Source organism: Suncus etruscus, chromosome 5, assembly GCF_024139225.1.
Source record: "Suncus etruscus isolate mSunEtr1 chromosome 5, mSunEtr1.pri.cur, whole genome shotgun sequence".
Taxonomy (NCBI): Eukaryota; Metazoa; Chordata; class Mammalia; order Eulipotyphla; family Soricidae; genus Suncus; species Suncus etruscus.
Genome location: NC_064852.1, coordinates 129,256,884 through 129,401,062, shown reverse-complemented (window position 1 = coordinate 129,401,062; position 144,179 = coordinate 129,256,884). Strand labels below are relative to the sequence as shown.

General features: G+C 39.6%; 2 protein-coding genes and 3 non-coding genes across 5 annotated transcripts; 3 read left to right on the top strand and 2 right to left on the bottom strand.

Annotated features, from left to right (window-relative positions):
* The first annotated feature begins 9,275 nt into the window (after positions 1-9,275).
* Positions 9,276-9,382, top strand: LOC126010614 (U6 spliceosomal RNA). The gene has a single exon (XR_007496634.1). It is a non-coding gene; the product is annotated as a U6 spliceosomal RNA (small nuclear RNA).
* Positions 9,383-62,715: 53,333 nt separating this feature from the next.
* Positions 62,716-63,593, top strand: C5H2orf88 (chromosome 5 C2orf88 homolog). Its single transcript, XM_049773315.1, has one exon. It carries the CDS (start codon positions 62,869-62,871, stop codon positions 63,151-63,153), a length of 285 nt encoding a protein of 94 aa, XP_049629272.1. The 5' UTR covers positions 62,716-62,868; the 3' UTR covers positions 63,154-63,593.
* Positions 63,594-68,874: 5,281 nt separating this feature from the next.
* HIBCH (3-hydroxyisobutyryl-CoA hydrolase) lies at positions 68,875-142,193 on the bottom strand. The gene is made up of 14 exons (XM_049773342.1): positions 142,134-142,193; positions 136,504-136,546; positions 121,641-121,781; positions 119,515-119,599; positions 113,601-113,681; positions 109,494-109,546; positions 102,783-102,861; positions 99,389-99,534; positions 94,152-94,238; positions 90,657-90,715; positions 89,674-89,755; positions 75,611-75,730; positions 71,971-72,004; positions 68,875-68,990 (listed from the first exon to the last, which is right to left on the bottom strand). Exons 1-14 carry the CDS (start codon positions 142,166-142,168, stop codon positions 68,875-68,877), a joined length of 1,161 nt encoding a protein of 386 aa, XP_049629299.1. The 5' UTR covers positions 142,169-142,193.
* LOC126010613 (U6 spliceosomal RNA) lies at positions 86,293-86,398 on the top strand. Its single transcript, XR_007496633.1, has one exon. It is a non-coding gene; the product is annotated as a U6 spliceosomal RNA (small nuclear RNA).
* LOC126010347 (U2 spliceosomal RNA) lies at positions 138,080-138,265 on the bottom strand. Its single transcript, XR_007496414.1, has one exon. It is a non-coding gene; the product is annotated as a U2 spliceosomal RNA (small nuclear RNA).
* Positions 142,194-144,179: the final 1,986 nt, after the last annotated feature.

The following is a 144,179-nucleotide window of genomic DNA, read 5'->3' as shown; positions in this document are numbered from 1 at the left end:
CAACTTTGCTTCTCATTTTAGCAACACTCATCACAGTTATAATTTCTTATTCAATGTTTGTCATTCCCATATGACTGTAGACTCCATGATGACAGGCACTATTTCTGCTTTGTTGTCCATCTTGTTCCTAGTGCCTAGCACAGTGCCTAGCACCTGGATTATTGACAAGACAACTACACATCTTAGGGTCAAACCAGTTTTCATCTGCTGCCCCAAGTCATTAATATTGTCTCCTGTTGCCCTTCATCCAGCTTACATAATAAGTTATATGAACAACCCAGCTACAGAAAGATTGGCTTCTTTAGGAGGAAGGGACCACACCTGGCAGTTGTCAGGGCTTACTCTGGCTCTGTGCTCAAGAATCACTCCTGATAGACTTGAGGGCTCAATATTGAGATACTGGGGATGGAACTCAGGCCAGCTGCATGCAAGGCAAGCACCATATTTGCTGTACCATAGCTCTTATTCTGAATGATTTATGAATGACTCATTTCCTCTTGCCCATAAAATGTTATTAGACTCCTGATTTCTTCTTTTCTTCTGATCTCCTGTAACTTTCTTTCTTGTTTAGACACTTTAGGCTGGATTTTCTGGAAAGGTACCCTAAATCTCTCAAACTTATTTTCCTGAAGCCGTGCGTATCTTTTGGTCTCTAGCATAACCAATTACTTTGCTGCTTTCTCTGGATTGATATACTCTAGAGTGGCTGTGATTTTTATCTAGCTGATGAGTGAGTTGATCCTTCTGCAAATTCATTTTTGTATGCAGTTTCCGCTGGACCTTCAGGGCTTCCTAGAAATGTTCCTGTGTGCCCCTGTCTCCACAATCCTGGCAGGGTTCAGATGTGTCTCTCTACCCTCTCCCTGTCATATGATACAGAGGTTTGTGTTTGTAAATCTCTTTATGTCATTGAACTGAGTTCTTTGATGACGGGGCCCTTTTCTTAGTCATCCCTCTTGCTGGTACAGGTTAAGTGCCAGTAACAAGTGCTTGACCTTAATGAAGACTATAATGAATGAAAAAGAACTAACTCAAGAAGTAAGGAAGGGTCATGGAACTTTATTATAATGTTCTTGTTACATGTAACAAGGTTAGCAATCCAAACTGTAAACTTTCTACATCAAATTTAGAAGCTTTTAAAAGACTGTGGCAGAAAAGGAGGCTTAGATTATGTTCCTTGTTAATGAGCTATATAATATGAGATGACACAAACTAGCTGATGTAGCACACTAGCACTTATTGGTATCTTTATGCTTCCAAAGCCTTATATGCCTCCATGCTATCTGTTCCAAAGAGTCAAAATGGCATCAGGACCCAAGGGTCAAAATTGCAGCTTATATATTCTAGTTTATACCATTTATATATTCTAAATATATTCTTACACTTGTAAAATACACTCTCTTTTACCTAGCTGCTATAATAGTGACCCTAGAAAATGCTTCTTACTACAATTCCAAGCACCTGGAAGGATGCATCACAATCCTAATTCTGATGGTCAGTGTGTCTATGTCCATTCACAGATTTCTCTGTTCTTAATTGTTGCCTGGATCTTAAATATTGGTCATTTTAAAACCTTCTAGTCTCTCTTCTTCACCTATTTTTTATGCTTCTAGGTCATTCTGACTTTGGCAGCCATAACATTTTATCTCTAGGACTAATCCTACTAATCATTCAATTAAGTGTCTTCTAATAGTCATCAACCTAAGTCACCAAGACATAGAACTGGCTCAATAATATGCTTTTAAGTGACTACATTCTCTGTCTATGTTCATAAAAAAAATCAATACATAGTTGAATAAAATACATTTGGGGGGATTTAAAGTAAATGATTGTCTAGCAACTTAAGAGGTATGTTTTTTGTTGTGGTAATGTTAAGTGGTGACCATCACCGAGGAACAGCTTAAATTCACCCAACTAAGGAGATTCTATTCCTAGGTCCTTCTATTCTGCCAGCACGAAATATAAGCTGGAGAAGGAAGAGTTGAAATTAGAGCCTGCTAAGTAATCTTTGGCAACTCCATAGGCCACATGTAGGTGTGCCAAACAGAAGGCCATATTTATATGGAATATGTTCTTTTTTCTGCAATGACTATGCTATTAGGCTTCTGTGTTTTAATATTCTGTGTTATGTACAGAATATGAAACATGAGCAAAGAGTGATAAAGCAAAAAGAGCATCAAAACTGACTAGGTTCTAATTGATTCTGTCATTTACTAGTTGTGTAACCTTGGACAAGTCACCAAATTTCCTTAAGACCATGTCTTCATCTGTAAAATGGGAAGAATGCTACTTCACTGAGCTGCTATGATCAAAACAGATACTAACAGTCGGGCCAAACTTCTGGCCTAGAATAGGCAACTCTTTACATCAAGTTTTCATTAAAGTGTCCTGTTATTTGTTGTTTTATTTTATTAACTTTATATTCAACCACATGTACTTGATCTAAAGACTTCAAGCTGGAGAAAGACGTTAATGGATTTTTATTTTAGTTTGCAAAGTATGGAATCAGGCTAGTTTGCCAATGGAGTAGGCTATTTAGATGAGTCGATTTGATTTCAGGATGATGTCCAGCCTCATCCTTCACCAGCCTGAGTACTGCTTGTTCCAGAAGTGTGTTGCTGAAAGAGTAGAGTCACACAAAGTCAAGTGTGGGAGTCTCAAGAAAGCAATGCCAGGACACAGTTTTGGAAACATGGTCTACTAGTCATCCAGTAACATTTATTAGGATTCTGTGCAAAGAAACTCAATCAGACAGTGTGAGGTGATTCAGTAGAGTTGATCAAATTGAATTGCACTGCATAAAATAATACTATGTCTGGACCCTAAAGACTATTCCATGTGATAAAAGATTGGAGTCTTCATGGACACAGGCCCTTGGAGAAATTAAGGATCTTGCCCACCTGGACAAAACCAGATCTTTCCTGATACACCAGTACATCTGCTATTAAGTTCTTCTGATGCTGATGTTGACATTTTGGGAGAAATTGTCTGATATGGCACCAGAACAAAATATATATGCATACATATTTTATATAGCCATGTATATGTATCTATATCTCTCTATATATGTAACTATATCTATATAGTTGTCACTTCTTTTTTGTTTGTTTTTGTTTTGAGCCAGACCTGGCGATGCTCACTGTTTACTCCTGGCTCTGCGCTCAGAAAACACTCCTGGCTTGGGGGACCATCTGGGACGCCGGGGATCGAATTAAAGTCCATCCCGGGTCAGCCATATGCAAGGCAAACGCCCTACCACTGCGCTTTCGCTCTGGCCCCATAGTTATCACTTCTATTTACAGAAAGAAGGGTAAAATCATTAATACATGCTATTACAAATAGATTTGAACATCTACAAATTAGTTTCATCATTTGGCTGGGAACCTTTCAGACACCTAAGTGGCAGCCCCTCCCTTTTTAATGTCTTTGGGCTATCTCCTGAAGGAATACTGAAACTCAGTGGTTAGACTCAGGAGGAATGAGTCAGGAAAAGTCCAAATGAGGCTTCCACTTTGGCATCCTAGATACAAAATCCATTAGAGACATCTAGAAAGAAAACTGGAGACTATGAGACTAGAGAGATCAGAAAATAAGTCAATAGGAATAGATAGCGAGGCTATCACTCCCAACCACAGGTTTTATTTTTTGCTTTGTTTTGGTTTTCACTGTTGAGTACATTAGGGTTCTTTACAAAATTTTATTAAGGTTTCATTCCAAGATAAAAGAAAAGAAAGTAGTTTTCTTTTAAAAAAAATAATGTACATAAAGTTTTGACTCTCAAAGAAAAGTCAAAGAGGTCTAGTAGTTTGACTGAAACTTGGAATCTGCCTCATTTTCTCAAATGAGAATTGGAAGAAATTCTTGGGGCCAAGAGAAGGTCTTGTAGTAGGTCCAGAGCAAACAGGAGAGGCAGCAAAAGACAGCAGGAGCCAGGGTCCCAGTAAACAGTTTCCCCAGCAGCATCTTAGCAGCAGACCATCCAACAGAAACAATCCGGCAGGGGTGGTGGCAGCAGAGTCTCCTCTAGCCCTCCCAGCACTTTAGCCAGGGTTTTCTTTAATGCCCGCCTCCACCTGCCATCCTTCAGCAGTTAAAAGAGGTAGATTTCTGGTAAATGACGTCTTCACCCTTAAAGGGATACTATCTACTTATGACTGAACAGGGCCCGTAAGAGTCTCTATTTCCTTATAGCCTTATTATCTCTAAAAATTCTCATGCCATTTCTACTTTCTTTAGCTTTTGATTATCTCACAGATGCTGGATTATAACATTGTAGGAATAGCAGAGGATAAATCTAGATAAATTCCATATGTTTTATTAAAAATTCTTTTTTGTTTGCTTGTTTGTTTAAGAGGCCATACCCAGCTGTGCTCTCAGCCCACGTCTGGCTTTTAGCTCAGGGATCATTTCTCTAATGTTCAGGGGGACCATTTATATAGAGTTCTACAGACTGAAATCAGATCAGCCACATGCAGAACGATACTGTATTGTCTGATGTATTATCTCTCAGGTCCCAAAATATCCTTGAGCTAACTGTTCAGCTGAATTTCATACCTCTTACATCTCATTGATTTCTAGGTATGATGATGCCAGAGCCCCGAAGATCAGTGTGTATTGTGAGAAGTAGGAAACCTGGATAGTCGGAATTTGAATCACAGAGCTGTAAGCTAGGAATGAAGGAATTTGTGTCTTTGTCTAGTCACTTTGTATAGTGAGGAGGCAGTGAGCATGTGTGTGTGTCTGTCTAGGTGGCCTCAGACCCTCAGTTTAGGACTGATTTGCAGAGCCAGCACTATAGTGTCTGTAGCACCCAATACACCTTTAGTCTCAGTGCTGCTTTCCCAATCCTATTTCTCTCTCACCTCTAAAGCATCCCATGAGCACTCATACTCTTTTCTCATGAGGGTTTCTACCCACTTTTGCTGACAATGACATGATACCCTGAGCTTAGATAAATGATAACTTTTTTAATTTAATCCACAGTAACTCCTCAATTGTCACTTTATTCACACATCACAGACTCTGGAGGAAGAAGCTGTCCTCTGTCTTATAGGAATAGATCTTCCACTTCATTCCTCAAGCTCTTAACAGCTACAAGACCAAGAACAAATAGAACAATTAACTTACTGTTCACCAGAAAATCGATGTGTTTTTCTCAATCCTTTCTAGAGTTCTCAAAATAACACTATGCATTTTTTCTTAAGAAGCTTATAATTTTAAGGTATGAAGTGTTTTATGATCACAGAAATATTTTGAGAAACTTTCATAGCTCAGCACCAGAAAATGTGGCTCACTTTAAACATCCCTGACTCTAACATGAGTTGTACATATGGAGGGTCTAAATGGCTGACCATATCAGATCTTTATTGACCTTTATCTTGATCACAGTACCAGGATTAACTGGAAATTTTCTTAGGATAGAGATTGCTACAACCTGACTCCAGTATCTGATTCTGATGTTAGTCTTGGGAATTTGCATTTGTAAGAAGTTCTCATGTGATTGGGTTACTGTTGAGTCAGAAACCACATTTTCAAAACCACTAGCAATGTAAATAATGCCAGAGAGAGAAAATTAGAATAACAGTCTAGTAGCAGAATGTCTAGGCCACTTGGACATGACTTACACATTTTCCCCTAAGTGTAACCTAACAAAAGTGTGTTTGGCCAACTAAAGTAAAAAGCTGTATATCACAAGGACCATTGTAGTGTTTTAAAATTCATAATAGCTATGATTTGGAAAACCCAAGTGCCCAATGACAGGTGAGTAGCTAAAGAGATTGTAGTCAATATGCACATTAGGATTCTACTGAATGTAAAATGATGAAATATTGCCCCCACATTTTTTGTGGGAAGGGTTATGATAACACATAGCAGTGCTCAGAGGCTGGATCCAGCTATCTCCTTGGAGTGAGTTAGCTAATACTTGGAGGACCACGTATTTCTAGAGATCAAACCCTCGTGTCCCAATGCAAAGTATGTGTGCAATGTCTTGAACCCTCTCTCTAATCCAAAATCTTGTCTTTTGCTACAACATGGATGGGAACTGGAGGGCAACAAGTTGATTGAAATAAGTCAGAAAGAAAAAGACAAATGCCAGATAATCTTGGTCATAGGTTGTGCAGAGGTAAAGCAAGAGAACAGAGAAAGCTAATCCTTGCATATTCTGCAGAACAGAGGTAGTAAAAGTTGTGGGGGGGTGGTAGGGTACAAGGTGCGAAGAGCTTCAGTAGTTAGTGCTGGAGGTAGGAGTAGGATGGAGTGTTACTTTGTAAGAATTTACTTTGGAAGAATATAAGCCAACAAAAATCACAAAAATCTGGAAAAATACCATCTTACAAGGTGAATAGAAGTTTTGCCATATCTAGGGAGAAAAGTGGATTCGATTGAGAGAAACTTGACACTGGGAGATTGAAATCCATGTCCTCAGGCTCAGCTACCTGGATTCCCACAACACAGAGCAGTAGCCTTTGTAAGGCTTAGGGAAAAACTGTGATCTTTACTATTTGTGGCCTGCAGTGCCATTAGCATTTCACTTTGGATGTTAGTGAAGGAAAAAGTGTTTATCTTTTGGGGGGTGCCATGGGGAGGGCATACCCAGCAGTGCTCTGGTGCTTCTTCTCCTGGCTCCATACTCAGAAAACCATATGATATTGGGGTCAAACCCAGGCCCCAACATGCAATGCTTGAGTTCAGTCCTTTGAGAATCTCCCTGCATATTTTCTCCCCTTCAGGTCACTTTACTTTCTTTAAACCCTGGATTTAGTCCAGCCTATTCATATGTAAATTGAAATCAAAGTTACAAAGAGAGAATATACTTTTCTTAATTAAAACAAAGGAACATGGGGGGAAAAAAACTAAAGGAACTGATAATACATGAAATAGACTGAACAAATAAATTAGTGGATTATGTATGCATAGAAGAAAAGTAGCATTTTATGTCCTCTTCTTGTATGAGATAACTACACCACTTAAATTATATCACTATGATTATTGATTCACCTGATTGCAATAGTGATCTAAAAGTTGTGATCAGTGATATTTAGAAAGATAAAGTTGAAGAATTGTAAATAATTCCTCACTCCTCATGCCCCAATTCTAAGGAGAAAGGAGAAGCAGGTCTGGAATGGACCACTGTAGAAAATAATCAGGCTGGAGAGAGATGAAACATAGATCTAGGGACCATTCCACCACGTGGAGAGAGGGTGGGGGTCATGGGGGAGGAGAAAGAGAGAGATACTCTTGAACCGTAGTTTTTATTGAGAAGAATAGGGCCACACTCATCATGAGTATAGAAAATATTGGGGTAGAGAGCCTATCCAAAGGTTCTTCCTGCCCAGGTGGGAATTAGATATGTAAAGAGGAAGCCACAGTGGTTAAGGGAAATGAAGTCTGATAAACCATACTCAAATAGGGAAAAACTGATTATACCAACAGGGAATAAAATTTTTCTAGTCCATGTCTTATAACTACAAGTTTACTGTGAGTACTTGCCACTAGTTTGTTTTTCCATCTCCCAGAATTATCCTTAGCTGAATGTTACATGTTACAAGTCACACATGTAATTGTACCTAAGGAAGAGATAAAAAACTGGGGCGGAGGCTGGAGAGATACCATGGAGGTAAGGTGTTTGTCTTTCATGCAGAAGGTCATTGGTTTGAATCCCGGCATTCCATATAGTTCCTCGAGCCTGCCAGGAGTGATTTCTGAGCATAGAGCCAGGGGTAACCCCTGAGCGCTGCCGGTGTGACCCCAAACCCCCAAAAAGTACACAGAAAAAAAGAAAAAGTCTGGGGCATGGACCAGAGACATGGTTTAAAAGCATGCTGGGTATACAAGAGCTCTAGGATCAATCCCCTGTAACTTGTTTTCCTGAGCACTTTGGGGAAAACCCAAACACCAAGAATTTGTCCTGACGGTCATAAGACCCAGAAACAACAAAAGAAAAAGATTGAAAACTGTGAGCACACCTTGAGGTGGAGGCTTGCCTCTGTCCTGTGTGGCCTCAGAACTCTAAGGGAACTTGGAGTAATTTCTTTCTGATTCCTAATCTATTGTAAACATTTTGGATCAAGAACCCAAGAGCAGAGATTCACACTGAGAGCTGAGGACTGGAAGGCTAGACATCTAGGAGAGGAGAAAACAAACCCAGGGAAACCCTGACATAGCAAGCAGATGAGTGACTATACCAGAGATCATAAACTAAACAACGAATGAGTTCTGTCTGGTAACCTAGTAATCTCCTCAGAATTCCTACTTTGTAAACACCACACAACACAACCTGATTTGGAGGGTGTGCATTGCTGCTTTCCATCCCAAAAAGGAAATCAAATTCCTTCTCATGGCTGAGTCCCATTTCTGGTAATCGAATTACTGAGGAGTGCATCCTCTCAAACTCAAGGCTGAGCCCAGTGTCCATTAGCCATTAAGTGATATTGCATTAATAAACCCAAGTAGGGGGATGATGTTACACTGGAAATATGTCTGGAGGATTTTTATTATCATTCTAACATATGAGGGTGCCAGATTCATTTCTTTCCACCCAAGGTAAACTAAGCTCGGTATTTAGAGAGATTAAGTCTTTCAAGACTAGCCTAGGTTAGCATTTAAGACACTTGTGGGCAGTAATAAGCCTCGATAGACTTCTGTGTTTGTCCTGAAAGTAGAATAATGTGGAGATATGTAAAGCAAATCACAATCAGGAAATTGAGTGTGTGGAAACACACACACACACACACACACGTTTTTACTTTATTGGTGACTTACTTCCTTTGGTGAAGGGTCATAGTCAGCAGTGTTCTGGGGCTCCTGATACAGTACTCAGTGAGCACCCTGTGCAGAGGATTGAACCTGTTCCTCCTGACTGCACAGCGTGCGCTCCACAGTTCATGAACTTTGTCCTTGGCCCCAAAGACACATTTAAATGTCTGATGTAGAATAGTCTCACTCATATGTGGGATTTAAGAAAAACAAAAGACAGCATAATAATAACACCCAGTGACAATAGGGATGAGGGATCAGCCCATGATAACAAGCTTATCACAAAGAGGGGAAGTGCAGATAGAGAAATTACTGCACTAACAGTTACCATGACAACAATAGAAAGAGAAATACAGTGCCTGTCTTGAAGACAGGTAGGGATTTGGGGGAAAATGGAGACAATGGTTATGGGAAAGTTGCACTGGTGAAGGGGATTGTGCAGTTTATGGCTGAAACCCAATTACAAACATGTTTGTTACCATGCGCTTAAATAAATAATTAAAAAAAATAAATGTCTCGTGCTCGCTTCAGCAGCACATATACTAAAATTGGAATGATACAGAGAAGGTTAGCATGGCTCCTGCACAAGGATGACACGCAAATTCGTGAAAGATTCCATATTTAAAAATAAATAAATAAATAAATAAATGTCTGATGTAGTTTATTTTTTGTTTATGAATTTTCATTCAAACGTATAAATTCACTTTTGTTAATTAACACTTTGCTTTAGAGTATATCCCCTGTACTTAGAATAGCATTTCCTTCTTCCATCAGATCCTCTGGCAGAACTTGGGGCACAACCCCCCCCCCACTTTTGCAGGCCTTATTTGGAGCCTTGAATAGACATTTCTGATCTTATTTTCACCTTGAGAGGATTTTTTTTAATTATTATTTTGGAGTCACACCTGGCTGTGCTCAGGGCTTAATTCCACCTGGCTCTGTACTCAAGGAATCACTCCTGCCAAGTCTCAAGGTACCTCATAGGATGCCAGGGGTCAGATCTGGGTTGGATACATGCAAGGCAAGCACCAAACCCACTATACTATTTTTCTGGCTCCCATAATCTTAAGAGAATTTTAAAAGTATATTTTCTTATGTATTTATTTATATAGGGTGACTTTTAATGGTTTTCATTGTTGTTGAAAGACCTTATAGTCTCTTGCTGGAAAAGCAACATTGTCAATTTTTATATGTCAGGTTCAGACTATTTTACTTATTTGGGGGTTTGTCTTCTATTGGGGTTAAAGGACCTACAGTAGTTAATGCCATTAACAAAGAAGATTTTATCTTGTTTCTAAGTGTTAAGTCTACAGTTATGCATTAATGATTCTTTTGTTCTCCCCCACTTTTTATGGCCTCCCTGTTAATGCTCCATTAGCCTAAGCAGGCTGCCTTTTTTCATTATGTTTTAAATCCCAGATCTTGCAATAGGTTTTAATAGAGATTTATGAGCATGAAGGAATTCCCTTCTGTCCCTTATTTTCTAACCCTAAAAGATTTTATTTATTTATTTATTTGTTTGTTTATTTATTTTTAGTGATTTTGGGGTCACACCCAGCAGTGCTCAGGGGTTACTCCTGGCTCCACGCTCAGAAATTGCTCCTGGCAGGCACGGGGGACCATATGGGACACCAGGATTCAAACCAATGACCTTCTGCATGAAAGGCAAACGCCTTACCTCCATGCTATCTCTCCGGCCCCTCTAAAAGATTTTAAAATCAGATTTAGTTGATGGATTTTATTAAATTCTTTTCTATACCTGCAACTTGATCATGTCCTCTTTCCTATAAACTTATGCTTCCTAGAATGAGCCCTATTTGATAACGATGTGTTGTTGCTCTGGTTTTTATTGTTATTTATAACATGTTACAATCATGTTACTTTCTGTTGAATATATTTACATCTGTTTTTAGACAGATGTATTTCTTTTTTTGGGGGGGGGTGTCACACCCTGCAGCGCTCAGGGGTTACTCCTGGCTTTTACGCTCAGAAATCGCTCCCGGCTGGCTTGGGGGACCATATGGGATGTTGGGATTTGAACCACTGTCCTTCTACATGCAAGGCAAATGCCTTCCCTCCTTGCTATCTCTCCGGCCCCAGTCAGATGTATTTCTTAATATTTAATATATTTAATAATATATTACATATAATTAAATAATATTATCATTTTCTCTTTTGTTCTTAGAGTTGGTATAATGGTAATACTAGCATAATAAAATTAATTGAATGACTTTTCCAAAATTGAAGATTATGACTTTAATGTGAACCTGCCCTGTAAAACAATTTAGACTTAACCAATTATAAGAGGTGTTTGGGGTATATTTTAATTGATTTTGTATTCTACAATTTTATTGAACTCATATATTAGTTGTAACAGTTTTTTATCATTTTAAAAGAAATGTTTATTATATGATCATGATTTACCAAGTTATATAACAAATATATTCAAAATATATATTCAAATATATTCAATATATATTGATGTTCCAACTTCAATACTAGTAGAAGGTGTTTGTTTTTAAATAATAGATTTAATCAAGTTTTTTTTAATCTAGGTAATCATGAAATATTTTCATTTTCCATTATTTGGTTTCTTTTCATCATGTTTTTCTTTTATCTCTCTCTTTTTTTTTTTATTTTGGTGCCACACCATCAATGCTCAAGTGTCATTCCTGACTCATACCCAGGTCAGCCAAGTGCAAGGCAAGTACCCTTATCTACTGTTTTATCTCTCTATCCCTTTCCCCCTTTCTCTTACTCACTCTTTACAGCCTATTCTAAGTATTTTGAAAGATTTTTCATAGGGTTTACTTTTTTCTTTGTAACAGCTACAGAGGAAGAGACAACCTAATAGAATGGGCAAGCCTCACAAACATCACTAAACATATACAAATACACAGGTGCATGTGCATATGGTTTACCTGTATGCCTATCTTCATACTAATATAGGTATGTGTACATATATGTATCTAGTCAAAAGGTATTTGGAGTTAGTTTGGAGGGTTCACAGCAGGTGGTGTTCAGATGCTAGATCCAGCTCTGTGCTTAGCTCAGTGGATCAGTACTGTGCAAGGTACTAAAACTAAACCTTCAGCCCGTTGAGCTCCCTCCTAGCCTTGTTAGCAGCATTCCAAATAGACCTTGAATACATTTTCTTTTGCTTGCAGCTCCTCATTCTTTAAAATATTACTTTACTAATTTGAAATTTTATTAGCCATTACCTCCTTGAATGCTGCTTCTGCCGTTTGTCTCTCTGCTTTCTCTATGGAATTCTAATTATGCTCTTGTCATACTGTCTTTTTCTCTTAACAACGTTTTTTATTTATCTTTTTTCTTTTCTTTTTTTTTGTCATTTACTTTGAATACATTCTTATTCATTTTCTTGACCCTTTTGTATAGTTAATTTCAATTACTGTGGTTTTCATTGCTGTTTCTATTCCAGTCTTGTATAGAAATCTTTAATTCCCTGCCCAAATTCAAATTACTGTTTATATTTTCTTGAAAGTATTAGATTATTTTAAGTCTCCATATCAGATAATATCTAGATTCTGGTGTAGCCTATTGTTTTTTTTTTCCTGTTTTAGCACTTTTCCTAGTGATACTACTTGCTTTTAAATCTAGGACATATAAATCATTGTAGAAATAGCTTGTGAGGTGGGATGATGCTGTTTATTCTATGGAAAGAATTTACTTTTGCATGCAAGTGTCAGGGATTCTGGTGATGCTCAACATATTGGGATTATCCTAAAATGGCAATCAGATTTCAGTTCACTTTTACTCCTAGAATGTAGCATTTGGTGGATGCTACTTGGAGATGTTCCCAGCTCCTCATACCAAATGCCACATTTTGTCCCGCTAACTTTTTGGAACATAATCATCTTAGTTCAGCTTTTAACCTGTCTTCTGATTCATCAGGGGTCAAGATTAGTCCCTCAAATCAAGCATCCTGTATTTCTTCTCCTGGAATAACCTTGTACTTTTTCACTGATTCTCTGCACTAGTCATTTTAGATAACCTCAGCAGGTTTGTTGACTAAAGCTTCCAGGTTCACCATAAAAGGAAATATAAAAATTTCTAACTGTGCAAGATAATTTTTTTCTTCAAGTTTCTAGGTCACATAGTGGAGTTGGGGATCAAACCAGGTCAGCTACCTGCAAGGAAAGCACTTTACTTTCTTTAATCTCTGGCCCCAAGCAAGACATTCTCATTTTTTTAAATTTGTTTGACTGTTTTTGTGGATTAGGGATCAAATCCAGGACTTTATACATGCAAGGAATGTGAACTACTTTTGAGTCACATACTAAGCTCCATTGATTTATATAGCCCATTACTTAGATGAATTTACCTTCCATTATCTTCATTCTTTTTCACCAGATACTTAAGAAATGTCTTGACAGTGAGTATATTGTTGGTTTTGTGTCTGTTACAAAATAGCTTCATTTTCCTGTTCTTGAAAATAATGATGTTAAACCTAGTTGGACATTTTTTAGCACAACAAAGAAACCATAATTCTACCAACTTTCAGCTTTTAGTGTTGTTGTTCACTAATCACTCGAAAGTTTGCCCTCTGACTATTTTTGACTTTTGAATTTGCAAAATGATTTCTTTTAGGTATTTTGTAAAATTCTCCACCATTACTTTTTAAAGTGCTTGTATCTCCTTTTCTTCTCATATTGCAACTAATCATTTTAGATAGTTTTATCCTTTGCTTTCAATATATTTTTCTCTTTTACATTTTTTGTATAGTTTCCTATTTATTTTTAATTTCCAAATGTTGCATTCTGGGCATATCTCCTCTGATTTTCCAGTGCATCTATCTCAGACATATGCTATCTATTATTTAACCTACTTCCTAATTACTTTCTTTGAGACATTGTATTTTCTTTTTGTTTTAGAGGTTTCATTTACTTCTTTTTAAATATGACTGATTGATTTTAAAAGTACAGGAGACCACCTGCAATAATAAAAAAGAGAAAGGTTTGGAGAAGCCACATCCCTGGCCTGACTATTCTTGACCAAATTCCTTTCAGTTAAAAAATAAAACAAATTCACTGTGCATGTCTCTAATGTTTCTATTATAAAGCATTAAAGTATGATAGACATGGAGCTAGAGTTATAGTACATTGGTAGGGCATCTACCTTGCACACTGCCGACCCAGGATGGACCCCATTTCTATTCCCGGCATCCCATATGGTCCTCTGAGTTTGTCAGGAGCAACTTCTGAACCTAGAGCCAGAAGTAACCCCTGAGCACTACCAGGTGTGGTCCAGAAACCAAACAAACAAAAAATATGATAGAAGTAATAATTCTTATATTTCCCTACATATTTAGAATTGATGGTTAGATAATTTCTCAAGTTTGATAAAACTATTTTTATTATTTAAGGGGGGTGTTTTGTTTTATTTTGTGGTGCCAGAGATCATACACCCAGGCCTCCCACAATCGAGACAAGTGTCTGTGGCTGAATATCATCTCCAATGTCAGCAAAATTGTAAAATTAAAGAAAATATCAAAATGTCCCATTGAGCATTAAAATATCTGCAGCTTCTCTTGCATAGTAATTTTATAATATTTCACTGTCATTCAAAGGGAGGATGAACTATATAAGAAAAAAATTGGTGGGCCAGAGAGATAGCACAGTGGTAGGGTGTTTGCCTTGCACATAGCCGATCCAGGACGGATGGTGGGTGGTTCAATTCCCGGCCTCCCATATGGTCCCCTGTGCCTGCCAGGAGTGACTTCTGAGTGCAGAGCCAAGAGTAACCCCTGAGCGCTTCCAGGTGTGACCCTCCCTCCAAAGAAAAGGAAAAAAAAGAAAAAACTAATCTTTTAGACTTCCTAGCCTGGGTTGCGGAGACAATGCATATCAAACACAAACAAGGATGTATTACAGATGTTCAAGAACTATACTTGTACCAAGGTAGACTAAAGCTGGTTTCTAATTCTCAGGGAACGTCATCATTTTCATGTGATTATTCTAGTTGATTTAAATTTTAGGAATTTTGAAGAATTGGTATGGTTATATATTTGATATTCATTTTACAACTATACTCACATAATTTATTGATTGTTGCAATGTATTTCAAATGTATAATCCAAACAAAATACCTAAATATTTGTTCCAGAAAAAATCTGATAACTATCCACCCCCTCATAAATATCTGCACATCTTAATGCCATTCCTGGAAGGAAAATGTTACATTTGCAGTTAACAACCATTTCCATTAGAAAATGTTCAGTGGAAAAAACAAGAAAAACATTGTTTTGTCCATTTCTATGCTTTTTCTTTAATATAAAGTGTTAAATTTCTTTTAAAATATGCCCTTGGTCATTAAAGAATGAATAATACTTGAAGCCAATTTGGGGAATTCCTAATGAAAATGTCTTCAGTGATTACAGTAAAGAACTTTGTGAAAAGAACTGGCATAGGGCAGCAATACTAGTTATTACTTTGGGGTCTTAGACCCCTGAAAGCAGTAGAAACAAGAAAAAGTTAATGGTGTAATTATTAATAGTTTACACTATTTTTGAAACTAGAGGTTTTAAATATACCAAGAATGGCTTTTCCATTTTTTGATCTTAAATCATCTGATTTCTAGTGGTGTATGTGTGTGTGTGTGTGTGTGTGTGTGTTGGGGAGAATTATAAGAACTTTGGCAGAAATGTGTGAGTTTTCAGGCTCTTTGATTAGGGAATCTGTAGTAGGGAATTCGTATTAGACTCCTACTGAATTGTAAATGAATATTGTTTGGCATTCTCTCTTGTCATAAGAAGAAAGTAATTTCTGTTGAACTACTAAAATGTAAGATGCTTATAAATAGACGTACCTAAGGAGGCTGTTGAGCTAAGACTGCAACCTAGTGGTGAGTTTCTTACTAAAAAAGTGACTTAATTAACAGAAGGTGCATTTGAATGGAAATGAGAAGTAACTCTCTGGAAGGCAGGTTTGTGTGCTTGTTAAGACTGATGTTTCCATTGAAGGTCAGCTAAAAAAAAAAGATGCTGAAACTGAATCCCTGATATTGTTCATCTTATGGGGTATAAAATGCTACCTTAACTAAAGCTGTGCTCACTTCTCTCAGTTCATTGGGATTTTTTTTTAGAGATGAAGACCTTGACTAGATTGCTTTTTCTTTCCAACACTAGTTGGACTTTGTTTTCCTACTAATTCTTCAGTCAGTTCTACTTTAGTGCCATCTTTAACTGCTTTTATTTTCACGATTGAAGGAATTCAAGTCATACTATTTTCTAAGTTTTTTTATATAAAATTTTTATTTAAGCATCATGATTACAAACATAATTGTAGTTGGGTTTTAGTCATAAACAGAATACTGCCCCCCTTCACTAGTGCAACATTCCCACCACCAATGCCCCCCTCCCTCCTTCGCAACCCCTGCTTGTATTTGAGACAGGTATTTTACTTGTCTCACTCATTAAGATAGACAGGATAGTTGTTAGTGTAGTTCCCCCCCACAACTGCACTTGCACTACTCTTTGTGGTGAGCTCCATATTATGAGCCGGTCCTTCCAGCCATCATCCCTATTGTCTCTCACCATTATTACAATAATGTCCTTAATTTTTCTTAAAACCCATAGATGAGTGAGACTAATCTGTATCTGTTTCTCTCCCTCTAACTTATTTCACTCAGCATAATAGATTCTATGTACATCACATATAGGAAAATTTCATGACTTTGTCTCTTCTGACAGCTGCATAATATTCCACTGTGTATATGTACCACAGTTTCTTTAGTCATTCATCTGGTGAAGGACATATTGATTGTTTCCAGAGTCTGGCTATTGTAAATAGTGCTGCAATGAATATAGGTGTGAGGAAAGGATTTTTAAATTGTATTTTTGTGTTCCTAAGGTATACCCCTAGGAGTAGTATAGCTGGATTATATAGAAGCTCAATGTCCAGTGTTTTGAGGAATCTCCATATTGTTTTTCATAAAGGCTGGACTAGACAGCATTCTCACCAGCAGTGAATAAGAGTTCCTTTCTCTCCACATCCCTGCCAACACTGCTTGTTCTCATTCTTTATGATGTGTGCCAGTCTCGGTGGTGTGAGATGGTACCTCATTGTTTTGATTTGCATCTCCCTGATGATTAGTGATGTGGAGCATTTTTTCATGTGTCTTTTGGCTACTTGTATTTCTTTTTTGAGGAAGTGTACGTTCATTTCTTCTCCCCATTTTTTTTGTTAAGTTAGATTTTTTGTCTTGTTAAGTTCTGTGATTATCTTGTATATTTTTGATGGGTATTGGGTGAATAGTTTCTCCCATTCTGTAGTGGCTTTTGTAGCCTAGTCACTATTTCCTTTGAGGTGCAGAAGCTTCTCAGCTTGATATATTCCCATCTGTTTATCTCTACTTTGACTTTTTTGGAGAGTGCTGTTTCCTCCTTGAAGATGCCTTTAGTCTCAATTTCATGAAGTGTTTCACATACGTGTTGATCTATATACTTTATGGTTTCAAGGCCTGATATCAAGGTCTGTAATCCATTTGGATTTGACTTTTTGTGCATGGTGTTAGATAGGGTTCTGAGTTCTCTATTTTGCAAATGGCTAACCAGTTGTGTTAACACCACTTGTTAAAGAGGCTTTCCTTGCTCCATTTTGCATTTCTTGTCATTTTTTACAGATTAGTTGACTGTATGTCTGGGGAACATTCTCAGAATATTCAAGTCTATTCCACTGATTTGAGATCTGTCTTTATTCCAATACCATGCTGTTTAATTAATTATTGCTTTGTAGTACACTTTAAAATTGGGGAAAGTGATGCCTCCCATATTCCTTTTCCCAAGAATTGCTTTAGCTATTCGTGTTTGTTGTTCCAAATGAGTTTCAGGAGTATTTGATTCATGTCTTTGAAGAATGTCATGGATATCTTTAGAGGGATTGCATTAAATCTGTACAATTGTTTAGTAGATTGTCATTTTAATAATATTAGTCCTGCCAATCAATGAGCAGGGTATGTGTCTCCATTTCCTTAAATCCTCTCTCTTATTTCTTGAAGTAGGCTTTTGTAATTTTTTTGTATAGGTCCTTCACCTCTTAAGTTAAGTTGACTCTAAGATTTTTGAGTTTGTGTGGCACTAATGTGAATGAAATAGTTTTTTAAATGTCCATTTCTTCTCTATCATTATTGTTGTATAAGAAGGCCATTGGCTTTTTGCGTGTTAATATTCTAGCCTGCCACTTTGCTATATGAATCTATTTCTAGAAGCTTTTTTGGCAGTATCATTAGGGGTTTTTTTTTTTTTTGTTTTGTTTTTGGGCCACACCCGGTGACGTTCAGGGGTTACTCCTGGCTATGCGCTCAGAAGTCACTCCTGGCTTGGGGGACCATATGGGACGCCGGGGGATCGAACCTCTGTCCGTCCTAGGCTAGCGCAGGCAAGGCAGGCACCTTACCTCTAGCGCCACCGCCCGGCCCCTAGGGTTTTTAAAATATAGTATTATGTCATCTGCAAACAGTGAGAGCTTGACTTCTTCCTTTCCTAACTGGATGCCCTTGATATCTTTTTATTGCCTAATTTCTAGGGCAAGTCCTTTCAGTACTATATTGAATAGGAGGTGAGAGAGGACAGCCTTGTCTTGTACCACATTTTAGATGAAAGGCTATTAACTTATCTCCATTGAGAATTATATTTGCCATTGACTTGTGGTAGATGACCTTAACTATATTGAGAAAAGTTCTTTTCATTCCCATTTTGATAAGGGTTTTTTTTTTTATCAAGAATGGGTGTTAGACCTTATCAAATGCTTTCCTGCATCTATTGATATATGTTTTTATTTTCCTTTTTGTTGACATGGTGTATTATGTTGATTGATTATGGATGTTAAACCATCCTTGCATTCTTGGGATGAAATATTCTTGTTCATTGTGAATGACCTTCTTAATGAGGCATTGGATCTTATTTGCCAAAATGTTGTTGAGTATCTTTGTATCTGTATTCATCAGGGATATTGGCCTGTAATTTTCTTTTTTGTCAGCATCTCTATCTGATTTTGGTATCAAGGTGATGCTAGCTTCATAAAAACTATTTGGAAGTTTTCCTATTTCTTCATTTTTATAAAAGGTCCTGAAAAAGATTGGTAGTAGTTCCTCTTGAAAGGTTCGAAAGAATTCGATAGTGAATCCATTTGAGCCTGGGCTTTTATTTTTGGGAAGACCTTTGATTACCATTTTAATTTCCTCAATAGTGAAGGGACTGTTTAGATATGCTTCCTCATTCTTATTCAACCATGGAAGGTTATAAGAGTCCAAGAACTTATTCATTTATTCCAGATTCTCATGTTTAGTGGCATAGTTTCTCAAAGTAGTATATGATTACCCATTGAATCATTGCAATATCTGTAGTAATCTCCCCTTTTCATTTCTAATTCAGTTATCAAGTTTCTCTCTATCTCTTTCTTTGTGAGTTTTGCTAGTGGTTTATCAATCTTGTTTATTTTGTTTTTCAAAGAACCAACTTTTCCTTCAGTTGATCTTTCAGCCTGTTTTTTGTGTTTTCACTTAATTGATTTCTGCTCTAAGCACTGTTATTTCCTTCTGCCTACTTATTTTTGGTTTGTTTTGCTGATCATTTTCTAATTTTATAAGATGTGTTATTAAACTATTCATGTAGACCCCTTCTTATTTCCTGATGTGTGCTTTCAAAGCTATAAATTTTCCTCTCAGTACTGACTGCTTTTGCTGTGTCCCATAAATTTAGATAATTTGTGTCTTCATTGTCATTTGTTTTCAGGAATATTTTTATTTCCTCTTTGATTTTATCTTGGACCTACTGGTTGTTCAGTAGTAAGCTTTTTAATTTCCAGGTGTTAAAGTTTTTCTTTTATGTCCCTTTGTAGTTCACATCTAATTTCAGTTCCTTGTGATCTGTGAAGGTAGTCTGCATGATTTCTATCCTCTTAATTTTATGGAGGTATGTTTTATGGGTCAGCATGTGGTCTATCCTGGAGAATGTACCATGTGCATTGAAATATAATGTGTATCAAAGTTTCTGGGTATGGAGTGCCATATATATATATATATATATATATATATATATATATATATATATATATATATATATATATATATACTGAATGGAGATATTGATAGCAACACAATAATTGTAGAAGACCTCAATACTGCCCTGTCACTTCTTGATAGGTCAATCAAACTGAAAAACAACAAAAATATCCTAGCTCTGAAACAAGAAATAAATAAAGTGGACTAGTATATATATTTATTTCTTGTTTCAGAGCTAGGATACTTTTGTTGTTTTTCAGTTTGATTAACCTATCAAGAAGTGACAGGGAAGTATTGAGGTCTTCTACAATTATTGTGTTGCTATCAATATCTCCTTTCAGATTTGTCAACAATTGTATGAAACATTTTGCTGGTCCCTCATTGGGTGCATATATGTTTAAAAGTGTGATTTCTTCCTGTTGTACATATTCTTTGATTAGTACAAAGTGTCCATATTTGTCCCTTAGTAACTTTTCTGAGTCTAAAGTTTGTGTCACCTGATATTAATATGGCAATTCCAGCTTTTTTAAGGGTGTTGTTTGCTTGGATGATTTTCCTCCAATCTTTGATTTTGAGTCTATGTTTGTTCTGACTATTCAGGTGTATTTCTTGTAGGAAGCAGAAAGTTATATTCAGTTTTTGATCCATTTAGCCACTCTGTGTCTCTTAACTGGTGCATTTAGTCCATTGAAGTTGAGAGAGATAATTGGCATGAGAGACATAATTTAGTGCCATCTTAGTGTAGAAGTTTTTGTGTCAGTTGATTGGTCTTGTCTTATAGTAGACATTTCAGGTTTTTTTTTTTTTGGGTCACACCCGGCAGTGCTCAGGGGTTACTCCTGGCTCTATGCTCAGAAATAGCTCCTAGCAGGCACGGGGGACCATATGGGACACCAGGATTCGAACCAACCACCTTTGGTACTGGATCTGCTGCTTGCAAGGCAAACGCCGCTGTGCTATCTCTCCGGGCCCCATTTCAGGTTTTTTTAAGGCTGGTTTTGAGTCTGCAAATTTTCTGAGTTGTTTATCCATGAAGCTATGTATATTTCCTTCAAACCTAAAAGTGAGTCTGACTGAGTGCAGTATTCTAGGCGAAGCATTCATTTCGTTGTGTTTTGTCACTATGTCCCATCACTGCCTTCTGGCCTTGAGGGTTTCTGGTGACTGGTCTGTTGTAAATCTTAAGGATGCTCCTTTGAATGTAATTTTCCTTTGTGATCTTGCTGCTTTCAGTATTCTTTCCCTACCTGTGGGATTTGTCATTGTGAGTAGAATGTGTCTTGGGGTGCTTTTCTTCAGGTCTCTTTTAGCTGGCACTCTTCTGGCATGCAGGATTTTGTTGCATGCAATCTTTCTCTCTCAGAGTTTCTTTGCAATGATATCCTGCTGATTGATTTTCTTCTTGAGTCTCTGGGATTCCAGTGATTCTTATGTTGTTTCTGTTGAGCTTATTAAAGACTTCTATTTTCATCTGTTGACATTCTTTGAGTAATTTTTTAACTGTCTGATTATTTGCTTTCAGGCTTTTTCCAATCTCTTCTGCTGTGTGGACTTATCTCATCTTCCAGCTCACTGATTCTATCCTCAGCTACTATTACCCTGTTGGAGAGGTTTTCAATTTATCTACTGAGTTTTTCAGACTTGTTATTTCTGTTTGGAGTTTTCTAATTTATATTTTTATACCCTCTTGATGCTTATTTGTGTTCTGTTCAACTCGATCTATGCTTTCTTTGAGTTCTATGAACATCCTCCATATTTGTTCTCAAAACTTCATATCTGAGAGACTAACTAGGTGATTGGCAGTTTCAGGTCATCAGTTGTATTCTTCCTTCTCTATGCCTGGTGTTGGCCTGTGTTGTTTTCCCCATTGTCACACTTGTATTGTGGATTTTTCTATGTGTTGTGGTGGTATTCATTGAAGATGTGCTTCTCTGGCTCCACCCTTTGTGGGCAGGACTGCTCACCTTTGATGAAGAAGAACTCTTGGGGAACAATGGCAGAGAGAATCAAAATCCCAGGCCAAAGGATAGCAGATAGAAGGCCCAGGACATCTGCTGTGTTTCAGGTCACACAGCAGAAACCCATCATACTATTTCTTAATCTAAATAAATTTTTCATGAACTATGATTATGAATCTGATTCTCATTTTTCTTTGACTCAACAATAATGGTCATTAAGCTTTATTAATAACTACCTATTACTAATTGTATTAATTACTATTTCTTTGTCCATTGTATCAATTCATTCACATGATAATGATCAGAGCATGGGAGATAGCCGATATTAGGGAAAGTCAAAGAATCAAGAGTGCCAAGTGTGTGGAAGAGAAAGGAGTTTATGCATGTAGATTAAGAGTTTATGGGGCCGGGCGGTGGCGCTAAAGGTAAGGTGCCTGCCTTGCCTGCGCTAGCCTCGGATGGACCGCGGTTCGATCCCCCGGCGTCCCATATGGTCCCCCAAGCCAGGAGCGACTTCTGAGCGCATAGCCAGGAGTAACCCCTGAGCGTCACCGGGTGTGGCCCAAAAACCAAAAAAAAAAAAAAAAAGAGTTTAGATAGCCCTGGAAACTTTTGATCTAACAAAAAAGGTCCACGTTGTTTCTATGTCTTCGAAAGCAGAAGCAAACAAAATAAGCAAGCAAGCAGGTTTACACAAGCAATATTGCGATTGAAGTTGATGTAGCTTTGAAGAACAAAGGGTTTTGCACTAAACTAACTGTTTCACTTCAGTTTCTATGATCTGGGTATCTCTACATCAGTAAATCTTCCCTCTTTTTGTGAACATCTTATCTTAACTACCTTGTTTTTCTCACTTTGATCCTCATAAATCTTTGTCAGATGTTTTTAGTCCCCAGTTTTCCTCTATTTTCCTCCATCTGAGGTGCATGCTTTGCACACTGGCACCCTGGGTTCAATAACCTGTACTGCTTGGTCATCCAACAGCACCAGTAGCAATAAGTACTAACCTTGAGGACTAACCAGTCTCCAAGCACATCGGGTCCCAAAACAAAAACATAGGCAGGCTCTGTCCTAATTAAGATGATTTCTTTCCGGAACTCTCATCCACTGCTGGTGAGAACGCCCCCTAGTCCAACCCCTATGGAAAACAGTCTGGAGAGTGCTCAAGGAACTCAGAATTGAGTTGCCATTTGATCCAGCAATTGCTCTCCTAAGTATCTATCCCCAAGTTGGATGAACATTCATCCCAAAGTATGTGTGTGCCCCACTATTTATCGCAGCACTCAGTATAATAGCCAAGTCTTGAAACCAACCTCGATGTCCAATAACTAATGAGTGGATCATTAAGATGTGGCATCTATACACAATGGAATGCTACATGGCATTTAGAAATAATATAATCATAGGCTTTATAGCAACATGGATGGACCTAGAAAATATTATGTTAAATGAAGTAAGCCAGAAGATGAAAGATAAACATAGAATGATAGCACTATTCTGAAGTGCCTAGAATATACATCATATATACAACCAACACTCCATGATCAAATAACAGCTTAACAGGGTAGAAACTCCATACACTGTAACAGTCAACATATACTGGGGAATAGTGCCCAAAACAAATGGAAGAGGGACAACACAAAGCCTCGACTACATATTATACCATAAAGAAACCAGCAACAGAAGAAACAGCACCTTAGAGAGAATAGGTATGTAATCAGTCTTTTACTATAAAGGCCCATAATAATCTCTTAGGGATCTTATACAGGATTACAGATAAAGACTACCATGGGAAATCACTAACTCCAACGAAAACATTTCAAAACAATATACTTTAATTCCTTAATATCACTATATTTAAAATAACATCTCAGCCCACAGAGGTTCTTGGATACAAAGGGTGGACAACCTAAGGTGGCACCTTGGTGCTCAGTCACACGAGATACCATATTCAGCCTGCATTATAAAAATGTCTTGATAAAACTCTTTAACATCCCTTTATCTCCAGGTTATGCCTTCTTTTAGGACCTAAAGCACCGAAGCAGCAACTGTGACCTACAGACATATACTACAGAGCCTACTCATTGAACACATTCAAGTATACTAACATTCCCTTGCTCTTATTTCCTCTCTTCTCACTACTTATTTTTACCTTCTTTTCTTCCTCTTCTTCTACCTTTCCTCCTCATTACCATCAATTCAATCTATGTCAAATAAAAACCACACTGTTACCTCCTCTTTAGGAAAGGAAAGTGGATATGTAAGGTGCTGCGGACAATGCTGCACAGGGTAAACACCTATATAGATAGACCTCACTAACATAATGTTTAGTACTCAAGATGCAAAACCTATATGTATCCAAAAGTTGATCTATTAGTTTCCTTACCTTACATGTACTATATTTACCTATCTTTCTGTACTAAGCTTATCTCTTGCTCTCCCCACCTCTTTTCATTAAGCTATATCTAAGCTAACCTCTATGTGTTTATATGTGGGCAGGAGAACACAGAAATAGGAATCCTCTTTGAGAGTCAAACCTAAATTATAAACAACCCATACCTATAGAGTATATAGCCCCACCCATATACTATGCCTTCTTCCCCCTTCAGAAATTCGACTATCCCTTCACCCCTCAATCCCATCCAGATTTCCCACCTTATTAAAACTCTTCACCCTCAGTTCTTAATCTATTAAGCATTAAGACTGACCTCCTACCCCAACAAACCAGTACCCAGCACCCAAGTGAAAGGACACCCACACAAACCCACACTTTGTCCTCGGCAAGAAAATACAACCAACATCCCTGCTGACTCATGCTGTGTGGTCCTCCTTACCACTTCTCCCTAATGTGGACTGTTGCCTGATACCGGATCTTACAGGATCCCTACTGTAAGAACTCTACCCAAGACCTTCCTGCCGCAAATCTTTTCTCAATCTCAAGAAAACCAGGGTGTGTGATGAAAAGGCACCCTGGAGCCCACATCCCCCCCAAAAATCTCAAAAGACAATGGGGAAGCCTATACTTCCATCATAAGTATAAGACCTATACAACACTACCTCTTAACCTGTTTTTCTACAAATGTAAGGTAGCCTCCTGCATCACTTTATTCCTTTAATAAAACTTTTTATTTCATTTTTAAAAAATCTTTTTTATATGTGAGAATATATATTTTAATTTTTTGTCTTGTTTCTGTTTTCTTCTCTTTCTACCTCCTGCAAAGGCATACTAAAGAAAAGGGGAAATATTACTTTTAAAAACAAGCTCTTATCTACTAAGGATAAGAACTCATACATTTTTACTATAAAGGGGCACCTCCCCCCTTGAACATATTTCATGTGGACCCAACTGAGACCTCAGGGGATTAGACACTGAACATCCAGCCTTGAACCCTGGATTCCAGACATAGAAATGACACAGTTCTCCACAACAGCTCCAGGAACCAAATTCCCTCTGGGACATTCTTAATACTGCTCTGACACCAACATGTGCCAGTTCTAATATAATATCCTGACAACAAGGAAATGGGAACAACTTGATCTAAGAGCAAGTTGTCCTACCTCACCAGCCAACGATAAGACAAAATCAGAAGACTTGTCATCCTTTGATCTGTGCAAAAGCTAAGATCACTATCTACAGATGACTGGCTGTTACAATCGTGACTGAACAGTACATATTCTGGGACCAATAAAAAAGCTCTAGCCTAGGTTTTGGTCTATGAACTGTACAACAAACAAGATTTCTAATTCCAGACTGAGACAATCGCAACTGAATGGGTTGTCTGGAAACATAATGAAAGACTCTATCCCCCCCCCAAAAAAGACTCTATCTCAGGCTCCATCCTATGATCAGCACAATGACCAAGACCACCAACTACAGAAGACAGATTAAAATGACACTGAAGGAATAGAACTTCTAGAACCACAAAGAAAGACTTCATCATAAGCTCCACTTCTTTACCTACAGGTCAAGATCTCTAGATCTAGGTCAAGACACCAAGATCTCTAGATACAGAGGTCTGATTTTATCACCCATGACGAAGCAGAAGCCTTCCATACTCCACAAAAGCACCAAGGGGAGAGTAAATGAACATACAAGGAGTCTATAGTTAGTCCCATGACAGTATACTTCAAGGGTGGAGAAACCCTGAATCTCTTAGGCCAATGGATATTTTATTTGATGTTTCTTTTGGTATTGTTGTGGTATTTTAATTCCTTTTTCCCTTTCCTCTCTCAAACTGAGGTTGAGAGCCTCTAGAAGGACTCCACCCATTTGATTTTTACCGCTTATTTGATTTTTACCCCATTTTATTGCTTTTCTTTTCTTCAAACAAAACCGCATAACTTGAACTATTCAGTACCACTTCTCAAATAGAGGGGAAAATAAGGGAGGGTATCAGGACCAAACAGATGTATGATCACTAAATAGTAAGCTAGACACCGTGGGGACCACTTATTCTAGCAGCCCAGGGGGGTGAGGATGGGGGATATGGGATGCAAGATGGGAATGGGGGTGGAGGGAGGACAAATTAGGTAATGAGAATTGCCCTGATTCAATGTCAATATGTAACTAAAATATAGAAAACCGATTCCTCTTCTTTTTGGCTAAGTTTCAGTGGTCTCCTTACATGATCTCTGTTATTTTAAAGGGCCCAACTCATCTCCTGATTTTCTACTTACTCTCCTGTCCCCAGCTGACATCTGTGGTCCTTTTGTGAAGTCAGCAGTAGATTCCCCTTTCTTCTGACTAGGTCCCATTAGCCTCCACATCTTACCTCTGTCGTGTTAGTGGCCCTTGTCCCACATCTTCTGGACCATGTGGCAGTACATACAACTGAACAGCAGTGTCACTGTCCAAATTTCAAACTGCTCACAGTAAGATATCCTGTCACTGGGTAAAGAAGGGCATGAAAGGAAAAGAGAAATTCCTAGCCTAACTCCTCAGAGTCTCCGAGTAGAGGTAAGTACAGATGCATTCTCATCACAACAGGAGGACTACAAACCTATTGGGGAAGATGCTTGGAAGCCTACAAAATTCAGTCAGTAAAAACAATAACATTGAAGCTGATCAATCAATACCAACTAACGCTGTAAATTCTCAGAGAATAAGGAGCTCAAAAAAAAGGTGTCTCTGGTAGTCAAGTCAGCAAAGCATAAGAAAGTATGAGTCAACATGAGAAGCTACAATCAGAACTGACAGAAATGAAGAATGTGATAGGTAATTAAAAATATATATATAAAAGGTCTGAGAAGCAGAGTAACAAGCAGCTGAGGACATGATTGAAGCTCTTTGGTGAGATGGAAGAAACCTCTAGAAAACAATAGATGATGAGGTAAAGTCTGAGAAATTGAACAGCACACTAGAGAATGATGGGGTGAGTTCAAGAGAAAAAATATAAAAATAACCAGAGTCCTTTGAGAAACAGGAATGTAAACTTGTTGAAGAATCTATAGAGGAATTGTAGATAAAATTTTTCTGGAATAGAAGAATATAGGCAACCAAGTATAAAAGGCTCCCAGTGAAAAAGACTCTATGAAAATTCTGAAATACTTGTGCTCAGAATGACTATTGAAAGCAGAAAGATCAAGAAAGTAACTACCATAAAAGGAAAACACATTCAATTTACAGCAAATCCATCAACTAAAACTCAACAAGCCAGAGAGAATAAAAGGTCATAGGACAAAAATTCAATGACATGAACACCTCACCAAGACTACTCTAATTAGAGAGGATAATCAATCATTGATTTGAAAGAACAATACAGAGCTTCATATATATATGGAATTCACAGCAGTAAAACTAGCTTTGCACAAGCATTTAAAGAGCCTCTCAAAAACAAAACAAAATTTTTAGTGTTTGGCATTAAATATGGCATTCATACCTGGTAACTAACCCTAATCATAACCTTTCTAGATTAAGAAGGATCGGTCTACTCCTAACATTCTAAGAGGTTTTGTACATTTTAAATAAAAAATTTTTAATAAATTAATGTTTCATTTATACTAGATGTTCTATGTCTGAGCAGGTGGATATTTTTTCTCTATTTTTGAAATGAATTAATGTTTTTTGAAAGATCTATATCCCCTCTTTTTCCTTTTTTTTTTTTTTGTTTGTTTGTTTTGGGCCACACCTGGCGGTGCTCAGGGGTTACTCCTGGCTGTCTGCTCAGAAATAGCTCCTGGCAGGCACGGGGGACCATATGGGACACCGGGATTCGAACCAACCACCTTTGGTCCTGGATTGGCTGCTTGCAAGGCAAATGCCACTGTGCTATCTCTCCGGGCTCTATATCCCCTCCTTTAATTCACTTGTATACCTTTATCAAAAGTCAGGAGCTGGCGAGGTGGCGCTAGAAGTAAGGTGTCTGCCTTGCAAGCGCTAGCCAAGGAAGGACCACAGTTCAATCCACTGGCATCCCACATGGTCCCCCTAAGCCAGGGGCAATTTCTGAGCGCTTAGCCAGGAGTAGCCCCTGAGCATCAAACGGGTTTGGCCTGAAAAACCAAAAAAAAAATAGTCATTTGATCATATTTTTATAACTCTGCCTTTGAATTCACTATCTGTTCTATTGATCTTTGTATGTTTTCCTCCACCAATACTCTACTACCAAGATTACTCAAGCTGAGCAGTAAGCTAACACGTTGATCAAAGTGATTCTTCCCACTTCATTCTCAAACAAATTGCTTCAGCATCAAATGATGTATTGCTATGTAATGTATAGGAACTTTATAACTGGAAGGAATCTATAACAAGGTTTAGTGGTTTAAACTTGTGTGTCCCAACTAGAAGACACGTGGTCCTGCTGGGACCCCAGGTTATTCCAAAGGGTCATATTGGAAATTATATAAGTAAAGGACTATGTCATGAGACTAGGTGATCACAGAGGAAAATGGGAAGTGAAGGAAACAGATGTGAACAAGAGATGAAAAACAGTCAGGAAAAGGTGGAGAGCAACTGGTTTATATCATGGTTCTGGGACCAAAGAGCCTAGCTATGATTCTCCATTCTGCTGCCACTTACTGGTGACTTTGGGTATATGACATAACTTCTCTTTTCATCGGAAAACCAGGGACTGTGGTATTCTACAACTATTAACATTGCTATAAAGAGTTAAATTCAACATACAAATTTAGATTTATGTTTGCTACAGAATGATGTAATAATCAGCTATTACAATGAGTTAAGATTCTTGGTTGACTAGCGCTATAGAACATACATTAGTGCCAGTCAACTATAGAAAGATACCAGTGATGGTGTTTTCTAAGTAAGTTTGAGGAACTTAGGAAAGCTCCTTGGATGAATTGGGGGATTTATAGAAGTTCTATGGGATACTAAATTTGGGTAGAAAACAAATAAGGTAATTTCATGTGAAATAGATAAGAGAAAAGATAAACATCTTTAACATAGAGAGATGAAATTAGAGCATCACACTTACTAGGAGCAAAGAAATGGTTTTTTGGTGCCAGGAATTTTGAGGACAGTGCGACAAGAGCAGAGGATGAATTAGACAGTTGAGGGACTAAGATTGGAGCCTCTTCACTCCACATTTAAATAGAAACGGAGACATGTCGCAGGGCTGGTGAGATAGCTTAGAGGACTGACTCAGGCTGGCCTGTGCAGGGCCCCGGGTCAATATCCCAGGTCCTGCTGGTGTCAGCATCATTCGGGTAGGCTCCCATATCACTGGTGGGTCCTCCAACAGACAAACATGTTAGCTTTAGCTGTGAGTAATAGTGAATATCAATAGGTTTGCTACTTTACTTTTTAATAGCAGTGCAGGCATATAGAAGTTATAGAAGAAGGGTCGGGAGAGGTACAGGGGCTTCTCCCAGGAATGCTCTACCCAAGACTATCAGTTTGGTGTTTGGGCACCAGAGTGCTGTACTTCTTGAAAAGGTGCTCCTTGGAGAACACTGAAGCTAGATTTCAGTGGTGATGAAGGGTGGAGATATGCAGCACCAGGAATGGATCTTTTAACCATGTACATCCTAGCAGATGCCCTACTACTGTGGCTCTTTACTTGTCCTGACATTTTAAATATTTACTTAATGTGAAGTTTATCATTTAATGTGATAAATTCAGAGAATATTTAACGAGATGGTTTAATTAAAAGGATGAGGAAAATGATTAAGAAGCAAAATTTGGAGAATATCTATGGGAGGAGATAATTCTAGTTGCAGAATTTTAAATCAGAAGGACTGAAAGTGTGGGGGTGCTTTTGACAAAAATGGAACTATTGGAGCATGAGCAGCTTTGAGGAAAAGATGCCTCTGTTTTTGGAAGCAATTAATACAGGCAATGGCAACATATTCAACAAATGACTGAGCAGGTGAGTAGTAAGTCTCACTGGGAATAGAGCCTTTCCCTTTTCTTTACCTTTACATTTTGCTCATATTATCGAGCCTGTTAGTGGGATGGACTTAGAGTGGGGTTTTTTTTGGCTATCCTTTTATGTTTTATTTAATTTTAATTAAAATAATTTTGGCTATCCTTTTATGTTTTCATTTTTTTTGTTTTTTTTTTTGGGCCACACCCGGCATTTCTCAGGGGTTACTCCTGGCTGTCTGCTCAGAAATAGCTCCTGGCATGCACGGGGGACCATATGGGACACCGAGATTCGAACCAACCACCTTTGGTCCTCGATCGGCTGCTTGCAAGGCAAACGCCACTGTGCTATCTCTTCGGGCCCTTATGTTTTAATTTTTAAATTAAAATAAATGCCCAGATGTGCTCAGGAATTCTGTCTTTGCTCAGGGATCACTCCTGACAGGGCTCAGAGGACCATATGGGATGCTAAGAATAGAACTTTGTTTAAGAATGAGGAAGATACGTGAAAGTAGCACTGTACTATTGCTCCAGCCTCTCCTTTTCTGCTTTAAATTCTCCAAATATCTGGTAATAGTTTTAAAGTGAAATCAAATGATATGAATGACAGTCATGGTGTGTGTACACACACGCGTGCATACGTGCGCATGTGCATGTTTGTGTGTCTGAGAGAGCACATGCCAACCAAAAACCTTGAAGGATAGCTGAGTAGAGTCTCCTTCCCATAGTTTCATTATTTTGGTCCTTGGACACTATTCAGACTCATTCTCCAAGAAATTAAGAATGAACAAAATATGTAGTATTCGGGTTATTTTCTAAATACCACATGATCAGGAAGGTAGAAATACCAATCCATGTGTATGACGAGGATCCCAGGAACTGGGAGGTATCACCAGTGATGTTTGTCACTCTTGCCTTTAACAAAACCGGAACAGAAGCATTGATTGGGAGGAAGCAGGTATGTTATCATAATACTGATCACTGGGTGAAAAGTGCATTTATGAGCAAATCTAGCACTGCTTAGCAACTGTTTCCAGGCAGAGGCAGCTGGCAGTAGCAGTTGTGCCTCTCAGAGCAGTCACCCATTTCTGCATGCTTATAGGATGTCTGTCTGAGCTTACTTGGATTCAATGTGAAGGTACTGTTTTTCTTAAATCAGTATAAAATGTTTGGCTTTTAAATGAGTGAGGCAATAACCTAATATAATATTGTCTAATCTCTGAATGATATAATTACACCAATTTTTAATGGTTATAATAGGTTGTGAATGGTATATGAAGCCAGGAACTTCGGTATTTTTTGTTTATTTGTTTGTTCTTTAGGGTTTTGGCCTACAGCCAGTGATACTCGGGTTACTCCTGGTTCTGCACTCAGAAATCACTCATGGTAGGCTCAGGGGATATATGGGATGCCAAGGATCAAACCCAGATTAGCAAGGCAAAGCAGTACTCACTGTGCTTTCACTCTGGCCCCCACTTTGCATTTTAAAAAATACCATATGTGTCCATTCCTGTTAATGTGAACTCTGCCATATTCTTAAAGATGGATACCTAGGGCCAGAGAGATAGCATGGAGGTAGGGCATTTGCCTTGCATACAGAAAAATGGTGGTTAGAATCCCGGCATCCCATATGGCCCCCTAAGCCTGCCAGGAGCGATTTCTGAGCATAGAGCCAGGAGTGACCCTGAGCGCTGCCGGGTCTGACCCAAACACCCAAAAATAAATAAATAAATAAATAAATAAATAAATAAATAAATAAATAAATAAATAAATAAATAAATAAATAAAAGATGGATACCTAGTTCTGAAAGTATAAGGTATGGTTCTAAACATACCCCAGAAACCAAACTCTTTTATCTTTTGGTTTGATTAGGTTGGGATAGCACCTCTGTTATTTGGGCTCCTTCCTGCTCTGTGCTGGTGACAGGGAAGAGAGATAGTGGTCATTCTTGGTGATGCTTCAGGGAACATGTGCGTTGGATGCATTAAGCCACATACAATGCAAGCACCATAATCCCAGTCCTATCTTTCTGACTTTAAAAAAAAAACAACAAACCTTTTCTTTCATCTAAAAAATGTATTCCTGATCTTCTGTCACTACTGGTCATGATTTATTGTCTTGTTCCAGTCCTAGCAAGAGGTTATTTCTCTCCTCTTTCATAGTGAAGCAGAAGTTTCTAGAAGACTTAGGGGTGATGCCAAGGCCGAGAGTGGGGCAGCTGGTAGTTAGTGTCTCTTGGGAGAAGAGTGGAAAACTTAAAAGTGATATAGTGAACACCACAGCCACTAGCTGCTATTCACTGGCTGAATAGATCCAATACCCCTAATCATTTCATGATTTTTGCCCAAACAAGTTCTTCATAGAATCTTGAAATCTTTTCCAAAGTATGTACTCAGTCCATCATCCATTCATTCTCAGCTACTTGGAGTTCGTACTCCCTTCCCTTATTAATTTTCTTACTGTTGTTTATTCTCTTAATCCCACAAGATCTACAAAAAGCTCCATTCTGTTACAAACCCATTCCCCACAAACACTTTGGAAAATATCTATCTATTCATTGCATCTTTGTTTCAGTGGAAAGCCAATGGGGACCACCAGTAAGGTGGACTTGCAAACTGCCAACTCGGTTTTAATTCTCAGCTCCACATAAGGTCCCCTAAGGTACCATAAAGGGTCACTCTTTAGAGTACAGAATCAGCCATAGTACCTTAGCACTGTTGATGTGGCCCCCACTCACATGAATGAATGAAATTCCAAAGATCTTACTTCATTCTCTGCAAACTGAGTTTTCCCTTAATTTACGGTCATAATCTAAACAGTCAGGGAATGCTGTGGGCCTTCTTGCCATCTGCATCTTCTCCACTTTTAGATCTTTCTGCTTTCCTGAGTAGACCCTCTTCATTGGGTAGATACGTCTTTAATTAAAAACGGGATAAGAATTTGTAATCTTTCTGAGCCTCCAACTTCTAAAGAAAAAAAAAAGGATAAGAATATTATTTTTCAAAGGTTTGAACATGAAATAATTTGTCCCCCCCCCCCACAAATCTTTACCTCTATGTGCCAGGTAATTCTTAATTCTATACTAAAAAAATTTCTCCCCCTATAAGATTGTCAGCCCATGAAGTGCATTCCAAGCTTACATCTATGTCTATATATTAAAAGAAAGGATAGGGTCCTTTACAAATGATAATACAAAGGAAGAGATAATTTACAAAGGGAGTAATAATTTAGATAGTGGGGAGGTTGCTAGGAGGAACAGACTGATAGGGTGTCACACCTGGTGGTGCCTTTATGACCACAAACAACAGGAAACAGTAATTTGAAGCAGCATGATTGGTGCTTTTAAAAATTATATTTGATGGGATTGGAACAATAGCACAGTGGGTAGGGCACTTGCCTTGCATATTAGCTGGCCTAGGTTTGATCCCCTGGCATCCCATATGGTCTCCAGTGTACCACCAGGAGTGATTTCTGAGTGTAGAGCCAGGAGTAACCCCTGATTACTCCTAGGCTTGAGCCCCCAATCTCTTTGGGATACAAGGGAGGTACAGGATGGCTTTGGGAGTCCTGAAGAGCTTGAGGTGGGGCTGAGGATCAAAGCTGGGTCTGTTGCTTGCAAGACACTTATATGCTATTCTATGCTGTTGCAAGCCATATATGCTGTTCTATGTCTCCATTTTACCACATTTTTAAAAATAATTTCTTTTTTAACACATTATTTAAACACCATAGTTATTAGGTTGCTCATAATACAGTTGGTTATTTTTTCCCACAGTTACAAAGTTGTTCAAGATTGAGTTTTAGTCATACAATATACAACACCCTCACCAGTGCACATTTCCTGTCACCAATGTCCCCAGTTTTCCCTCTGCGAAGCCCCATTCAATCCTCAGTCTTTCAGTGTCCAACTCTTGCTCTGGTTTTACACTTTCAGGCCCCCATTCTTTTACTTGTTTAACCTGAGAATTTACCCTAGAGATGTTTCCAGCTCAATAGTGGAGATTCTACTTCTTTCTCACAAGATGCACCATTTTTATATTGTTATTTATTCAGCCAGTCCCCTAGTAATAGACATTTGTGTTCTAGTCTTTGGCTTTACACTCTTGCAAATATAGCTGTAGTTTAATATTAATAGATATTTGTTTATAGATTTTTAGGGTATGTCTATAGCATACCTTCACACACATATGTATATAGATAGATATTTCTAGAAATGGATTAAGTCAATAAAAAGTCAATATACCTAAAACTTTATGGTTATTTCCAGACAATCTTTCTAATGGTTATTCCATTTCTCAGTCCTACCAGAAATTTTGGAAATGCTTTTCTTTCCCCCTCAGCCTCTCCAGTATCATCAGACTTTCAGATTCTAATAATAAGGTAGCTGGAATTGTATCTCAGTATATTACTTTACATTCTTGCTAATAGATTTATCATTATTTCTAAGTTTCAGTGGCCTTTCCCCCTATATTTGATCTGCATTTTTGATCATACTCAGAATTGCTCAGAAATCATTCTATCAGGCATGGAAGACTAGTATTGGGTGTGAGGGACGAAACTAGGTTGGCTACATGCAAGACCAGCACCTTACCTGATCTACTATCTCTCTCATCCCTCTATCTATGTTTATATCTGCTCACTTTTCTCTATGGCTGTTTTTTAATTTCTATTTTATATATATATACATGTATATAATTATAATTTCTATTTTATATATACATATAAAGTTATCCCCTACTTTTTGGAAGTATGTGTTATACTACTAACTTTTTTTTAATTTTGTGCCACACCTGGTGACGCTGAGGGTTCACTTCTGGCTAAGCACTCAGAAATCACTCCTGGCTTGGGGGACCATATGGGATGCCAGGTCAGTCCTGGTCAGTCGCATGCAAGGCAAATGCCCTACCGCTGCACCATCGCTCCAGCCCCTATACTACTACTAACATTTAAAAGGCTTAAATATTTGTATCTGTCTTTGTTAAGTAAAAAAATAAAAACTAAAGCATTTTCTCTTTTCTGACAAAAGGTGAGACCCAACTAATATTCAGTTTTGATTTTGCAGCAGCTGATATAGAGGCAGCGCACAACTCACTGGAAGGAGTGACCTCACCAGGACAATAGTAGACAGGTTGTGTACTTATTCCTAATTTGGGGGCCATTTTTTGGTTTTTGGATTACACCCATCAGTGCTAAGGGTACTTCCTGGCTCTGCACTCAGGGATTACTCTTGGTGGTACTTGGGGGACTTTTTGGGATGCCTAAGATTGAACCCAGATTGGCAACGTGCAAGGTAAACCCCTACAGCTGTGCAATATATCACTCTAACCACCCCTATTATTTATTATATGTCAGTGTTGTTATAGTTATTATATTTCATATTATAGGTATTATGATATACATATATTGTAGTGTATGTATATTTAGTATGATTTGGTGTGTTATTTTCTTATACTTCGTAAAAGTATTGTAAATCTGGGTACTTTAATAAAAATTGTAAAAACAGCAGTAATACATCCGAAATGAGTGGAATGTACCTGGGCTGAGAAAAGAAAGACAACAGGACAAAAGAGAACTAGAGAAGGTTGGTGGTCTCCATTGGGACAGATCACTTCCCTTTCTCCCTGCACAAGAGCTATGTTTCGCAATGACAGACCACCGCCTAATCTGGTATGATTCCCACCGAAGCTAGAAATGCCTGAGTGTCCCAGAAAACCCGATCACCCTTGGATGCTAGTGAATAGGGGCCTGCTGGCAGCTGTGGAATCATGGGAGTTCTAGTAGGCTCATGGGAGTTCTAGTAGGGTCACTTCCTAGAGTTGTGTTCAGCCATATTGTCAGATTGTACATGTAAATTATTCTTAAGGATGACATAGTTATGATTATAAAATATTTACTCTAGCAAATGTGAGCTTAGCTGAATTTTATTTCTGGAAATCTTTGCTTCTGGCTTTCCCCCCATCAAATCCAGGACATAAGTCTACTTGAATTCATAAAATAGGGCTGAGGGAGTCCTAGATTCTGGCACATTTGGGCTGAGTGGAACACATTGGTCTGAGTCCTCGACTGATGGCTGCTCTGAAAACCACATTCTTCTTGCCAACAGGACATAAAGTAATAGAGCTGCCAATAATGTTCAGACTGAGATATTAATGAAAAAAAAACTAATAAAGTAATTAAAGAAAAATGACTTTGGGGCCTCTACGGGAGGATAAATTATCCAAAGAAACCAGAAGCCAGTGAAGAAAAATAAAAAAGTTTCATTTGCAACTAGTTTGAGTGTTAGTGTGCACACTAGTGCATGCATTCCCCCCCCCCCCCGCCCATGGTTCTCTGGGGCTACACCTAGTGCTACATAGTGGATCTTATGGTACCAGGGATTGAACCTGCATCTGCCACATGGAAGGCAAGTGACTTGATCCCTGAACTAGCTCTCTAGTCCTTTAGCAAGCAATTTTTATTTTTTAAATTATATATATATGTATATGTACATATATATACATATATATATATATGTTTTTGGGCCACAACCAGCAACACTCGGGTGTTATTCCTGGCTCTATGCTCAGAAATCGCCCCCGGCAGGCACAGGGGACCATATGGGATGCTGGGATTCGAACCACCGTCCTTCTGCATAAAAGGCAAATACCTTACCTCCATGCTCTCTCCAACCCTAAAATAATATATTTATTTAATCACCATGATTACATATATGATTGTAGTTGGGTTTCAGTCATAAAAAGAACACCACCTTCACCAGTGCAACATTCTCATCACCAATGTCCCTCAACTCTATCTTCCCCCACCCCACCTGTATTCGAGACAGGTATTCTATTTCTTTCACTCATTTACATTGTCATCAGAGTTATCAATGTAGTTATTTCTCTAACTGCATTCACCACTCTTTTTGGTAAGCTTCCTATTGTGAGGTTGTCCTTCCAGCCCTCATCTGTATTTTCTCTGGACATTATTACAATACTGTCTTTTATTTTTCTTAAAGCCCATAGATGAGTGAGACTATTCTGGTTCTATCTCTCCCTCTGACTTATTTCACTCAACATAATAGTTTCCATGTCCATCCATGTATAGGAAAATTTCGTGACTTCATCTCTCCTGATGACTGCATAATATTCCATTGTATGACTATTGCTTTGTAATACAATTTAAAGTTGGGTAAAGTGATGCCTCCCATATTCCTTTTCCCAAGGGTTTCTCTATCTATTCACGGATATTTATTGTTCCAAATGAATTTCAGGAGTGTTTGATCCACTTCTTTGAAGACTGTCATGGGTATCCTTAGAGGGATGCATTAAATCTGTACAATGCTTTGGGGGAGTATTGGCATTTTAATAATGCTAATCCTTCCAATCCATGAGCATGGTATGTGTCTCCATTTCCATGTGTCCTCTTTTATTTTTGGAAACAGGGTTTTGTAGTTTTCTTTGTATAGGCCCTTCACCTCTTTAGTTAAGTTGACTCCAAGATAGAGTTTGTCTGACAATAATGTGAATGGGATTTTTTTTAATGTTCATTTCTTCTCTATCATTATTGGTATATAAGAGGACCATTGATTTTTGATTGTTAATTTTGTAGCCTAGCAAAGTAAGTAATTCTTAAGAGCTGCCAACCCATTCTAAGTTTCCATCTTTGAGAATGCTGTCTTGAAACAGAACCAGCTTTAGGAACTAAAGATTGTAAATATAAAATGATGTGATTTGTGAATTTAGAATTTCATTGCTAGTAAAGCTTTATGAAACAATTTGTATAATTTTCTTTTTTGGGGGGGCACACCCATTTGATGCTCAGGGGTTACTCCTGGCTATGCGCTCAGAAATTGCCCTTGGTTTGGGGGACCAGATGGGACACCGGGGGATCGAACCGTGGTCCTTCCTTGGCTAACGCTTGCAAGGCAGACACCTTACCTCTAGCGCCACCTCACTGGCCCCAATTTGTATAACTTTCTAATTTCAAGTTTAAGATTTTGCTTCTCTTACATGGGGTAAAAGCCTCATTTTATGAAGAAGAAAATTATAAATAAATCAGGATAAATCAGGAAATTTCACCTTTTCACAGATTCAATTTTGATAAGACTTTATCTCTGGATAGTTTGCTCTTTTTGGTAGGTTTTTTTTTTTTTTTTTTTTTTTTTTCGGTTTTTGGGTCACACCCAGCATCGCTCAGGGGCTACTCCTGGCTCTATGCTCAGAAATCGCTCCTGGCAGGTTCAGGGGACCATATGGGACGCCGGGATTCGAACCGATGATCTTCTGCATGAAAGGAAAATGCCTTACCCTCCATGCTATGTCTCCGGCCCCTAGTTTTCTTTCTTTTCTTTTCTTTTTTTCTTTTTTTAATTTTTATTTTGATAATATTGGCTTAAATATTTTTCACAGTAGTATTTTAGGTACATATTAACATTGAAGCAGGGAAATACCAAATTTGTTCTCCCCCCATACCCTTTCCCTTTCTGCAACCTATATCCCCCACCATCACTCCCCGGGCTGCTAGAGTAGGTGGTCCCCTCTTTGCCTAGCTTACTATTAGTGATCATATATCTGTTTGGTCCTGGTACCCTCCCTTGTTTCCCCCTCTATTTGAGAGGCGGAGCTAGATAATTCGAGTTATGTGGTTTTGTTTGAAGAAAAGAAAAGCAATAGAATGGGGTAAAAAAAATGAAAAAAAAATATCAAATAAGCTAGAAATGGGCGGAGTCCTTCTAAAAAAATTAAGTAGGGGCCGGCGAGGTGGCACTAGAGGTAAGGTGTCTGCTTTGCAAGCGCTAGCCAAGGAAGGACCACGGTACAATCTCCTAGTGACCCATATGGTCCCCACAAGCCAGGGGCAATTTCTGAGCGCTTAGCCAGGAGTAACCCCTGAGCATCAAACAGGTGTAGTCCGAAAAACCAAAAAAAAAAACAAAAACAAAAACAAAAAACAAAAAACAAATTAAGTTATTCTACAAACAACTTCCTATTCCAACGCTCCAAGGTGAGTTGATAACGCAATCATTTATGAGCTGCTGTTAGACTTGGATGCAAGTCTTTTATATCTCTCCAGTTTCTACTACTTAAGTTGATTGATCTAATCCTAGAAATAGTTTTCCTTTTTTAATAGGGGCCACACCCACTGGTACTATCAGGGGGCTGCCAACCTACACTGGTGTCTGAGATTGAACATGATCATACCTTTTCTTTTTGTGCTCAACCTAATCTGGGTTTACTTTCATCAAGCCATGGTCACAGTCACATCAGTTCTTGTTCTACTTTGGAAAATTTCCTGTCTCAAAATGCCAAATTTCAATTATTAGCTGCTTCATTTTTATATCTATTTCTTGCGTAAGTTGCCTGACTTTCTCTATTCCATGCTAAGTGGAGGATATACTTTGAAAATGGTTTCCTTTGGTGCTATTTGCAAAATATAACTAAATGATACTTGAATGTTAATTCATAGGATGGGAAGCAAGTTGGAGTATTGGGAGATATTTCTCAAGTAGGACTAGGCTTTTGTTTGATCAAAACAAGCAACATGGTATTAAGGCAAAATGTTTTTTTATAATGAATTTTCTTTTCCTGGGATTTCTTTCCTCGGATTCCCCACCCCCAGGGGAGTAAGCCTTGAAAAATTAAATATGTATTCTGTCCCTGCCACTGCAGGGTTCCTGTGCCCTATGGAGTGATTCTTCAAGCACCAATTAGGGGAAAAGTCCAAGAGCATTGCTGGGTTTGAAGAAACTTGTTTTTATATAGTAGGTGGGAAGATAGCACCAACAGCTGGTGCACTTGCTTTGTTGGCAGGAGGTCAAAGTTCAATTCCCCGTATCATGTGATCCCAGAGGCACCAACAGGAGTGATCCCTAACAACATGCTGGGAACAGTTCCTGAACACTCTTGGGTGTGACCGAAAAAGTAAAGGCAAAAATGAAATGCAAATTATTTATTCCATTAACAATACTGTCCAGAATTCTCAAACAGTATTTGATTTTTAGGATAACTTTCTTAACTCCTGTTTACCACTGAGGATCTTTCAAAACCAGGACTCATGCCCTGCTTCTCGCTAACTTCACAAGACTCTATCCAGATATCTAAAATGATATCTTCAGTGTTTTCAATTGCTCTAACAGGAGGCAGCCAGCTGTGTGGGAGAAATGACATTTCAACTGCTGTTGAGAAAAGATTTGGTCATGGTGGTGGTTATTAGAAGGAAAATTGTCAAGAAAAACAAAAATGATTCATGGCCCTTTCATTGGTGACTTACTTAACCTTGTGGTTTTGTTTGCTTTTATTAGTCCCATGTAGATAGTTCAATATAATTGAACCAGAAATATCACTTATGATCATCTTTAAAAGTTTATTCACCTTTTAATTTACTAGGCATTCCATCTAAAAAATAAAAATATAGCTCATAAACACTGCTGAATTTCTCAGTCCACCTGCCTGCTTAAACAAGTTATTTTGGGGTTCTCTACATAATATTGCTTTCACCCTCATATTTATGTTACCTAATAAAGAGAGCAGCTACTCTCGCTACAACACTACATAACAGTATCTTCATTGTTGTTTTGTCAACTTTCACAGCCTTTGGCTCCAGAATAGATATTATTAGAGCTGAGTTAAAAGGCAGCATGGGGCCGGAGAGATGGCATGGAGGTAAGGCGTTTACCTTTCATGCAGAAGGTCATCGGTTCGAATCCCGGCGTCCCATATGGTCCCCCGAGCCTGCCAGGAGCGATTACTGAACATAGAGCCAGGAGTAATGAGCGATGCCGGGTGTGACCCAAAAACCACACACACACACAAAAAAAAAGGCAGCAGCCAGTATGGACTCTCCCCACCTTCTTAGAGATGCTGTGAACAGAAAGAAATGTCCCTTTTTTCAAAAGAAAATAGTTGCCAATAAATGACAATAAGAATGGGTTCTGGACTAATTGGAAATAAACTTCCTCTCTCTTTCTCTGTCTCTCTTTGTCTCTGTCTATCTGTCTGTCTGTCTCTCTCTCTCTTCTCACCTCTCTTATTGCTCCCACCAAAAAAAATCCACTTAGGGTCATATACATCAATTACCAAGAATCGGGATTGAAATGGGTATGACTATATTAGTTCTATTCTTATCACTGAGACTAAAAAAAGGAAATAATTTGAAGATTTTACTTCTGGAAAACATGTCCCTTGTCTTCAGTTTTCAAATCCCATTAATCAAGTTTAGGACATTCATTGAAACTAATATGAAATTCCCTTCTGGTACTGAGAACCTGGGATTCCCACCCAGAGATATACCTCTGAATCTGTTTAGCTGAGCAAACTCACCCATGAACTGCCAAAATTCCACCCTGCCTTTCTATGCCCTTTGCCTAGTGCAGTGTTAGTTAGATTCAGATGAAGGAAATAGAGGAGCTATTTCCCTTGTCATGAGAAGGAATCCAAGTACATTTTTCTTCTAATATAACAACTTTTTTTAGGGGGTGGGGGGCACAACTTACAGTGCTCAAGGATAGCTCCTGTCGGGGCTCAGGAGCCTGGGATGCCAGGGGCCTGGGATGCCAGACAAGCACTCACCAACTCTTCTATCTCTCCAACGCCCAGACATTCATCCCTAGTTTTATATCAGGAAACAGTTGTGTGACAGGGCAGGAAGCTCAAAGGCTGGAGTGCAGACTTTGTGTGAGGGAGTCCTGTATTCTATTCCCTCACCACATGGTTTCCCAGCACTCTAGGGGGGCTCTACATTCCAATCTGGGAAAAGTCCTTGAGCACTGCTAGGTTTGAAGAAACTTTTTAATGTACCTTAGATTCGAGCATATTTGAAAATCAGTCTGTTGGTTCTACTACTGGATTGTTAAAGCTTTGCACCCTGGCTTGCTCCTCCAGTCCATATTCTCCCTCGAACACCCATCTTGCTTGTTTGTCACTCTGAATCTTTGCTTGCTGTTGCTTTTTTTTTTTTTTTTTTAATTCCAATTCAAGGAAGCTCATGTTGAACATGGACTTCTCTCTTTCTCATCCTCAAATTTTTGAAATAGTATTCTATAGAATCCACACAGTTTTCCACAGGTGGATTACTGCGGTTATCTATTATCTATATGCCAGGCTTCTGCAGGTTACTGCAATAAGTTGAAAGTCTGCCTACTTCTAGGCTACAAGGGCCTGAGGCTGACAGGGCTGGATGCTGCAAGCCGCAGGGCTTGAGGCTGCCAGGGCCCAGTGTTGCAAAGCTCGCAGGGACCTATGGGACCCAAATGCTACGTGAAGCTTTATGCCCTACCCAGGGAAGCCTGCCAGGGACTGAGAAAGAGAGAGAGACCTGAGAGAGAGAAAGGAATAAAAACCAAATGTCCTTTTATCCCTCCTGGATTCTTAGGCCTACAACTGCCACCTGCCTGGTTGTTGGGGGGGAGGGAGGAGGAGAAAGAGACCGTGGCTTTTACCAAAGACCATCAGCTGACTGTACTCCACTGACCACTGAGGATAACTCTCCATACAATTAAAAAAAGAAACAGATCATAAAAGGTGGAAATGTTGATGTAATGGCAATTGGACTTGGACACGCCCCTTGGATAAACCCACTGTAATGACAGTTGGACCTGGACATACTCCCTAGACACACACCCTTGGATATGCCCCTTTCATGCCTTGTATAAGAAGAAAAACCTGGACCTGGAGGGGGAACCTAGGGTAGTGACTAGAGTAGTACCTGCTGGTTTGCTGGTGGCTAGAAATAGAACATTGGGGAGATGTTCCCTGCTTTATATCTACCGTATTTTCCGGCGTATAGGACGACTTTTGAAACAAAAAAAAAAGTCAACCGAAAATCGAAGGTCGTCTTACACGCCGAGTATATCCCGAAAAATGTTTCAATATGCCACTAAACGAAAATTGTCTGAATATTGCCACAAAACGAATTTTCCAACTCGATCCTCCACCAATTACTGCAAGGCTGCTCGAACCGCCTCTCTAACTCAGCCAATCCAAGCAGGCTTTTTATGCATGCAAATTAGACAATGTTCTGGACCCGAATCTACACTGTCAAAAGCCTGCTCAGATTGGCCAGAGTCAGAGAGGAAGTCTATTACAGTAGAACCTTTGAACCTTTGCTTGTTGTGATTGGCTCACTGTGGTACATACAGTTGCAGCATAGGAACGTTCTGTCTGATACAGTGAATATAGGCCTAAACCTATGTTTTAACTGCAAAATTAGGGGGTCGTCTTATACGCCCAGTTGTCTTACATGCCGGAAAATATGGTATTCCTCTATCTTTTGCTATTGAACCTGGGACTACCGGCCTCCCCTGCCACCTCTGGCTCACCCGTGAATTTCCATCAGTCTCTCTCTCTCTCCCTCCTCCTCTCTCCCCTCCTCTCCTCCTCTCTCTTTCTCTCTTCCCCCTCTCTCCTCTCTCTCTCCTCTCTCTCTCCTCTCTCTCTCCTCCCTCTCTCTCTCTCTCTCTCCTCTCTCTCTCTCCCCTCTCTCTCTCTCCTCTCTCCCCTCTCTCTCCTCTCTCCCCTCTCTCTCTCTCTCTCTCTCTCTCTCTCAAACCCCTAGTGGTGGGGTTTCAGAATAAAAAGGATACTCTCTCTAGGGTCGTCTCTGCTGGGCCAAGCTAAAAGTTGGCCGTCCTGACTGGGCACCCTCTGGGAGCCTTGCAGCACTGGGCCCTGGCAGCCTTGGGCCTTTGTAGTGTGCAGCACCTAGTCCTGGCAGCCTTGAGCCCTTACAGCTGAGTAGCAGCCTAGCAGCAAGTAGACTTGTAGCTTATTGCAATAACCTGCAGAAGCCTGGAAACCTTGTAGATAACCACAATAACCCACCTGTCAAAAACTGCAATGATTCTACAGAAATGTTTAAAAGAAACTATCTTAAAAAAAATAAGGTTTTGTATCCCTCAATCCTAGATTAGGATATAACGTAGAAATTTCATGTCATCTCCTCCAAGGAGATTATTTGTGCTTCTCAGCCAAATTTACATATACTTTGAGTACATGCAAAGTACTCAAATGAGTACTTTGAGGAGAGACTGTTCTAGCCTCAGAATATCGAATATACCCCTTGCAATGAATCAATGAAAATTACCAGGTTTTCCAATAAAGAGTAATCTGTTCTAGCTAATAAATAGAAACTAAGATTAAATTCTAATTAGGATGCATAAAACAAAGTTCATATTCATTTTCCAGATTTTCATTTTGAGAGGAAAATTTTGTTTCTTGTCTTACTCCCTATTGATAGAGTAGTAGATAATGTGTACAGTGCACACACAATTTTGATTTCTGTGCCAGAAATCACACTGGGTAATGCAGGAATCAAACTCTCGACCTATAGAGACACTACCACTGAGCCAGCTTTGGGGCCTTTGTCTTTGTGAATCTTTTCTGCGGTATTCATCACTTTCTCACTTACATATACCACAAGCTCTGGTTTCCCCATGAACTCACAATTTTCTCTCTGCTTATTCAGTTCTTATCACAAAGGTGTGAGATAGGGCCGGGCGGTGGCGCTGGAGGTAAGGTGCCTGCCTTACCTGCGCTAGCCTTGGACGGACCGTGGTTCGATCCCCCGGTGTCCCATATGGTCCCCCAAGCCAGGAGCGACTTCTGAGTGCATAGCCAGGAGTAACCCCTGAGCGGCACAGGGTGTGGCCCAAAAACCAAAAAAAAAAAAAAAAAAAGGTGTGAGATAACAAATGCCAATGCTGGATCCTCAGATGTGTCAGCTGGTTCCTTAGTTGTGCCTGAGGAGGGACCCCCACAGATGAGTTCTCATATCATGTCACATTTCTGTCTGCCTTGCTAACATGCCCTTTCCTGATGCTTGCAGAGCTCTGGGCTCTGACCACTTGGCCTGAAGTAGACACAGGATCTGGAGTTTCATTGTGCTGTCCCCCCCCCCCATGTCTTTGTTGTTGTCTGTAAATGAGGATTAGTTAAAAAACAAAACAAAACAGGACTCCTTTTTTTTTTTTTTGTCCAGGGAACATGTCTAGGTCCAACTGCCATTACAGTGGGGTTATCCAAGGGGCATGTCTAAGCCCGATTGCCATTACATCAATATTTCTACTTTTTATGTTTTTTTTTTTTATGTTTTTTGGGAGGCCAGACTGATGGTAATGTGGGTAAGTGGATGTTGATCCCTGACAACCTCTATTGGTTCCCTGTGCCCTGCCAGGAGTGATCCTTGAGAAGAGGTAAAAGTAAGTCCTGAGAATTACCAGGTTTGGGAAGGAGGGAAGGAAAGAAGGGGGAAGAAAGGAGAGAGACAATGGAAATGCCCCTTTCCCAGGGAAAGGCTCTGGGATGTGTTGCCTGCAGGCTGTGAGCAGCAAGCAGTTTTAGGTTAGTGTTTTTTTGGTAAATTAAAGCGTGATCCTCCTTCTGCAGGGGTCTCTTTGGGGCCAGTTTGCTTGGGTTTAAATTCTTTCATTTCATCATGACTATCTTTATGACCTGCAACAAGAAAACCTTTATCATAGCCTCTGCCCATTTCCTTGCATTTGGGCCAGGCCTCATAATATAAGTTTATTTCCCTTCACATTTTTTCCCACCAGCATTTTAAAAAACTGCACTCTAAGGAATGGAGTGATAGTAGAAGTGGTAGGGCATTTGCCTTGCACACAGCTGACCCAGGACAGACACGAATTCGATCCCCCGCATCCCAATCGTCCCCGAGACAGGAGTGATGATTTCTGAGCTTAGAGCCAGGAGTAACACCCGAGCGTCTCCGGGTGTGGCCCCCCACAAAACAAAGCAAAAAAATGCACTCTAGATTTAGATCTTTTACTTAGCCTCTGCTGGCAGCAGTTGGATGCTGTGGGTATCAGGCTCAGGCTTGTAGGTTCGGCGTTTGTCTGTCCTTCCAAATCCTAACAGCAGAGGGCGCCGAGTTCCCTCCAGGTATTCTTTGCATCGCATCTTTCGGGTACATTGTGGATCAGAAACCAGGTCTGCCACATTCTAGAGAACAGAGGTCCTGGTTACCTGTGGTCCGTGTCTGGAGGTGCAGCCTTCCCTGCCGGATAGATCCAGAGTCCGAGGCTTCCTGAAAGCTCCTCCAGGCTATCACTCCCGTGGACACCCCCATGGGGTTTTCCTCTGTCTTAGTCAATCACTTGTTGGTAGAGAGAGGTGAGAAAGTTAGACCTTGCCTGGTCTAGCCCCAGAACCTCAGCGCTAGTGATGGGGGCCGGCTCCAGCAGACTGCAAGACTCAGTGCAACTACAATTTACTGCGGGTTTAGACCAAGATCCCAGGGGTGTTCAATTCCTCCAGAAAGGGCACTGGGGAATGAACCCGGGAAGATGATCCAGTCAGAGGTCTCTGTGTTGTCCCTCATCTGCTGGGGGCCAGGATCTCCTCCCCCTCCCCTCCACTCATCTGCCCTAGTTAACTGGGGAGCAAAAGCCATTTGGAAAATGTTTCAGTTTCTCTTGTCTTGCCTCCAGGGCCAAAGGCTGACACTGAATTCCAGGATTCCCCTGAAATCCGTAATGTCTGTTAGCCTTTTATTCCAGGATGAAGTTTGTGAAGCTCTAACTATACAAAAAAAAAAAAAAAAAAAAAACACAAAAAACAAAAACAAAACAAAAAAAAAAAACAACAAGCAATGACAGACATTAGGAGGCAGAATCACAATAACTATTTAGCATGCCTGGAACTAAATACTAAATATGACCAATCTATGCATATTAACAGCTTCACGTTTTATTAGAGTGTTCTCATTCTTGTCTTGTTAAAGGAGATATCACATTCAGGGGCTATGGTACTGGAAGCCCCTTGCCTTCATTTTACAATAAGTTACAAATAAGAATGATTGATTCATATAGTTGCTAAGATTCAGGGCTAGGTTTTTGTATAGATAGTTCTCTTAGACACCAGAAGTGCCTATTCTTTGTTATACCTGCTTTCTTGGCTTTTGGGGCCACACTATTTGGTACTCAGTGTTACTCCCGATTGCAGGATCAGGGATCCTGCTAGGGGCCCCTACCTGGTAACAGATTCCATCTGGGTGATCCCCTTGCAAGACAAACTTGCCTGAGCTGCTGTACTGTCTTTCCAGCTCCCTTTCTTTGTCCTGCTGGAAAATTAGTTACATCTCAGAGCAATCTTTGGATACTGCGATTTGCAGGTTTGGGTCTTTTGCATCCGGAGTTTTACTAGTCGGGTAAAGTGATCACTAGGCTCGGGCCTTCAAGTGTGAATTTTTGCGGGACACAAACATCTAATAATGGTTCTTCTGTACTTCTCTTGGGGCTTCGACTATGGCTGGGGATTATGCTGGGCTGATGCCATGAAGGACAGAGTTAGGCTTGAATCGAGGCCTTGTCTGGAGAGGTAACATCCAGGTTTCATATGAGGTATTTTTTTCTTCAGAGCAGTAAGCTTTGTAGATTGTTATCGAGTATTTGGAGGGTAGTTTTACACATTAAAAAAATGTGTAAATTGGGGCAGGAGCGATAGCATTCAGGCAACCCTGGTTCGATACTTGCATCCCTTATGGCTCCCTAAGCACCACCAGGAATGATCCCTGAGCGCAGAGCCATAAACATCCCCAGATGTGGACCCCGCCAATGTCTAAGCCCTTCAACCACTTTTGCTTCCCTTAGCCCCGACGCAAATCCAAAGAACAGAGGGATGTGACTGGGGAAAAAAAAAAAGTGCTTTTGAGGGTGAAAACTGGGTTCTAAGGCTCGAACTTGGGGCCTTGGAGAAGTGGCTCAGTGGTCACCTGCAGGCTCGAGGTGTGAGCAGAATAGAGGACTATAGCGAATGCCTACTCGCATTTGTGTTGTTCTTGGAACTTTGGGGCTAGGGGGTGTTTAATTCCTGCGCCCCAGGAAGGGGCAAAAACGCATGGAGTCGGCTATTGGGGGAGCAGAAGGGCGGAGGCCACTTTCTCCCAGCACGGGCCCAGCCCGGACCCCGCACTTGGCGCTAAGTGCTACCCGCAGGAGACGCGCCCTAGAGCCGAGTGCCCCGTGGCTGCAGCTGCGGCCCCTCGCAGGCGGGCGCGGGGCGCGAACCCGCGAGGAGGTGGCCGAGGGCGGCGCGGCCCTGGAGGAGGGGCCGGCCGAGCCCCGAGCGCGGCCGCCGGACGCCGCATCCTTGCAGCACGGTCGCTCGCCCGAGCTGAGCTGCGGGGAGCAGAGCTCGTCGTGCTAGGTAAGTGCCACCCCGCGGGCGCGGAGGGTCGAGCGCACCGAGCGCCCTAGCTCTGCCCTTCGGGTCCTTGAACGGCAGGAGCGCGTGAGTGCCCGGCGGCTGCACCGGGAGCGGCTTCTCCGGCTGCAAGCGGGGTTCGGAGTCTGTCTGCAGGGCCGCTAACCCCAGCCGGGCCACCTTGCCCAAGCCCAGCGGGTCACTGGGAGGCTTTGGGAGTTGCACCCGGGTCCGCCTTGGTCGTGCCCGGAGAAGCTCAGGTGAACGCAGGCTTCCAGGTGAGACGCGCTTGCTTGGGCATGGTGCTTTTCCGTGCCCTTCTGCCAGGCTTGGCATCCAAAGTGACCTGGGAAGAACGAAGTAGCTCTCTCTGCTGCTCCTTCGAGCCAAGGGAGGCTGGACCCGAAGTGGATTCTGGTGCCCACCGGCCGGAAGGACCGACCAGCAGCAAAAGCAGAAGGGCTGCAATTGTTTGCAATGGACCACCTCCCGGGCCTGGGTGGAGGGAGGCTGTCACTGGAGTCTCTGATGCTCTTCTCCAAGTCTCTGTCTTGAAGGGAGCTAACGAGGTTAACTAGGCACAGGGGGGGAGGGGGGGTGTAGTTAAGGATCCAGACGGGAAATCTTATTAGGACCCGGCACAAATCAATAGCAAGAGCTGAGCTTTCCATCCCCCTCCAGATGAGATGGTTTTCGGCCATCTGATCTCTGACTCTCTGTGAAATCAGGGAGAGAATGATGCTCGGTGTTCTCTACAGAACCCGGCAGTTCAACACTTTTGGGGAGTGGGAGAAGTGAGGGGGCACACCTGGCAATACTCAGGACTTAATCCTGCCTCTGCACTTAGAAATCACTCAGGGCAACCCAGAATTTGGGTAGGCTGCATACAAGGCAAGCGCCTGCCCCGCAGTACTATCTCTGGGTCCCAGTTAAACAGTTTTTCAGTAGAGCATTTCCCCTCCTGCCTCGAAGCCCCTTTCCAGTTTATGCTTTGGCCGGTGTGCTCTGAGCCTGGCAGTTTGCACTCAGCGTGTTCATTCTGTCTTGTTTACACCGATCCTGCTCATTTTGGTGGCTGTGGTCACCAGCCAACTTGCAGGTACTATTTGGAGCCCTTTGGTCAGGCTGGCCTCTCGAGAAGCTTGTGACAGAGTCCTAGATTTAAGGGGGTGCAGTGATGGCCTGGGTTTTACACCTTGGTCCTGACCCCTGCAAGCAGTTATGTATTGGAGAAACTTCTTATTTATATCAACAAGTTTTTATCTATTTTCCAGGGCTCTTGCTAGATTTCAGAATCGCACACTCAACAGACTACTTGTAGGATGATGGCTAAGAATCCAGTCGATCGTCCGTAGATTTTGTTGAGGCAGGTCAACCAATCTGACTCAGCACTGCCCTCTTGACCTACTAGTCTAATTTAAGACTACTCTAGCCAATGGAATCTTTCATAAAGGCACCCTGAGGGAAAAAAAAGATCAATCAAATTAGCCAAATACTTTCCTAAAAATAAAGATCTTGAACATTATTACCTCATCTATCACAAAAGCTAGTGATGCTAGTTAAAAAAAGATCTGGTTTTTAGTGAACTACTCATTCCTAGAAATTCCTACCCTCCCACATGCTCCTTGTTCACTTATTAAATTGTGAATGTTGTTAAGATTGTGATCACACTAAATGGTTTGTAATGACAGAGTGGAGAGGGGGCACTTGAGTCTCCTGAGCTCCCCATCTGCTTCAAATTTTCCCTAAAGGTGGTTTCCCAATATTTCTCTGCTCACATCCTCTGGTCCTCGCTGGAGAGTAGGTAGGTAAGACACTAACACTGAGAGACATGGATTCTTTGGTTCTTTGAAAGTAGCTTCTGCTGTTTGTACCTTGGTTTTCTCTAGATGCGGTTTCTTTTGCTCTTTTCCTTTTAAGATCATTTACTTTAAGAAAGCAGATACAGTTGTTGAACAGTTTTAGTTTTTCTTCACTATGCCATCTGCCTTCAGCATTTTATATTAAAAATTGGTAGACTATTTTCCATAGCATAGACAGCATGAAATAAATCAGTGATGTATTATGATGTTCAACGTTTGAGCTGTAGTAATTGGTTCTAGTTAATGTATGGAATGGAAGAAGTCTGGTTGTTGGCATACTTTATGAAGTAATTTGTTCTTTTTCAATGAAGAATGATGAAATTAAGGATCTTTTGCAAGAGGCTACAGATAACATAAATTAGTGAAACTAGTTGTGAAATGGAATGAAATGTCCAGCTCAGAGCTGTTCTCATTTGGAGCAATTTAAACACTGTCTGGACCAACCAAAACCGAGGTCCATATCCCAAATTCTGCTGCCAATCTGTGGCTTTACTTGTAAGTTTCTAAAGTGGCAGAACTATATGTTGTTCATTGCTTTTTCCTCATCCTGTAACAAAAGGTGAAGTGCATGGATAGCTACACTTTAAGTGATCTTTCATTTATTATATGCCTAGATATGAAAAAAAATCTTTTGTGCAATGAAAAAAAAAAGGAGAAAAGAATTGTGCTCAAAGAATATTTTTTCATCTCCTGTGGGAAGAGAGCATTAAGTAAATCCACAGGACATACGATCAAAAGAATTCTGAGTGAGGATTGAAGAAATTTAGGAACTCAGAAGATGCCCTAATCTGGCAGGAAGAAGGGACTGAATGTGGGCAGAAAGTCAAGGGTGTTGGAGGGAAAAAGCTTCATGGAAGAAGAGAGAGCTAGGAAGAGACTATGCATGGTGCATGTGATGAGAATTGCTTGATTGAAGAGGAAATTTTCTTGAATTAGAAATAAAATTCAGTAAGTAAAAAATGGGGTCTTAAAAGAGGTTGCCCCTGTTCTGGGGACTAACGTGCTTGCCTTGCATGAGGTTATCTCTGGTTCAAATCCTCAGTACTGCATGGTCGCAAGGTACCGCCAGGCTCATATCCTGAACACCACAAGGTGTGAGTCCCCGGCAGACCCCCCAAGCCTACTATTAAACTAAAAATAGCAAAACTTTTCTGGGCCATTGGCAATTTGATCGAGAGTTCAAGTGTATTTGGATATTGTTTTCCCATGTCTGTGATAATGGTTCTTGTAAAGATGCAAAATTATACAGACTACTAGGTTTGAAAATTAAAATTGTACCTAAATACTTAATTTATTATATTAAACCCATTTAATTATATTATATAATATATAAGTATATAAATATATATTAGTTAATATATATTATATTAAACCTCAACCTTGTTCTATAATATTGGAAATGGTTTTAACTCATACTGTAAAGACTAATTTTGAATTATTTTTACAAATTCAAAAAGAAAAAAAGCAAAAAACTCTACCTTGTATTCATTGACTGGAACTGTGAATCAAACTGATATTAAGTAAATAAGAAAAATTGTTTTAATGTAAACAAGGGTTTTCACAAGGAAATGTGATTCAGATAGATGTTTAGAATTTGAGGCTTACATATATCTATATTTATATCTATATTTTAACAAATGATAAACTAGAAGCTTGACAAAGGAGAGAGATTTGGAGTAACTAGATTTGAGGGTAGGTTAGAAGTTAACTAAGAAATTATGATAAATAAAGGTTACCTAGAAAGATAAGCTAAATGAAAGTTTTCAGATGGCAAGAAATATCTCCAGGGACCGAAGAGGAAAATACTTTTTTTGTTCTGTTGAGTTTTTGTTTGTTTGTTTGTTTGGAGATCATACATGGCTGTGCTCACAGCTATTCCTGGCAGTGCTTGAGGGACTAATTAGAATACCAGGGATTGAACCTGGGTTGGCCATGTGCAAAGCTAACACATTACTCTCTGGAGCTTGGGGAAATACTTTTTCAAAGAAAGTTGTATACCTGTCCTGTTTTTGAAGATTATGAGTCCCTCCCCACCAAGACTGGTGGCCTTTGTGTCAAAAATAATTATTTACTTTTTTATTTTAGGGCCACACTCAGCTCTACTCAGGGGGTACTTCTGACAGCTCAGACGACCATATTCAATGCTAGGGATTGGATCAGTGTCAGCTGTCTGCAAGGCAAGCATTTTAGCCTCTGTACTATCTATCTCTCAAGCCCTCAAAACAATTCTTATGCTAATGTAGCATATGGGGGCACAAACTGATTTCCTTCAGATTCCTTCATAATAATTGAAGTAAATAGATCAAGCTTAGTGTCTCAGAAAAAATGTCAGTTATAATCATTTAATCAATATAAATGACCAAATTAAGTTCTATTTTGGATCAGCCTTTAAGTAGAAACTATTCAAGTCTTAAAACTTGAGTTAGGCTTTCTCTGTCCTCCGGGAATTGATAGCCTGGAGAGAGATAAGTGCCCAGCCAACCAGTGCATTCCTAAGTCAGTCACTTCACTCAGGAACCTTCAGATTTCAGGAGTATTTGGCTTTCACCTTTGAGGAATACTCAGGGAGGATGTCTGTGTATCTGGGACTTGTATTGGGGAATGGAAGAACTGCTTAAGACCAGGGACTGGGATACCAAACAGTCAAATGTTAAATTCACTCAAATTTTTTTTTTTTTTTTTTTTTGGTTTTTGGGTCACTCCCAGTGGCACTCAGTGGTTACTCCTAGCTTTATGCTCAGAAATCTCTCCCGGCAGGCTTGGGGAACCATATGGGATGCCGGGATTCCAGCCGCCGTCCTTCTGCATGCAAGCCAAACACCCTACCTCTATTCTATCTCTCCGGCCCCACAAAAACTCTTAAAATAATAGCAGTTGCATTTCTTTTGTGTTTTGACTTTTTGGCTTTGAGACTGTACTTGGAGATGCTCCAAGATCACTCCTGTCTGCTCAGGCGACTATTTGTGGTGCGAAGTATTGAACTCTGGTTGGCTGCACAAAAGGCAAGACTTACCTGCTGTACTATCTCTCCAGCCCAGGCAGCAGCTGCATTTCTAATGGTTCATTGTGACTTTCCTTGCAATTGTTCATGGAAGAATTTTGGGCACAAATTATGGCTCTTAATTTAGAGAGCAGTTGTGTGTGTGTATGTGTGTGTTTGCGCACATGAGTGTGTGTGTGTGTGTGTGAACACCAGCAATCAAAGCCAGGTCTCATACATGCAAAGCATGTGATTTGCTACTGAGCCACAATACTAGCTCCCCCCAAACCTTCATTTTTCAGTGTCAGGGCTTTAACCAAGGGCCTCACATATTCTAATGCTGAGTTATATCCTGGTTCTAATTTAAGGAAGAGAAAACAATCTCTGAGAAGCTAAGAGAATGGTGTTTTGTGAGTTCCACTTTTACCAGGGAGATAGCTCACTGGCACCTGGAGGCAACACCGTGTAACATAAAAATAATTTTTTCAAAATTTTCTTCTTTAATCTAGTCATGAGCTACTTGAAAAACTTCCTTTGTGGACTCTACTGGCTTTTTGATTTGCATCATGTCTATGTGAGACACGTTTACTGAAAAAGATAGTTTTTCCTCCATTAATTCAGTAAAATTCAAAGAAAACTTCCTGGGAATTGTACAGATTTTATACATTGATTTTGAACATGAAGTCACTCTTGTTTAATGAAACCTTTTAAATTTGGTATCTTCTGAAATCATGGAGTTTTTGTGTTTTGTGTTTGTTTGGAAGAACCTTTGGTTAGACTCTTGGGTAAACTACCAGGCTGCACTTAAAGAAATAGTTGGACAAAACCTAACATTACCAAATCCTAAAATCTCCTCTTCTGTAGATACAAATTTAAGATGAATAAAAATCACATTTCACCTGTCATATAGAGAATGCTGCCTTCAAATTGTTTGAGGCCAGAATGTAATTTTCAAATGGATTTGGTAAATCACAGGTGGCAAATGAATTAATAAAGATATGAGGCTGAAGGGATAGCACAGTGGTAGGGTGTTTGCCTTGCACATGGCCAATGCTATACAAACTCTGGTTCGATTCCTGGTATCTCATATGGTCCCCCAAGCTTGCCATAGGTGACTTCTGAGCACAGTGTCAGGATTAAACCCTGAGTGCCACCGGCTGTGACCCAAAAATTAAAATTAAAAGATACAAGAATTGCTCAGCTTTTAAATATTCTTATCATGTACAGACCTTGGTCTTTTGGGATTAGAGCCATAAAAGGCATCATCTCACTAACTTTTTGATTCTGATGGTCAGAATCTTTCAATAGTTTGACCCTCACATCTGACTGAGCACTGATGGCTTTAGTGTTAAGCAAAGAGGTTTAGTAAGTTCATGTTGCAGTTGACTGTTCTGCTACTTCATTTGTTTCTGAACATTAGGTGGCTTCAGATTCACATTGCATCAAAATTTTCATGTTCCTACAGGGATGATAGTATTAAAATCTGGAGTTTTCCAGGAATTTGAGCATGACTGCTGATACTGAAGCTTTTGTGGAATCTGTTTTCTGCTGCCAGGTCTTCTGGAAATATGACAAGGCAGGAGGGGGACAGCTGGGTGGAGAGTGCTGTCCTCATTCTAAAAAAGTCCTGGTAATGTCATCTCAAATACTGACATACCTGAAGTTTTGGTGATGCTGATGTCTCTGCAAAGAGCTGTAGATGTTCAGTGAAGCAGGACCATTGAAAAATGGTGATTATGGGTGATGGTTGTAGCAGATGTGGCTTTGGTCAGGTGGGCACTTGGTTCACCCTTCCAAGATTGCCAGCTTTCAGCTACACTGCTGGTGTACCCATGATTTTTCATGACTTGTTTTACATCTGTTTCAAAAGCAAGAGTAAGTCTATGGTGTTGGCTGGTGCAAACATGGAGATTATGTTTTGTGTCTGTTTTATAGAAATACTGTAGCCCCATTGGCTGTTTTTACTTCTGGGAAGGGGTTTCCTGCCTAGAATTTGATATAGATCTAGAGCTGTTCTCTCTCCACAGAATGGTTGAGTCTCACATCAGCATTAAATCTTGATTGGAAGTAGCTAAAAAGTATCACCTGAAACGATCAATTTGAATTTTATTAATTTTTATTAATTGGGATGCTGATGAGTTACTCCCAGCTTCATGCTTGGGGGGCTACTCTCTGCAGTGTTTGGCAGAGACCAGATGGTACTGGAGATCAAGCCCAAGGTTCCACATGCAGAGCTTGTGTCCCAGCCCTTTATTTGCCTGTCAGATACAGTTAAAAAGCTGGGCATTTATCTGGTGTTTGATCCCTGGCACTACTACCAAGACATAAATAAGTAGTCTAAGAAGCAATTGGGTGTGGGGGACACTTTATTTGTTATTAAAGAAGGCAGATCTCCAGGGACACTGAGTGAGTTTTTCCTTCTGCAAAGGGAGTCATAGGCTAAATATCAGGGATTCTTTGATCTCTAAGCAATAGCTCAGAATAGTTCAGTTGCAGCAAACTAAAGACAGTATTGTCAGGTTACCTAGGTTTTTTCCTTCCCCTTCCCCCACTTCCCATTTAACAACAGTTTAGGGTATGTGACTAAAATTTTACAAGGATCAATCCATGTGTCAGGAGTACAGATTACAAGCCTTGGGATATAGGGCCACCAAGATATGAGTGAGGAACATGCTTTACAGTCTGGATCGATTTCTTCCACCCCTTTTTTTTTTTTTTTCAACTAGTTGATTTGAAGTCAATTTTCATTTTCCTGCAAGGCTTTATGTTACCTGCAGGAGGAATTCCTATAGACTGAAATTCATAGTTGACAGTCCTCAATCAGAGTGAAGTCAGATGGGTACTTAGAATAAATGCCGAAGCCTGAGGGAAGGCTGAGGTCTCTTTCCTACAAGACCCTGTTAATGAGCCCAAGCACTGGCACTTATCTTAGTGCTCAGAGTCTTTCCACAGCTCAAAACCCCACAGGACTGTCAACATTATTAAAGTCTCATTCTTTCCTTAAATAATCTTAAGATAAAATCACGAACAGCACTTAAAGTAAGTACTTTGATGTTCACAGACTTGTTGGCGGGGACAATTTTAAGAGCAATGGAATAACCCTTGCTGGACATGTTTCATGTTCTAAGGCAGTTCACGTAGCTTCTTCATTTCTCTGAGGAACAGCTGAGGAAAATCTGCAGGCTACAGATATTAGAGTCTGACAATTGCTAACCGTCCTTTCCCTGAATAGTGTTCCCCTCTCTGCCTCTCCACTGAGAGAACTTGGCCCCAAATACACCTCCTGGAGAGCCCCTCAGGAAAGCCACCTGCCTGAGGAGGAAGCCAGCTGTTCTGTTCCCCAGCACTTCAGTAGCACTCCTGAGGTGACCTTCAGACTGACTCCAATTCTATTTCCCACATTTAAATAGCTTTTTCTTTTTCACTTGAGTATTATGTTTAAGGCCCCCCCCCCCCCCCGTGTACCCATTTCACTGCTAATATTTGACCATGTTGTGAATTTGTAGTCTGTCAGTTATTGACATTATTACTGGGACAAGCCCTCTTTTGAATGTCTAAACTTCAGGTAAGCCGACAAGAGAATACACCTGTGGTACTCATTATTAAATAATGACAAGTGTGTTTTCAGAAATTCAGTTATTATTTTTAATGACTTGGCTTAAGATAAAATAGAGGCCCCTTCTGATTCTTTTGAATGGGGAGTGAGCAGGGAAGGTCCTTCAAGGACTAAAGATGAAAACTGGGTTGCATGTATAGAGCATGTGTGTATTCCACCCACTTGAGCTATGTCCCTGCCTGGAACTGAGCTGGGATTTTATTATTTCCCTATTGAAATGTGAGATACTGTTTGTTTTTGTTTACTTTTTTAAAAGACTACCATGTAGTTTTTATTCTGTGGAGATTTATGTTAATTCAGGGCTGAATCCACCTCATGATTTGAAGTATATCACTCTATCTGATAGTTCTCAGGGACTAACCCTGGCAGCACTCAGGGGGAACATTTGTAGTTCTGGGGACTGACCCAGGTTTTGTAAGCACATAATGTAGTGCTTTAGCCTCGGTCCCAGAAACCTGCAGAAAGGCTTAGAATATGATAAAAAGTAAAACAACATGAAGAAACCATACCTATTAATCTCATATTTAAGATGTTCTTCTGAGGAATTAATGGCCTGAATATTGTCAGACATATTTTTGAAGTTCCTGTTTTTTGGCTAACGCTTGAGCCTGACTCATTCAGGTTCTGGCTTTTCTGTAACTTCTTAAAATTTTCCTTGGGTCTTTCCCCCACAAGTCCAGTCTGATAACACTGCACACACAAAAGGAGGACCACAGCTCCATCAGCAATGGCACAGGCTGAGGCTAATGGAAGCTGCTTTTTGGGACCCAATAAAAGATGCAGCGGTAGCTACTGGCCCACTCTTGAGAGCCAGTACTTAGTCTGATACTTGGCTAAGCCTAATACTAAGTACTTGGAGGCATCTAAGTGACACTGAGAGAGATAAGTAAGGCCTTTCTTTAAGTATGACTATGAAGTGCTGTGTGTCTATTGAGAGAAGGGGAAGGGTGGATGGGAGGAAAAGTTGTCTTAGATCTATTTGGGAGGCCAGCAGTGACATAGACAGTGGCCAGTCCACCCTTCAGGCCCTCTCTAGGGATCTAAACTACTAGTAGCCAGAGTAAGTGGTTTTTGTTTCACTCTATTATCTACCTTTGATCTTTGTTAAATGAGTTTCAAGAGCACTTACCTTGATGGATATTGGTCCTAAATACGCAGTCGAGGTTCCATAAAGACTGGCTGGCTGAAGAGGTGAGGAATATTCTCACTGACAGGGTATTACATATTTTAAGATTGTGTCCTAAAGTATACAGGATTGATTTCAGTATTTAAATATTATTTTGTTTCAAAATGATTTTTGGTCTGCTTTTGGGCCACCTTTGTTGGTGCTTAAAGGCCTGGCTCTGCACTCAGAAATTACTTCTTGGGGGGTGCCTTATGGGATGGACACTGGGGGTCCAACCTGGGTTAGCAGCATGCAAGACAAACACCCTACCCACTAAGCTTTTGCTCCAGCCCCTGAAATTGTCAGCTTTTACATTATTTAGCAGGTGTCTGAATAGCTGCTACTGAACAGTGTGGCATAAATGCTTTGTTTGTATTGGCTCTGATTTTCTCTTAACGATCCTACTTCCTTATTTACAATAAAGAGGCTTCTCTAAGACAAAAACCATACACCTGAAATCTAACAGATCTGTGCGCAGTTTCTCAGTCCCTATCTATAGGGGCAGCTGAAACCTTCTCTGAGCATGTGATGGCAAGGACCTGAGTGTTAACAGACCAGCTCATCACCTGATGACATGAATTTTACCCAACCTAAGCCCTCAGGCCAGATCTGACTGTTTCTGTTAGATAGAAAGCCCTGGGCCCTAATTGACCTGCAGGTGAAGGCAGGGCTAATGGCTGGAGCACTGAGTAAAGAGTGTGAGATCCTGGGGAGGAGTGGCCAGAAAATGAACTTCAAAGTGAGGAAAGAGGGAAGTTCTATAAAATCAAGAATACTAAGAGACACAGACTCTGACTGCAAATTGTTTGAGAACCGTTATGCCAAGAAGATATTGAAATGAGGAGCCAAGCTCAGCCTTCCTTGCCAGGTGACCTCTTGGAACCAGTTTCTTCAAGAGGAACAAGTCAGGCCCATTTCCCTATTTCACTAATTATCGAGGAAGAAGGATGGAAAACAATATAAATTAGTAAAGTGGTGAAATCTGTGGGACAATCGTTTTAGAAGCTAAACTAGCTAAAGGCAGAGCCAGAAAATTTTATTCTCTAGTTATCCTGAGGTGCTCTGGAGAGTGGAGAGATGTGCCCAGATTCAGGGAGCTGTGAGGTGTGGGGTGTTGACATTACTAACAGTCTTTGCATTAAGCTAAGATTGTGCTTTCTCCTTCACCACCTACTTTTCACCTATGCTCAGGAATTAGTTGTGCAATACTGTGAAGAACAAAGTACTTTCACACCCCATTTCCAAACCGATTTCTTTTCTTTTCCTTCCTTCCTCCCTCCCTTGCCTTCCCCATTCCCTCCCTCCTTTCCTCCCTCCTTTCCTCCCTCCCTTCCTTTCCTTCCTTTCCTTCCTTCCTTTCCTTCCTTCCTTCCTTCCTTCCTTCCTTCCTTCCTTCCTTCCTTCCTTCCTTCCTTCCTTCCTTCCTTCCTTCCTTCCTTCCTCCCTCCCTCCCTCCTTCCCTCCTTCCTTCCTTCCTTCCTTCCTTCCTTCCTTCCTTCCTTCCTTCCTTCCTTCCTTCCTTCCTTCCTTCCTTCCTTCCTTCCTTCCTTCCTTCCTTCCTTCCTTCCTGATTTTAGGCCTGTGTCAGAGCAGAGTGGCAGCTATCAGTCTATTCAGGATTCTCTCAGGGGTCTTCAAACTTTTTAAACAGGGGGCCAGTTCACTGTCCTTCAGACTGTTGGAGGGCCAGATAATAGTAAAAACAAAAATTATGAACAAATTTCTATGCACACTGCATGTATCTTATTTAGAAGTGAAGAAACAAAATGGGAATAAATACAATATGTGGCCCGCGGGCCGTAGTTTGAGGACCATTGCTTGCTGGGACTTTAAATGGGCTAAAAACCTGGTGTGACTAATCCTAGCAGGCATGATGCATATTTAGGTCATTTAGGTCCTGGATGCTGGTCTTCCAGAAATCTCAAAAGTGGTTTTAAAGATTTTTATGGATTTTATGGAAGATAACAAAGTAAGCAAATGTTGCCAGTACAATCTGACAAGTTCTGACAAATGCATATATCCATGTAATCAGCACCCAAAAATATGGAGCTTTTTGGTCCTTTCCAGGTAAACATGCCACTTCACTCTCAAGGAGAACCACATATAGGATTTCTATTCTGAGGGTTTTAAGTGCCCATTCCTGAAATTAATGCAAATATGATTCGTTTTGAGAAGAGATAGTATGGCACATGAAGGGGGTGCTTGCCTTACACATGGCTGACTGAATTCAATCCTCTGCCCTACATCTATCTGGTTCCCTGAGCACTACCAGGGATGAGCCCTGAGAGCAGAGCCAAAAGTCAAACCTGAGCACAGTTGGGTGTGGTCCAAAAAAAAATCAATGATTATAAAATTACAGTAGGAAAGACAACACTGTATTGGCAAAAGCTAGACACCAGTTTATTTTCATGGGCTTAGTCTCCAAAAATAGACCCCTAAACTACTATTGTTTAAGTGATTACTGTTTAGTTTTACTAGTACTTTACATATCTTGGACAATAATTTGTCAGTGGAGTGGTGGGCAAGTCTTTTCTCCCATGGCTCTCTAACCTCTGCCTTGAAGATTCCAGCCATTTTCATGACCCAGACTCTGCGTGGGCTTAACCTTGTAGTGTTAATGATGGGTGATGACATCTTTAGGAGCTCAGGATGACCCACTGTGGGGTTGAACACAATGCTCTTCTCAAAGATTAGTCTTTTGCTGTTATGCAATACCCCCAAATACGCACTTACATATTTGAACCTACCTAGTTCAAATCTGTTTTGGGTGAGAGGGTAAAGCAATCTGGCATTATGTTGCTTGTCTATTCTAAGGTAATGCTACTTTTGCAAAATCAAAGGTCCTGAAAGACATAACATTCTGATTGTTTTATTGAGGCCTTCATCTGAAATTCATTAAGTAATTATCTTCAAAGTAACCTGAAATTTCCAATCATTCATGTCCAATTCCTTTTACTATCCCTCATAATACATAATACTTTATAAAACATTACAAGGTGAAAGTGCGCAACTAATATGGTTCCTATCTTCAAGGGAAGTTTAATCTTCTAAATAAGACAAATACTATATCCCCACCTTCTTCCCTTATTAAGTAACAGCTCTGGAGATGGATTTCCTCTCCCACTTCTACCTCAAACATCACTATTAGTTGGTGGGGAACACATGTAGTATTATGGGGGAAACTGGGTAGAGTTTATAATGTATTTTTAAATAGCACGTAGCAAAGACCACCTTTTCTGTATTAAGACTACTAAAAATAAATTAAGTGCATGGTTAGTTCTATCTTAAGACATGTCCTTTCACAAATAAGTCACTGAATTTTATGACATTTAATAGCTATTGTTTAGTCCAAAAATATGCAGGGACCAAAGCCTCATTCCCAAAGCCTTGCTTGATTCTATTCTCTTGATTGTAAGAATGCTCAGTTTTCCCACCTATGGTTTATCCTAGAGAATGCACACTGATAAAAGGTTTGTTTAGTTTTTGGGGGGATGGAACGTCCAATTAATATCTGTGAAGCCCAATTTCTCTTTCTTCCTATAATGCCTTTTTCCTTACTGCTTCTTCTAATCTACTCAATAGTGGTTTTCAAATCTCTTCCGCCTACTACTGTATTGCTGTTTAGATCTTCCTTCTGATCTTTTAGTAGTATTTTGACAGTCCCTCATTCAGCACATAGATTTTAATGAGTGTTAAATCTTCTTGAAGTATAGATCCTTTGTTTACATAATGTATAGCTCTTTTTTTAATAGCATTTTAATAATAATAATAATATTTTTTTGAAACAAGTCTTTCACTTCCTTTATTTGATAGTTTGATAATCTTCTTGGTCTAAGGTAAGTACAGCAGCTCAGCCTTTTTCTTTGAACTTGTTTATCACAAAAGTTCAAGTGTGTCTCTTGAAAGCAAAAGGTAGGATTCAACTTTCTGACTTATTTAGCTACTATGCTTTTTCATTGGAAAATTAAATACAATTCTGCCATCTTCTTGTATAAGTTCTGGGTGTATGTGTTGTCATTGTTCATTTTATTTTGAGGATTTAAGAGCTATACCCAATGATGCTCATAGCTTTATACTCAGGGATTATTCCTTGTAGTGATTGGAGAACCATATGTAATACTGGGGATCAAACTAGGGTTGGCTATCATGCAAGGCAAGTGCCTTACTCCAGCCAGAACTCTCACTCAGGCCCTCTCTTGTTGTGTATGTAAATATTTTGGGGGATTACTATGTTGCTCACCCTAATCTGATTAGGTGATTGTGCCCTACCCTAGGGTGTGACCTGGCATTCTGCCCCCACCCTAGGGTAGGACCTGATTCTGCTTCCACCATTGGTTGGTATCTGTTTCCTTTAAAAGCCATCATTCTTTCTACAACTCTTTGAATTGTTTGTAAACTTCTAACCAGGCAATACAGGTCTATACAGCCCAAGCTGTATAGATCCTTGAGGTTGGAAGTAGGAACAATTTTTCAATATGTTAATTTCTCATAACATTACAGACCAGGTTAAGCAAGTCAGTAAATATTTTAAGCTTTGCAAGTCACAAGGTTATATTACTCACCCCTGCTATTATAACATAAAATGTAAACAAATTAGGCCTGTATGATATATAAATAAATGACCTGTATGGTCATAACTTTATAGAAAAACATAAGCAAACAAACAGTAATAGGTAGCTAGCTAAAATTGGTCCCAAGGACATAAAAGTTATCAAGATCTTGTTATTTTCTATTTATTAGCAGTTATCTTTTCTCTTAATAAGAAAAATATTGTTAACTCACAATAGTGAGTAACAAAAGTGATCCAAGTGGTAAAAACACCTGTCTCCATGTGTCACCTGCTATCCAGTATCTTATATTCTGTGACTTCAAAACAAAACTCTCCTTCTCTTGACAGCTAAACGCTATCTGTGGAGAGTGGTGAGAGGAACCTTTCTGAAGCAGCCTGGAGAGGGAACACGCTAGTCAACATTGCATGGACACTTGGGTTTTTCCAAAGATGCTGCTGAAATAGTCTTTGCTGTTGGTTCCTTTCAGTCATCAGACCATGGGCTGCATGAAATCAAAGCAGACTTTCCTGATTCCCAAAATACTTGAGAGTGAGAAGCAGAATGCAAGTAAAGAAAGCTTTATATTGGATGACAAATTTCTCTCCAAGAAGCCTTTTCCAGTTTGTGTCAAAGAAGAAGTGAATGAACCCTCAAAGGCCAATGCGATCACCAATTTTGCACAACACCTGTCCCAAAAAATCGTAAGCGAAGCCATGCAACAGTGGGCAAGCAACAACATCAAGTACCAGGACATCCCATACATTGAGAGTGACGGGCAGTAATGATGGAAGAGGTTGGCAGTCTCTTGGCCTGTAAATACAGTTGGTGCTAATTTCCACAGAGAAATGAAAGCCCAAACTGGTGTGAATAAATGCAAGTAACTTAATCTGTTCAAAGTAATTTTGTATTATAATAATTTCTATCCGCTTAGTCTCAAATTTTGGTCTTTCAAAAGGCTAAGCGTAGGTTCTTTAGCAACATAGGAGTTAGCTGTATGTCTCACTGAGGAAGTATTAGTATTACCAAAGAATTAATATTACCAAAAAATTTAAAGAGAGCTTAAATGATAATACAGCAGCAGGTAAGGTACTTACTTGCCTTGCATATAACTAATCTGGATTCAATCGTCAGCATCCCATATGGTCCCCCAAGCACTACCAGGAGTAATGCCTAAGCATCTGGGTGTGGCTCAGAAAACACACAAAATAAAAAATTAAAGAGCCTCATGTTTCCAAGTAGCTATTTTAAAAACCTCTCTCTGGGGTGGGGGTGGGGTGTATGTGTGTGATCAAAGCCAGAGCCTTATACATGTGAAGTATGAGCACTTCCACTAATCTACACTCCCTATTACTAAAGCCGGTGGCTTTTACTTTGCTCATTTATACACAAATCAAGGTATGAAATCTTGAAATATGTTGGCAAAGAAATAGCACTTAGGGGCCGGGCGGTGGCGCTAAAGGTAAGGTGCCTGCCTTGCCTGCGCTAACCTTGGACGGACCGCGGTTCGATCCCCCGGTGTCCCATATGGTCCCCCAAGCCAGGAGCAACTTCTGAGCACATAGCCAGGAGTAACCCCTGAGCGTTACTGGGTGTGGCCCAAAAACCAAAAAAAAAAAAAAAAAAAAAAGAAATAGCACTTAAATCATGATAATATTTACCAGCAGACATGTTTGTGCCCCAAACCATGTAATCCAGCACATTTTATTATCATTTGGAATTTGAAAAATTCAAAAAAGATGGAAGTGCTGAGAGTGGAAGTCAAAACTTCATCAAAATTTGCACATACTGGGCCAGAGTGATAACACAGTGGGTAGGGCTTTTTGCCTTATATGCGACCAAACTGGATTTGATCTCCAGCATCAGTATGGTCCCCTGAGCCTGCCAAGAATGATTTCTGAGCTCACAGTCAGGAGTAACCCCCGAGTGGAGTCAGGTGTAGCCTGAAAACAAAAAAATGTGCATATACTACGTACAACTGAAGAGTTTTATTGAAAGTAGTAAGCATCTGATCGCTTTATTGCTCTTGTCAATGACATAAATGGAAGGCAATAAAAGTCTTGTAACAATAAATTTTATATATAAATTCAAATCTCTTTATATATTTTCATTTAGGCAACTTCCATGTAGTTTCTCCAAGCACTGCCAGGGACATTCCTGAGTAGTTCTGGGTGAGATCCACCCTCCTAATAAAGTAAGATTTAAGTAGTTATATAAAGTATTACAATATGGTGAGAACATAAAGCCATTTAAAGCAACATACAATAGTATTTTTAATATACTAGTCATAGAGTGGTGGCTTTTGCTTATGTTTTATTTTAACTTCATTCCCTGGGCCATTTCCCATTTCCCAGAAATATAACAGATTTCTGCCAGATCCACATCTAGTTAGAAGTGCAATCTCTACTCCCTCTTTGACACTTTAACAGTTTTGTTTCCAGGTACAATGCCTGGGTCCCTGAATCATTTAGTAGAGTATGTTATATAGGGATTTACCTTGGTAATGATGGATCTATTACATATCAAACCATATACCAACATGTACAAGACCTGCATAATTAGTGAATTAGCAGATGAACCATAAACCACGTGAGAAAGAGTTGGATAAGCAAATTTGCCTGCACATGCTGATGAGGATGACACACAGTTGTATCTGTCTTCTAGATCTACAAGTCCTTGGGTGGTGAGTTAGCCAATTGTGTATGAAAATTTCATAGGATATAGTAAGGACTATGAGAGTTCTTTTTTATTTCAACACAGTGATTACAAGGTTGTTCATAGTACATTGTTTTCAACAGATAAAGTTGTTCATGATTGAGTTATAGTCATTAATGTATAGTCATTAACTTCACCAGTGTACATTTCCTGCCATCAATGTCCCCAGTTTCCCCCTCAACCTCCCCAATACCCTCTCTCCTTCCTGTCTCTGGGGCATACATTTTTGTTCTCTATCTCTCTCTCCCTTGTTTTTCCTTTTAAACACTTTGGTGAGAGTTGCTTTTTGTACAGAAATGTTTGGCCTTCACTACACAATATAGTGGAACCATTATTTACAAAGAACTTAAATAGTGTTAAGTAGAAATAATCTAGAAATGATTTAAAGTATGCACATTTTATGCAAATAATACATAACTTTATAAAAACAACTCAAGTATCCTTAAGTTTTTGGTCTTGGGGCTGAGATTGGAACTGATCTCTTGCAATAAGAGTGATTATAGACTATGACAATAAGTTGAGAACATCTTTGATAGGACAGTTTTATTTCAATACCTTCATATTCAAATACTGGCTACTTCCAAATTTCTGATAAACAATGAAAAAATAGGGGGTCTGTTTGCAAGACATTTTTAGCTCCTAGAAATGGAAAAACTGGTTTCGTTTCTGAAAATCACAAAGGAGAGAAGAACAGGGACCACGAGTTAGCTGCTCATCTGTCACAATCTTGGGCAGTAACTGAGCCAAGAGGTTATGAAATTTGCTGTCTCTTTGACAGAGTATCCAGAGGAACTAGGGACTGCTTCACACCAGTACTCTCTGGGAAATAAAATTCCAGAGAAACAAACACTATCTCAGGATGAGAACGAGATTCCAGTGCAGTTGCAAACTGCTCCCCTCCTCTGGAGAGCCCCCAGGATTCCTAGTTGGTGGAGTGGCCTATGCCATACAGTGGCCTGCTCATTGCACAAGAAGTGGGACTGACTAGTTTATCATCCCAGCTATCGTCCAGCTGGGTGGATCAGTAAAGGAATTTAGGGGGGGGGGGGAGAAATCAGTATTTTTTTTTGTTTCTGGGCCACACCCAGTGATACTCAGGGGTTACTACTGGCTCCAGGAATCAATCTTGGAAGTGCTCAAGGACCATACGGGATGCCGGGTATGGAACCTAGTTCAGCTGTGTGCAAGGCAAATGCCTTATTCACTGTGTTACCAGTCTGGTCCTGGGGTGATCAGTATTTATAGGAAATAAATACTGTAGCTGCCACCAATTAAGCCATTTTTACCATGAAAAACAACCTATCAACCAAAAAACAAACAAACCAAACAAACAAACCCAAACCAACCAAAAAAATGTGGCCAAAAACAAGTGAGAGATGAGTAGACACAGAGGGACCCAAGAATGCCAGTGATGCTGGGCTTCTTCCGAAGAAGCAAAAGTAAATCTCCAGTGTTGGCAGCTGGAGGAAGGGACCTGGTGATATCTTGCCTCACCACACCGACCTAGATCTAGCCACTTGTACTTTTTCCCTCAAGAACATCCAGCACAAGGGCAGCTGAAGGCTACCAGTGCAACAAAGAACCTGCAGGTAGCAGCTGTGCCAGCAGCAGGGCACAGAAGAGAAGTGCCAGTCTCCTTTACAAAGCCCAGGCCTCCCACCAGACTGCCCTGCTCCCTTCCTTCACAGTCAGCTGGGTACTATTTTCAGTTCTGGGTCTTCGATTGAGGAGTCCCAACTTTCAGTTGCCTTATGAATTCTTAGTAAACTACCTAGCACATAAAGCACAAGCTTGAAAGGAACCAAATGGGAATAATGTGATCTTACTCCCAAAGAAACCACTTGTGTCTAATTGCCTTATTAGAATCAAAATGGACACACTGGCGAAGTAACATCCAATTCATCACCCCTCCTCAGTATTGTGGACATTTCTGGAGATGAGGGGAAGCTTATTTCTGTATTAGTTTTAGAAGTCAAGAAAGAGATTGCTACACAAGAAGTCAAGGAACAACAAAAACAAAATTGTTACAGACTGTTGGCTGATTCAAGAGTGCCCAAATCTTGCATGAGGTGACCAAATAGGTCTTCCTGGAGCAGCAAACCTGAGCTCAGAAGTAGGCCTCACTTCTCAGTTTGCAGAACTCAAAGTTTCATTACCAAATTCTCTTCCTAGTAAGATTTAGCTATGAAATAGTCTATTTTTTTCCCAATATCTCTGTGAAAGCATTTTTGTAACTTGTACAATAAAAGCCTTGCTGTAACTAACAAGCTATTCATTCTAATTAAAGTAAACTGACACTTTTCAACATTGTGCATTTTCAAATCCTTACATAAAAGACCTAATATATTGTATGCATTTCTTTTTTGGGCCTTCCACAGGGAGCTCAGGGGGCCAGTGGGTTCATTTTCAGTCAACCATTTTCAGGCAAGGGATTCATTGTGACGGCCATTATGGAGACTCGTGAGGGCTACCAAAGCCACAACTGGTGGTGCTCAGGAGTCTCCAGGACTGTAGCACCCAATGATGCTCAGGTGACTGGGTGATGCTGGAGATGGAACTGGGGCTAGCCACATCCAGATATGTGCCTTAATCCTAGAACTCTCCGGCCCTTATTTTCTTCATTTTTTATCAATTAAGTGAATAAAAATTCTTTTTTTTTTTTTTGGTTTTTTGGGCCACACCCGGTGACGCTCAAGGGTTACTCCTGGCTATGCGCTCAGAAGTCACTCCTGGCTTGGGGGACCATATGGGACGCCGGGGGATCGAATCGCGGTCCGTCCTAGGCTAGCGCAGGCAAGGCAGGCACCTTACCTCTAGCGCCACCGCCCGGCCCCAAATAAAAATTCTTTTATACAAAAAACTTCTCAGGTTGTTTAGGTTCAATTGGACTCTTTAGAGGGTTATTTTGTTGTGCTATTTCTTGGTGCTACTTGGGGACTGCTCCTGGCTCTGTGCTCAAGGATTCAGTTGTGTTGGGCCCTGGGGCACCATATGTGCAGGGGATTAATTTGGGATCAGCTGCATACAAGACTAGTACTCTAACCACTCTATTATCTGTGTGGTCCCTCCAAGTAAGAGTTTTTTTTGGGGGGGCCACACGTGGCGGTGCTCAGAGGTTACTCCTGGCTGCTCAGAAATAGCTCCTGGCAGGCATGGGGGACCATATGGGACACCGGGATTCGAACCAACCACCTTTGGTCCTGGATGGGCTGCTTGCAAGGCAAATGCTGCTGTGCTAGCTCTCCGGGCCCAAGAGTTTTAAGAATAGAAGGGCTCTAAAAATGGCACAATGAGCTGGTGCACATGATTTGCATATAGGAGGCCAGGTTCTATCCAGTGATGGCTAACCTTTTTGAGCCCAAGTGCCCAAACTGCCGATCAATGCCCAGACCTCTCAATGCCCAGTCCAGCCCTGTTGCCAGGTGAGCTGCAAAACAAACACTGGCACACTCGCCTCCCGCCTCACCAAATAGCATATCTTAATTGTGGACCCCTTCCCGCATGTCAGCTGTATGGAAACAATCTCTATTGCTGTTCTTCAACTCAAGAGAGCTATAGAGATCGTATGTAAAAAGGCAAGTAAATTTATAGTCCAAAAAGCTTTATTGTGGAAACATTTGAAATTAATATAATTTTCACAACATAAATTATTAGTCTTCAATTAGTCTTTGATTTCTTTTCCCAAACACTGAAAAAACAAACAAACAAACAAACAAAAAACAATCCAGATTTAGTCCAGGAGCCAGAATTTGCAAAATTGTGCTATAAAATACCTCAAAAATATAGTTACCTCAAAACTTCAAATCATTGCTTCCCAGAGATTTAAAATAATTCTTCAAATTGTCATCAGTAACTTCTTTTAGGTCAGCTGGTTTCCACTTTGGATTATGGTCTTTATCTATTAGCACTATCAAGAAGAGAAAAGAGATTTTAGGAGATTTCTGATATGACCAGAGTTTAATTACTGAACTGACAGAACTACATTGCTTGAAGCATATTTCTCATCGGCACAAGTATGTTTTGTGATTTTAAAGTGTACATTTAAATTTTTCTGTTAAATTAAGCTCCCACAGAATTTGGATGGATGTCAGCATATTAGTCATTAGTATTATGATAACAAGTTTATAATTTAATCTTCTAAGCCTCAAGTCTCTAGTTTAAATAAAGTCCTGTGAACTGATCCAGGGTGTAAACCATCGAATGTTTTTCTTTGAACAAAACAAAATAGTAAAACTCCGTATTATAGAATTTCTAAAACTCAAGTTAGCGTATTGTACATGAATAATAGAAAAGAGTACAGGGCCCAGGCCCACCTCCTAACCTCCCCAACACTGAATTTCAGGTGGTCCATAGGATCTTTATACCTGGTTAAATGCCAACTCCATTGTTTTTGCTGAATCCCCTAGTTCACATAGCTCTGGATTAAAGTTCCAGACAACTTCAGGTTATCAGGAAACCCGGCTCTTCTAATTTCACGGAGTCATCACCCTGCAGCCACAGAGAATCCCCACAGGATTTCTGAGGATGAGGCAATCTAACCTCTCCTTTAAAGGGGGAGGCAACTGTCTGTATCCTGACTGGGACACTGTCTTATATTCATACAGACATTGTTAATAGGGAAGCTGCGAAGAAGCTCTAGGTAAGGCCTTACCAATGCATGTGAACCGATTATTCTTACCAAGTTAAAAAAAAAAAAAGGAAAGGGGCCGGGCGGTGGCGCTAAAGGTAAGGTGCCTGCCTTGCCTGCGCTAGCCTTGGACGGACCCCCGGTGTCCCATATGGTCCCCCAAGCCAGGAGCAACTTCTGAGCACATAGCCAGGAGTAGCCCCTGAGCGTTACCGGGTGTGGCCCAAAAACCAAAAAAAAAAAAAAAAAAAAAAGGAAAGAGGATTGTACTGAGTGTGGAAGAGAAGTAGACTCATTCATAAAAACGACAAGATTCTTGTGAATTATAAAAATATGGAGACATACAAATTCTCAAGAGAAGCTAACAAACACTTAGCATTACAAGGATAAAGAATAATCTGGGAAGCCAAGAAGCAGGCAGTCTCCAGAGGGGGAGATGGCATTCTACAGAATTACAGGTGAATACAGTCGGTTTGTAGGTTTGGCTGCCAAACTACCCAACTCCAGGTAAGATCTGATACTGAAGACTAGTATCTCTGCCAATCTGGAAGTTCGGGGTTTGGGGGAGAGATGGAGTTGTTATCACACCCAGAAGTATTCAGGGGCTCTTGTGGTGCTAGAGATCAAATCAGAGTCTGCAGCATGCAAAGCAAACACCTTCACCCTATACTTCCGTGGCCTAATCTGAAAGTTTTATATTTCTTGTATACCAAACAAAAATAAAATCTTGGGATATTCTTTCTACAAGAATCTTTTCCCTTTTCAGCTGAATGCCTAATGTTTTCTATTTTTCTGACGTTTACTGAAGAGTTTAAGGGGTGTGAGGATGACCATTCAAAAGGTTTGTGGTCAGTTTATTTTACAGAAACATGATTTTTTTAACTTAGTATATAGTATGAATGCAGCTCCTGGTTTTCTGGTCTCTTGAGGCACTCTCCATCTTCCATTTGGTAGAGCTTTCCAGCTCTTCTGGAAGAATCCTTTCTTATCTCTTTCAATAACCAAAAAGTCTGTTCTAGAGAAAAGCATTTTTGACAACTACTCCCAAAGTACTAGTTTATTAGCTCTAATCTGCTAACATTCTGTGGTTAGCAAACTGTATCACACCTTGGGTCATGTAAGTACACGTCAAGAATTGACACAGGCCTGGTAAGGCTTTCAGGGGAAAGGACTCTGCTGAAAACAACTCTGAATTGAAAGACATTCTTTTTCTAAGTTTGAGAAGCACTAGTGCAACATAGAGCTACTATTTTAGTAACATATCTGAAGTTACACTCGGATTCTCCTATGAGTAGAGGTCGAGATGGGCTCATACACAAATTAAGGATCAACAGGGAATTAGGTGGGGAAATGCTTAGAATTGAGCCTGGGAGAAACATCGAAGGGTGAGCGTGCATTCTTACATGCAAGAGACATGGGTTCAATCCCCATAACTATGGTCCCCCAGGCACATTCCTGACCACCAACTTTGGTATAGCCTCAAATCAAAAAGTAATAAAAACACAAATGATTAGTGATTTCTGTAAAACTTACACCTATCTTCTCTGATTTACAAATGATGTTCTATTGCCCTAGAAATTGAGCAAATTCTAGAGCAGTCAATGGTATTTATGAAACTGATTACATAAGATTTTTAAATGTTGATTTAAAATATGTACTATGTCAATTATTAAAACATAAAACATTAGATATGTAAAACACACAGAGGAAAAGAACTCAGATCAAACAACAGCAATTATTTATAGGGCTAAGGACTTACACATTAAAAAGGAGTTGTGCAAACATGCTAGACAAAATATTATATGAGCTCTAACAAGAGATAACTAATTATGTTGTAATATAACAATAATTAGATTTTTTTCCTTTAGCTAATGCTCAACTTCTCAGGTACAAACAAGGAGCTGGATAGTTAGCCTTTGGCACTGTTGGAACTTGGCCCAGTCATACAAGAGGGGACGGGTAAAGGACTTGAAAGCTTTTCTGGCAAAAAAAATAAACACAGCTTTCAAAGACCAGACAGCAGAGAGTGTTCCCCCATGGTGCTGTGCCCATAGGGACAGGCCATGTGGCTGACGGAGCAGTGTCACCGCCCAGCATAAAATTAAGGCCCATAACTGAAGTCAGACAAATTTCCTCCTTCTTGTAATGTCAGTTGGTAATATGAAAACAAAGCTTTGTAATCTCTCCAAGAATCAATGATTCACTAGTAAGTAACTATCAACTGTGGTGAATAGATGCTCACAAACCCCCTGTCACTCACCTGCTCTCACCCCTTCATGAAAGTCATGGGCTGCCTGTAAGAAAACAAAGATTAGATGGGGAATTTCCATTTCCAGGTATCTCACTCACCCCAACCTGGACTGTGCCTCCAAGAATGAACCCTTTTAAGAGCCCACTCCTGACAGCAACCTCCCATTCTATGACCAGGTATCTTCACTGCTGCCAATTCCTGCTTTCCTGCTGAGCTCCACAGATCCTATCATTTTTGTTTTTAAGCTATCTGTGTTGGACACACTTTGCTTTTCTTCTGGCCCACTTTCCTCAGCTTATTAAATGTGCTCACCTTTCTTTGAAAATATGCCCATTCCCTTCAAACCTTTTTATCTCCTGACTGGGAGGGGGGAAAAAAATTCCAGTTAACGGCAGCAGCAGCAGCAGCAGCAGCAGAACAATGCCAGTACATCTGCCCACATTCACTGCTAAATCTTGTGGCAAAACAAACAAACAAACAAACAAACAATAACAACAACAACAACAAAAACCAAACAAACCATACAATCATAATGGGTTTCACTGAAAACCCAGGACTGCAAACCTCACTCAGGTATGGAATACTGTCTATCAATTCATGTTCTCTCCCTCACTCCAAGACATCGAGCTCAACTGCTTTTTGCCTCCTCAGTTTCTATCCCTTCGAATCTCAAGTCCCATATATAAGCCTGATTTTCATCCTCTGATATTTGCCAGATTTGCTCACAACTTCAAGTTGCAATGCAGAGGATTCACTCTCATCTCCTGGCACAGTGGCACGGCCCAGCACGAGGCATACCTCCTTCCTCTGGGAAACACTCCTATTTCTCTTGACTTCATGCTATCCATGTTCTCCCACCCCTTTGTCCTGTTCCCTGCCAAAGCTCCTTCTCCTTTACACCATCTCCAAATGATGAAAGTCCTAGGGGCTCAGATTTGGGTCCTCTCATTTTCCATCCTTATGTTCTTATCCATTCTAAAGCTCATGCACTCATGTGTTTCTGCCCAGCTCTGCTGACACAGGAATTGATGGCACTCCAGTGCACAAACACATGGTCCCTACCTATCTGCTCCCAAATAAAACCAACGACTTACCACAGCTCTTCACAGAGGCTGCCTTCAGCTCTGCACAACCCTCCCACCTTATTAATTCAGACCCAGTCCCCTCTCCCTGACTAGATCAGCTCTTAGATCCAATCTATCTGGCTACCTGTGGTTCCTGAAGCAGGATCACTGACGCCTCATGCTTGATGGTCACAGTACCTACTGCCTGGGAGGCCCTTCCTCCAGGTAGCTGAGCTCTCACCCCAATCAGTCCTCACTGAAGAACATGTGGGTCAGTATTCTCCTCCAACTTCAACCTCCTGTTCCCTCATATTCCTATCCTTCTTCCTCTATTACTTTTTCTAAGTTCTTTTTTTTTTGTTTGTTTGTTTTTGTTTTTGGGCCACACCCGGTGGTGCTCAGGAGTTACTCCTGGCTGCTCAGAAATAGCTCCTGGTGGGGCAGTGAGATGGCGCTAGAGGTAAGGTGTCTGCCTTGCAAGCGCTAGCCAAGGAACGGACTGCGGTCCGATCCCCCAGCGTCCCATATGGTCCCCCCAACCCAGGGGCGATTTCTGAGCGAATAGCCAGGAGTAACCCCTGAGCATCAAATGGGTGTGGCCCAAAAAACAAAACAAAACAAAACAAAAAAAAACAAAACAAAAAAAGAAATAGCTCCTGGCAGGCACGGGGGACCATATGGGGCACAGGGATTCGAACCAACCACCTTAGGTCCTGGATCGGATCGGATGCTTGCAAGGCAAACACCGCTGTGCTATCTCTCCGGGCCCCTCTAAGTTCTTATTTTTTTATTTTCTTTTTCTTTTTCATGGCGGGGGGGGGGGGGGATTGGGCCACACCTGAAGGTACTACTGGCTCTGTGCTGAGAAATTACTCTTGGGAGGCTCAGGGGACCATATTGGATGCCAGGGATTGAACTCGGGTCAGGTGCATGCAAGGTTGTTAATGGTTGTGCTCTCATTCCAGCCTTCTAAGTTCTTAAAGTCACTCTGGTTCTCTTATATGTCTGCTTATGTAAGCTTCGTGCACCTCTACACTCTTGATGCCTCTAAGAAGATCTGGTATATGTCCATATGCTTATTTATGATGTATAGAAATAAGTTTATGAAGATTTTTAAGATTTTTGGTACTAATGTCTGTCTTTTGTTTTCAATTACATCACCATGAATTATCAAGTTAGATATTTCTGAGTTTCAAGTATACATTGCTCCTATACCCATCCCTCACCAGTGTCCACTACCCTCCACCACTGTCTCTGGTTTCCCTCCCACACCTTCCCATCTTCTCTCCCTCCACTACTGTCCTAGTGTTCACTTTCCTAACATAACCCAATACATTCCTGCTCCAATAGGAAACTTGCTACTGAAGACCAGTTCTCTTGCTCTTCATTTCTATTGCCTTCAGACATTTGATAATCCCCTGCAAGTTTCTTTAGATCCCACATAGCCTGTGTCTTTTTGTCTAAATCTCTAAGCCAGGCCTCTAAGCTCTAGCTCCTAGCTGAGATCAGCCTAGGCAATGCAATAAAAGCACGATTTTTTTAAAAATGAACTTTGTGAGTTTTACTTGTATAGTGATCAAAAGTGCCAGGCCTGGAGTGAGTGAACCTATCTGGCTTGACACATCTTATCTTTGCCCCTGACCATAGCAGGTTACCTCTCTATGCTACAGTTTCCTCATCTGTCCAATGAAGACAGTTCTTTAAAGATGGTGTAAGATTTATTGGATGGGAATATATATGGGCCTTGTTTATGCTTGTGAATGCTAATTATAGTTACTACCCAAAGAAGGTTTAAGATATGACAAGTAGATCATTATTGATGCTTATGTGAATGACTTTGACTCTCAAAGCCAGTGTTTCAAGAAATCACAGATCTTTATGGACATCAACCTTCAGGCTAGCAAACAAAACATTTATCCCATGTATCAAGGACCTCTGCATATAAAAAGAGAAGGCACTTTTTTTGTTTGTTTGTTTGTTTTATGGTTTTGGGGCCACACCCAGTGACGCTCAGGGGTTACTCCTGGCTATGAGCTCAGAAATCGCACCTGGCTTGGGGGACCATATGGGACTCCGGAAGATCGAACCGCAGTCTGTCCTAGGCTAGCACTGGCAAGGCAGACACCTTATCTCTAGCGCCACCATGCCGCCCCAGCACTTTAGTTAATGAGTTAAAAAAAGAACTAAAAGGAGACATCACTATGACCTTGAAGTGGTCAATAGAATTAAGAAAATTCTTTGTGTATTTACAATACTATTTTCAATGCTAAGTTCATAATTAAAATAATGTAAAGGCTAGTAACTAGGAGGCATATATGTATCCACATCTCTGCTTATAATAAGGTCACAAATTCAATTTCTTAACATAATTAAATTCTACTTTGAATGCTACAGGACTTCTTACTAAGTGCTACAAATCAATTGTTATATTGAAAAGCATTAGGGAAAGTACATTGCAACATACCTTAAGTTAATTTTATGCTAAGTTTTCAAAGAGTATATTTTCAGGTAGTTTTCTTTTTCTTTTTATACTTTCTGGTTTATACACTTAAGCACTAGAAAATAACATTTAAAAAACTCCTTACCATACATGCTTGGCTCAGCCTATATTCCATTGTTAATACTTCTGGCAAAGTCTTTGCAGACCCCTCTATAAGTTGCCTTAGTGTGATCTTTAGGGATGTTGGCGACATTTTATTAATTACCTGTTGGGAAAAAATAATATTACTAATTTAGACCAATTAATGACTAAATAATAACTAATATATGTAATACATTATAAAAATAATTTAATAATATAATTAATAAATAATAACTTCAATAAGCTGAGTTTTGTTATAGATAACACTAAAATATGCTCCTTACCAGTACTTGCATAAGACAACATCTCATCTACTTACCTTGGGAAAGACAATTAGAGATATTATAAGGTTTCTTGTATTTAGATACTTAATAAGATTAAAAAAATACTAGCCATGATTCTTAGCTGCAAGAACAGTTGTAAAAGCCACTTCCTTTTGAATTTAAAAACAGTTTACTACCGTTATACTACATGTGTAAGACTATAACCATGGTTGCAAGTGGGTCCCATCAGATGGCAGGTAAATCTGATGCTTGCTTTTTCCTTTATAATTAAAATTTTTTCAGTCATGTTATTAAAGGGCTGTTTCAAAAGCATGATTTTTACTATTTAATTATTTTGGGGCTACACTGGGTAAGCTCAGTGGTTAGTCTGGGCTCTGCACTCAGGAATTATTCCTGGCGGTACTCAGGGGGCCATATGGGATACTGAGAAATTGAGTCCATATCAGCCATGTGCAAAGCAAGCGCCTTTCCCACCTGTGTTATCTGTGACCACTGGTTTTCACTTTTTAAGTTAAAAGCATTCCTCACACCACTATACCAGACTTTTTTGAGCATTCTCAAATCTGGCATGCATAGATTCTCAAATCTGGCATGCATATAGACTACATAGAAAAGGACCTTCCTTAGCAATTTTCAGATTGCAAAGTAGATAGCATCAATAGTGCTCAGAGAAGATTAGTGAGGAGAAAAGATGGTATGAGGAGGGAATGATGATGAATATGGGTCTTCATGAGAATTCATTGTCTCCCCAGTGCTATCTGAAGTTACCCCCTGAATTCCTAGATAAAAATCCTCTAGTTTTTCTTAGCCATCAACTAGCTATGAGGAGGATGGCAGTACTGAAGCAGGCTGTAAACAATAAGAGGAGAGTTCATTCTTCTGCGAGCAAGTAGACAATGGGTTCATTCTGCTAAAAAAAAAAAAAGACCCCACTAGTATTCTCTAGGCAAAGCCACATCCATTTTATCACAGAGAACCTTTGAGGAACAGCTATTCACAATGCTGAAAGGTGCATTATCGGGACAGACACAGCCATCACTATGCCTGTCTAGTTACAGTGAAGTTACAGTCCATTTCCCACAGCATTGCTATGTCATTCCATGATCATTCCTCAGGATCTTAGATGTAGCTCAGGACTTACTAGTCCTTATTTCTTGCTCTGGTAGTTTAATGCTATTTCGATATCTCCAAACACAGAAAGTGGTCCCTGGCATTATTCCTTAGTGGCTAATGATTGATCCTACTTTCGGGACTCCAGCTGTCTGTGTTTCTTCATATCATTACATAGATTAGAAAAGGAATGAGGGGGGACTTCATGTAAGAAGTCCCATTGGTCAGGGGAGCATGCTCATGGATTGCAGTGCAGTTCTATTGCTGATGCTGCTGGTTTCCTGGGCACTGGTGAGCATGACCAAAGAAACAAAAGAAAGTTCTGCTGGGATCACATAAACCTCAGACAATAACAACATTCCTAAGAAAAACAGAAATGGAAGTATTATGCGTCCCAACCTCAAAGGACAATAGAAAGCAATAGTGATTAAAACAGAAAGACATTAAAATAAAAACAAACACACAAACCAATGGAACAAGTGGTAGTCTCAGGTTAGATTTCAGGATATATACAACCTAGTTCTCTGAGTCATTTAGAGGCTCTGCCACTTTTAGTTCCGGATGAAACCATTACTGTTGGAAGTTCACACATATTTCACTTTATTTATAAAATATGTAGAAGAAGCAGAGCTGACACTTAGAGGGTAGAGACTATGAACAGGAAATGAGTAACAAAAAAAATAAAGAAATTGACGTGCTTCATACCAAACTCAAACCCAAAGAGGCATAAAGGCACAAGGAATATAAATAAATGCATTTAATTTTATTTTTCTAAAAAAAAAAAAAAGAGGTCACATCAATCAACTAACATGCTGTGAGATGACTTTCTAATCATCCCATTAATAAATCAAAGTTTCTATTTCTAAAAAAAAATATTGCTACTGATTGGGGGAAAAAGAAATCAAGAAAAAAGTTTATCCGGCCACAGAGGAGCCACTTAAGTGTTCGATGCAGTTTCTACATTATAGAGATCAGAGAGAAAGGATTAATCATCTGTCCCTTTTACACAGCAGACAAAGCTTCATATAAATCACACGTATTTAAAAGATCCTTGCAAGGCACAAGAGAAATAAATCAGTAGAGAACGGGTCAGAACAGACCTTGACTAGCCTGGTTTCATCAACAGTTTGTCATAATGGAGATGCGGGGGCGGGTGGTGTCCCTGAGCCAGGTTTTCTCTGCTGTTTCTTCCACCCTCCACCCTTCAGCTGGATCATTGGCCTGTGTGGACTGTCCCAGTATGAGATATAGTGGGTGAGGGGTGAGTGCCCCTGTGATGAAAGATAAAAGAGTGCTTGTCCTATCTGTACCTGGCTCCTCCCTCCTTCAACCCACTCTGCCTGGTTAGGCTCCAGCTGAATCCGGAGGAGCACATTGGGGATGAATGACCATAATTCATACTGTCCAACAGTAAAAGTATTGGGGGGAATGGCCTCTAAGTTTAGTGATGCTTTTATGACCTGAACTATACCAGGAACTAAATCACTAGTTCAATTAGCCTCTGGCAAACAGGTTTTCTTCTATGGCATTGGCCTAAAATGTACTTTCTAAGCATGCATCAGTGATAAGTTAAGTGAAGACTGACTATAGGAGGCTTTGAGAGTGGAAACAATGCTCTCTGTGAGGACAATCAGTGCTTAGAAAGTAACAAAAATAAATGGCAAAATCCTACAGTTAAAAGGCAGCCTAGAACAAGGAGGGGGCACTTCCTACTGTGAGGGAAGCTTTCCACCAGGAACAAGAGGTGCTGAAAGGAGGTAAAATGTTAGGTATGAAACTCTACCAGTGACAGGACTGTTACCCACAAAGCAAATATTTAATATCTGTATATGTGCAAGTGTGTGTATGTATGTATGTATGTGTGTTTATATGTGTGTGTGTCTCTTGTAGAAGCAGATGAGTGAGAGGAAAATGGGATGCGTGGAGGCATTGATGGAAGAAGGCAGGCAAGGGCAAAAGGCTTGGAGCTGAAGCACTGTGTGTCTGAAACCCAATTATCAAAAACTGTAATTTCATAGTGACTAAATTAAAAAATAAAAATAAAAAATAAATTAAAAGCATCCTGTCAGGGCTGGGGATATGGCTCAAGTTACAGAGAACATATACACAAGTGTGAGTCCCTGGTTCCCCCTGGCACCAATGTCCCCAAGAGCACCATCAGGTATGGTGCAAGAGCTAAGTGGCCCCCACAACAACTGAAGAAAAATATGCACAGCCTTTATGGCTGGTGTTGGTAAATATATATACATGTACACATTTATATGTGTGTATGTATATACACACATATATAACACAGTAGGAGTTTTTAAGAGGGAAATCTAAATTATCTAACAAATTCAATTTTTATATAGTTACTTTATTTAAGCACTGTGATTACATAATCATTCATGACTAAACTTCTGTCATAGAAAGTAACAATAGCCTTCACCAGTACACCAGTACACATTTTCCACCATCCAATGTCCCTAGTTTTTTTCTCACCAATATTAACAAATTCATTTTGGAAGAATGAAGAAAACCCAATAAAATCAAGTTACCAAAACACCTAATAAGTAAATAATTATATAGTAGGTGACTAATATAAAGCACTTTTTAAAAAGATCTTTCCATTAGGGCTGCCCCAAATCTCCTAGAAACCTTCTCCATACTCCTTCAATTCTTCCATTCAAAGTTCACCTTCTTAATAGTACAATCAAAAACTTTCCTTTCAGGTCTCCCAAAGCCAGTGGGAGCAACAAAGCCCTAATTCAAACTTTTTCTGCTCAAAGTATCTCCAGTGGATTTTCTTTCCCATAACAAAAATTCAGAGCAGTTAAGAAGCTCAAAATATAAAGAACAGGATGTGCTGCTAGAAATGGCACTAATAAATTGGCTTGATGCAGGGTTACCATAAAACCCCAACTTGTAAAAGTAAAATTAAAAAGCAGAGTGTCTACAAGCTGGAGAGATGACTCAAAGGGCTGAGGACATGCTCTGCACGAAGGGGGACAGAGTTCAATCCATGGTGCCACCTGTCCCCAACACACCACTGAGAGGGACCCCTGAGTACATAGCAGGAAACAGCCTATTGCACATTTAGGGGAGTTAAATTTAGCTCTAGTTAACCCTCCTCAGAATCTGTAAGTGAAACAAAGAGTAATATATGCTGGTATTAAATCCTAGCTGTGCAAAGCAGGAGAATGCAGTTAGGGCAGAGAAGGGACCACTATGACAAGGTTAGCTGGAAAATGACCACTTTGAACAAGAACTGGGCACTGAAAGGGGATAAAGTGACATACATGATACCCCTTCATTAACAATAGTGCAAACCACAGTGTCTAAAAGTGTGTGTGGGGGGGGGAGGGAGAAAGTGAGAGAAAGAGAAGAAAACTTTTCCTCATGGGCAAATGGGGGACGGGACAGGAGAGAAACTGGGGACATTAGAGGAGGGAAATGTGTACAGGTGAAGGGTGTTGTGCATTGACTGATATTCAATTATAAATAACTTTGCATCTGTGGAGGAAAAACTATTATGAACAACCCTGTATCCACAGTATATAAATAAAGTAATTGATTTAAGAGAAAAAGAAGAGGGCCCGGAGAGATAGCACAGCGGCGTTTGCCTTGCAAGCAGCCGATCCAGGACCAAAGGTGGTTGGTTCAAATCCCGGTGTCCCATATGGTCCCCCATGCCTGCCAGGAGCTATTTCTGAGCAGACAGCCAGGAGTAACCCCTGAGCACCGCCGGGTGTGGCCCAAAAAACAAAAAAAAAAAAAAGAAGAAACACCCGGGATTCTGGCTAAACAACACATTCCCCAAATGGCACAGAGCAAAATATCATACAGAAGTGATGCGACTATACCTCTGTCACATGCTTTGGGGAAGACGAGCTTTATACATAACACAGACTATTCTTTGACTGGCTCTAGCTCTAGGCTTATGTGCAACTGAAGGGGAATCATACATGCTAGGGGCTATGTTCTACTGGGGCATACCATAATTCAAATTATACTGAATAAACACACCAGGATCAGAGCTTAGGAATGGGCATTCCCTGTGTTTGACCTTCAAAATATAAAATGAACTAAAGGGGAAATACATACAAACATATTTTAAAAAAGAATCCTAATTGTGCGTATGTGCAACAGCGCCCCCCTGCCTCAGGGATGTTTTTGCATACAAAGATGCAGATTTGGCTAGAAAACAAAGTCCAATGTAGCTGAGAGATCTGAAGCCTTAGTATATTGTGGTACTTTTCATTTTCTTAAAGTTTACAAGGATAACCAGAGATTTCTTCAGTGAAACATAAGAGAACCAACTCTAAAGAAAAAAGAGATACATTGAGTTACATAAAATTCAGGTCTAATTCTAATTAAATTCCTGTCTAATTCCAAGTTGGGGTGATGGGGAGAAGAGCAGGCTCTTCATTCTGGGCACTGAGCCAGTAATCCCTCTTAAGCAATGTTGTTTTGTTTTACAATAATGTAAAATTTCTGTTTATCCATTCTTACCAATATGAGAGAAAAGATCAGAAACAGGGAGAAAGAAGATATTAAGAGTACATTTATAGGGGTCGGGCGGTGGCGCTAAAGGTAAGGTGCCTGCCTTGACTGCGCTAGCCTTGGACGGACCGTGGTTCGATCCCCCGGTGTCCCATATGGTCCCCCAAGCCAGGAGCAACTTCTGAGCACATAGCCAGGAGTAACCCCTGAGCATTACCGGGTGTGGCCCAAAAACCAAAAACCAAAAAAAAAAAAAAAAAAAAAAAGAGTACATTTATGAGGCTTATAGCCAGAATAAAGAATTCCTACAAGGTGAAAAATAATAAAGATGAATTAAGAGGGGTTGGAGACACAGCTCACAGGTTGGTGGAGGGTGTGTCTATCAGACAACAGGCCCCGAGTTCACCCCTAAGCCCAGATCCCTAAACCCCCAGAAGCATACAAGCACTGTAGATTGTGTCCCCTGGAAATCCTGAAGCACTGATTATAGAGTTTCCCCTAAAATAATTTTTAGTACTTCACAAGAAAGGTTAACTAATAAATTAATGAAATGGTACTCAACCTCATTAGTCATCACAGAAATAAAAATTAAAAACAATTTATTAACAGTATAGCATTTTGTGCTATATTAAAACCAAAATGAATCAAATAAAGAAAAAAAATGTTAACATTTTGACGAGAACATGAAACCACCACCATACAAATGTAAGTTGGAATAAGCATATCGGAAAATGTAGATCCATACATTGTCCCATTAAATGAGGAGCCAGTGAACTGGGGTCACTTTAGTGTGTTAATATTAAACAAAGCTAAGCATCTTTAAAGGTTTCAACATTTAAAAAATAATAATAAAGAGACAAATAACTACAGGGAACCCTTGAGTTTCCCAATGCAACCATTTGCTCTCATCTCTTCTCTGTCAAATCTTCCCTGTGATTCTGAGGAGAGCAACTGTTTTGTCCAATGTAGATTGATTTTTGCTCCAAATAAACTTACCACGTCTAATAGGCTTCTCTCCTTAACATCACGAATAACTATGCAGGACTACTTTCTACTTGCACAGGATTACTCCCAGGTATACAAAAAAAAAGTGTTTCTATATTACAAATGACAAAAATGACAAAATGACAAAAATGTTCACGGCAGCAGAATATGCAGCAGCTAAAAACCAGCCAAGAGTCCTAAATGTCTATCAACTGTACAAAAAAAGACTAGAAAAAAAATTAAAAAACCAACCACAATAACGTGTCTCATGAAGTATAACAATGCAGACAAACTGCTCTCATCTGAGAGTCTCAAATTCAGAGATCTAAGTAGCTGGACAATTGGTCCTTGGGTAGGGGGTGAGCTGTGTAAGACCCAGTGGGGGCATCTAAGATGCTTTGAAATCATTCCAGGAGATCTGTGCATCCTGTGAAAAAGTTCTGAGCACCACGTTTACTATGTCTATTTTTTCTCTACTTCAAAAGTGAATTATTTAAATGTACTTATGCTCAGAATAGATGTGTTAAATTTAAATTCGCAAGTATAATGAAGAGGCCAATCTGGCTCCAAACTATGGGACCCTGTTTTCTAATACTCGACTCTTTGCTCCCTTTGAATTCTCCAAAGGTTTGTCCTATGCACACATGTATTTTATTCTGCCTGAAATTCCCTTTTACCATTTGGCAACTCATCCCTATCTTTTAGACTATACATAAGATAAATCCTCTGTAAAAGGGAACCTTAAGAGAATGAACAAAGGGTTAAGCAAAGAGACAAGGAGCCTGTCACAAAATCAGGAATGACATCACAACACAAAGATAAGAAAGGAGGAACAGGTAGAAAAGGGAACTGGGGGCAGAGAGAGAATGAGAGAGAGAATGAGAGAGAGAATGAGAGAGAGAGAGAGAGAGAGAGGAGAGAGAGAAAGAGAGAGAGAGAGAGAAACCTAGACCTTTATGAAATGGCAATGCTATTTCATTATGGGGGTGAAGGGGTTCAGAGAGAAAGAGAAAGAGAAACCTAGACCTTTATGAAATGGCAATGCCATTTCATTATGGGGGTGAAGGGGTTCCAAGAAGTATTCAGAGCTCAGAGCCATCCCCCCTGGGATTCTCAACCAACAATCAGGTTCAATGCTAGGGCCCAAGGATATAGTGCTGCTCAGGCCCTGCAGTGCTAGGGATGGCCTGGACCACACTGAGGTATTTAAGGGGGTCTTTAAGCTGATCTTGCTGATGTTTAGGGGAACCATGTGGTGGTGGAGGGGTCAAAGTGGGGCCATCAACCCCCAACACTACCATTTCATATATCTATGTATATATATATATATATATATATATATATATATATATATATATATATATATATATATATTGGCCACATATGGCTGGGCTCAGGGGTTACTCCTGGCTCTGTACTCAGAAATTACTCTCGGCAGGCTCGGGGACCATATGGGAATTTGGGGATTGAACCTGGGTCAGCCATGTGTAAGACAAACGCACTACTTGATGTGATATCACTCTGACCCATTTAATATCATTTTTACAGCATTGCAAGTGAAGATATAAAGCAGGTTTTTGTTGTTTTAAGACATATCAGAAAATATCCCTTCCTCTTTGTTACTGGGTCCAATAAAATTAAGTAGAAGGTAAAATTTAATCCATAATAGGTCATATCATGTTATTTTTAAATACATCCTATAAGTCATTGCTATATCTTATTAAATATTTGTTTGATTTAAAAATAATGTTAGTTTAAACCAATATAACTAGAGTATGTCTTACTATACTTGCGCTTTAATACTTTTGTATACTATGTACTTATTTTTGTAATTCATTACATTGTAATTCATTGTAATTCAAATAGCATTCAAACAATAAATCAACAGAAATAAAAAATGCCTAAATGTAAACATCAAAGTTGACCTTCCTAAATTACTGCAGCTTCACAAAAGTATTTTAACTTTTAACAATACTTTCATTGTTAAAAAGAAATTACTATTTAATAACCAAATCATATTTTACTTAAGGAATTGAGCACTAGTAATGTGTCCTTGTAGATAAGACCCAGAGCCATAACTAAAAGAGCTGTCGGGGTCGGATCATAACGGCTGACCTGGTTTCAATCCCAGAATCCTATATGGTCCCCTGAGCATCACCAGAAGTGAAGAGCCAGGATTAACCTCTGAGAACTGCCAGGTATGCCCCTCCCCCCCCAACACACACAATAAAAGCCAACCTAAAACAAAAGGAGGGTTGTTTGCAGTCTTATCTTAAGACCTGCTGGTAATTTCTTTTTATTTTTTTTCTCTCTGCTGGTAATTTCTTAAAGAGACCAACAATTTAAGTAAGATAAAAAGATGGTATCTAAAGAATCAAGCTCTGCTATTTCATATCTTTAGTGCTTACAATAGTGATGAAAGGGTCACCAAGGTTGAATAGGAAACTACAAAATTGTTTCTCTGTCTACATCAGGCTCGGGGATCAGTCTGGCCATGGTACATAAGGGGAAAAAAATCTGCAAAATCACATTATAAAGAGCCCAATGACCCATGCAGGAAAAAGCTTCTCCAACCTAGTCTATGTGGATTTGTGCATTTTTTCACTTCAGTTTCCTTCCCCAAAGGCTCTATGCATTTATTCATCAATGCTATCATGAAATTACCTTCCCAGAGATCATGTGGTACCAGACATCAGCAGGCAACCCCTCCTAAGCACTGTAGCCCTTGAAGCAAGATTTACCCCAATCTTTGAACTCATTTTAAAAATAAATTGGAAAGTCATTTCATTTTCCAAATAATTCATTTTTTCAAAGTATAATTTATATCTTTAATAAAACCATATAACTGTATCAAGCATATTATAAAATTTACTCACTTTAAATCGTGATTTTCTAAGTTTGGATAAATATATACAACTAAGTACCTCGTCCTACAATCAAGACCAAAGACATTTCCATCACCTTGACCTTGGCATGTTTTCTTCAACTCACCCACAGACAACTGCTTTATTTTCTGCTTATATGCATTTTTTATTCATGTTGTATTTTCTAGAATTCATAAAAATAAAAACACTGAGCAGGGGGTACTTTCTCTCTCCCCTCTTTCCTGAAGCATTTTCTCATCTAAGAAGCAAATTCATCCAAGTTATTTGTGTATCAGTCACTTGACTCTTCTAATAGCACTTGACTCTTCTAATAGTCTTCTAATAGAGTCTTCTAATTCATATGCAGATATTTCACAATCTTCTCACTTATTCTGTTGCTAATAGGGATTGGGCTGTTTCCAACAGCAGAGTAAGATAAAGTTATTATGAATATGCGAGTACAAGCATCTATCTATGTGCAGAGATAAATGTTTTCATTTAGCCTGGGTAAATACTTAGGAATGGGATTTTTGTATCATATAGTCAGTATATATTTAACTTTACCCAGAGCTACAATGCTGTTTTTCTTGCCACCAATGTCTGTTCTAGGTTCTCTCTGGGGTCTACCAGTACCCAGCACTGAAATGATCAGCTCCTGAATTTCATTTATTTCATGAATGTATGACAGTTCATAGTAATTTTATTTTGTATTTTTCTGATAATCAAACGTGCTGACAGGTTTTCATGACTAATCAGACATTTTCCTGGTGAACTATCTAGATATTTCCATTTTCACTTGTCTGATTATTATAAATTGCAGAAATTATGTACATATTGAATTATATCAGTTTTCTTATCATTTATCTTTCGCAAATATTTCCTCTACATCTATAACATTTTCTTTTTCTTGACAGTCTTTCAAATACAAAAAGTGTTTAATTTAATTAAGAACCACAAATTTAGTGCTCGCTTCGGCAGCACATATACTAAAATAGGAACAATACAGAGAAGATTAGCATGGCCCTACACAAGGATGACACGCAAATTCGTGAAGCGTTCCATATTTTTAGAATGTACAGAAAAAAAAAAGAAACACAAATTTACATTGAGAATCAGAGTTGTATATCAACTGAATAATAGTCTTTCCTTTTAGTAAGAGTATGTTGATCCTTCCCATGCAAGGACCTTTTTCTGAACATATAATAATCACACTTCCAGATGTCCAGAAGGAACATTGGATACTATCTCAGTCCTATTCCTTAGTCTCAGCAGGCCAAAATTTTAAAATAGGGGTCCCCAAAATGTATATGTAAAAGTATTCCCTATCATTTATAATCAGGGAAGGGCAAATTGAAATGAGAATGATACCATCTCACACCAGCAAGATTGGTACAACCTCAAATAAACCAGAACCCACCAGTACTGGTGGGAATGTGGGGAAATGGAACTCACACCCACAGTTGGTAGGAATGTCTTCTGTCTATGAAAACAATATCAAGACTTCTCAAAAAACTAGCGGTAGAATTTCCATATGACCCAGTAATTCCACTTTTTGGTCTCAAATCCAAGAAACTAAAAGCATTATTTTGAAAATATATTTGTACTCCTATGGTCAATGAAGTGCTATTCACAACAGCCAAGATCTAGAAATAACCCAAAAAAGATAAGTAGAAAAAAAAATTTGTTATAATCTATACAAGGGAACACTTCATAGATGTTAGGAAAGATAAATTCATGTAGTTCTGTACTTTGGATGAAACTGTAAAGTATTAGGCAAAGTGAGTCAAATGGAGGACAAATGTCAAATGATCTCACTTATATGTGCAGTATAAATACATAAGGGAGTGAATAGACAGTGCAGGAGGTAAGGCACTTTGCTGACCTCAGTACAAATATCTGGTACCATATATATTCCCTTGAGCACCACCAGAATCAAAAACAGCCCCTGAGCACTGCAAGTGAGACACTCCCTTACACACAAGAAAAATATATACATAATATATACATAAAGAAGTAAGCAATGCGAATGATAAGTTTGCTAAGTTTGCTAACGCTGAGCTTGCTAAGTGTGAGAGTGGAGGGATACAGGAACTCTGGTAACCAGTGACAATTAACACTGCACTCCTAAGACACGAGCACTAATGCTATATAAATCATGTAATGCTATGTAAATCATTAAATTAAAAATATAAAAATAGGGTGCAGGGGTCTCAAACTCAATTTACCTGGGGGCCGCAGAAGGCAAAGTCAGTAGTAAGCCTTGAACATTGGTGGGTGTGACTCAAACAACTAAAACAAAACAAAAGAAGATTCCTCTAGGGCAGGGCCACACAATGTTGTACGGAGGGCCGCAAACGGCCCGCGGGCCGCTTTTGAGACCCATGGTAGAAGGACAGGGCAGAGGGTAGTGCACTTGCCTAGCATGCAATTGACCCAGGTTCAATCCCCCGCATCCATTTATTTCCCCAAGCCCACCAGGAGTGACTTCTGATTACAGAGCTAGGAGTAACCCCTAAGCACTACCAAACAAAATATATATTAAAATAATAGGATCCGGGGATCAGTAGGTGACCACATATTCCACTTGTATGAGATCAATAAAAATACTAGTTAACTGGGAAACTAGAAAAACAACTTAAAAGTAAAAATTCTCCCTTTCCCCTGGCTGGCAGCACGGAGGCCACACGATGCCTGGAGTTACTGTAAAACACATGAACCAGCAGGAATTCATCAGAGCTCTGGCAGCTTTTCTCAAAAAGTCCGGGAAGCTGAAGGTTCCTGAATGGGTAGACACCGTCAAGCCAAGCATTAAGGAGCTGGCGCCCTACGATGAAAATTGGTTCTACACGCGAGCTGCCTCCACAGCGCGGCACCTGTACCTGCTGTGTGGGGGTTGGCTCCATGACCAAGATCTATGGTGGGCGACAGCAAAACGGCGTCATGCCCAGCCACTTCAGCAGGGGCTCCAAGAGCGTGGCACGGCGCATGCTGCAGGCTCTGGAGGGGCTGAAGATGGTGGAGAAGGACCAAGATGGTGGCCGCAAGCTGACACCTCAGGGACAGAGAGACAGGTGGCTGCTGTCAACAAGAAGCATTAGAACTGAAGCTGCTGGATATATAAATAAAGCGCTTCATTGGAAAAAAAAAAAAGTAAAAATTCTCAGAATATAAAATGATGGCCTACCTTTATGCAGATAGTGCTAAAATAATAATTTATTATTAAATCACAATAATTTCAATTTCTTTTTATGAGTTAAGGAAATAGTTAATCTACCTAATTTATGCCAATCATTGAAAGTTAATAAAATTCCAATACTGAGTAAGATCTAACAGATTAACTGGGAGTTCTCTCTTGAGCGTGTAGGAACTGTGGAAAAATAAGATTTTATTTGAACATATTGTCATTAATTTTCCTAAAAACGACAATGTTGGGGCCAGAGTGGTAGCACAGCAGTAGGGTGTTTGCCTTGCACGCAGCTGACGTGTATATTCCTAATATCCCATATAGTCCCCTGAGCCAGGAGCAATTTCTGAGGGCAGAGCCAAGAGTAACACTTGACTGCTGCTGGATGTGGCCCAAAAACAAAACAAACCAAAAAACAAACAAAAAACTAATAAAAACTAACAATGTCATATCTATATATAGACACAGAAAATGCTATTAAAAACCAAGCTAAAATGTTTTTCCTTGAATAAGGAAATTTATTTTTATCTGTCCTAAGGAATAAATTTACAAGTTATATAATGGCTGGATTTCTAAGACTATCAATCCCCAATGTGCCTCATTCACATGAGCATGCTTCTCTTTCACTGCTACCACAGAGGGACACAGAAAGATCGAAGTGTATCTAATACTGAGGAACCTGAGTTCAGACACAATGATGAATATAGTTAGAGTTTCTGATGATTTTTTAAAAAGAGAGCATTTTTTTTCAAGTCTACTTTTCAGAAAGACCATGTTTGTTGCAACATCAAATAGCACTTACAGACTGATGTCACAATGTTATCAAGTGATTACTTATAGTGACTCAACACTGCTAATAAAAAAGATCTGTAATTGCTTCTCCCACTGTAAGAGTGCATGAAATGAAGCACCAGGATGAAGTTATTCTCTTCAGAGTCCTTAAAAACAGCTCTACTTAGCTGCCAACATCCAAGGAGGCAAGCAGAGAACTTGGAATTAGGTAATGAAGTTGAAGACCTGCTTCCTGAGGTTCAACTACATTTAGAGGAAACCAAAGTGGAAGCTTAGACATGACTCAGAGATGCCCCCAACATATGACTTTGCTGTCAAATGATCTTTGACTTTGCTGGGTTTAAGACAGAAATCATGCAAACATTACCTTTAACTGCTCTAAGGCAAAAGGTGAGCCATCTTGTCTTAAGTTTTCAATAACTTGTTCCACAGTATTGGCCGAAAAACAACTACAAAAGAGGAAACAAGTAATTTCACCATTTTATAAACTGTTCCTTCTTTCCAGGAGAGCAAAGAATCTATAAGAATCAGCTTTCCCAAACCCCATTTCAATAATGAAAAAATTCCCAAATTATTTTACTGGATAAGGAAATAGAAACTTGTTTCCCTGGTTAAGTGTATGCAGCCCAGTTTCACAAATGCAAAACATAACCTAAATTTTCTCATTTGCTTCCTTATATCTACTATATATGTCTACATGGTATGTAATCTGTGAAAAAAAAATTAATTCTGAAATGAAGTTATCTTATTTTCCATCCAGTTTTTACAAGCTCATGGGTCCATCTGTCAAATTACTGCATAAAGCCCTTTTGCTGATAAGTTTGATGAAAAATAATTCCATTATTACATTAGTGTCTTTTTCAGGAGTTACTCCTGGCCTGCACTCAGGAATCACTCCTGGCAGGCTCAAGGGACTGTATAGGATGCCGAGGATTGAACCTGGATCAGCAGAATGCAAGGCAAACACTACCCACTGTGCGTTCATTCTTTCCCACCCCATCCCCAGACTGAGGGTGTGTCTACAGGGCAGAGCATAATTTATACAAAATATGTCCTGAGTGTAATCTCTGACACCAAAAGGAAAGCATGTTTTGCACTAACATGAATACACTTGATTACTTAAAGACAACTGATTTATTTCTCCCTAAAAGAGTAGGCAAGAAACAATATTCAGAGGTTAAGTACAAATAAAAATATGATGCAAACTGATATTAGAATCTGGCATGTTAGCAAACTCAACGTGTTTGTACACTTAATTGTACAACTGAGTACAATTGTATACTCAATTGTAAACTCAACTGTATAGTCTTTCCAAAGGAACGGATATCATTCAGAGCTTTCCTTAAATACCTGTTTATTTTGTCCATGTGTTCTTCCAATATAAAAGATTTGTCTTGGTCAATCTTAGACTGTTTAGAAAGAAAAAAACTTTAATTAATTTGAGGGAACAAATCTTTCTTAGATGACTTAAAATTCTCATCTTAATGATGCACTTTGTGACAGATTAACACTTTCAAAATGACATCCAACAGTCTCATAAATAAGTACCACCATATGTTCAAAATTCAGACAGTGCATGGTATTCCAGTCTCACTCCTTCAAGTGCCAAAGGCAAAAAAATGTTCTTGTGGGGTCGAGGATGTGGATCAAGTGCAGAAGAGAGACTCCATGCATGTGGGCCCATCCGGGCTTCCTCCTTGTATATCCCATCCCACCAGCTATACCTGACATGGCCCCTCTAAAAAAAATTCTTAGATTTCTATTTACACACATGTGATGTGATATCTCATCATTATAATATGTCAGTGAATTTAAGGATCAGAGGGTCCTGAGAATATCCAGAAAACATTTCTACCTGTAACTTCTGCTTACATCTGGAGGACAGGAAGGTAACTAGCACCTTTGGAAAGAGCTGATTGCACATGGATTCTACTGGACTGAAAGAAGATTCTGGACCAAAAATAAGTCCTCTCATGCTTATAGTTTCAGGTGAATCCCACTTCCACATTATCCTTTCCCACACAGTAGTTTTCTGGGTCCTCTCACAATCCAGATTTTTTTGTGTGTGTCTAAGGTCCAGCTTATCAAGGTCATTTCCAAGACGCCTTAGCTGCGGGTGTGACTGAGTCATTGCAAAGCACAACAGACTCAACATTGCCCTGTTTAGTCTGGATATTCTATTTTTGCTAATAGGACTAACTCTGGGTAATGTGTGGGTAGTTCTGGATGCTGCTTACATGGAATAGTTTTTTTTTTTTTAATTTGAATCACTGTTAAAATTATAGCAAATTACAAAGTCAGAGTTATTCATGGTTGAATTTCAGGCATACATATCCTAACACCAATCCTTCCACCAGTGTTGTCTTTCCTCCATCAATGTCCCTAGTTTCCCTTCCTGCCTCCCAGCCTGTCTCAATGGCAGGCACTTTATACTTCCTTCCAGTTTTCCATTCTCCTCTAGAGTGACCACTTCTCACCACCAGCATTGTAGTGGTTCCTTCCCTTACCAGTGGCAAGCTTCCCACTGAAGACCAGTTCTTTTTTTTTTTTTTTGCCACACCCGGTGATGCTCAGGGGTTACTCCTGGCTATGTGCTCAGAAATCGCTCCTGGCTTGGGGGACCATATGGGACACGCCGGGGGTGGGTACAAACTGTGGTCCATTCTAGGCTAGTGCAGGCAAGGCATATGTCTTACCACTTGCACCACCACTCCGGCCCCAGAAGACCAGTTCTTAAAGACTTTGTTATTCGCCTACTATGGTTTTTATATACTGTATCTGAGAGATCCTTTTGTCTATTCCTCTCCAACTACTTTACTCAACATAACTCTCTCCAGATTTACCCAGATGGCAACAAATTATTGAACTTCATCTTTTCTTACAGTCAAGTAATATTCCATTGAGTACACATGTACCACAATTTCTTTACCCAGCCTTCTGTTTTGGGCCCTTGGGTTAATTTCAGATTGTGGCTAGGGCTACAAAGATTATATAAGTGCAGGTATCTTTGCTGCATTGTACTTTTAGGCCCTTGGAGTATATTACAAGGAATGAACATGCTGGGTCATAGAGAAGCTCCTCATTCGCTGCTGCTAGTGGGATTATCAGCTGGTAGCCTTACTGTAAAACAATATACATATGACTTAAATAAACTAAGAATTCAGCTTCTCTATGACCCAGAATGTTCATTCCTTGTAATATACTCCAAGGGATTTTTTTAAAATGGATACCATGGTGAGCCACGTTTTTCCACCCTATAGTTATTAATTGTACTGAAGTGCAATATTACTCTTGTGCTAAAATTATTAGAGCTATCCAAACTGACTAAGAGAGTTGGAATGCACCAGTTCTGGAAACAAACAGAAAATGGGATGGATATTTTCCCATTTACTGTGTTTTTTGCCTGTCTTCAGTTGAGTACCAGAAACACCCTTGGCCCTTAAATGACAGGGCCTTCTTTGCCCCTTCCTTGAAAAGTTAATCTCTGCTCTTCTGCCAGGCTCAATGAGGACAGACACTCCCACAGAAAGAGAATTTTTTGATGTGCCTTATACAAATTTTTAGATACTTTCCCCTTCTGTCCTATTCCATAATTCAGTTATCAGAAGGATAACTTGGGTTATTAACCCAAGTTTATAAACCCAACCTTATAAAAGGTTCAGAGTAAGCACTGGCTTACTCCTTCTTGGTTTTTGCTTCTTCTTTACTACTTATTCAAACTTATTTCTTGCACTTAAAAAAATTATTTTGGGGCCACACCCAGTGGTGCTCAGGATTTACTCCTGGCTCTGCACTCAGGGATCACTCTGGCAGACTGAGGTAATTACATGGCGGTGCCAGGTTGGTCACATGCAAGGCAATCAATCATCCAGTCCCGATTTTTTGCTTTTGTGAGCCACACTTGGCAGTGATCTGAGTTCACGCCTAGTTCTGTGCTGAGGGATCATTAATGGAAGGGCTTGGGGACAATACATCATGGAAAGCCTCAGAGCTGGCTGGATCAAGCAAAACAAGTGCCTTACCTGCTTGACTATCTCTCCAGCCCTTGGATCCCACTTTTTAAGGTTAAATTTATGGAGTTCTGAGACATTACATAGCTGTTCTAGGCTTTCTGCTTTCAACATACTGACATCTGGGGGCCAGAGAAATATAGTACAGAAGGTGGGGTATATATCTTGCATGCAGCCAACTTGGATTTGATCCCTAGCCTCTCAAAAGGTCCCTCAAGCACCGCCAGGAGTGAAGCCTGAGTGCAGAGCAGGAAAACCCTTGAACATAGCTGGGTATGGCTCCAAAACAAAATAAAACCAGAAAAAGACTGATTTAATATCTGCCACTGAATCCTCTCCTATTGACTTTTGCGAATTTGTGTTTTTTATTCCTTTATTAAGATGTTAGTGAGATGAGTGGGGTGGGGGCATATACAGTAGACCCACCATGTTTAATTATAAGTCATAAAGCACTTTTATAGTCTTGACTCATACAAGAAAACCTAGACAACAAAAATAAGGACATAAAGATAAATTTTGCAATATACCACACACTATATTTAAATATATACCAGAATTTCCCATTAGTAGCTCCATAAAAAGCATCAACACTGAACCTCCATTATAAAAATGTCACAGTGTTATTTAAAAAAAAGCTTAGCAAGTATCAAACACAGTAATATGCCCTGAAATGCACCGCAGTGAGCATATAGGTCCACTAAAGAAGTCACTTTCTTAGATGGCTGTTCTAGCACTTAGAAAACAAAGTAAATTTGCAAATTTCCTACTTAGCAAACTGCTAATTTCCCAATCACTTATCCTTTCCATGAGCTAAATAGAAATAAAGAAAGATTACCTTTGTATGGTATGCTTCTAAGACACCTGCAATATTTTCTTTTGAAGGAGATTTTAGGTTTACCAATTCTTCTTCTAACATACCAAGCTAAAGAAAAAAAAAAAAAAAGGGAAAAGAAACATTCTTAAAATGTATGATCAAAAGTTAGAAATTTGAAAATCTTAAAAAAAAATAAAGTCACTTCCTTAAAATTCTCTCTTGGGGCTGGAGCGATAGTTCAGCAGTATAGGGAATTTGTTTTGCATGTGGCCAACCCTTGATGGACCTGGATTTGATTCCTGGCATCCCATATGATTCTCTGAGCCTGCCAGCAGTGATTTCTGAGGGCAGAGCCAAGAGTAATCCCTGAGCACCATCAGATGTGGCCCAAATACAGAAAAAAAAATCTCTATTTAAATTTCACTAAAGTTAAATGTGCACACATTCACACACGGTAAATAATGCCTTAAAGAATAAATAAAAACTAAAGCCACCAGTGAGAAACTTCATCTGTTTCATTCTGGCTTCTGAGTACTCGAATTGTGATAGTGGAACACAAGATTGTAACTATACAGTTTTTAATTTTAAATATTTTAAAAATTGTCTGTAGAGAGTAATAAGTAATAGTTATTTCATAGCACTATAATATACATAATATAATTAATTACCTCTTCCTACTTAGCTTCATGGAACTTCTTACTCATCCCAAAACATTGCAAACACTTTCCTACATCTTGGCTTACTCATTATTTCCTCTATCCAGAATGTCTTTTTATGATACTACTTTCACCAGTTACAACCTTTAAGAAAACTTCCAGTGCAAGAGCAATAGTATAGTGGGAAGGGCAGTTGCCTCACATATAACCAACCTGGATGAGCTCTCTGACATTTATGAGCACCACCAGGAATGGTTCCCAAACCAAGAAAACTTAACTCTCAGTTCTTTCTTATAAGTGAATTCTTCCTTTTATCCATTTTTTATTTTTGTTTTCACATCTGTCACACCTTCTCTATCAGATGCAACAGTATCTATCCTTTATCTCTTGCATTCTTACTGATATAAAACTCATGTCTGTTATTCTCTGCAAAGGCCTGTTCACTACAAACATGACTACTGAAAAAGCTGACAATGACAAGAAAGCTGTGGATCAGCCTCTGCCATCCTTAACTAAATTCCACCATAATCCAAGGTATCTGCTCCAGATAATGGCATTCATATGTGCTTTACTTGTTTGTTTGTTTCTGGGCCACAGGCAGCAGTGCTCAGGGATTACTCCTGGCTCTGTGCTCAGAAAGTGCTCCTGGCAGGCTGAAGGGTCATATAAGAAAGCTGGAAATCAAACTCAGGTCAGTCAAGTTTGAAGCAAATGCCCTACCTGGCTGTACTATCACTTTGGCCCCTATGTATACTTTCTGTTACAAGGCAAGGGAAGAATGACATCATCACCTACTCTATGTAACTGAAAATGTCTAGAACATGGAAAAAATATGAGAATTGTCCTTCATCAGCTATTGTCAGGGAAATACAAATGAAAGCAACAATGAGATATCTAATCCTACACTAGTGAGAATTACATATAACTAAAAGACTAGAAAACCACCAGTGTGGCATGACTATGATTAAAATTACTATGAAAAACAGTGAAGATTCCAGGGAAAAAAAATCAGAGCTACCATAAAATATGTATTGGTATCTGCCCCTAAAACATAAAACCATTCATTCATACCTAAATTCACTATAGTGCTTAGTACAAAAGCCAGAATATGGAAAAAAATCATTTCCAAGGATAGCTAAATGAATCAAGAAGTTGTGATGGATGGGTCAGTGAGACAATACAGTGGGTAGGCCATATGTCTTGCACATAGGTGATCTAGTTTCAATCCCTGAAAATGGATATGGTCCCAAGTCCCACCACGAATGATCCCTGAGCATAGAGCCAGGAGTAAACCTTGGGGATGGACCCCAAAGTAAACAAAACCAAACCAAAAAGGATACAAAACAGTATCAATGATGAAAGACCCTTGGTCTAGGATTTCAAATCTCAGATTAATGAGGAAGGAGCAATGAGAGGATAATGACAATCTGGAGGCATTATAAGAACATTGGTGAAGGGTTTTGGAGACTTTGGTAGTGCTGGGGGTGCAGTAACTTTGCATATCAATGCCACAGGCTTTTTTTTTTTTTTTTTTTTTTTGGGCCACACCCGGCGGTGCTCAGGGGTTACTCCTGGCTGTCTCCTCAGAAATAGCTCCTGGCAGGCACGGGGAACCATATGGGACACCGGGATTCGAACTAACCACCTTTGGTCCTGGATCGGCTGCTTGCAAGGCAAACGCTGCTGTGCTATCTCTCCGTGCCCAATGCCACAGGCTTTAACATCATTGTAAACTTGTTCCCCAAACTAAAACAATGTAAAAAATAAAAAAAATACAAATAAAATAAATTTTAAAATAAATGTATTATCTACTACCAGCACATTCCCTAATTATGTATCTATTTTATATACGTGTATATCTGGGGTTATGCAAAAACCCCTCAAGCAAGGATTGCTCGGGGAGAGCTGTGGGGAGAGCACAGAAGCAGCTGTCAGTGCACAGAACCATATGGTACCTGGGATTATAACTGGGCCTCCTGCATGTGTTCCAGCTGTTGAGCTATTAGCCTGGTTCAACTTTTAATTAAAAAATTTTTTTTCATAAAATCTAGTTTGATTTGGGAAACTCATACAAGAAATCAATCCTTCCTTAATTCAGTAAATGCAGAAAAAAAAGCCAAATTATGATTTATACTGATGAAAACTAGATACTGCGTTATTAAGAAAGTTATTTTTGAACGAGGGAAGTAGAAAGCCTGTCTCGATTACAGGTGGGTGTGGTGGGGAGGAGGGAGATTTGGGACACTGGTGATGGGAATGTTACACTGTTGAAAGGGGTGTTCTTTACATGACTGAAACCCAACCATAATCATGGTGTTTAAATAAAGATATTAATTTTAAAAAAGAAAAAAGTTATTTTTATAAGATGTACATTTAGAGGAAGAGATAAGATTAATCAAACAGAGTTTTACAAGAAGACATCTTGAAATCCTTAGTTCTACATCTCTATGTCTGGTCCTTTTTAATAAAAGAAAAAAACTTTATTTGAACACCTTGCTTACAAAATTGTTCATAATACAGTTCTTTTGGGCATTCACTGTTCTGATACCAATCCCACCACCAATGGGTCTTCCTTCCACCATTGTATCCAGTTTATCACTCATTCCTTCCCCAAGCCTGACCCCCTTTGCTGGCACAAAACATTTATTTTATTTTATATTTCTTGTGATAATAAAATGGCTAATGAAATTATCAAAAAAACACTTCAGTAACAGATAATTTGTGAAAATTATTCATATCTCTGAACAGGGTCATTAAAGTCACTGTCTGAGGGTATCCTTTTTTTTAACCTTATGTTTTTGTTTATTGAGCTTCTGGGCTTCTATGCTACTTTCCCAACTAACTTGGTGTGCTCCTGCTGGACAGCTAGGATTGTGGAATTTGGAGGTGTTGTGTTGTTGTGAGATTTGGGTTTGGCTGCTAGGGCTTCCGGCAGTATGGGTGGGTGTTATGGAGGGAGGCAGCCCACCCCACTTAGAAATAAACCTGAGAGTTCATCCCCAAACTAGTATACTGTTGGAAACCCCAGTAGCCACACCTAAATACCACAGCAACTTGGTCTTCATCTTTTCCGAGATTAGTCATAAGGCTATGAATCTGGGCCCTTGTCCACATGGTAGAAGCTATAGGATGTCCTCTTTTTTTTTTTTTTTTTTTGTAAAAAGGAATTTTCAGGTGAAGTATAAGGTTATCAAAGTAAGGCCAAGTCCTTATAGGACTTCACTACATAAGGAAATATATATAGTTACATATATAATTATATATAAGGAAATTATGACTAGTTTCCTTATATTCAGATTTAGAAGCACTCAGTGAAAATACTCTGTGAAGATAGAGCAGCTATCTCGCTGTGAAGCATCTAATCTGTAACATTTAAATGCTCTATGGAGGGGCTGGAGAGATAGCATGGAGATAAGGCGTTTGCCTTGCATGCAGAAGGATGGTGGTTCGAATCCTGGCATCCTATATGGTATCCCAAGCCTGCCGGGGGCGATTTCTGAGTGTAGAGCCAGGAGTAGCCCCTGAGTGCTTCGGGGTGTGACCCTTCCCCCCAAAAAAAAACCCCAAAAAATAAACAAATAAAAATGCTCTAGGCAAACTCACACCAAGAGTCTTCCAAATATTTAGATAACAATTATCTTTTTATAAATGACCTTCTTAAACCACTTTCTTCCTTCAGCATAATTATTTATAAAAATACTCATTATTTTTATGAATTATGACTTTGGAGGGGGCCAGAGTGATAGCACAGAGGTAAGATATTGCCTTGCACGTGGCTGATCCAGGTTTGATCCCAGCATACATATGGTCCCTCAAGAATGGCAGGAGTGATTTCTGAGCGTAGAAACAGGAGTAACCACTGAACACCGCAGGGTGTGGCCCCCAAACAAACAAAAATTAAAATTAAAATACTCATGGAGAGTTGGACCAATCGTACAGCAGGTAGGGTGTTTGCCTTGCATGCAGCCAACCAGAGTTCGATTCCCAGCATCTCAAATGGTCTCCCAATCTTACCAGGAGTAATTTCTGAATGCAGAGCCAGGAGTAACGCCTGAGTGCCATCGGGTGTGCCCCAAATGTCTCCTCCCCCAAATTCATGTACCCAGAGATGTGACTTATGTGACAGAGCACGTGTCTTGTTATGTCCTACGTCCAACCATTAGAACTATGGGCTATGGCGTTCTAAACCAAAGCAAAAAATAACACTGCAATAAAAGCCTTAAACTTGGGGTCTGAGCAATAGCACAGTGGATAAAATACTTGGGTTCAATTCCCAGCACCCCAATGGTCTCTCAAGCTCACCAGGAGAAACTCCTTAGAGCAGAGCAAGGAGTAACCCCTGAGTATTTCTGAGCCAAGCCCCCACCTTCCCCCTCCAAAAGCCTTGAACTCTGTTATCATTATTATAATTGTATATGGGATAAAACTGAGGACTGAAGAGCTTAAGCTTCTTCCCCAATGTCACACAGCGTTAAGCAGTAAATTCAGGATTCACACCCAAGTCTACTGAAAATCCCTGTAATCACAACCTCTCATACTACCTTCTGTGCAGGCAACGTAAATTATTCTAACTATACACAATGCAATCATCCAAGTAATTACCTTTTCAAAATCTACAAAGTGTGTAGCAATTCCTGCTTTGAAGACATCTCTTCCTTTTAGTCTGTATCCTGTTAATGCAAGGAAGTAACCAAGTTTTCCTTGAAGTCTTGGCAAGAAATAACCTCCACCCACATCAGGAAATAATCCTGTATTTAAAAAGTAAAAGGAGATAACAATGATGCAAATAAAAAAATAAATATAATTCACATTTTTTGAGATCAGATGGTCATTTCTCTCTGGAGTTCAAATTAAATTACTGTTAAAATTAAGTACAATATAAGTATCTTAAATTATATTCAATTTTATAAAATTAATAATTATATAAAATTATATTAAAATTACTGTTAAGTACAATATGAGTATCTTAAATTATATTGAATTTTATAAAATTATATTAAATTGCTGTTAATTAAATATGATATATATTAAATTTTATAAAATTAATAATTATATAAAATTTATAAAATTATATTAAAATTACTGTTAAGTACAATATGAGTATCTTAAATTATATTGAATTTTATAAAATTATATTAAATTGCTGTTAATTAAATATGATATAATTATATTAAATTTTATAAGATTAATAAAATTATATTAAATTTATAAAATTATATTAAATTACTGTTAAACAAGTACAATATAATTCAATCCATATCAAAAAATATTTGATGCAAATAGTGCTAACTGTATAGAGTATAAAGACATTTGCCTTGCATATGGCAAGTTCAATCTCCAGCACCCCATCTGGTCCACTGAACACCGCCAAGAATAATTCTTGGTCACAGAGTCAGGAGTAACCCTTGAGTACTACAAGGTGTGGTCCAAACACCCTCCCCACAAAAAATAGTGCTAACTTAATTTGGGTATATTTTTAAAAATTTAGGTTTTGTTCCTATATGAGGAAATGGGACATGAACTTTAATGATGACCTGTTTTGTAAACTAGGAGAATAAATATAATTTATATTTTGTCATCACTAACTTACTTTTTAACTATGTCTGAAATGAAAAAAAAAACTTTAAATATTTTTTTTCTTCTTCAAATTAAAACCAATGGGAAAAAATGAAAGCAACAGAGGGAATTTCCTGTTACAATTTTTTAACTCCTGTGGCTTGAGGAATCTATATGAAAGGGAGTCACTGCTATGGGACAGGACAGGGTCACCTCTGGTTTCCTATGCTAGAAGTCCTAACCCCAAATGAGACAATCAAGATCAGATCTTGTGTCCTTATTAGGAAAATTCAGGGACACACACAGAAGAAAAGCCATGCCAGGACACAGCTCCAGAGGAAGCTTAGCCATGCCAAGGCAGTAGCTGGGCAGATGTGTGCCTTAAATTAATGACACCCAGGATTTTCTCTCTGGCAGTACAAATACAGCAGAGCAGCAGAAGAAACCAAACATGCCAACACCTTGATCTTAGACATTATTCTCTGGAACTGTAAAAATACAGGTTTTACCCACCCTTTTCAAGGTATTTTATTATGGCAGGCTTAACAACGAATACACTCCCAAACTATATATTTACTGATGTATTGGAGTCTATTCATGAGCAGGACCAGCACTGGAGAAGTAGCTGCCTGCTGCCTATTGAGAATGTTTCATGACTCATGCAAAGACCTTGAAGCAGCATCCCTGAGAAGCCTGTGACCCAGCTTGCACATGAACCAGCCCCATAGTTAACCAGCAATGTGCCTTGTACATAGCTTTCAGTATCTGGTCTCCCACTGGTGCAGGCATCCTATGCGCCTTTTCCCCAATTGGAGATGAACTTCTGTGCCTTTGTTCCTATTTATTCCATATTCTAATTCCTTTTTTAGTTAAATTCTGTAGACCTAGCTATGTGGCCCTGGTCACAGAGGCCTTGCAGGAGGATATATAACCCTTTGCCCTCACAATACACTCACAATTGACTATTGGCCACTGTTCAACACCATACCAGACTGTTGATCATCAGTTTTTTCCCTTGAATATCAAGTGCCTAGATCTTAATTCTACACACAATCACATGAAATGATAAGCGTGTAGGATATCCACATGGCAAAACCACTATTCTTGATCCTCATTCCTCCAATTCTAATAGGTCTCATCCACCTAGGTGTGGCCCAAAATAAACAAAACAAAACAAAACAAAAAAACCCCAATCCAAGTAAAATCTCATTAACAAAATAAGGAAGAAAATCTACAACTATCTCAATAGATATAGAAACACATACAAAGACTAAATCCAAAAACTATTCTGATTTAAAAATCTTTAGCTACATATGAAATAAAAAGAAATCTGTCTTCTGTCTGATTAAGGGCACCTACAAAAGGCCCACATCTAATATCAAACCCAACAAGACTGAAAATTTTCCCCTAACATCACAAACAAGGCAAGTACATTCCATCTCAATACTTAGACTCAACATTATACTGAAGATTCATTCTACCCAGTACAAAAAAAAAAAAAAAAAAAAAAAAAAAAACAGAAATAAAAAGAGATCAAAAGTAACCTGTTTGGAAAATATTGAGTAAATAAAACAAAATTTGGGGGTAAAGGACAGAATTATCTATTTAGAAATAGATAGAACAAAAGGTGGAAAAGAGGATGAGGAAGAGGAGGAAGAAAAAAGGAAGAAGAGGAAGAGGAGGAACAAGAGGAAGAAGAAAAGTGTCTGCATAGAGGTGGGAAACTTGAAAAAATTGACAGCAGAAAATGAACACTGTTGAAGGGAGATAGGTGTTGGAATATTTTGTCTGAAATGCAACTATCAACTTTTTAACTTTTTATCTCACAGTGATTTAATATAAAAATTTTAAAGCAAATGAATCAGATCACTTTCTTCTGATACACACACACACACAAAGACTATTGTTGGTGCCAAGATCAATATATATAGAGAGAGACAAAAGTACAAAGGCAATAATGAACAACAACATTTGCAAAAAATATGGTGGGTACCACTGTTTCTCCACATGCAAAATAATAAATGTTAATCTACATTTTTGTTCTATGTCATGTCATATATAAAGGTTAACTCAAAATAGATCACAGATTTGAATGTATGCATGTCTATCCTTCATATCCTTCTAAAATTACTCAATTGTCTCCAGTTGAGTCCTACTTTTATATTTTCAAATATACTTAGTAATCTTTTTATTCTAATTCAATTTTTAGTTCTACTGCTGTATATCACACATATTCCATTCATTCCTTCAACAGGATACTTGGAAATGTATAAAAAGAAGACAATTTCTGGGCCTGTCATGTGGCATATGTGGTAGAATTCAGGCAGTGATCCTAGGTACCACCTCAGCTCCAGGCCCCATACCATATCACTGCAATTGGCTCCTACTACAATGATAATAATGAAAAAGACATAAGTAATTATTAAAACAGGTTTTTTACCTATTGCTGTTTCTGGCATGGCAAAAAGACACTTTTCAGTAGCCACCCGGAACTGTCCATGAACTGAGAGACCAACTCCCTAGAAAAATAAAAAAGTTTCAAAAATACTGTAAACGTAAGAATCACCTCAACATATGTACAGACCTAAACCAAGTCAGTTATTTTCATATCCCATAAGGAATGCTTTCAGGAGAGAGAATGAGGTAAAACTTCAACCACATAATTTCAGAGCTTCATGAACAACAACAAAATACATGGGTATCTCTAGCATTGTTTAGTTTAAGATACTTTTATTAATATTTTGATGAATTGTTATGCTTCATGTCCTTTTCTCTAATTCCCCCTCATTTCAACTTGATGAAGTACTACAGAATGTTGACTCTTCCTGGAACTCAGAAGGCTATTTTTTAAATTGGTAATCAAAAATGCACAAAAAAGCCATTCTAGAATATTTCAGTAGCTTTATAATAAATTGGGAACTAACTTTTTTATTTGCATATTTCATCAAATAAAATAGTGGTATCTTTTTATCAGCTACACTTAATGGTAGCAACCAGACAACTCTTAAACCACTGGTTACTGGGTTCAGAAGATAAAGAGGTCTGACTTGTATACCATCAACCCAGTATAAAATCTTTCACTGAACATGGTCCTTGAGCATTGCTAGAATGATTCCTGAGTACAGAGAAATAGCTCCTGAGCACTATCATATATAACTCCCAAACAACAAAACAAATCAAAGTTAAAATTAATTACTAAACATAACATTTTTAAAATTTATTGGGAGGGAATTGAGCCATACCCAGCAGTACTCAGGAGTTATTTCTGGCTCTGTAGTTAGAAATCATTCCTGGTGGTTCTCTGGGAACCATAGGGGATGTCAGGGACGGAACCCAGGTTAGTCACATGCAAGTCAAATGTCCTACTTGCTATATTAGTGCTCTAGCCCCAAATGCTAGTTTTAGAAAATAAGGATCTGGCTAAAATTGTATCAGTAATGTCTTGAATATCACTAAAAATCAGGGCCAACTCTGTTATCAATAAATACACATTTGAATCAACAAATGTATTTGAATCAAACTAAAAATAGATGTATTGATAAACTTTATATCACATTCACATTCTAATATATGTTCTATTCAATTGTTCACTTTACATAGAATCTGTTATGAGATCATTTTAAATTGTTTCTAATGAGCATGTTCTATTTGTGATATTACAAATTTAAATTATCATCCCCTTTCCTTTTACCTCAACATATAATCTTTGACCCTGTTTTGGCAACTTTTACTTGAATATGTATCTTGGAGTGGGCTACTTTTCACCATCTCCACTATGACAAACCTAACTCAAGTCACTATTATCTGTGGCCAGTGCTAACTCTTCCTTCTTGCCAAGATCTATCCTCACATATCAAAGCAAATGTTTTAAATCATACCATGTTATTTTCCTTCCTCAAATTCTCCACTGACTTTCCTTTAATCAGAAGTATCACTGAAATTTCTACTGCTACTCTAACAGCATGTATGTTATTCCACATTCTCAATAATACTTGGAATTGTCCAACATCTGAATCATTCCAAAGGACATATATTAGCATTTCATTGTGGTTTTAATTAGCTATTCCTTAATGATTGATATTTTTCGTGCTTATTAACTTTTTTTTTTTGGTTTTTGGGTCACACCCAGCGGTGCTCAGGGGCTACTCCTGACTGTCTGCTTAGAAATAGCTCCTGGCAGGCATGGGGGACCATATGGGACACCGGGATTCGAACCAACACCTTTGGTCCTGGATCGGCTGCTTGCAAGGCAAACGCCGCTGTGCTATCTCTCCGGGCCCTTATTAACTATTTCTATGTAAAATGTCTAATCTCTTTTATTCACTTTCCACTGGGTTGACTTAGTGATGGGAAAAAAAATCTTTCTGAGTGGTAGGCAGCAATCCTGGAGCCTTAAATATGCAAGACAGAATGGGTCCTAGTAGATTGTCTTTATATAAAAAGAAAACACATATGTATTTTTATTTCTGAAAAGAATGTGGAAAATTTCTGGAAAAATTCTTTTCTAAGCTGCAAGTCTACCAAGAATCTTTTTTAAGCCTGTGACTTGCCTTTTTAGTCACCTCTTAATGTCTTCGAATAAACATAAATTCTTAATGTTAACAGTTTAACAGTTTAACACTTTGGTCACAATAAAAATTATTTTTAAAGATTAAAAATATATATAGTTAATTTATCTGTTATATTTAATGTTTTATAATTATGAAATAGCCTATATCCAATTAAAATGTTTGCAACAACATATGTAAAATTTAGGGCCGGAGTGGTAGCATAGTGGCAGGGCATTTGCCTTGCACATGGCTGACCCAGGACAGATATGGATTCAATCCCCAGCATCCCATATGGTCCCCTGAGCCAGGAGCGATTTCTGAGAGTAGAGCCAGGAGTAATCCTGAGCACTGCTGGGTGTGGCCCAAAAACCAAAACAAAAAATAAAATATGTAAAATTTGGCATTAAAATTGTCATAAACCATTTTTTTTTCAGTAAGTACACTGGTACGGAATATTTTTCTACTCTTTTACATTTAACCATGTCTTATATTTAAAGGGTCTGAAGCATTCTGAGAGTCTTTCTTCAGCACTCAAATTATTATAAAACAATCACTTGTACAGTATTATACTGGCATTCATAAATAAATAATTTGATCGATATTTATAAGCTACTATAAAGAATGCCAGTGTGGACAAACATGAAGCGCAAACATGAAACAAGTATATGAAAATAGTCAAACTCATGAACATGTATCATCATAAGGATGACAATGTACTTTTGTTTATTTGGGGGTCAATAGTATATTTTTTAAATGCTCACATCTTTAAAGTCAAAAATGAAAGCAATCTAGGTCTTTTAAAATTTATTTTTCATTTTATGAGACCTGTGATAGCCATTATTTGTTTGTTTCTTTGTTTGTTGTATTTTTGGGTTTTTTGGTTACACCAGAGAACAATCAGTGGTTATTCCTGGTTCTGCTCTCAGTAATCACTCCTGGCCGGTCAGGAGATCATATGGGATGCTGGAGATATAATCCAGGTCAGCTGCATGCAAGGCAAATACTCTACGTGATGTGCTATCATTCTGCCAACCCATCATAGTTTTATTCAAGATTTTACAGATAATTTAATTGCAATTACTCAAAGACAATTAAATTCTTCAAAATGAAAATGCTAATTAGTAATTAGGAATAAGGATATATTTGCAGTAATTATTTTTCTAGACCACTAAAAGCAACTTATAAAAAATAAGTGGGCATAAGGTTAATTTCAGAGTCAAGCAAATGGCAAATTTGTCAAGATGAATCCCTGGACATATAAACATGTGGTATAATTTCATTTGGTATTTTAAAACATTCCAGATAACAGTAAATTGGCATTAAATTTCCTGATTTTGATGTGACTAATGCTAACGCAGAATCTTGGATATAGATTTTAGTCTGAGTGGATAAGCTTCTGCTAAAATGAAAACTGCATCTCAGTATCATAGTGTTCTCTCACTGGCATTGGAACAGACAACAGATCATTTGAAAACAGGACAATTTTTTTAGAATTTAAGTGGTCTTTCATTGCATGATAATATAGTAAACAAATGTAATGAATTTTCTTATACTATCTTTGGAACTTTGTACATTAAATTAGCAGTCAGATCAGCAGGATCCATATGAATAAATTTCCCAAGTTTTCACTTCTAAGAATATTTTTCTTTTGAGGCCATAGAGTACAGCTGGCAAGGTACTTTCCTTTCATATAACCAACCCAGGTTTAATCTCTGGTACCCAGGTGGTCCCCAAAACCTCACCAGGTGTAAACCCTGAGAGCAAAGCTAAGCATTACTGGGTGTGGATCCAAACTAACTAAAAGAACAGTTTTCTTTCACTAAATGACAACTTGGATAATCAAGAAGACTTGGATCTTTACTATATTCACAACTTTTCAATCCACTGCCTCCAGATACTTATTTACACAGTCTGAGGCCACATGATTTATTTTCCTTTGTAGATTTTATTTTCCTGTTTTCATTAATTATCTTTTCACCCTTAACAAGTCTAAATACTGTATTTTTTTCTTAAAACTTCTAAATAGGAAAAAAATAAAACTCGACTTTATATAGGTGAAATTCTCTTTTCACCAGTTGTATCTTCCAAGTTTTATTTCCTTTAATTACAAACCTTCAGGTTCGAAGATTTTAAAAAAAAACTGTCTTATGGGCTGGAGCAATAGCACAAAGAATAGGGCATTTGCTTTGCACGTGGCCAACTCAGGACTGACCTGGGTTCAATCCTCGGCATCTCATTTGGTCCTCAGCCTACCAGGTGCAATTCCTGAGTGCAGAGCCAGGAGTAACCCCTTGTGCGGCCCAAAAACAAATAAATAAGTAAATAACTGTCCTATTATATAAAAGAAAGTCATTTCTAATCATATTTGATCATCACTTCTGTTCTAAATGTTTGATTTCCTTTGAACAAAATGTTTATCATTCCTTTACTGGGCTCCCAAAATACTTCTTTCCCCATATAGCTTCAAAAGACTTGCCCTCATCAGCTTTATCCCTTTTATTTGGTGGGAGCTTCTCAAATTGCTGTTTTGGTTTAATTTTGGCTTGGGGGCACACTTGGCATCGCTCAAGGTTTACTCCTCACCCTGCACTCAAGCATCCCTGGCAGTGCTCAGGGAACCATATGTGGTGCAGGGAGGGGACCAAACGCAGGTCAGTTGAGCTGTGCATAAGGCAAGCAAGCATCTCACCCACTGTACTATCTTGCTGGTTTCAACTTCTCAAGTCAGATATGATTTCCTAATCGATAATATTTTCAATCTGACTCCAAATCTATGCTTTCAAATGAAATATGACTCCTGCTATTCCAGTTTAGCTACCAACCATTCTTCCTTCTGCCCCGTTTTCCCTTTTAACCTGCTGTCCTTTCATCTATTTCACTCATTCCCTGAGGAGTCAGTATTTTATTAGAGCTACACCTTTTTATATGATATTAAATATGAAATTCTTATTCATTCTTTTTCTTGATTGTTTTGTAGTCACATTGCTACTCTTCCTACAATGCACTGTTTCTTTTCCTTCCCTTTTTTTCTGCAGTATTTTTCTACAGAGCTTCTATTTGCCTCTTTTCTCCTGCTTCTTGACCCAAACAAGTCAAAATCAGTGTGTGTGCAGGACCTGCCAACTAGCAGAAAGGTAGTTACTTACTACTTTTGTTCCTACTAGTAAAATCACATCTTAAAACAATAGTAGTCATTTCCTGGTGTAAGGGGCTCATTTTATATGTTCCTGCTAGAAATGAGGGAACTTCTTACATCTTTAGTAACTTACTCGTGGAAACACTGAACATGTTGAATTTTTCATTTCCACTTGCTGTTCTCCTATTACCTATTTAAAGTCTACCTTTCACTGCCATAAAGCCCAGTTTCAACTTTTTTTAAATTTATAGGGTTTTTGTGTGTGTCATAGGCAGTGCCATACAATTTATCATGTTCTCTGTAATCATTTCTTGTGTGTGTGTGTATGTGTGTGTGTTTCAATTCCAGATCAAGTTATTCAAGGTCAGTGACAATTTTAGACTCTTTGTAACAGCTCAAATTCAAAATCCACATTGTTAACTGATAGAAATACAGTATTAGAGAGGCATAAAAGAATGCAAATGCTGGGCTGGAGATCCAAATCAGTAGTCGAGATCAGACCTCAAAGGCATGAAGCCATGTACCGAATCTCTGGCACCAGCAAATATCTCAAAAAAAACAAAAACTGAAGCAAGAAACACAAATGCTTTTACTAGGAAACATTTTGTATAAAAGGTACAATTTAGGTATCCACATCCCCACTAATCAGTCTTAAAATAACTCAGCATGCCAGTTTCTTTCCTGAGGTTCTTAGGAAAAAGTCATTTCAATAAAAAGCCATTTTCAATATAAGAAGAAAAAGAGCTCTACATTTATATCAAAACATATAAATATTTATTTATGTTATTTTAAAACACTTTGTAGTAAAAATAAAAGAGCATATTCTTTTTTAAAAAATAATATTTTATTTAAAAACCTTGATTACAAACATGACTGTGGTTGGATTTCTATCATATAAAAAGAACACCCCCCCATCACCAGTGCAGCATTCCCATCACCAATGTCCCAATTCTCCCTCCTCTCCACCCCACCTCTGCCTGTACTCTACACAGGCTTTCTATTTCCCTCATACATTCTCATCGTTAGGATAGTTCACAATGTAGTTATTTCTCTAACTAAACTCATCCCTGTTTGTGGTGAGCTTCATGAGGTGGGCTGTAACTTCCAGCCCTCCTCTCTTTTGTGTCTGAAGATTATTACTGCAAGAACATCTTTCATTTTTCTTAAAATCCATATATGAGTGAGACCATTCTGTGTCTTTCTCTCTCTCTCTCTCTGACTTATTTCACTCAGCATAACAGATTCCATCTACATCCATGTATAGGAAAATTTCATGACTTCATCTAAAAGAGCATATTCTTAGAAGCTGAGATAACCTAAATGTGCTAGAAGCAAATAGTATATCCTAGATCTTGAAGAATCTGATTTTATTTCAGTAAGTTCTATTGTACCATAGTCACATCACTGACATCCAATAATTCTTAAATCATTTTTAATACAACTCATATCAGGGAGTCTGACTTACCCCACCCATAGTAATTCCATGAATAAATGCAACATACGGTTTCTTGCAAGACTCTAAAAAGAATGGACTATAATTAGTTTCAATGTTTAAAACATGGTATTTTCACTTTTTCTAAAAATCAGACTGCATGAAATAGGATCATGTTTTTAAATTTTATGGTATGAAATCAAGTAGATTAAATGCACAACTTGTAAAATGTGTCATTTTTCATTAATATAACATTTTTGAAATGTTCATTCATATACAACCCCAGTCCACTACTCATTATCACTTAACATATACATGCATAAATACACACAACTTGAAATATGTATATATATAAATTTTAAATATAAAATACTAGATGCTAATTGATGCAGAATATTAAGCCAGAATTTATGAAATTCTTTATTAAGATGCTTTATTTTATACAAAAAATATAATTTTTATCACCTACTTTTCATCATAGATAGATCAAGTAGGAAAAAAAAATCAATAAGGAAAAAAACTGGCCTTGTAGGAAAAGAGATTCTACTAAGTATCTTCTCAGACTGCACTTGAAAATAGTGGAAAAAGAGGAAATTAATCAAAAGTACAAAGTACTCGTAATTAAACAAATTACCAATGAAAGAAGAACACAAAATCAAAGAAGTAATAAAAGAAAAATCATTTCTGGGAACAAATGAAAATGAAGACAAGAGTTGCCAAAACTTATGGGTCACAGAATATGCTGTTCTAAAAAGAAAGATCAGAGCAATGTAAACAATGCATTAAAAAACAAGAAAAGGTCCAAATAAATAACCTAACTACACATCTTAAATTACTAGAAAAAAATCAACTAAAGAAGCAAAGGAAACAGGAAGAGAAAAATTATAAAACATAAGCGTGGTGATCACTCAGATTTCTGATAATAGAATGATGTTACCTCTCCTGTGGGAAAAAAAAAACTTTTTAAAGACATAGTAACTTAGAGACTCTGTCAGGTGGTGAATAAAAATGCTTCCTGAAATTTGGAAACCAATTAGAATGAACCTAAAGACTAAGGTAATGTTTATTTGTTCCCCTAATGATGATTTACAAACATACAAAAATTACAAATAAATATAATTTCTTTTACTTTTACTTTACTTTTTGGAAGTCTTTCTTTTTGTTGTTGTTTGACTTTTGTTCTCTTGGGCCACACCCAGTGACGCTCAGGGGTTATTCCTGGCTATGAGCTCAGAAATCGTTCCTGGTTTAGGGAACCATATGGGACAATGGGAATTGAAGGACTGTCCATCCTGGATCCGCTGATTGCAAGGCAAATGCCCTGCCACTGTGCTATTGCTCCGACCCAGAAGTCTTTCACTTTTAAGGCTAAATTAAAATAATCTTGGAACTTATCTTCAAAAAAAATAAATAGTGGTGATCAAGAAAATAAAAAACAAAACAAACTAACTAAAAAATTAACAATACCAAGGGCTGTTTTCTCTTTGAAAGTGTTTTGGGTCATACCTGGCACTGCTTGGGCCTTACTCCTGGCTCTATACTCTGGGATCACACCACTCATATGGGATGCCATAGTGTGAACTTGGGTTTCGTGCTTGCAAATAAAGTGCCTTATCATAAAATACTCTATCCAACCCCAAGAGCTATTTTTCTCAAAAGAATCAACAAGACAGCAATTCAAAAGACTACCTGGGGGCCGGAGAGGTGGCGCTAGAGGTAAGGTGTCTGCCTTGCAAGCACTAGCATAGGACGGACCGCGGTTCTATCCCCCAGCGTCCCATATGGTCCCCCCAAGCCAGGGGCAATTTCTGAGCGCTTAGCCAGGAGTAACCCCTGAGCATCAAATGGGTGTGGCCCAAAAACAAAAACAAAACAGAAGCAAAATATTATCTGAAATTACAATGAAAAACTACAAAATTGGGAAAACCTAGAAGAAATGGATAATTTTTGTTTTGTTTTTGTTTGTGCATTTCTTTTGCTATACCTAGTGGTGCCTAGAGCCTACTTCCTGGCCATGTTTGGGGGGCAAAGTGGTACCAGACTTATACAAAGAAAATTATAAATCAATATTGAAAGAAATAAGACACAAGAAAATGGAAACACATCTCCTGTTCCTGAATTGACAGGAATAATATCACTAAAATGATCGTCCTATGTCAGGCCAGGCATCAGCATCTCCATTAAAGGGGCGCTTCAGTAGGCCCATCAGATAAATCTCATTCCTGATGAGATACCTCATTCACACCAAGAACTGTTTGACCAGGAGGCCTGCTGAGGATGCTTTACCCCGTGTGGATCACTGGCCATATTTCTGAGATTTGTGCTATGATACTGACATTATATTCCCTTCATATTATTTGGCTTACTTCTCCCTTGTAAATTTACAGGTTGAAATATGGCCTCAATCAAATTCTTTTGCTCAGACTTCTCAGCACCAAAAAGGAAACTAAGACAAGCTTCCTATCCTCTCTGTCAGCCCTATTTACACCTTAAAGCTAAATCAGAAACTCAGTTCTGAGTCATGGAAGCTTTCAGACAGGCACAAAATTTACATTTCTTTGACCTAGCTCTCTGCTAACTAAATAGCAAACAAGCAGTTTATCACTTTCACTGCCAGCCCACAGAGCCTGTAAAACTGGTTCAGCTACAAATATCAGCAACCCCCTTCTTTTTATTGTGCTACTTTCTCCCTTCTAACTTCCTAGATATGATCCTTTCCACCTGAGCCTAGCCAGTCATATTTGTTATGAAAATACTAACAGGCCTACTGTTAATATTTCTTTTTTTTTCTTCCCTCCACCTTTCGTCAACGCGGAAATTTCTTTCATGCCTAAGACTGTGGTTTTGCCCTATATATACTCCCAGCATGGAGAATAAGTTTTGTCACTCGCTTGCCAGAATGTGTGTCCCCCATACTTTGTGTAGTCTCATAATTTCTTCATATTTCATTGCCGATTCATGTGTTTTACTCACTCCCCTGAAGTTGGATTCATTAAAATCCAGTTGACATTCCAGAACTGAAGCTGCTGGCAACAGTCCTACACAAAGCACTATACAAATTCAATACTGTCAACATAAAAATTCCCATGCACTTTTTGTTTTAGCCACACCCAACTGTATTCCAGGTTTACTAAAGGCTCTACATTCAGGAATCATTCCTGCTGGGTTCAGGGGACTATAGCAGGTATGGGAATCAAACCTGGGTCAGCCCCATGCAAAGCAACTATCCTGCCTATTTCTCCAGCCCTCGAAGACACTTTTTAAGGACATGAACCAAATGCCATGAAAATTCAGATGGAGTAATAAAATTCCCTAAGTAATCAGAGCTATCCTGGAAAAAACAATGAAGATGAGAGAGGCTTTTCTCTTTCCAACTTTGCATCATACTAAAAGATGTAATGATCAAGACTGTGTGGTGTTGGAATAAAAATGATTCAGATCAATAGAATGGAATCAAATAAATGCTTTATATCTGTCTGTAAGGCTCTGGGTTCAATCCCTGGCACTACCACCACCAACAACACCACCACCACCACCACCACCACGACCCACCCACCCACCCACCCACACACACACACACACACACACACACTCTCACTACAAAACATAAAAACTCTTAATAAAAGTAAGTTCTGTTACATTGCCCGAGTTCCTCTGGGATTAAGAAATAATATTTTAGGCTGGAACAACAGCACATTGGGTAGGGCATTTGCATTGCTCAAAGCCAATCTGGGTTTGATCCCTAGTATCCCATATAATCCCCTGTGCCTTCCTGTAGTAATTCCTGATTGCAGAGCCAGAAGTAATCCCTGAGCACTTCTGGGTGTGGCCCAAAACCAAAAACAAAACAAAACAAAAAAACCCAAAAACTGAAACTTGAATTTTTTTCTTTTCCAAAAAACTACAAATAACTAGAATACAGGCTTCCATCCGACTTTATAACAAACAAGTTGTTAGGGACAGCTTAACAAAATGAAAGAGTGAATTAGTCTGGAATGTGTTTTTAGGATGATTCCCATCAAATTTACATCTGGAATATGATACATAAAAGATTAAATAAATGTCTGTTGATTACATTTTTAACAATTCATACTATGCAGTTGTTTTAACTCAGCATTCAAAGCCCTAGAGCATACATACCAATTGCATTGTTCAGCATATACTCTTCTCTAAAGAAATCTTGAGAAAACGTCTGTCTGTTCTTTGCAGCTTCTGAAACAGCTACAACCAAAAAAGAGAGAGAGAGAGAGAGAAGAAGCAATAAAAGTCAAAAAAGGTCTTAGTTAATACAGCAAAAAGTAATTAAAAATATGATATTAAATATTAAAGGGAAACTTTAGAGTGTTGTTTATAAGTTGCCTTTTGGCACAAGAGAAATGAATGATTTACATAACTGAGTTAATGGGGGAGGGTACAGCTGGAAGGGGATGCTTGGGAAAGGGAGGTGAGCACAGATATGCTGGGTGTGATGTCACATACATGGAAAACTTAATAACTGTATTGTACATTACAGAGCCACAACCAAGAAAAAAAGAAAATAGAATTCCCTTTGACACCAACAGAGCCACAGTTTAAAGCACAGCTATGAAGCTACACTTCCTATTAACCACTTTTTTAAAATAAATTGTTGAGTTTAACATAAACAGGGTGGGGCCCAGAGAAACAAGAAAGTGGCTTAGAGCACCTTCCTGCAGAAGTAGAGACATTAGGTTAAACCCCATGCTCAACATACTAGAAGCACCGTTAGGTAACTCTGGTGTGAACATGGCAGCCCCAAATACAGATAATCCCACGGGTGTCAGCCAGGTGCTTCTAGGGAGCACCCAACTGAAATAAAAGATGGGGATGTGCCCTGGAAGTGCCAACTCTGATGAGTAGGCATTGACCATTACCACTGACTACCAGGCTAAAAACCATAATTATGTGGATCCCAGCAAATACAATTACAGGTGTGTAGACCTCAGGAAGCAACATAGCCCCTTCCCACACACATGGTTTGAGGCACAAACATGGTGAGCACACTGGCTACAAATGATGGAGCCCCTGGCAACAACCCTGTCATCACATAAGCAACAACAAAGAAAGAAAGGGAAAAAGGAGAAAGGAGGTGGGTTAATTAATAATTAGATATTGCAGCATAAACCCCTTTCTTCTGACTACTTCTCTAGCACCTGAGTGAAGTATGTTCAGCAGCATTAGATAATGGCCTTTGGTAATGAACCTTAACACAAGATATCTTCCAGACACACACCACAGATCTATGCATGCTATGGTGTATTCCATTCAGTTAACTTTTTTTTCTTTTTTGGTTTTTGGGCCACACCTGGTGATGCTCAGGGGTTACTCCATGCTCAGGGGTTACTCCTGGCTATGCATTCAGAAAACACTCTGGCTTGGGGGAACCATATGGAATGCCCCAGGATCGAACCACGGTTCGTCCTAGGCTAGCATGTGCAAGGCAGATGCCTTACCACTTGCGCCACCACTTTGGCCCCAGTTAACTATTTCTGCTACATTCTTCTTATACCAAGATGCACTCACTTATTTAGTACCCACTGGGTACCAAGCACACACAGCTAGAGGTAGTGCAAACAATAAGAAAGCAATAGAGGGGCCCGGAGAGATAGCACAGCGGTGTTTGCCTTGCAAGCAGCCGATCCAGGACCTAAGGTGGTTGGTTCGAATCCCAGTGTCCCATATGGTCCCCCGTGCCTGCCAGGAGCTATTTCTGAGCAGACAGCCAGGAGTAACCCCTGAGCACCGCCGGGTGTGGCCCAAAAACAACAAAAAAAAGAAAGCAATAGAGGAATCGGCTGAATTTGAGGGAGGTTGCTGCCTCTTGGGCCACACCCTAAGGAGGACAAGGTGTGGTACAAATAGGAAAAAGAGAGGTGCCATTAGAACAGTTTCTAGAAGAGGGAAGCCAGGGCCAGTTTCAATGACAGATATGGATTTCCTAAAAAATCACAGGAAATTCCGTTTCAGACATAATAAGGAATCACTAACAGAAAGGAGGAAAGACAAGTTCCATTCCCCTCCCCTCCCCTTCCTTCTCTCCTTATCTTCCCTTTCTTTTCGCCTTCTCTTCCCCTTTTTTCCTCTTCCCTTCCCTTCCCTCCCCTTCCCTTCACGCCATCCTTCCCTCCAAAATCTTATACTTCCTTCTTTCCATGCTGGTCTCCATAAGTGAACTCTACTCTACCTCTGAGACATGATCTTCAGTCCCCAAACCAAGATTTTAACAACTAAATTTAGATTTAAACAATGGTGAAAGGTGAGGCCAAACAAGAATTAAAGGTTGCAGTATCTTTTTTTAATCATCACAAAAATGTAACTTCTCAAAGAAGGGTGACTGCTTGTTTTAATAGACACTTGCAAAGTAAATGTCAGAATAATGAAAACTGTTGAGTTACTTTTATTTCTGTTACTATTCCCTGCAAACTGAAGTCTATATGGATCAATTGTTTCTCAAGCATCAAGAACATTATCAAATCTCTCTCATCCATTTACTGTCATTTCACATGCCTTTTCCTTCTTTAAGACTTATGAAAAAAAAAAAAACCCTAAGTAAAATGTATTTTGAGTTTCTCCTTTTTTAAGAGTTAATTTTTAAGTGGCCATAGATATTAGACTAATTCAAGGACTGTGATTTATTTTCCTTCAGAATACTGATTTCTTTCTCTCCATTTCTGTTTTTATCATGTACTAGGAATCGAAAGCACATTTTAATCAGCCATGCACTTTACCTGAGTCATTTCCCAGCACCTTTTCTAGTTGGTAAAAGAAAGACCTGTGTCTAGATGGTCATTCAGTAGCTCACAATAGTACAGGCCTCTCCAGCTTTCACCAACTGGCCATTACTCAGGCCTGACCAATGCTTACCTAGTTTGAAAGAAAGAGGGCAAAGACTCTTTTGTGAGATAGGAGATATAAGTAAATCTTATAAAATAAGAAAGTCTGGATAAGAAAAGATAGGATGGTAATAAGATCTAGAGACAACAGAGATGAGAATCGGGAGTACCTGTCCATGCTTGCCACAAAGAGTGGTGAAGTAGTTAGGGCAGTGAATGGTCCACTGTGATAATGATAGTGGGAACTGATCACTCTGGTCAAGAACTCAGTGCTAAAAAGAAATAAGGTGATACACATGGTACCCCTTCTTTAGCAACAGTGCAAACCACAGTGTCAAAAAAGAAGAGAGAGAGAAGTAAAATGCCTGCCCCAGAGGCAGATGAGGAAAGGTAGGTGGAGGGTAGGTGGGGACACTGATGGCTGGAAATGCGCACTGGTGAAGGGTGGTATACATTCTATGAGTGAAATTCAATCATGAACAATTTTGTAACAGTGCTTAAATAAAGTAATTACATAATATAACAATAATTTTAGAAGAGAGAAAAAAATAAGTGTATTGCGATGCATGTTTTAAAAAAGAAAGGAGTGGGTAAAGAATATTGTCTTAAGCAATGATATTCCTTTACCTTAAAAATATTTTTTTCTAATTTTACTCTACTCCAATTTATATAAATTCAGTGACATTCACATACTATTTTGTGTTTGCTTTGGGACCAAACCTCAAGGAAGCAGAGGTGGCCCTAAAGGTGTGTGGAATTCATGCAGTGCAGAGAATGGAAGTCAGGTCTCCTGCATATAAAGCATGTGCTCCACCCAGTGAGTTATATATATCCTGTACCTTCATGGTATTTTTACTTTTGGTTTGAGGGCCATAGCTTCTAGTCTGTTGGGGCTATACCCCCACTTGAGGGTAATGCAATCCTGGGGTTTAAATCTAGGACTCCTGCATATAAAGCAAGCATCCCAACCCTTTAAGACATCGTAGCAGTTTTTATAATTGTGTGTATAATCAATATCTTACACTTCTTATATTGCCTGTATGTTTTGTTTTGTGGCCACTCCTGGGGATGTTCTGGGCTTACTCCTTGCTCTGCACTCAGGAATCATTTGACAGTCCAGGAAGGTAATGGATGCCAGTGACTGAATCTGAGTTAGCCACCTAACTAACCTGAGGCAAATGTCCTGCCCACTGTGCTATCGCTCCGGTCTTTTGCCTGTACTATTGAAAGAAACTAAATCTCTGAGAATTTAACCCCACTGCTTTATGCATGCAAACTAGAATAATTATAGATGTATTACTAAGTTACAAACATGAATATAATGTTATGTCTACATACAGAAAAAAGCTCAGTCAATAAAAGACAAAATTCATATATAAGCTTTTACCATCTGTCCGTTGACAAGATTATTATTGCAACTCCAGGGGGAATTTAAGTACCGATTAAAAAGCAATGCCTTTTAGTTATTCATACTTTGGGCAAAAGAATTAATTTAAAATAATTACATCAGCAACTTAGTCAAATTATTCAAAACTTTAAGACCCACTTTAAATTTCATATATATTATTTTTAAAAATAATATGTTTATTTAAGCACCAAGATCACAAACATGTTTGTAGTTGGGTTTCAGTGAAGGGGGTGTTCTTTTTATGATTTCATATGTATTTTATTTCCCCTGTCCTTGCCTTTGTTATGACTGTGATATGTTGGATTTCATGTTGAGTTTGCATGACTTACTCATACACACCAGCTGCAGCACACCAAAGTTTAAACTGGAAATTGTACAATGTGGGGGGCTGTAGAAGTGGGGACAAAATCATTGGTCTAATGAATGCAAGATACGTGCTCTATCACTGAACCATATCCTAACAGGTATTTAATATGGGTCTGTTTTTTGGTGGTGGTATTCGGGATAAAGCTAGGGCTTCATTTACACAATGATGAATTATACTACAGGATCATATTCTGAGCCCCTAGTAGATCTTTTATTTGCTTGCTTTTGTTTTGGGCCCATAAATAGAGGTGCTCCTCTCCTGGCTCTGTTCTTAAAGGTCACTGCTCCTGGTGGTATTAAAGGGATCATGTGGCTCTAGATTGAACCTAGGCCTCTGCCTGCAAAAGATTGCTTGGCATGCTAGAGAGCATGCACTCCAGCATTTTGAAATCTTGAGTAGATCAGCCCAAACATTATTTGTTGTTTAACACAATAAAAAAAATAAATTTTTCTAACTTTTTTAAAAAAAGTTTTTTGTAGAAACATAAAAGAAAAAAGCATTCACAAACCCTACCAATGTTCATAGAGGTAAGAACAATTACACTCCATGCCTAACATATATACTGAGAAAGGAAGGGAAGAAGACGTTTTGGATTTAAAAAGAAAAAAATACACAAATGGTTTGAATATACAGACAAGCAGAACATGGCATTGATACTCAACTTTTGTCTTTAAAGTTAAATGTGAGCAAACTGCCCTCCCCACAAAATTAGAAAAAGATAATTAACATTGTTATTCATCTCAACATGACTTTTGAGTGGGGGCATAATTTTATTTATTTGGGGTTTATTTGGAGTCATATTCAGTAGTGTTCAGGGTTTACTTCTGGCTCTGCACTCTGGAATTACTCCTGGTGGATTTAAGGGAAAATATATGGTTCTAGAAATCAAACCCACATTGCCTGCAAGGCAAGTGCCCTACCCAATAAAATATCACTCTAGTCCTCAGCATGTTTTTTTTTAACATACAGAATACTATATTGGTAATGTAATGTTCACATTGGAATTAAAAAGTTTGGGAAAGCATGGGAAGCATCCTGGAAACACATGAGCACATGTTACATTTGAAGAACAGCAAGACCAGACCAGTCACCATGGCCAGACTCTCGCATCATGTGGCATATCAACCAAACTATTCTAAAACAAAAATACTCTCAGAGTCTATCTAAACATTCTGTTTATGGTGATTGAAGAAGGGTAGAGGTGCAGTTTGTTCTTCTTGACCTTTAATAAACTATTATTTCCAATATTTGATGTCAAAGACCTTTTAATTTTTCACTTTTTTCTATTTAACAATATAAGAACACATAACTTCATAGCAAAAAAATTTTAAGTAAAGCAAGTCATAAAGTATTATAATACTTGCAAATATTTTATTTGTTCTATTATGATAAAAAAGTTTTGTGGTGAGAAGGGAAATTTTACTTTACCTCTTATGTCACCCCCAGCACAGAAAGCCTTTTCTCCGGTTCCTTTTATAATGATTAGGGAAGTTTCAGGATCTTGTTCCCATTTCTAGCCAAATATAAAAGGAGATGGTATGAACATCACAAAAGCAAACTCATTAAAGGCAAAACATATGTACATATAAACATATTATGTTAGTACTATAAGTAAATAGATACAAATATATATCATGTGTAATCGTTATGAACCATATCCAGAATAATGGACCACAACTCTATTTTCCTTCCTGACATAAATTGGAAGTTATTCCAGAAAGTTCCTATCTGTGTACTCTGAAATATTAATTTCATAGTGGCATATGGAATACTTGTCATAATGAATCCGAGACCATGGTTCTTGTTTTATAATTGGCTAAATAATTTTGTCACAAACCTAATAAATCTAGTCAACAATCCACCCAATGATTATAGATAAAACAGCAACTATTCTATGAGGTGATACAGAGCTCTGACCCACTGCCAATTTTATAAGTTAACAAAGTGAAATCTATTGTTTATAAAATTTATAGATGATTTAGTACTGGGAAAGATAACAAATAAGTAGGATGAAATAAATAAATCATTGGAAATTTAAAAATCCAAATTAAATAAGTGATATATGCCCAAAAGAATTTTTTTATCAACGAATCCCCTCCCCACAAAAAGTTAAAAGTTAACAGAAGTTCTAAAACATCTGGACTTGAGAAGAAAAATACAAATAGAGAGTCTGGTTATATGTGAAATGGGCTACATTAATAAATATATGGAAGTTTCCACATTTTCCTAAGCAGGTCCAGCTTTAATTTAGAATACTTGCTTTATTTCTCTGTACTACACTTAAGGGCAGGCTATAAAGTGGCTCAAACAGATACACCGGCATAGAAGCAACTCATATAAGGAAGACTTGGAGGTTATGACTAGGAAATAACTAGTTACTCAACACTTATATACTTATATATACCAATCATATTAAGTTTACTAATAAGTTAAAATATTAGACTGAATACATATAACATATAGCATATAAATAGAAAACAATATTATACTATAATAATCTCAACATTCTTATGAAATACTAGCTCCATTTCACAGCTGAAGAAAGTAAAACACAGATTTCACTTTCCCAATCTACTAATAAGTCAAACATAATAAGTCTGGCTTTAAGTCATGCTTTTCCACAGTAATGTTTCACTCAGAAAAAGACTATGGCCTTCTCTAAAAAAAATGCTAGCCCAGTAGCAGGACAGAGAATGCAGGGATTACAGTGCTTGCCCTGCGTGCAGCCAATCCCTGGCCACACAGGGTTCCCCTGAGCACCACTAAGTGCAGCAAAGGAGGTCCCATGAACACTAATGGGTGTGGCCCTGGAGGCCCCAATTACTGGCAGGGTGACCCAGGGAATTTCTGTGCATGTCACTATAGGGTCCTTACAGAACTGCACCCACTGTACCCCACACTGAAGCACAGGCTAGTGGCCTGGATAGGAGGGATCTTGGATGCCCTGAACACCACTTGGCCAATTCATCCTCACCCTTCCCCCCAATATATATTGTAAAAGCCAATCAAAAACAATTTTCAACCCAAAAAGTACTATGTGGCCAATTCATCCTCACCCTTCCCACCAATATATATTGTAAAAGCCAATCAAAAACAATTTCCAACCCAAAAAGTACTACTATAGATGAGTAGGTTCATGCCCCAGGGGACAGAAGCAGAATCAAAAGATTCAAGAAACCAGAAATGGGAACCACAATAAAGAACTCAGGGCTCTGTGACAGTGGAAGGCAGTATCTCTTGAGGTGCTGAAACTCCTCTAGCTAAGAAGACTCCAGGATAATAGACTAGAGACAAAATAATGAAGATTTCAGATACATGGGATTTGGGCATTGATCTTTGGGAATCCTATGATTCTATGGGAAAGGAAGAGAAGTGCTTAGGGCTGTGGATATATCTCACATGGTGGAGCTCAGGAGATGCACAGGTAAGGCCCTGGGTCAAACAGTCCCTCACCCTCCCTAACCTTCCCCTCACCACAGGATTTGGCAGTGTAGTCCCAAGCAGGATTGGGTATAGCTCCAAATAATCATAATTGCTTGATGGCTAGTACAAACCTTTAACTGGGGGTAAATCTGCCGAATCATACTAAGGTTCAGGGCATTTAAGAATTTGGGTCTGTTCAATGTTATCACTCCTGCACATCCTCTCTTCTCCAGCAGCACCTCTGCTGCAGCATCTGTGTGCTTGGTCATTCTCTGTTAAAAAAAAAAAAAAAAAAAAAGTAACATTAGGGTATAATTCATGGGATTTCTATAACAAATCAACAACATCTATATCAATCGTGGATCTCACACCACATTAATTGAAAGTAAGACTATAGAACTTCATTTCTAAAATTAGTTCCTTATAGAATGGCAATTTCAAAATAAACTCTACATAACCCTGAAAATTTTTCATTCGTATTTCTGAGTTAATTGGTTTAGAATAGAAGTCAGACCTACAATTAGTTGGACTACAAAATACTAGTCCATCTCTTGGTTTATTACAGCATACCAAGCTATAAGAGAGGGTCCTGGAAAGCAAAGACAGAGACAGAAAATTATTCTGACTCTACTAGGAACCAATGATTTGGGGAGGAAAGTAATGTTTAAGCTTCATTGGGATGCATGCCTAGAAAAAGGGAGGTGAGAGTCCTACATAGAGGGGCATATACTCCAGCAAGAGTAATGAATTAGGAGACAGATATTAAATGAGTGGAATGAAATCTGGTCCTAGAAATTTGTGGTGGTTAAGAATTTCATTCCAAGCCTAATTACAAAATGAGAAACTCCCATGACTGTTGTAAAGGACTTGCATCTGACATAATTATTGCAGGCCAAATAACATAACTTAATCTCATGTCTCCTAGATCATGAGTGCTGACTAAATAATATACTTATAAAAGAGTAAGTTACAGAGCAATTTCCCAGGTATATTTTTTATATGACTGTAGCTAATGGAACCATACATTTCTTTTTCTATTATTTTGGGGGCCAGAGAGACAATTCAAAGCTGCCTTGTTTTCTGATCTCTATTGCAAATGACCCCCCCCAAGAACTAAGATAGGAGTAGCCTTTAAGCATATCATGTGTGAATTCCCCCCAAAAAAACTCAGACAAAAAAGGAAAAGACAATGTTCTCTTTTTTTTTAATCCTCTTTTTAATCCTCACATGAGAAGGGACAATATACAATATGAAATTCAGAGCCAGCTTAATTTCAAACAATTTATCTGGAGTATGCCAGCTAAAACTAAGTAGCACTCCTATTAGCTAAAATCTAATAAAATCCAGAAGTTCTTATTTTAATGCCATTAAGTAATATCTTAATATAAAGCTTAATTTCTCTTTTATGAAAGCATTTTTCACACTGGAGTTTATTACAAATCATCAGATAAAAATTAATTTAAAGGAATATTAAAATGATTATTCATTATGCAGCAAAAATATGGTACCATCAGTTAAAATTAAGACACAAAGCTATAAAAATGAGGTCTTTAAAACAAATTGTTATCCTGTGATATCTTGAAAGTATGGAAACAGACTATGGAAATAAACTATTACAGACTAGGAGAAAAACACTTATTTAAAATCATTCACACTTGATGGGGCTAGAGCGATGGCACAAGCAATAGGGCATTTGCCTTGCACACGCTAACCTAGGATGGACCGCGGTTCGATCCCCCGGTGTCCCATATGGTCCCCTATGCCAGGAGCGATTTCTGAGCACATAGCCATGAGTAACCCCTGAGTGTCACTGGGTACGGCCCAAAAAGCAAAAATAAATACAAATAAAATTCACACTTGAAATAATTCTTGCCTTAGAAAACAATACTACAGATATGTTTGCATATGAATAAAATAAAATGCACACAGAACAGATACTACAGATGCATTTAAAAATATTAAAATGGCCTAAATATTGTCACTGGGAAACTATGCAACATATTAGAGTTAGACCAAAATGCATTCTGGGAAGGCTTTCAAAAGAAAGCCTCTGAGGCCAAAGCAATACTACTTGCCTTGCATGTGACTGACTTGAATTCAATTCTGAGTACCCCCATATGATCCCCCAAGCCCACCAGGAGTTATCCTTGAGTACAGATCCAGGAGTAGCCTTGAGCACAGATTTGTATGCCCACGCCCTGCCCTCGACGGATGTCAATAACCTCTCCATGCATATTAGAAATAATCTCAAGTGAATACAGAGTATTTCATTATTCCCTTCCAGGTATGCAGTGACACATACAAACATGCATTCACAAACAGAACAGTTCCTGTTTCTCAGGAACAAGGATGGAAAGACTTTTTATTGAATGGCCCCTTTAAACTTTCTAATTTTGTTTCATATGTATTTATTACCAATTCAAACCTTTCAGATACTATTTGGGGGAGGTGGGCTTAGGGTCACACCAGCTGTGTTCACAGAGAATACTGTATCTGTGATCAGGGATCACTTCTGGTGTTGCTTGGGAACCCTAAGTTGAGCCAGTAAACAAAGTGAGCTGTATGCAATGAAATATCTCTTTAATCCCCCAAAATAAAAATTTTAAAAGAATAATATAATAAATTTATATATAAAGTACCAAATTATATGACTTAAAATGTGGTATATTTTTTGGTTTGGATTTTACCTTATAAGTACTCAGAAAGAGCTTGTGATTTTATTTTGTTTTTCTATTGGGGGCGCTCCTGTTAAGTGCTTAGGGAATTATTCCTGGTGGGTTTGGAAGACCATATGAAATGACAGGTTGAAACCAGGTTGGTCGAGTAAAAGACAAGCATCCCACCTACTCTACTATCTCTCCAGTTCCTGAGTTTGTCACACACACACACACACACACACACACACACACACACACACACACACACACACCAGCCTTCCAATGCCTAAGTTTATATTCTCTATTGAGAACACACACACATATGCACACACAAACTTTCTAATGCCTAATTTTATTTTCTCTAATGTTGATGAAACATATAAGCCAAGTTTTCCAATCAGTTAACAGAGAATAGCTATAAGTAGAGATATAATCCAGGAAACAAGGAACTATAATCTATGTCAAATAACTGATAACAAAGTCTTTAAATCAAAAGCATTTACCACAAAGGAGAGTGTAAGTAAAAATTATTTTAGAAGATTTGTTTAAATGTTCACATTGAAAAAAATAACTCTGGAAAGTTTTATGCAATAAACAGAATTGAGGGGCTACAGTGATAGCACAGCGGGTAGGATGTTTGCCTTGCATGCAATCAAACTGGGTTCTATCCCCGCCATTCCATATGGTCCTCAGAGCCTGCCAGGAGTGATTTCTGAGCTCAGAGCCAGGAGTAACTCTGAGTGCTGCCAAATGTGGCCCAGAAACAAAAATAAAGTAGAAATTGAGTGTTAAATTAAAAATATAATCTGTGTTTAAAATATATGTACATAGTCAAATCATAAGCCAGGGTTTAATTAACATCACTAGGAAGTTAGGTTCAAAGATATTAAGTTCAACCAGTGAGGGCCAGAGAGATAGTACAGCAGGTAGGAGCCTATCTAGCACTCAACTGATTAGGGTTCAGTATGATCCCCGAGCTCCAGCCTCAGTGATCCCTGAGCATAAAGCCAGAAGTCCTGAGCAACACCAAAACAAACAAAAAAGGAAATAGCAAATTAGTTCTAGATAATGTTTCTAGTCCCTGATAAGCTACTCAGCTAGAATATTGTAAAAAAAAAAAAAAATTCTCATTTCTAGGTGGAGATAGTACGAGTAGGGTACTTGCCTTGCATGCAGCTGACACAGGTTAAATCCCCAGCACCACATATCTGGTCCTCCGAGCATGATAGAAGTGATACCTGAGCACAGAGTCATGAGTGAGCCCTGAGCACTGCTGGATGTAGACCCAAAACAAACAAAACAATCCTATCATATAACAAATAATTCTGCCTCATTTAAAGGAAATCTACATGTGTGTGCTCTCAGTCCTAAGTTTCACACAATCACAGAAACATGGGAAACATTTGAAAAACAGCAAAAATTCCCAAATCCATCTGCAGGACAAAAGGGTGAATCCCTCATTCCTGCCCACCTAAGTCACAGAGCAAAGTAAAACCTGATCAGGCTGTGCCATAACCTCCAACAAGAATGAACCCTACTTACAACTAAACAGCCAAAACGGTGGGAGGAAGCCTATTAAACCAGGGTCAGAACAGAATAGTCTCACTCATTGGTGTAATTTAAGAAAAATAAAGGACAATATGGAAATAATACTCAGAGAAAATAAAGATGAAGACCAAAAGAACCAGTGAAGCGGCATGTATATTCAATAACTAAAGCCCAACTATGAACATTTTTGTAACCATGGTGCTTAAATAATTTTTTTTAATTTTAAAAAATTTTTATTAAGACCCCATGATTAGCAAAGTTTATTCATAGTTGAGTTTTCAGGATACTGTGTTTCAGCACAAATCCCACCACCAGCGACAACTTCCTGCCACCATGTCAACTTCCTGCCACCAGTGTCCCATATCCCTCCCAGATCTCTCTCCAGATCCCTCCCAACCCCCCCAACCCCCTAGCTTTCCTATTATTTATTTATTTAGGATTTTGGGCCATACTTGGCAGTGCTCAGGGGCTACTCATGGCTCTACTTTCAGGAATCACTCCTGGCAGGTTTAGGGGGCCATAGGGATGCTGGGAATCAAATCTGGGTTGGCCGCATGCAAGGCAAGCACCCTACCCACTGTGCTCAGTCCCTAAGTAAAGAAATTATTAAAAAAAAAAAAAAAAAAGCCAAGGTCAGAGGGTGAGGGGTGCACTCTGGATCCTGTGAGCCCTGAGTGTACTGAAGCTTCATTGCTTATCTCCCCTTCTCTGAATGACTATCAGTGGACACTCAAAAGAGAAAATTCATTCATTTCTTTATTTTGTTTAGGAGCCACACCTAACTGTGCTCAGGTCTAGTTCTGGCTCTGTGCTTGCTCAGGGATCACTCATAACAGTGCTCAGTGGGGGCCCGGAGAGATAGCACAGCGGTGTTTGCCTTGTAAGCAGCTGATCCAGAACCAAAGGTGCTTGGTTCGAATCCCGGTGTCCCATATGGTCCCCCGTGCCTGCCAGGAGCTATTTCTGAGCAGACAGCCAGAAGTAGCCCCTGAGCACTGTTGGGTGTGGCCCAAAAACCAAAAACAAAACAATATAGTGCTCAGTGGGCCACATGTGGGACTGGAGAAGATCTCAGCCAAATGCCCGACAGGCACCCTGTCCCATCTCCTGTCCCATCTCTCCTGTCCCCTCTCTCCAGCCCCACTTTTCTCCTAGGTTTCCTGGAGCTCAATCCACCTGCCCAAGTGGCATGTTTCAGGGGGGTAAAATGGTGCTTCCTTCCAATGACAATAACAAATTGTCCTAATAACAAATAACACATGACGGGTTTCTATTCTGCATGTTTCAGATGTCGCCATCAAAGTTTTTAGCATGCAACATACAATATTAATAAAATTTCAATCTCTCTCCATTCTTGTTTGAACCAAATTACATTTGTCAACCATCCTCAGCCCTCAAAAAATGTGACTATTCTTCAAAAATAGTTGTGTGACTAAATAATTTAAGATCATTGCTTATACCCCAAAGGCAATATTTCAAACTCTTTTCATCCAGTAGCAGCTCAGTGAAGTTGAGAGCCATAAGATGTTCTTCCTAACATTACAAAAAGAGAAAAGTCACTGGGCTGGAGAGAGCAAAGAGAGAAATGAACTTAATTTACTATTCTGAGTCCCATCCTTAGAATTACATAAGGTCCTCTAAATCTGCCAGGAGTGACCCTCAGCACCATCAAGTATGGCCCTCACTTTTAAAAAAAAGAAAAAGAAAATAAAAACCAATTGAAGGGACTAGAGAGAGCTAGCACAGCGATAGGGGATGTTTGCCTTGCACACAGCTAATCCAGGACAGACAGTGGTTTGAATCCCAGCATTCCATATGGTCCCCATGCCTGCCAGGAGCAATTTCTGAGTGCAAAGCCAAAAATAACACACTAAGCAGAGCCGGGTGTGACCCCCCCAAAAATTGAAACTTCCATCTTTCAGTTGGAGAGAGGTGCCATTAGGAGTCCAAGGACCAACATGTCTGTTTCCCTCAGCAATATCCATAAGGAAGATTAACTAAATTTTAATCATTTGCAGGAGGCAAAATGTCCGTAGGTGGGCCAGGGTGAAGCTCCAGGGAGTCAGTCACTGGTGGAGTGAAAAGGTTCTGGGAGTTCTACTCAGGAATTCAGGTCCCCTCTGGCTGCCTTTTCCCAGAACACCTCAGTTTTTTTCCCCCAGGAGGAGACCGGAAGAAAGCTTCCCTGCATGGGGCTGGCTGGACTGAGAAACAGCAGGCACAGCTAAATCTTTTCCCTAAATCCTTTCTCTTTCCTACAGAACAAATCAGCTAAATAAAGGTTCATTCTGCAGGGCACAGAGAAGAGCTTACAAAGCCCCAGGGTTCTAGTATAATCCAACTGGAGGCTGAGATGGAAGATTGATATCTCTAAATAAATGACTTCATACTAAGGAGGAGGCACTACAAAACCATATCCCAAGAACCTTGCTTGTATTATCTGAGTAAATACCCAACACTAATTCAGAGAAATGCAATGTCATTTACAATAGTGAAGAACACCCCAGGTGCCCATAAAGTATATATGAAGTGATACTAAGCTGTTAAAAAAAAAAAGAAAAGGAAAGCCTAGTACTTGCAAGAACAGAATTTATCTTATGGACCCCAGTGCTGACCTCCCCTAACTTTCCCTCTGATTTATTACTAAACACTGTACCACAGTTGAAGATTTAACATGCTAATGAGGCAGAAAATCTATGATGCTCTGCCCACTGCCCCTACACATCCTATACCCAACAGCACTGATACCTGTCCTTTCCCATTAGCCCCTCTAAAAATAGTCCCTGCCACGTCTTTGTTCCAAAGTCAGTTAAGATGCACTACCCTAGCTGTCGCCCAAATGCTCAGACTAAAACTAAGTTAAATACAGCGTAAATCTCTCCTTGGCCTCAATTTAGACTAAGGAGAACTTGGAGTCTTTCACAAAAGAAAATTTAATGTTAAATAGTCTTTAACAAAAAGGAACTGATTCCACAATGAATAAGAAGTCTCCTTTCAGTGATGAATGAAATGGGGTATTTACTTATGTTGATTTTTAATCATGCACACCTAAAAATTACAAAGCAACGTGCCTTTTTTAAAAAAATAAATAAGGAAAAATAAGCCAGAGAAAACAAGTCTATTACACAAATCCTGAAAGAACTAAAAATTTAAAAGACAATAATATACTGCCAAAGATGCAAAATGGAGTTTTTGGTGGGACCGAAAAATGGCAGTTATACTGGCAGGCAATCTGGCAGACTATTTCTTCCTTTTTTGTTTTTGTCTTTAGTTTGAGGGCCATGCTTTATAGTTTATAGTGCCCAGGAGTTACTTCTGGCTCTTGGCAATTACTCTTGGCAGGAATTACCCTTGGCAATGCTCGGGGAACATATGAAATGCCAGGGATTGAACCCAGGTTGATCACATGCAAAGCAAGAACACTGTACTATCACTTAGGACCCTCGATTTTGCAAATTTTTGAAAGTTATAGTAAGATTACTATCATACCTCTAGGTATTTCCACATGTAAATGGAAAACTTCCATTCACACAAAGGTAGGCCACTGTTTATTTAGTGTTTGTTTTTGTTTGTTTGAAACCATCTTTAGAACCTGAAAGCAACCTAGATGTTCTACACACACACACACACACACACACACACACACACACACACACACACAGGAATCCTAGTCAGTGATAGAAAGGAACCATTACTGATTCACCCAACAATACAGATACATTTTGGCCAAGTGAAAGATCTAGCCCAAAAGCAATCAATTATATAACTCCCTTCATATGACCGACTGTAAAAGCACAAAACTCCAGAGGACATAAAGGGCCAGTGGTGAGAGAAGTATCTGGAGTTTCAGGTGGTGGACCTGCTTTGTATGCATGGGAGTGCATGACTTACACATCTAGCAAAACCATTGCCATGTAAAGAGCAAACATCATGTTTGCAAACTTAGGGGGAGAGGGTGCCTCCAAACCAGACCGGGCAGGGGGCAACTGGGGTCATTCTTGGCAATACTTGTGCTTGTCCAGCCAGCTAGAACAATGGGTTCAATCAAGGGCACAAAGATACAGTGCTGCTCTGTTCCTGCAGTGCTGGGGACACAAAGTTCCTGGGAGCCTCCAAGCTATAAGGTGATGCGGGTGATGTTGAAATGCTGGGGATGAGATGGGTTACCTATGCTGTGCCAAAGATAAAACTGGGTCCTATGCTTGCAAAGCATACACCATTAACACCCGTGAAACCCTACAAATGTATATTTTTAAAAGTCAGCCAGAATATCAGAATATTCCAACACATGTCCTATCTCATGGAAGTGACCTTGTGATGGCAGCTGTGCCATGGTAGTGGACCTAAGGATAATCAGTGGTTTGATCAGAAATTGCAAGGGTAGGAACAAGGTGAACCCAGCCACAACCCTGTGCTCAAGGTGATGTGTTTCTCTTGCATAGCAACTGTATGCAAATTGGTTATGGAATAGCTCTCCCTGTGACACAGAGCAGAACCAATAAACAAAAAGCAAAAGCAAGAACTTAACTTGCACCAAAACAAACAAACAAAACAAACAAAAAAACCCCACAAAACTTTAGGGGACAGAGAGATAGCATAGAGGCAAGGTGTTTGCCTTTCATGCAGAAGGATGGTGGTTTGAATCCCAGCATCCTGTATGGTCCCCTGAGCCTGCCAGGAGCAATTTCTGAACGTAGAGCCAGGACTAACCCCTGAGCACTGCCAGGTGTGACCCAAAAACAAAACAAAACAAAACATAAAAACTTATCTTGCCTGCGGGACTGAATTAAAGCCAGATGCTTATATGTATAGACTGAAGGTAAATACAGAAGGGGAAAAATGACCAATGTTTGTATCCAGTTGAAATGTGGTGGGAGGTATCTCCTCTCCAGACAAACATTGACTGAGAGTTCTACCCACAAGAGGAAAACCTGACACTCCTGTAGCAAAGAGAATTCCCAGAACCCAATTTTTCATTTTGAAATGTAATTTCCCAAGAAAGGTAAAAAGAAGTGAGACTACCAAGGAAGTCCAGCTTTCAGAGCTGGAATAAGAAAACAGCGGAAATCAGAGCACACCTTCTAATGTCAGAGACTAGGTTTAAAAAAAATTAGGGAATAGAGAGATATTACAGGGCATAGAGTGCTTACTTACACATGCTAACCCAGATTCTATCTCCCAAACCCTGCCAAGACTATTATCTGAGCACAGAACCAAGAGGAAAAGCCTTGCAAGTACCACCTAACTCAGAGATGCACCATTAGATGCCCCACATTCTCATATCTCCATGTCAGAACCCATAGATAATCCCCAAGACAAAATGGAAACATGTGACAGGTGGGAGCATTTCTTGGGGGTTCCCAGAACAGTGGTTGGAAGTCAATAGCTTATACAACACCAATGTATGATCCTGCAGGGATCTTCTGCACTCTAGAAATCTCTCCCACCAAAGAGAAGAGAGGAGACTTTCTCACAGGATTCTTTCCAGGCGAGAGCCTTAGCTTTGGTTAGCATAGTGGCAACCTAATCCCTCTCTTTATAGGCCTCCAAATGTTCCCTTTTAATAGGTAAAATTGTCATATTGGAACAAGGGTGCATGAACCCTATTCCAGTATGCCATCATCTTTTGTTAGGGGGTCACAACCAGTTGTGGGCAGGAAGTGGCTCTGTGCTCAAGGGATCACTCCTAGTTCTGTAATTAGGGATGCCAGCATATGTGGTGCTGGGAATTGAACTGAGGTCAGCTGCATGCAAGGCAAGGACCTTAATGCCTGCTCTATTTCTCCCACCCCTTCATCCGACCAATTACATCTTCCAACTTGGATGTTAGGAGAAGTCATTTGCTGTGATTCTGGGGGTTCTCTGGACTTTACTACAGGGTATAATGAACACCCAAAGACTCCTTATTCTTCAAGCAGGTCATTTCCCAAGGTTGCATCTGCTGTGAATACAGTAGGATTGTAAGCAGGCACACTTATTATATGCTACAAACCAGAGGGTCTCCTGACAGGCAACTCCCTAAACATGCAGGCCTAAGTCTGGGACCTCTGATTCATATGCATGGGACTGGAAGAGCAGAAGGAATTAATATATACATGAATTGCAATGCAACTCATTGTGCCACTAATAACAAAATCCATTATTTCTTTTTCAACATTCTTGTTTCTGTGTCTTCGCCGAGTATCCATGAAATAATATCAGGATAACAACAAACTTGCTCAGGGACTATTCTTGGTTCTATACTAAGGGGTCATTCCCGGAGGTTGTGGAAATTAAACCAGGGGCCTCTGCATGCAAGGCAAGGCTAATACCAAATCCCTATAGCTGTTTGCCCTGGCTACATTTCTTATGAGAAAGGAATCATCTTTTTTTCTTAGTACTGATGGGAGGTAAGGCAGAGAACAAGCACCTGGGAAAGCTCTGGGGCAAATCCCAGCAAAGCTCAGAAAATCATGTGTTGCCCAGGATCCAACCCAGGGATCGGGCAATGAAAAAAAATGAGCTCCAGATATTTGAATTTCCTCCCCAGCCTCATACTACTGCTCAAGTGCTTATTATTTCTTTTCATGCACATTTCATGTGCATAATGTCTGATGAAAGGGCATAAATTGGTTGATACTGATTCTACACATCCATCCTGTATAAGAGCATAATCACAGTTATGATATGTGTGTGTGAAGTAAGATCACTTTGTGTGTGAAGATCGCTTTTATTGAATAAAATTTACTTAGAAAGACGCAAGAGGAGAGAAAGGAAATATGTGTTCAAGAGTTATCATGGGCCTTCTCCAGAATGATAAATCCAAGCAAGCAAAGAAACAAAGATAAGCAAGTGAGAAGACAGGATTAAAGAGCAAGATCAGAAATTATTTTTAACAAATTAAAGTGTTATTAGAATTTAAAATAGAATTCCATAAAAAAAAAAAAAGGCAGCCATGGCCATAGTGCAATGGTAGGGTGCTTGCCATGAACTCATTCCATCCCGGTACTATATATGGTCCCTCAAATTCCACCAAGGAAGTAAGCCCTGATCACTGAAGGAGGAAGAAGTAGCATAATCCCATCAGTTAAAGGTCTCAGGGTTCTGGGGCCAGAGAAATAGCACAATAAGTGGGGCATTTGCCTTGCATGTAGATGATCCAGGTTCGATCCCTGGAATCCCATATGGTTCCCCTAAGCCCACTAGAAGTGATTTCTGAGCTCAGTCAGGAGTAACCCCTGTGCGCTGCCAGGTTTGGCCCAAAAACCAAGGATCTTTGGCTCTCAGAGGAAATCAGATTGACAGAAGCCAAGGGCACACACCAGCTACATTTGTTGCAGTTTCTGCTACAGCACAAGGAAGATTGCATGGGGTGAGTTTTTGCTGACTCTCTGAACAAGTATAGCTTTTAGAGGGGCAATGGTAGGGAAAGAATGATACCTATATCAGTATGTGTGGCAAGATACAGGCATATGAGTGCTCGGTTACAGTGGACATGGGATCCCTGTCTCCTTAGCAAACCCTAAATATAACCCTTCCCCCAACTTCCTGTTTCCCTAACCTCTTCTTTTGGTATGTAAAAGCCCACCTTGATTATAGGGCCTTCCCCAACCCTAGTGAGTAGGATTCTGGATAATAAAGAAAAAGTGCTGGCTTTGGGTGAGGGAGAGAAAGCACATGGAAGGTAGGCAGCATATGACAGAGGCTACACATGGCAGAGAAAGGCCATGAAAAAATAAAGCAAGCTGACTCCAAGGAATATATTTTCTGACTGCTTGGTGTAGTATTTCTCCACCACTACCCTGCTTCATCAGACCCATTGGCCTAAGGGGTTAGAAACAAAGTACCTGGGGTGGTCTCACCCAACTCAGTGGACTTTATTTGTATTTTTATTTTACACTAAAGGCATGATTTTTTTTTTTAATAGGGGCACATCAAGTGATTCACTTAAGGATCATGTACCCCAGGCTGGAGAAAGTTGACCTAGTGTGCAGGTCTGAGGATGCAATTCCAGGATACAAAAGTGGGGTCTCCTACAAGACAGGCCAGGACTTTGCCAGTGGAGCTTATCTCCCTGTTTCAGGATAAATGGAGGGAAAACGTGAGTGAAGGCTCAGGGCTCGAGGACCATAGATGAGATATCCACTTCCTTCTGCTGGTCCTTCTTCTGGAACTACCCTTTCCTCTCATTTCTCTGAGATACACTGCTCCAGGATATGTGACTCTGCCAGACCTTCCTTTGGGAGTGCTCCACACAAAAGGGGGTAAGGGGGAGGTTCTGTTCAAGTTGAGGGTGAGAACCCCAAACAAATTTTGTTGCTGTTCTTTTATTTTATGAATTTTTATTTTAGTTTTATTTTATTCTAAACTGGGGGAGGGGCAGTTAGGCCACAACCAGCAGTGCTCAGGGCTAGTCCTGCTCTGTGCTCAGGGATCACTCCTGGCCGTCTCAGTGGACACTATGGGCTATCAGAGATTAAACACTGATTGGCTGCATGCAAGGCAAGCACCCTACCTACTATATTATCTCTTAAGTCCTTATTTTATTCTGGATATTTTTATTTGTTTGTTTTGGGGTAACACTCAGTAGCACTCAAGATTTACTACTGAATTTGCACTCAGAAATTACTCCTGTTTCTTCCTCCACTTGGGGTGTCGTGTGCTCAGGAACCCTGATACCTCAACTGATCTGGACTCTGTGTTCCTCTAGCATGAATTCAGGTCAGCTGCATGTAGATGTCACCTACATACTAATCACTGAGATTGTTCCAGGTTAGTCTTCCAGGAAACTTCTTGGCCCCCATTGAATAAGGGCTGGGAAGGACATACAGTCTTCAGGTGCCCATCTCTGCTGAGGATTACAAAAGACTTTGACCTTGTCACTCAGAGCTCACCTACATGGCCAGAACATGGGGGTCCAGTCCCTGGTGGCAGATGACCTTGGATTTACCAGCTTGGTGAAAATGGGGCTTGTTTGGGAGACTCGGTTCCTTAATTTCTGATCCACTCAATAGGGATCTAGTTGTAATCACTTAACCAAAACTCTTGGGCCCAGATTGTTTTAGAAGTCTGAATATCTCCTAGATTTCAGAAAGGTAATACAATACATACAACAGATACAGTACATACAGCAGATAAAATGTCTCAGGTGGAGCTGATTCACAATCCTGTCCACCTGTGAGAACCTATGCTCGTTAGCCCAAGAGATTGACACCTTCCTGTAAGTTCTGACCAGGTTTTATCCAAAAATGCAACTATCAGATATACCAAAAACTTTCTTTTCAAGTGTTTCAGAACTGCAGATAGGAGAGTTACAAAATTTTCTCCATAGAACAATAATGTGAATGCAAATATAAATCCTATACAGAGGTGAGTGCCTGGCTCATGGTAAGTTCTCTATTACAGCGACTTATTTTTACGTGCAAGGCATTTGTCTGGGCACTATCAGGATGACTTAGTAAATTCAGGCAGCTGTGGGCCCGGAGAGATAGCACAGCGGCGTTTGCCTTGCAAGCAGCCAATCCAGGACCAAAGGTGGTTGGTTCGAATCCTGGTGTCCTATATGGTCCCCCGTGCCTGCCAGGAGCTATTTCTGAGCAGACAGCCAGGAGTAACCCCTGAGCACTGCCGGGTGTGGCCCAAAAACCAAAAAAAAAAAAAAAAAAACCACAAAAAAAAAAACAAAAAAATTCAAGCAGCTGTGACGAAAGTACCAAAGACTGAGTAACTTAAGGCAGCATTCTTCATCCTCCCTATCAATTGGGTATCAATTGGGGATGGCTGAAAATCACTAGTTCATACACAAGCATTTATTTCTCTGAATTCTAAAATTTTTTTTTTTTTTTTTTTTTTTTTTTTTTTTTTTTTTTTTTGGTTTTTGGGTCACACCTGGCAGTGCTCAGGGGTTATTCCTGGCTCCAGGCTCAGAAATTGCTCCTGGCAGGCACAGGGGACCATATGGGGCGCCGGGATTCGAACCGATGACCTCCTGCATGAAAGGCAAACGCCTTACCTCCATGCTATCTCTCCGGCCCTGAATTCTAAAATTTGAGATCTGGTTGCAAACAGATATGGTCCCTGGTGATATCCCATCACCTGCTTCACAGACGGCTGCCTTCTCTTATGTCCTCCCTCAGAAGGGGAAAGGGAGCATTCCCAAATCCCTTTCAGAAGAAGCTGATCCTGGTCTTGAGATTTCCTCCCTCCTCATCGAATCACCCCGTTCCTCAAAGACCTTACAGTCAAGATCAGGTTTCAACCTGTGAAGTGATGATGATGATGATGATGATGATGTGTGTGTGTGAGAGGAAAGAGAGAGAAAGAGAGAAAGAGAGAGAGAGACAGAGAGAGAAAGAGAGAGCGTGAGGGAGAGAGAAAAGCGCATAGAGTGATTCATTTCTTGCAGCTTGTTAAAGGAAAACCATCCAAGCTTCAGAAGGGCATGCTAGAAGTTGACATAAATAAGATTAATGCATGCTAAGTATCATAAAGATTTGTTAAATAAATTATCTTATTTTCATAAGCACTTAAAGGTATATACTATTACCCCCATTTTATATGTCTAAAAGAAAATTAAGAGAGAGTAATCACATATTAGGTCCATTACATAAGCCAGCTATGAACTAAAAGGCCCCATACTCATATACATAACTATATGAAATCTTTAAAGTAATAGGTCAAGTCTTAGAATTATAAAACTGGGAACCATAGTGTACCAAAGTACACAAAATATTCCAGTATTTCTCTATTTCCCTAAAAATGTCACATTAATGTATAGTTCATCACCTAATGATAGCAAAGTCAAACTTACCAAATGTTGCAGAATGATATTGGTCCTCCTGACAGAATTAAACCTGAAACAAATAAGAATGCCATGAATAAAGTAATGCTAGCCATGCCTCACTGTGGAAACACTATATTCCCTTTTACTTTAGCCTCTTCTCAAAGATAATAGACCAGAAATTTTAACATCAGAGCTAGGAGCTGGCTCAGAGAACTGGAGGGCATGCTCTACATGCGGAAGCTCTGGTCTGCTCCCTGGCACTCAGAGGTCCCTCAAACACCACCAGAAGTGACCATGGAGCACCCAACTGGAGTTGGTCCCTGAGCACCGCCAGATATAGCCCAAAAGAAACAGCATGAAAAAAAGTTCCTATCAACAACCTATTGTGTTGTTTTTCTTTGACTTTGGAGGCTTGGTAGCCATACCTGGCTGTGCTTAGGGCACATTCCCAGCTCTGTGCTTAGAGATCAGTCCTAGAAATGCTCAGGGGACTTCATACATGGTGCCTGGCATTGAATTCAGGTCAGCTGCATGTAAGGTAAGTACCTTCCTGATCTGCTATATGTCTCTCCCACCTCCAAAATAGGGTTTAACTCTCATTGCTGGCATATACAAACAAAAAATGACACAGCTATTCTTAAAAAGTCAGTATGGCACTTTCTCATCAAATTAAACATTTATTTTTACTGTTGATTATGCAACTGTACTCCAAATGACCTGAGAATTTATATCCATACACACAAGAATTAGTATATGAACATTTACTGTAGCTTTACTCACTAGTCAAAACATGGAATCAAAATGTCCTTCATTAGGTGAATAAGCAAATGTCAACACATTCGTGTGATGGAGTACATATCCAAAATGGGAAGAAATGAACTATCATTCCATAAGAAGATATAGGAGAACCTTAAATGCATATTGATAAGCAAAAAAAGCCCTACCTAAAAAGGGTCAGCATGGAAAAGGCAAGGATTGTATGAGGTGAACTCTAATAAGACTTCTGAAAAAAAAAAATAAAAAGGATAAAAGGTGGCGCTGGAGATAAGGTGTCTGCCTTGTAAGCGCTACCAAGGAACGGACCGCGGTTCGATCCCCCGGCGTCCCATATGGTCCTCCCAAGCCAGGGGCGATTTCTGAGCGCATAGCCAGGAGTAACCCCTGAGTGTCAAACGGGTGTGGCCCAAAAACCAAAAAAAAAAAAAAAAAAAAACTATGGAAATAAATCTCAGTGAATAATCTCAGTGGCTCCAGGGGTGGAGAATTTGGGCCATATCCAGTGGTTTTCAAAATGTTCTTGCTCTAGTCCAGTAGTTCCACAACTTGTCTGCTAATTAGATCACCCGTGAACTCTTGGAAACATCCCAAAGACCAGGATGAAGCCAAGAACAGCTCAAGCACGAAGGTGAAACATGTCGTGAGTGTCATCTTAAATTCCCCCAAGACCCAAAATGCAGACACTTGATTTTCACTATGACTTAGAATATGTGTAAAAGGTGTTTAAAGGCATTACTTCTAAAATTAATTTCCAACTGAATTTATCTCTTTAGAAATATTTTTTTGTTTTGTTTTTGTCCCCCTCTATATAAATATAGTGGGAGAGGTGTAGTACACTGCTCCTAGAAGTACTACAGTACCAGGCAGAATGGATGGAGCAAACTCCTATTCCAGTTCCTAATACCAAGATTTCATTTAATATACTGTCATGGAATAGATGACAGATTATAAGATATTAAACTGATAAGAATAGACACTACACTTAATCTTATCCAAAAGGTCAAGATGCAATAGAAATCATATTTCAGTATTAAAAAAAGAAGATGGGACCAGATACATACGACAGAGGTTAAGGGCATGTTTGATTAAGGCCAACCTAATTAGATCCCCAGAACCACATGGTTCCCTGAGCTTTGGAGAGTACATTCCTGGAGGTGCTCTGGGATGAAAGGTGGCTGGGTAGGCCCTAATATCCCAAGTCCATAGCAAAAATGCATCCTCAGGCCCTAACATTTAACTGCCAAAATTCCCCAGGAAGGGCCCAAAGGCTCCTGAGCTCCACTTGGGAGCATCACTTTCAGTCCCAATAAAGAAAAACAACAAAAACCCATTACTTTCTTTCCCAGAATAGCTACAAATTCTTAGTGAGGCAAGTGCCCAAATACAGTTCAAGGTTAAAAGCAATGGAGCCAGACTGGCAAGTCGTCCAAGGAAATGGCTGGCTATGGCATAAAGCATGAACATAAAGGAACACAGACATAGCTTCAAATCTCAGCATATTCATAGGGTTGCTTTATCCCACTTAACATTAACCTACCAGAGAGAAGAACTAAGAAAGGCATTGCTGGATTGGAGATTTCTGGGCCCAGGGGAGAGCTTTGGTGGTGCCAAGAGTGTGATTTTGCTCTCTGGTCCTAGCACACGCACTTAGCATTATCCTGCTGGTCTCATTGTCTGCAATCTGCAGGACATTTCTGGCCACAAGTAGCCAGGTGTGTCTAAGTAGCCCAATTGAAGAGCTCTGACCACAGCTGAAAACTGCAGTTACAAAGACACGTGAGACCTAGTGCACCTATGTGAGCTCCCCAGGGAACCCAGAGAATACATACATACAACATGTATGAAAATGCCTGACCCCAGCGAGCATGTATGTGGGCACCGCAACCTGGTGTGTGCCCCCAGAGCACAGCCACCAGGCATGTGTGGGCCCCCCACTCATCATTACAACCACAATGAAGAAAAGGAAGAAGAAAAAAAAACAAACTACTACAAAACTGGTATCAGAAAACCAATCCACCAACAGACAGCCAAATTCCTAGCTAGATACTGTAGTCACATTTTTCTTTAATTTTTTCTAAAGAGAGATGTTATGTGTTCATAAAATCAACTTGGAAGGATGACAGCCCTATCACTCAGATTTGATAAAGTATACACTAAAACACATGGGCTTAGCACAAGATTAACTTTCTAGATTTAAGCTGTGAAAGACAGTTTTTATTCATATAATCCATGTAGAAGACAGCTTATATTCATATAATTCATATTCCTGTAATGTAGGCCCAAGGTTGTGTGGCACACGTGGTAGAACAGGGGTCTCAAACTCAATTTACCTGGGGGCCGCAGGAGGTAAAGTCGGGGTGAGGCAGGGCCGCATAAGCAGGGGTCTTTAAACTACGGCCCTCGGGCCACATATTGTATTTATTCCCATTTTGTTTCTTCACTTCTAAATAAGATATATGCAGTGTGCATAGAAATTTGTTCATAATTTTTGTTTTTACTATAATCTGGCCCTCCAACAGTCTGAAGGACAGTGAACTGGCCCCCTGTTTAAAAAGTTTGAGGACCCCTGGAAGGGATTTCGCTTACCGAATATTCGCAATAAAAAATCGCATTAGTAAGAAAAATATCGCAAAAAATCGCATTAAACATTTGCATACCCCGAACGGAACTGCTCGGGGTATGCGATTTTTTTCTTACTAATGTGATTTTTATTGCGATTATTCGGTAAGCGAATAATCGCGCATACTGCAATATTTGAAGGCAAGTCGCGGGCCACAAAATGTTGTACGGAGGGCCACAACTGGCCCGCGGGCTGTGTGTGTGTGATGCACTGAGTGTAATCTTTGGCAAGGTCAAGCCCCACAACTCTCATCATCACTCATATGCCCCTGGCCACAGAGTACCAAGTACCTCTCCTGAAAAGGCTGCCATAGGGGACCTTGAGGTCCACCAGATGCAGCACTCACATTAAGTATTTAAGTGGAATGCAAATGAGACATCAAAGTGGTTGTGACTAGAAATGATGCTCAACATAAATCAAGGTCAAGAATACACATGTGGGCCCAGAGAGATAGCACAGCGGTGTTAGCCTTGCAAGCAGCCGATCCAGGACCTAAGGTGGTTGGTTCGAATCCCAGTGTCCCATATGGTCCCCCGTGCCTGCCAGGAGCTATTTCTGAGCAGACAGCCAGGAGTAATCCCTGAGCACCGCCGGGTGTGGCCCAAAAACCAAAAACCAAAAAAAAAAAAATAATAATAATAATAATAGTAATAATAGTAATAATAATAATACACATGTGCCAGAAAAAGGTGCCGATCAGACACACAAACACTAAAGTGGCATTAGCAAAAGGTACGGAGTAACCAGAAGAGGCTGCAGGAATTCAAAACGATGCCACAAAGCCAGTAACCCAAGGCAGGCCAGAGTTCAAGGATTTCCCAATGGCACCGCAGCTCCAGAGCCCTGATTTCTCCTCAGAATCATTCTGAGCAACAACCCCTTCCTATTCCTACTTCATTTCTACTTTACACACTGAAAAATCTTGGCCCCAATTCTGCTGTGTTAAAGCAATATCCTCTTTGGGGCTGACCCTGGAAGACGCATCTCTGGCCCAAATGTTCAAACACATTCTGGGCTCCCCTAGTTAGCCTGTGACCTAAAAGTGGGTGAGACTAAATAAAGCCCACCTGGATTCTGAGAATGAGAGCCTTTCCCAAAATGTCAACCCAATGTGTTTCTCATACAGCTTGATTATTTATTCACAACTTAAAAACAGCAGTGGCAAAGACCACTGGGAATCCAGGCAACACCGGGTCTGAGATCTGGCACAGCACTGGAGTCCCCCAAACACAGAAACTAGAGCATCCCTGAGCACCTCTGGGGTGCTGTCATCAAAGCCCTTATTTTCTTCTTCTCCTGCCTCTCCAAGACAACAAATTTCTAGATTGAAAAAAAAAAAAAGGACGACAAAACACCACAAAGAAGGAAAATTGCTCTTCAATGTCCATCCACTATTCGCTGAGAACTGAGAGACACTTTTAAAAATAAGTGGCACTTTCCCCTGAAGCAGTAAGAATGTGAAATCAAAGCAGCACGTCCATCCTTTTGCTCCACAGCAAATTCAAAGACGTAAAATAAAAAATGAGACAGCAATTTTAACTTTGGGGGTTGAGTAAGGTGGAGGACTCCTCTCTTCAAATGACCCCACTAGCTTCCTAGTACTCTACTTCTAGGTAACTTTGAGGGGTGGTGTGGGTTGAGGTGGGGTGAGGGCTAACAAACGTCCTTAAACTTAAAATGCAACGAGTGGCACTTCCAAAAACGCAACACACACTTTTCCACCCTGCAAGGTGTCCGCCAGACTTGAAGCTGGAGTCCTTCAAAACAAACAAACAAACACTGAAAAAGTGGGAGCTAGCTGCACAGAAGATGCCACAGGATTCCCCTAAACTTAAAGCCAGAATTATTTCCCAAAACAAGTGCGACTCTAAAGAAAAGTAAAGGGAGACAGAAATGGAAAGAAAAGGGGCCCGAGAGACAGCACAGCGGTAGGGCGTTTGCCTTGCAAACAGCTGACCCAGGACAGACACGGGTTCGATTCCCGGCATCCCATAGGGTCCCCTGAGCATGCTAGGGGCGATTTCTGAGCACAGAGCCAGGAGTAACCCCTGGCAACTGCCGGGTGTGGCCCAAAAAAAAGCAAAAAGAGAAAAAGAACTGGAAAGAAAAGATTGTTGCAGAGTGAGAGGCTGAGTAGCAAGAAATGCAGAAGAGGCACCGGGAAGGGCCAGGGGCGGGAGTCCAGGGTACCCCGGCCTTTTGCCAGCTCGCTCAACTAAGCTGAAGGAACAGACCCTCCGCTAAGTGCTCACTCACTCACCTCGACCCGAACCTGCACACCTCCTGCAACCCCATGGCCAAAAACACTCTGGAGGCGACGGCGCCCGGACGGCGAATCCCATTGGCTCCTTGACGTCTGACGTCAGAGCCGCCCACCGCCGCTTTACGCCACAGGTCATAGATGACAAGTCCTCCAAAGGGCCAGAGTGGCCCCATGGCGGGGGGGGGGGGATGTTGTTTCTCTTCCGCTACGCTAACTGTAGTCCGACGCTAGGGGGCGTGGTTAGCATAAATACAAGAAAATGGAAGGAGGAGGGAGAGGATTAGAACGGGAAGTGGCCCAGGGACAGGCTAGGGCGGGATTGGACGGGGATGGGCGGGCTGTGGGCGGGAGTTGTGTTGAAGGAGCCGGTTGGGGCCAGCATGGTGCTGGCGTGGGTTGCTAGCGAGGAACTGAAGATCTTACTACAAAGGCTCCCTTAAAAAAAGGGGCTAACCGTGGGCCGGAGCAGTGGTACAAGCAGCCTTGCATGCGCTTGATCCAGGATGGAACTCGGTTCTATCCTCCGGCGTCCTATATGGTCCCCCAAGCCAGGAGCGATTTCTGAGCACATAGCCAGGAGCAACTCCTGAGCGTCACTGGGTGTGGGCGAAAAAGCAAAAAAAAAAGAAGAAGAAGAAAAGGAAGGAAGGAAGGAAGGAAGGAAGGAAGGAAGGAAGGAAGGAAGGAAGGAAGGAAGGAAGGAAGGAAGGAAGGAAGGAAGGAAGGAAGGAAGGAAGGAAAAGGAAAGAAGAGAGGAAGGAGAGAAAGGAAAAAAGGAAGAGGAAGGAGAAAAAGGAAGAAGAGAGGAAAGAAAAGAAAGAAAGAAAGAAGGAAGGAAGGAAGGAAGGAAGGAAGGAGGAAGGAAGGAAGGAAGGAAGAAAGAAAGAAAGAAAGAAAGAAAGAAAGAAAGAAAGAAAGAAAGAAAGAAAGAAAGAAAGAAAGAAAGAAAGAAAGAAAGAAAGAAAGAAAGAAAGAAAAAGAAAGAAAGAAAGAAAGAAAGAAAGAAAGAAAAAGGGGGCCGGAGAGATAGCATGGAGGTAAGGTGTTTGCCTTTCATGCAGAAGGTCATCAGTTCGAATCCCGGCGTCCCATATGGTCCCCCGTGCCTGCCAGGAGCAATTTCTGAGCCTGGAGCCAGGAATAACCCCTGAGCACTGCCGGGTGTGACACAAAAACCACAAAAAAAATAAAGAGAGAGAGAGAGAGAGAGAGAGAGAGAGAGAGAGAGAGAGAGAGAGAGAGAGAGAGAGAGAGAGAGAGAGAGAGAGAGAGAGAGAAAGACACTAACCATCCAGCCTTGACATCATTCTTGACTGGCCAAGATTGACAGGAAAGATTTTACAGCAATGTTCTCATTTTTGAGTTAAAAATGTAATTTTTTTCTTTCTTTTTTGCTTTGTTTTGGGGTCACAAATGATGGCGCTCAGGGCTTACTCCTATTTCTGCGCTCATAAGTCGCTCCTGGCAGCGTCGGGGGACCATATGAGATGCCGGGAATCAAATTGGGTCCATCCTGTGTTGGCTGTGTGCAAGGCAAACGCCTTACCGCTGTGCTATTGCTCTGGCTCGTAATTTTATTTTTCTTTGCAATTCGAACACATGTGATAACAAGATAGCATTGTCATTTAGTCCTAAACCAACAGCAGAATTTTTATATTAACATTGAGATGTTTCCAGATTTTAAAAAAACGTTTTATATTCTCTGCCAACCAAAATAACAGTTGCTATTATCAATAAAAGCAAAACTACAACTCAAAACATAGTTTACTCAAATGAAACCAACTTGTTCTCTGTGTCCAGATATACCCAGAAGTCCAGGAGCAAATATTTTATAATCCCTTAAATCTGGATATTCTTCTTTAAAAAACAAACAAACAAGAAACATTCGAGGAAGAATGTGAGAAAAGTTCAAAAGTCTTAGTTTGAGTTCCTTGACATTTTAGAAGATGCAGTTAAGGCTTTGATCAAAAGCTAACTTTCTGCTCTAAACACCAAACACCCACTAATGAGAAAACAGCAGCATAGCAGAAGAAATGCCACCTG

What these genes read in the sequence shown, in the direction of transcription:
- C5H2orf88 (XM_049773315.1), top strand. Translation starts at nt 62,869, where the DNA reads ATGGGCTGCATGAAATCAAAGCAGACTTTCCTGATTCCCAAAATACTT.
- HIBCH (XM_049773342.1), bottom strand. Translation starts at nt 142,168, where the DNA reads ATGGGGTTGCAGGAGGTGTGCAGGTTCGGGTCGAG. An exon ending in AGATTTACCCCCAGTTAAAG is followed by an intron (nt 119,600 to 121,640) that starts GTTTGTACTAGC and finishes ATATTTGGCTAG; the next exon opens with AAATGGGAACAAGATCCTGA. An exon ending in TAGAAGCATACCATACAAAG is followed by an intron (nt 90,716 to 94,151) that starts GTAATCTTTCTT and finishes CTTTCTAAACAG; the next exon opens with TCTAAGATTGACCAAGACAA.